Source organism: Pogona vitticeps, chromosome 6 (genome assembly GCF_051106095.1).
Source record: "Pogona vitticeps strain Pit_001003342236 chromosome 6, PviZW2.1, whole genome shotgun sequence".
In the NCBI taxonomy this organism is placed as follows: Eukaryota; Metazoa; Chordata; class Lepidosauria; order Squamata; family Agamidae; genus Pogona; species Pogona vitticeps.
Genome location: NC_135788.1, coordinates 90925073 through 91061371, shown reverse-complemented (window position 1 = coordinate 91061371; position 136299 = coordinate 90925073). Strand labels below are relative to the sequence as shown.

Sequence of the window (136299 nt, the reverse complement as noted above, 5' to 3'; positions counted from 1 at the left end):
CCCGGATCTCAGAGCCCTTCGAGCCAAGATAGGTATATTTATCCTTAAAGATGTAATGGAGGAGGAGAGGGCTTCAGATTCTTCAGTCAACAAGCAGACAACATAACCAGTATCACTCTTTACACCCCAGCTCGTTTTTCCTCAGGCGTCACTGTCATGGGCCTCTTGCTTTGTCAGTCTACCCATTCATGTTCCTTGATGGTCAGTCTGTTTCTCCATCTGTGGTCTTGCCTCAGAGTATATGAAAAATCTCCCCCACCCCACATCATTTTCTTTCATCTTCACTCTCCTCCCTCTTTCCCTCACGTTTTAAATGGCCCTTTCTGAATCATCTGCTCTCAGCTTCCACTCTCTCTGTAATACCCATTACATAGCACTGCTTACCACAACTCTCCCTTTTCCCAACAAGCTGTGTTATTCACCACTGTCATTTATGCCCCCCAATTATGCTATGGCACATTTCTTCCCAACTCCTTTATTTTATTCCTGAACCAACTTTCATGTGTTAGGTGAAGTTTGTTCCTCATTACTTCTTGACAGCCAAGTCATAATTATCATTGTTGTCTTAATCACATTGGGGATCTGCTGTATTAGGTGGTATTAATGCTGTCAGAAAATTCAAACAGAATACTCTCTGATTCCCTCTAGTGGTCAATTCTGATATTGCCTTTTACAAATATTCGGAAGGTAAAAGTCAAAGCTACAGATGTAGTTTTTCTTGTTTAATTCATTTGGGCTTCCTTCAGAGGGGGTGCCTCTTTTGTTTTTGTGTCTTCTGTGTACCAGTCCTTTTGTTAAACATGAAATGGATCAGTTCTTCTAACTCATTTTATTTTGTTTTCTTTATTTGGCACCATCATATATATACTACAGATATATTTTAAAAAGAGAAATGAAAACTTCAAGCCTCCATTCCTTTCCGTAAAAATCTCAAAACAAGTGTGTGACTCCCGTTGATTATTGGGACCTCCACGTAAACAAACCACACTTGTCAGGCATATGCTTAAGTCAGGATTCCGACAATATGTACCCAAATCACCACCTCAGTCTTATGCTGATGGTAGCTTGCTTGTAAGCAGTCCCTGTCTGGGGGTTCCCATCCACTTCTATTGTTATACAGTGGTGCCTCGCAAGACAAATGCCTCGCAGGACAAAAAACTCGCAAGACAAACGGGTTTGGCAATGGGGTTGATGACTCGCAAGACAAATGTTTTCCGTTTTTTGTTCCTGTCTCATGTTTGCTGATTTTTAAATGCTTTTCTATGATGTTTAAAAAGTTAAAGTTTTTTTACTGAATTTTTTAAAATCATCTGTACAATATGTATGGCTTTAAAGAGCACTTAATAAACCCTTTGTTCTGATTTTGACTTTGTTCTGATTTTTTTTTGCCCATAGGAACACATTTATTAGATTTCTATGCATTCCTATGGGAAAACGTATTTCACAAGATGAATTTTTCACAAGACAACATTAACCACTGAACAAATTAGTCTTGTGAGGCACCACTGTAATGATGAATGTAAATGGGTCCTGCGGGTGTAAAAGTTCCCATCTGGTCTCCTCTTCCTGAACACATCCTTGTCATCCATGTCTCTCCTCATAGGCTCCTTTGTCTGATTCCACTGCTCCCCAAGGCTTGTTAGTGACTTCCCATGCCATCAGCACCAGAACTGCTAGATCGCTCAGTGATTTAGAATCCTCACTGTACCTACTTTGTAGGAACTGGACTCGAGGATCCATAGGGTCCCTTCTAGCTCTGCAGTTCTATGATGCTGATGGTGTTTGAGCAGTCTGGCCACTAACCTTCTCGTTTTCCCACAACCTGCCTCAATTCCAATGCAATTCCCCACCAACTTTGCAATGCCCCATTTTCACTCTGGTACAGAGACCACCATATCCACAAGTGACTGAAGCAAAGAAAGAAAGAGCAGAGGAGCAGAGCACTCCCCTTACTGGCTCCAAACAATTCCGGCTCCTGTCCAGCTTCAACATCCCAACTCCACCATTCCTGAATGTCTGATTCGGTGGCTGACTGCAGTGCACAGAGCATTAGCCCAAAATAACTAGATAGAAGTAGCCATGTTATCTGCAGATAGTTTTTTCTGAGCCCTCATATTAAGGATTGGTCAGATTCAGGGAAAAGTAAGGCAAAGCGTGGCTACTAATCTTCAAGGTAGCGATATGTTACCTCCAGTATCAGAGATAATATGCTTACACAAGTACAGTAGAAGACTGCCATTATGTTCACGTCCCACTCATGGGCTTCCCATATGCATCTGGTTGGCCATTGTGTGCCAAGAATTTTGGACTAGATAGGGCCTTGGTCTGATAAAGTGCACACGTGCAAACATGCAAACACGGGATACAGAAGCAGCAAAAGGTTTTTTATTGCTAGAAAAGAAAGAGAAATCATTTAATGATGTCTCTTGTTCTCCCAGCAATTGTTGTGTTGCCTGTTTTCAACTATTGGAACTTTCTAGGAGCCATTTGCCAGAAGAAGTAACTCTCTCCAAAATCTCTGGTTAGCTACTTTGGATGTATTGTGCCTTTTATTTTCCTCTGTGCCAAGACTGGGGCATACAGTCATGCCCCACTTAACTATTGCCCCGCCTTATGACGAATCTGCTTTACGACGATGTTTTTGCGATCACAATTGTGATCGCAAAACGATGGTCTAAATGGGGGAATTTACTTAGTGATGATTGGTTCCCTGCTTCGGGAACCGATTTTCGCTTTACAATGATCAAAAACAGCTGATCGTCAGGTTTTCAAAATGGCCACCAAGTGCTTAAAATGGCTACCCGCTGTGCTTAGAGATGGATTCCTCACTATACAGGCACTGAAAATGGCCGCCATATGGAGGATCTTCTCTGGACGGTAACAGTGATTTTCCTGGAATGGATTATCATCATTAAGCGAGGCACCACTGTATATTTAATTCCAGGGGACTACTTTCTGTTTGGGAAAACCTTTTAGGTGCTGGATGTGAGTGGCCCCCTCTCAATCTCTCCCCTGCCCCCCCCACACTTATAATTGAAGTAATACACTATATCAACTATTTACAATTTCTGTTATTTAACTAAAAGAAGGCCACTAAGCACTGTAAGCATTTCCCATGTTATACTGAAGAAGCAAAAGGAATCTTTCAAATGCTTCCTTTCACAAACGGTTCTGCACATTTGCTGAACCTTACTTGTAAAAGGAAGAGCATAAGCCAAGAAGCTACCCACTTTGCAGCAGGCTGCTGGCACCTCCTCCTCCTCCTCCTCCTCCTCCTCCTCTTTGTCTTCCTTTCCAGCCACAGCAACAGGAAGAACACCTGCCGGATCCACAGTTCACATGCGTTCCCATCAAAGACCCTGAACGATGCAGCCACCCCTGACTCTGTGGTTTCTGAGAATTTGAATAAAACTTTCCTCTGCTCAGAAATGTAGGGAGTGCAGGAGATGAGACATCTGAGAACAGCTGAAGACAAGAGAAAAAAAGTGTGAATAAAGGGCAGCCCTGCAAAGCTGAAGCATATCGGCATCCCACCAATTTCGGTGGAAAAGGTTTAAGCCAGAGATGGTCACTTTGGGTGACTAGTGCCCTTTTTTTGTGTGTATGCCAGAGTCGGGGGATACTGTGTATATATATACAGTATATGGGCTGCTGGGCTGAATAGCTCAGTGAGTTAGGTATCTGGCTGCAGAGGAGCCCAATTCCCCCATTGTGCCTCCAGGGAGAAGAGCCAGCCTGTGTGGCCCTTGGCAAAGCGACACAGTCCCAGGATGCCTCCAGAAGAAGATAGTCTGGAGACTGTGAAAACATTTACCATGCTAGGGTGCTACCCAGTACACCTCACCTATGAGGCCGGTTTATAGGATTGTTTCATCCTGGCCTTTTAATCTGTACAGCACTCTGGTTGGCACAGGTGTGTCAGGAATTCTTTCTCTTTCCTCCAGGTAAAGGTAAAGGTAAAGGTTCCCCTTGACAATTTTTGTCCAGTCGTGTCCGACTCTAGGGGGCGGCGCTCACCCCGCTCTTCAAGCCATAGAGCCAGCGTTTTGTCTGAAGACAATCTTTCCGTGGTTACATGGCCAGTGTGATTTAGACACGGAACGCTGTTTACCTTCCCACCAAAGTGGTCCCTATTTATCTACTCGCATTTGCATGCTTTCGAACCGCTAGGTTGGCGGGAGCTGGGACAAGCGACGGGTGCTCATTCCGTTGCGTGGATTTGATCTTATGACTGCTTGGTCTTCTGACCCTGCAGCACAGGCTTCTGCGGTTTAGCCCACAGCGCCACCACGTCCCTGAGCCTGAGGTTATAGCTGTCCTCTGAAGAGGCCAGCCACAGAGACTGGCGAAACGTCAGGAAGAACAACCTTCAGAACACGGCCAAAGAACCCGAAAAACCCACAACAACCAACTATTCCAGTTGACCTCAACAAAGTTCCTTTTGGTGGGAGGATCATAGCCGCCAGAACCTCACACCAGCTTGGCTGTCCCCCCCACCCCACCCCCGGTAGTCTAAAAAGGAACTTTGTCTGTGAAGGACAGATAGACCAAAAAGAGAAAGAACAGAGTGAGCCGTCCCATCGACTAGAGACGTCAGAGCGCGAGAGAGAAATAGAAAGAAGGAAGATAATAGAGAGTGAGGAATTGACTGTAGAAGAAGGGGAAGGAAAGGAATCAAAAGGGAAAGAAGAAAAGATTGGAATCTGTTTGGTGGAAGAGGGAGAAGGAAAAGGAGAGGAGGAGTTAATTCTGCCAGTGTGGAAAGAGGATATAGGAGATCAAAGTGGGAGGAGAGAGTTGAGTATACCGAGGAGAGAGAGAGAGTGAAGGAGGAAGGATATATAGAGAGAGGGAAAGATGAAGACAGATATGAAAGAGTGTGCGGGTTATTAGAAGATTTCCCTAATTTGAAGGTAGGAGGACTACTGCCTGACCCCGACCTAAAAAGGAAAAGGGAGCATCGACAGAAGCACTAGAATGGACGGTTGTGGTCTTTCCACGGGGGCAAGGTCACTGGAGGAAGGTAATCCGACCAGATCAATCCTTCAGCCAACCACCACTGGAGGGAGATTGGGCCAGACACCCTTGTTGTGGAACGATATACGCAGTTCGGAGTGATCCATTGAGGAAACCTACCAACCGGGAACATTTGGACTGTCCCCTTGATGAACCTACCAAATTTGCAGATGGAGTTTTCCTCTTCACACTATGGACAGTTACCTCAGTTGTTTCGGACCCACAGAAGTTGTTGTAGAATATCCAAATGTTAAATCAAATACTGTAAATCTGTTAATATTTCAAAGGAGGCTCACTCGTCATTTCCCGCCAAAAGAGAGGAACTGCTTCAACTCTCTAACAAACCCAATCACATCGTCAAACTCAGCAGGTGACCACTTGCACATGGCCAGGTTTCTTCCTGCAGTCCCTTGAGTTCCCAGTGTCTGTAACTGGGGGTTGAGACTGACAGTGAGCGAGTACCTCATGACATGTGTTTCTTGAATTGAATGCTCTGGAAAGGTTGTGAAGTGGTTTTTAAGTCTTTGGGTCGCATTTTCTCTTGCCCTGACATGAATCCAGGAATTAGAGACCTCTCCAGATCTATCATTCTATGCTTGTTATCCCCTGACATGCAAAAGGGGATTGGGGTTATATTATTCACTCTTTCCCCTGGTGTCCTCAAATTTTGCATTGTGTGCTAGGGTTTGCTGCTGCCGGGGGTGTGCCTGTGGCTGTCCCTGTTGAGTGACTCATGCCCTCCATTTGGCTGCTTGGCAACAGAATAGTCTCCACCATCCTAGGTGAGTCTTGACTCCTTTGATCTCAAAGAAGGCACGTGTGATGTCTCTGTAGGCATCCTACACAGGAAGTTATGTGGGTTCTCTATTGTGTGAGTCCTTCCCTTTGTGTGTGTGTTAGGCTCATGAAATCGTATATGAAAAACAGAAGAGCATTCCAGCTAAATATTCCATATGTCCTCTTTTAGAGAGGACAATCTATCATTTGAATGACTTCCAAAAACATATATATATATAAACATATATATATATATATAAACAAAACGGTTACAACAGTGATATAACACGGTCTCAAATAAAAACAAATCCTGAATCACAGTCCCTTCCTAAGATTTTCTCAGTCATTGAGCTGAACTAAATAGTCAGTGACAGATTTTACTTTCTTGGGCTCCATGATCACTGCAGATGGTGACAGCAGCCAGAAAATTAAATGATACCTGCTTCTTGGGAGGAAAGCGATGAAAAACCTCCACAGCATCTTAAAAAGCAGAGACATCACCTTGCCGACAAAGGTCCCCATAGTCAAAGTTGTGGTTTTTCCAGTAGTGATGTATGGAAGTGAGAGCTGGACCATAAAGAAAGCAGACAGCCGAAGAATGGATGCCTTTGAATTGTGGTGCTGGAGGAGACTCTTGAGGGTCCCCTGGATTGCAAGGAGAACAAACCTATCCATTCTAAAGGAAATCAACCCTGAGTGCTCACTGGAAGGACAGATCCTGAAGCTGAGGCTCCAATACTTTGGCCATCTCATGAGAAGAGAAGACTCCTTGGAAAAGACCCCGATGTTAGGAAAGTGTGAAGGCAAGAGGAGAAGGGGAGGGCAGAGGATGAGATGGCTGGACAGTGTCACCAAAGCTACCAACATGAATTTGACCAAAACTCTGGGAGGCAGTAGAAGACGTGAGGGTCTGGCATGCTCTGGTCCATGGGGTCATGAAAAGTCGGACACGACTAAACAACAACAACAACAACAACAACAACAACAAATAGTCCATAGGGATTACATCAGCGGAAGCAAAAAGCTCAGTTTGTACAGAGCTCCAACGGCAGAAGCTGAATTAAGGTGCAAACAAGGTGCTAAATGGCAAATTCACTTCTCATATATTTTTAGTCCTCATAAGTGCCCTAGCAATGGTGTATTTCAGGACAGAATTAATATCTTTTTAAAAAAAGAAAAGAAACTATTTGAAAACTAAGGATGCTCAGGTGAGGGCATCTGACAACCTCACAAGCAGCCCTTTGCATCAGATCAGGTGATCCCACTGGACACAAAGTGGACAAAAGTTATGTCAAACTGATTGGAACAATTTAAACCACCCCTGCTGTCTGAACACACACACAAAAAAAGATTCTCTGCTCAAAAAGGATGATTCCATAACAGACCTGCATTGAGCTTTACACCACCCAGCCACTGTAGTCACCCCTGTCTTGTCTTTTCATAGCATATAAATGAGCATATGTGGTTTTCATGCAAACCAGTGTCCTATCTTGTCCTACATTTTTATTACAAGTAAGTGGTTTATATTGTGGCAGGGCTGGGTGTGAGAAATAGCTCCAGAGTATTTGCCCATGATCAGCTTATGTGGTTGATTATGGAGTGGGTTTTGCAGATCAATCAGTGGGAAAGCAAGGGGTTTGTGGTTTTGTAAGGCTTTTTGATGTATCCTCTGGATTGATCATTGGCAGATGAATAAGTGGAAGATCTTGTTCATGGACAAGAGAGAGGAATTGTGAGGAGGAGGGAGATAAGGAGATGGTGTACTCTCATTATGTTTATTCAGTCACATGTGCCTGAGATAAATGGTCCATGACCAGCCGTGGTTTCAGTTCCCAGTCCCAGACAGAAATACCTCTAGCCAGCGGTAGTTATTAGACCTTAACATTACATTTTTAGCTAGCCTGGGGGTAAAGCTGTAAAGAAATGACTGAAATGTGCCAAATTTCTATTTTATGACTGTATGGCGTGTGTGCGTGCTTTTTTTTAAAGGTTACATAGAGGGAGGAATCATGGCTTGTGGTCTACAAGAGGTGAGGTATCTTCCTTGTTCAGATGAGTAGAACTGTTTCCTCTTCATGAGATATCATCACGGTGACAAGAGGGATAATAAAAGTTAAAACATTATTTCTTTGAAATGGCATTTTGAGGGGAAGACATAGCTTTTCTGTCAGATTCTCATTAGGATGGCAAAACAGGCTTTTTGCCAAGAAGGAGATGTGGAAAGGGAAGGAGGGGAGTTTATCTTCTCCACAAAGAGGAGGGACTGGAAATATATTTTTCTGAAGAAAATTCCAATTTTCTTCCCTTTTCTCATATTTTCCCCATTACAAGAAACCAATGTTTCTCATTTTTCGTTGTTTTTTTGTGGCAACTGCCATTTTTAACTCTCAATGCCCTGGACCTAATTATTTTAGGTCCAGGGCATTGAGAAAGATACACAATAGTCACCAGGCTGCTAATGCAACTGGGGCTTAACCTGGTAATTAAAGTGCCCAAACCAAGCATTTTTAGAATAAAGAACAACCATTCCCTCCGACTGTGCTTTGAAACTCATTAGCCTCCAGTAAAAATAAAATAAAATTTAACAAATAATTTTTTTAAATTCACAGATTGCACATAGAACATCGGAACACGTATGTTTTGGATGACACCTTCCAGAATTCTTCTGCTAATATGACTGGCTGCTAAATTGGATGGGGGAATTCTGGGACCTGACATCACAAAAGTAACATTTCTAAACTCTGGATCCCAGGCTAGCCAGGATAAATTAAATAACTAATGGATCCTCCTGGAAGAGGCTCCCTATGTACCTCAGCATGATTGACTGCTTTATTCTCATCAGCTGAGAACATGAGCTAGTGATGAGGACAAGCAATTCTGCATGTTCTTACTGGATATACTTGCATTATTTCTTTGCTTCTTGTACAGAGAGGGATTAGAATCATAAAATAATTGAGTTGGAAGGGACTTATAAGGCCATTGACTCGAATCCCCTCTCAGTGCAGGAATCCAAATTAAAGCAGATCTGACCGATGGCTGTCCAGTTTTCTCTTGAATTCCTTCATCACTGGCACACTTGCCACCTCCCGGGATAATTGTTTCCATTGTCATACTGCTCTGTTAGGAAGAATCTCCTAATATTTAGCTGAGATCTGGCTTCCTGTAACTTAAGCCTAGTACGTATTAGGTGCCCTGCACTCTGTAAGATTGTAAGAACTGATCATGATTATGTTCAGCCTTTAGAAAAGAAGACTGAGGGGAGATAGGATAGCACTTTTCAAATATGTGAAAGATTGTCATACAAAGGAGGGGCATGATCTGTCCTGTCATTCCTTACAAGGCTTGGTTTCCAGTCCCTTATTATTGTTGTTCCCCTCCTCTGAACTTGTCCCAATTTTTCAGAACAAGTGTTCTAACCCTACATTTCATACCTTTGTTGTACTGAATGGTGGTCACGTGATATATATACCGAATGTTCCATTATGTTTTAATGTTACCGATTCATTTTCTCCTACTTCAGTTGTTACAGCTGGCTACACTGTGTTGCCAGTTCATTTTCTCTCTTGTTTTCTGGGGCACTGCAACCCTTTACTTTAATTTAAAAAAACAACAACTATACATCGCTATGTTGGGAAGGGGTTCCTGCTTGGTAAAACTTCCTCTGTTGCACTGATGCCTCTGGCAGAACTGCATTGCACTCAATGGACCTGGCACCCCCATCCAGAGCTGTGTTGCTTACCAGAGAGTAGGCAGAGTTATGCAGTGCCTACCAACGCCCTGGCATACCTGGCCGTTGACATACTTTTACCTATGTATCAACATACCAGCCACAATTTAAAAAAAAATTATACCAGAGCAGCTGTGCAGCAATAATGGCATCTTCCTTCCCCAATGACTTGGTTTCATGGTGTAGTGGTTAAACCGCTGTACTGCAGCCAAAACTGTGCTCACAACCCAGGGTTCAATCCCAGGTAGCCGGCTCAAGCTTGACTCAGTCTTCTATCCTTCGGAGATTGGTAAAATGAGTACCCAGCTGGGGGGGGTGGTGTCAGGGGGATGTGTCGCCTGCATAATTAACTTGTAAACCACCCAGAGAGTGCTTGAAGCACTATGGGGCGGTATATAAGCAGTACACTTTGCTTTAGAAAAGAATTTGATAGGGTCATGCACACGTGTCATGCTGCTAAGAAATATATTGATACACCATTGGAACACAATAGCAGATGCCTCCTGATGAGAGGGAAATAAACTGCAGTTACACTGCTGGCCAGGTAATATAGGCTGTGCGTCATGTGACTGGAAATTTCTACAATGATCGAACGGGAGTATAACTTGTGTGATCATGCTCTCAGTTACTACCAGTGGTGCAGTTGGGCAATTTTAGACCAGTGAGGGACAAAAGATGGTTCTCCAGTTATTGGACTGCATCTCCCAGCATTCCTCACCAAGGGCCATACTGATTGAGGCTGATGACAATTGCACTTCCACACCCAGGGGTCCCTAGATGTTGCACAGTCATTTTAGACCCTTGGATTCAGCAGAGGGGTCTTTTTGGGCGGTAACATGGATGGCTTTGCTTACTTCAAATTGTGCAGTAGGTCAGCCGTTTGCTACATAGAGGGGCATTCCTGCTCCTTCTGTGTGGTGTGTTGTTGGATCTCTTCCCCCGGCCCCCAAGACTTACCCGCATGGCTCCCAGGTCACGTAGGATCAACATTGTGACATGCTTTGATCAGGAGGATAATCAGCTCCCCCCCCACCTCCCGGTCCTCATGCCACTGCTTCAGAATTCATCACAACACTGTCGATAGTACAAACAGCTGTTAAGAGTTGGTGAAACACAACCCTTGCTGATGTGAGCAAGATGGAAAATTCCGGCACAGCCCAAAATGTGTTGCTGATTCAAAATTCTGAGAGTGATGATCCTGCAGACTTTTAAAAGGAAAAAGTGTGTAGGTAAATACCTTCCTCAACCCACTCCCTCACAGATCACGTGATCTCTAGTCATAGAATGTCTCAAAGCCTAAAAAGAAGAGGACATATGAAGCTGCCACATGCCAAATTATACTCTAACCTGCTCTGGCAAGCAGCAGTCTTTCTGAGTGGCAGCAAAAAGGGGCTTTTTCTATTGTCTGCTGTCTGTTTTTCTTTTTCAGTGGGAGAAGCTAGAGATAGAATTTGTGGCCTTGTCCATCCTCTACTGTTGAAACAGTACATTTCTCTGCATTCTCCTGATCTTAAAATGGGGGCTGGGAACTCATTCCTTTTCCGTGTGGGCCACCATTAGAGTCATTACTGGGTGAATTTACACAGCCAAGGACTGAACTGGCCCCAGAAATCTATTTTAAGGGCAATGCACGAGGCAAAAAGTCTGCCCCAAGGAAGAGAATTACTCACATGGACCACTAGGTGGCCCCCGGCACAAACACAAATAATAACATACTGAAATTTTAATTTTAACAGTCTATGGGAGGGCTTAATTTCTTCTGCAGAATCCTCACTATGGTGACAAACTGGAATACATCAACTGAAGATCTAGCTGACTTCAAGTTCATGCAAACACTTTTAGAGGTGGCAGGAATTTTTAAAAGCTTGATTCTACAGACATTTACACTCTGTCTGTCCACCTATGAACTGAAGCAGGCATACTTTGCTTCTCTTCCTTCCTTCACAGCAAACACCCTATGGAGTAGGTCAGGCAAGCCAGTGAATTTTGTGGCTTGGCAATGAAACTGGATCCCTCAGGTCCCAGCCCAACACTCTCATCACTACACCACGCTGGCTCTTCTATTCATTGCCGTGGCTTTTATTATTATTATTTATAACCCATATTTCCTTCAATGAGCTTAAAGTGGTATATATGGTACTCTTTCCTGTATTATCCTCACAAGAACCCTGCGAGGTAGGTCAGCTGAGACAGCAGTGGCCAAGTGGGTGTTTTTAAAAGCCAGTTTAAAACTTGGTTATTCAAGCAGGCCTTCCCTCTAGTCAATTAAGTCTTTCTCCTTTTTTCTTTTCTTTGCTACTCCATCTTGGTAATCCTCTCTTTAAATTAATTTTTTAAATTGAAATTCTAATTGTAATTTTATGATTTTATATTTTTATACTGTTCTGTTTTATTTTGTAAGCCGCCCCGAGTAGACATGGTCTAGAGGGGCGGGGTAAAAATCAAATCAAATCAAATCAAATCAAATCAAATCAAATCAAATCAAATCAAATCAAATCAAATCAAATAAATAAATAAATGCATACATACATACATACATACATACATACATACATACATACATACATACATACATACATACATACATACATACATACATACATACATACATACATAAAGTCCCCTGATTCCTGGCTCAACACTCTTGCCACTACACCACACTAATTAAATAAAATGAAAAAATGTATTAATAAATCCTTTCTGTAGAGCCCAGAGAGAATCCAGTTAACTCATGGCATCATCCTATATATTTAGAGGGTGGTTTGAGGCAGGAGATGAATATCAGAACAACATTTTCACTGTTTTTTATGTTGTGTCTATTAACTAACAAACACAGTAGTGCTGAGGCTCTTTTTGTATGGAATATGGACCTGAGTAAATGGGAAAGTTAAATAATCAAACTGGGATTTAAAAAAACTTTGATCATAGAACAAGGGGAGGAATTTAAAAAAACTAAATCATAAGGCTTGGAGGGTTTCTAATTTCTTCTTCAAATTTTGTTGGGTAATTTTTTTCCCTTCAGCATACAGGGCTTCAGGAAATATATATGATGACAGAGCTCACAATGACCTTGAGTGTCATTCTCATTTTGTGTCTTCCCCTCATGCCGTCATTCTCAGAATTAACAATCAGACTTCTCTCTTGCCTGTCCTCTGAGGAGTCCAGAACATCTAACCCTTAACTAGCTTGTTGTGAGGAGAGGATGGAGAGCATAAACCTATTGGAAGATCAGAGCTTAGATGTAACACATTATAAGTAATGTCTGACTTTTGGGGGCAACTGCATGCTCATGTTGTTATTTTTCAAAAGCAAATATCATGAATAGTAATATTACTATGCTTGGGTACAATGAGTAATGTTTGCTTATTACTCAGAGACATTACTGTTGTGGATTTTTCACCCACTATAGCCTACTGCCCAAAGTTGCATACTGTATTATGGAGCTATGTGTGGTTTCACACAATTACATGGGTGGAGTAATTTTTCTGTTTTTGAAGTCAAGTTAGAAGATAATTAAAATGCAACAAAAATGTAAAATTAGTAATGTATCACATATGCGTTACTCTTTAAAAAAATGAGTAATGTGTTATGCTGGAAAGAATAACAGCTGACAAATAATGTTTGACTTCTTGAAAACAGTGTTCCAGTATTCTGGAGGAGTAGAATAAGGTCACCGAGTGACTTTCGTAGCTGAGCAGGGATTTGAATCTGGTACTATTTCCACGTAGGTTCCTCTTAGTACAGCTGAAGGATTGCTATTCTGCAACAATACCCCGATAACTCCCACCCACACACAAAACAAATCAAGAAGCCCATCTCCTGTGCAAGCTTTATGCCATAAAGGATATTTTTATTTACAGACTTTACAGCATCAGTAGGAAGGGTTAACAGCCATTTTGTGCTTGCACGTGTGGAAATCTTGTCCAACCCCACAATCACAACTCTGGTTCTACACAGCATGTAATAAAACATTTGGTTCCCCATTCACAACCGCATAATGCTTCACCTCTCTGGAGGCCCATTTGTTTATTCTGAGACAAGCTACATTTGGTTGAATGAGAGTCCTCTGAAAATCATGTTTAGGACTGCTGCTTTAGCCAGCAAAATGCTTCCCGGCTTATTGCAGTTTAAAGCTGCTGCGAGCAGGGTAGCGTTTTAGCTCCCAACGTGATTCAGATTAGCCCTTTCATGGACTGGTTTCCTTCCACTCATCAGCCTTTGGTTCTTTAACTTGGCACCAACACTGGCATCTTATCGACACCGAGATATTTATTAGAACCCCTGGGAGTTGAGAATCTTGGCCTGTGCAGGTTTTAAATCGATGGTTTTAACGTTTTACTTTTATGTGTTTCAATTTTAAATTGCTTTAAAGATGTTATGCTTTCAAATTGTCTTACGTGGCTCTGTTACCCATCCTCAGATCTTGTGATATAGGGTAGGCTATAAATGTTTTAGATAAAATAAATAAATAAGCTTCTTGCGGTTCTCACTACCTCTGTGTTTTTATTTAATGGTCTGCACACTGGCCAAACTTGAAATCAAAACAATTTTTAAAAAACTAAAGGACAGTCCCTTATTCTATTGCCTATACAGCTATTCAGCCTTGTGTGTGAGTGTATTCTAACAGTTTCTTTGGGATCAGAAGTGGTGGGGGATGGACAGGTGGCATGGAAAGGACTGAGACTGCATACCTGGAAGCCCCTCAAAAAGTTGTTTCTGAATGTAACTGTAACAGCTGGGGGTAGAGGTAAGGTTCCCCTTGACAATTTTTGTCCAGTCGTGTTCGACTCTAGGGGGCGGTGCTCATCCCCGTTTCCAAGCCGTAGAGCCAGCGTTTTGTCTGAAGACAATCTTCCGTGGTCACATGGCCAGTGCAACTTAGACACGGAACACTGTTACCTTCCCACCATGGTGGTCCCTATTTATCTACTTGCATTTACAGTACATGCTTTCGAACCGCTAGGTTGGCGGGAGCTGGGACAAGCGACGGGGGCCGTCGTGTGGATTCGATCTTACGACTGCTGGTCTTCTGACCCCGCAGCACAGGCTTCTGTGGTTTAGCCCGCAGCGCCACCACGTTCCTGGTAGAGGTGCAGACTGCTAAAAGTGGTTTGCTGATATGAAGTAACACAACATCCTACTTAAAAAAAAATAAAACCTCCTTAAAAGTGTAGTTACGGGGACTGTCATGATGTAAGAATTTATCACTATGCTGTAAGTTGTATGTTCCTTATCCATGCACTTATTGTGGTGGTGGGGGAAAGGGGTCAACACAAACGTGCCAAATTACAGGCAGGCTCCCAGATGCCCTGCAAAACTGTGAGAACCAAAGAAAGCAATTCTTGGGGGGGGGGGGAAGCTAGTATGGAAACAATCCAAGAGTCTGTGGTTCCAGCTGAACACTAGAATCCTAAGCAAAACTACAATAGCTAAGAAGATTTGTGTAAGCAACTGTTCATCGTCACTCAGTGATGTGACTTTGAGATGCTGTTGTGCTGAGTGGAAGAGTAATAAGCAAAAGTCCCTGCTTTCAACTACCAGAAATGGGGGAAATGAGAGAACATGAATAAGGATAGCAACAAAAGGGTGAAAAACAGCATACACAAACTTAGAGGACCCGCATATGCACACACACACACACACAAATGTGTGTGTGCTCTCTCTCTCGCTCTCTCTCTCTCAAATCCCCTGTTTTTTTTTGTCCTCAGTCTTCTCTGTTTGGGTTTATGCTGTTTTTCACTCTTTTGTCACTACCCTTTTTCATGTTCTCTCTCTCTCTCTCTCTCTCTCTCACACACACACACACACACACACACACACACACACACACACACACACACACACACACACACACACAGTCACACAATTCTTGAATGAAAGCTAGAGAATTAAAAAGGTGTGGGAAATGAAAAAAAATAAAAAGGAAAAAAGATTGAAAATTTCACATTAAAAGCATAGTGTTCATGTATGCAAATAATAAAAGAAAAGAAAAAAGCTCATCAAAATAATACAAGGAAAAGAATTTAAAGTTTATAATGTGTAGGCAGAAAATTTGATAAAGTCAGAACTTGGAAAAAAAAAATTTGGTCTACAGCTCTGACTCCTCCATGCTAACTGGGAAGTCCAATCAACTTCTCCAAACTCTAGATAAAGTGAAACCAATTTGTTGAATGTTCTGAGTGGTTTGCTTTGTGTTTCCATTTGTTGTCTCTCTTCCTGCTTTGTAAAACTCAGCCTTCGCTTCCTGAGGGCTTATCTGAAGCCCAGCAATCTGGCTCCTTGCCTCATTTTATGGGCTTGCCAACGGAGCAGCCGGATGGCCTTCAAGCTGACGTGCAAAAGGGTGTCATATCGGAAGACCAGCTTGTAGAAAGAGTCGGTCATCAGGGCCCCGGTAGGGTCGGCATGCTTGAGAGCAGTCATGGGTGTGTAGATGGCATTGGTCTGGTGACGAAAGGGCGGCTTTTGCGTGGTGATGACCTTCAGGGTGTGCTGTTGAAGGAATTGGAAGACAATCTTATGACTGTCAGTAAACCATAAATCTGCCTTCTTTAATTTAAACTAGCCTTCCCCAAATACTGATTCTAGACATATTGGACTGGAACAATTATCATTCCTAATGGCTATGCTGATGGGGACAATGGGGCTTGCAGTCCAGACATATAGGTGCTCCTATTACTGGGGAGTAAATCCTCAGAACTAAGCCTTTCAACCTTTCTTGGCAGAAGTCAAAATTATGAGAAAGTATTGGATATTTATATCAAGGGGAAGGGGTGTGGCCATCTTTGGAAATCCCAAAGAGTCATATCTCAGGAACATCAGATTCAGCCTGAAGGCCAAAGGTTTGCACTCCATAAGGAAGGGAGGGAGGGAGGAAGGGAGGGAGTAAGAAAAAGAAAGAAAGAAAGAAAGAAAGAAAGAAAGAAAGAAAGAAAGAAAGAAAGAAAGAAAGAAAGAAAGAAAGAAAGAAAGAAAGAAAGAAAGAAAGAAAGAAAGAAAGAAAGAAAGAAAGAAAGAAATTGAATTGAATTGAATTGAATAACCCTCAGCCCATAAGTTGGAACCCTTCATCCCTATTTTATGGTCTCTATAGTCCCACACAAATGCTTAAAACATGCTCTAGGAAATATACTAATTCTTTAAACCAAGGTGCACAACACCCTACATATTTTATTTTATTTAAAAGTTTTGGAAAATAAATTTGTTTTAACTTCAAGCCACTTCGAGTTTCAGGGTTGGCCTCTCTGGATTGGTGGTGTGGAAAATTGGTAGGGAAAAATATTCCAAAAATTGCCCACCTAAAATAAATGAATTATATGTCAAAGGCTTTTGGTCTCACTCATAAAACCCTGGCTCAAATCTCCAATCCCACCTATGCCTTTCCCCCCAGAATTTTATTTTATAGGAGTCAGTAGTGTGTCTGCCTCTCTAAGGATTCATTACATTCCCAGGGCTAAGTAAGTCCTATCCCAAACTATATTACCCTTGTCTAGGGGAGTATTTTCTGTTCTCCCTTAACTTCTAAATTAGGCATAAATACATATCTAGATAAACACATCCAACAACACAAGAAGTGACTCCACACATGGACATCACCAGATGGGCAATACCGAAATCAGATTGATTATATTCTCTGCAGCCAAAGATGGAGAAGCTCTATACAGTCAGCAAAAACAAGACCTGGAGCTGATTGTGGCTCTGATCATCAGCTTCTCATAGCAAAACTCAAGCTTAAACTGAAGAAAGTAGGAAAACCCACTGGGCTAGTCAGATATAATCTAAACCAAATCCCTTATGAATACACAGTGGAAGTGAAGAACAGATTTAAGGAACTAGATTTGGTAGACAGAGTGCCTGAAGAACTATGGATGGAGGCTTTTAACAATGTACAGGAGGCAGCAACAAAATCCATCCCAAAGAAAAGGAAATGCAAGAAAGCAAAGTGGCTGTCCAACGAGGCCTTACAAATAGCAGAGAAGAGAAGGGAAACAAAATGCAAAGGAGATAGGGAAAGTTACAGAATATTGAATGCAGACTTCCAAAGAATAGCAAGAAGAGACAAGAGGGTCTTATTAAATGAACAGTGCAAAGATATAGAGGAAAATAATAGAAAAGGAAAAACCACAGATCTGTTCAAGAAAATTGGAGATCTTAAAGGAACATTTTGTGCAAAGATGGACATGATAAAAGAGAAAAAGGTTGGGACATAACAGAAGCAGAAGACATCAAGAAGAGGGGGCAAGAATACACAGAGGAATTATACCAGAAAGATCTGGGTGTCCCGGACAACCCAGATAGCGTGGTTGCTGACCTTGAAACAAACATCCTGGAGAGTGAAGTCAAGGGGGGGCTTAGAAAGCATGGCTAATAACAAGGCCATTGAAGGTGATGGCATTCCAGTGGAACTATTTAAAATCTTTAAAAGATGATGCTGTTAAGGTATTACACCCAATATGCCAGCAAGTTTGGAAAACTCAGCAGTGGCCAGAGGATTGGAAAAGATCAGTCTACATCCCAGTCCCAAAGAAGGGCAGTGCCAAAGAATGCTCCAACTACTGTACAATTGCATTCATTTCACACGCTAGCAAGGTTATGGTCAAAATCCTCCCAGGTAGGCTTCAGCAGTATGTGGGCCGAGAACTCACAGAAGTACAAGCTGGATTTTGAAGGGGCAGAGGAACTAGAGACCAAATTGCTAACATGCACTGGATTATGAAGAAAGCCAGAGAGTTCCAGAAAAACATCTACTTCTTCGTCATTGACTATGCAAAAGCCTTTGACTGTGTGGACCACAGCAAACTATGGCAAGTCCTTAAAGAAATGGGAGTACCTCACCACCTTATCTACCTCCTGAGAAACCTATATGTGGGACAGGAAGCAACAGTTAGAACTGGATATGGAAACACTGATTGGTTCAAAATTGGGAAAGGAGCACAACAAATATATTGTCCCCTGGCTTATTTAACTTATATGCAGAATACATTATGTGAAAGGCTGGACTGGAGGAATCCCAAACCGGAATTAAAATTGCCGGAAGAAATATCAACAACCTCGTAGATGCAGATGATACCACTCTGGTAGCAGAAACTGAGGAGGAATTAAAGAACCTCTTAGTGTGGGTGAAAGAGGAGAGCACCAAAATGGTGTGAAGCTCAACATAAAAAAAAACCCGAGATCATGGCCACTGATCCCCTCCCCTCCTGGCAAATAGAAGGGGAAGATATGGAGGCAGGGACAGATTTTACTTTCTTGGGCTCCATGATCAATGCAGATGGTGACAGAAGCCCCAAAATTAAAAGGCACCTGCTTCTTGGGAGGAAAGCAATGACAAACCTAGATAGCATCTTAAAAATCAGAGACATCATCTTGCCAACAAAGGTCTGCATAGTCAAAGGTATGGTTTTTCCACTAGTGATGTATGGAAGTGAGAGCTGGACCATAAAGAAGGCTGACCGCCGAAGAATTGATGCTTTTGAATTGTGGTGCTGGAAGAGGCTCTTGAGAGTCCCCTGGACTGCAAGGAGAACAAACCTATCCATTTTAAAGGAAATCAACCCTGAGTGCTCAGTGGAAGGACAGATCCTGAAACTCAGACTCCAATACTTTGGCCATCTAATGAGAAGAAAAGACTCCCTGGAAAAGACCCTGATGTTGGGAAAGTGTGATGGCAAGAGGAGAAGGGGACGACCGAGGATGAGATGGCTGGACAGTGTCTGCGAAGCAACCAACATGAACCTGACACAACTCCGGGAGGCAGTAGAAGACAGGAGGGCCTGGCGTGCTCTGGTCCATGGGGTCACGAAAAGTTGGGCACAACTTAACAACCAGAACAGGTAAACACATTTAACACTTAGAGCCCGAAAGACCCACAATAATCACATTTAGCACTTGTTAGCACTTTTTTCTGACAAGTATGGTGATCCTGTTCCATAGCAATTAGAAATGTATAAACTTTTTTTCCCACTTAAAGAACTATTTCTTCAATGAACTTGGAAACAATGACAGCAACAATAATCAAAATTCTGACAGGTCAGTTTAAGCTGTGTGCTGTCCCTTCGGTTGCCCTGCTCTCCGATACCTTCGCATCAGCCAGTATTTGTTCTGCCAACAAATCCAGCCTTAAAATAATTTTGAACAGAAATGCCCTCTGTAATAGACTTATGCCTTCACAGGCCTTTTCACTCCTACACGTGCCTCTGTTTCTAACTGTAAATTTATAAGGGCCTCCAATGTCCCCTTGTCTATGTATGCTGCATTAACACTCAGTCTGTGAGACAGGCTTTGTAGTAGTTTATGGTATGTTTACAGTATGGGCACCTAGTCTGGTGTCATGGACAGAGTAATAGACTAGGGCTTAGGAGACCTGGGTTCAGTTCCCCAACTCTTCTATGGAAACTCATCGGGGTGGAGGCAGAACTGGCAAAACCACTCTTCAAATATTTACTTTACCTTGAAAACTCTATTAGGGTTACTATAAATCAGTTCTAACCCGAAGGCACCTAGCAACAACACAACAGTATGTTTAAATTGTGCGCCAGATCACGCAGCAACAACTTGGCCTCCAACTGAGGTTTTATTGTGAAGAAGAAATGTATGAGCCAAGTGAGGTTGGGAGCTGCTCTGGTTTTCCCAAGAAAACATATCAGTTTTCATTTCATTTCTACTGATCATGATATGCAGCAGACCACCTAATGGCATCTGAGCTTGCAAATCCGCTCACGTCTCCTGGCTACATTTGCGAGGGACTGGGTGCAAGGACCTAAAGCTTAAACCACAGTGGCAAAATGATAGAGAATTTAAAAGACTTTGGAGCTGGCTTAGGCTGGATTACTTGTTCATGAAAGTGAATACCGTACTTTGCACAGAAGCAGAGTATTGTAAAACGGGGAGGAAACTGGAGTTTAAATGTAGATATATAATAATTCAAGACAGCTTTAGTAGGAGAAAGAAGCAGAATCAAGAAGATGCAAATTCAGCCATCTGGGGTTGTTTCCGTCCCCCCCACCCCACCCCGCCCACTATATCAGACTGCCCAGAGACATTGCAAAGCTTTGGGGAGGAAGTGAGGATGAAGGTGGTTGCCAGGTTCAAATGTCAGGCATCACACAAACCCTAAAGTATGCAGTGGGTTTCCCATATCTGGGGACACTGGACACTGCAGTTGCCAGCAACACACTCAGAGTTCAATGGCTGAGTTTCACCTTTTTCATGAAATATAAAATTGAACCAGTGTACCCTGTAATACTGTGCACATTGTGACTGTTATTAAACCATTTTAAAAGCCTGTAGCAAAGAATAATCTTAATAAACATCATTATGTGACATTTAGGTTGATGTCACATTCCCTGCTTGCCCTGTCCTTTTCTCCAACCCCCCTCCTTCTATTTCAACTCTTCCTTTCGCAGATCAATTACTGTACTAATCTTTCTATCACTCTTCTCCTGGGTTGCCTGCCTTTTTGTTTCTCTAGTTCCCACTGCAATACCTTTTTTAAATCCCAGCTAAATCAACAAATTCCTCTTCCTTGAAGGAAGCAATTGATGCTGGTGTTAAAAATCATTGGTTCTCAACCTCTGGTTTTACACATAACTTGGGCTTCAACTTCCAGAATCCTTGACTGCTGGCCATTGCTGGCTGGAGCTTCTGAGAGCTGAGGTTCACAACATCTGGTGGGCCACAGGTTGAGAAGCATGGATCTAAAGCAGTGGCTCCCAATCAGGGAATGTTTGGACTGAAGTTCCCAGAAGCCTTCACCACTAGCTGCGTTACCCAGGATTTCTGGGAGTTGTAGTCCAAGAACATCTGGGAACCCAAGGTTGGGAACCACTGATCTAAAGGATGAGAGATGTTTCTGCTCCTTTCACAAAGCTATTTACTGCATCTAATTTGCAATCTAAGCTCTCTTGGTAGTTGTATTAGAGAGGTTCTAAGGTAAACTGAGGTGCAAGCATCAGCTTCCATCAACAGCTGTTTGCTTCTCCCCTCCAGGCAGAAGGGCATCTTAAGGGAATGCAGTCCTCCTATTTTTGCATGGGTAGAAGCCTCCAGGATTGGTACTGCAACCGTGTGTGTGAAGTAGTTGCACACATAGTCCACTTTTTAAAAGTCATCTTTCCTCACATAGAACCAAAATAATAGAGATTTTTACCTCAGCTACATCCTCAGGTGTCTGACCCAAGCTAGAGAAGATGGCCTTGGAATTCTTCAGGTAGATGTTGGTGAAAATCTCAGCTGTCTCAGGGTCTGTCTTGGAGTAGTCAGCTTTTTCCGCATCTTCGTACACTTTCATCTCAAATTCAGTCACCACCGGGCCTGGCTCTATCAAACTGACACTAAACATCAAACAAGCACATATAAAGGGTTGTCAGGTAATGCTCTTCCAGGAACCCATCATACCAACTGCCCCTCCCCTTTTTTTTTGGTTGACTGCTTCTTTGGATCCCCTCCCTTACTCAGAGGAGGCTGCCAAACACATAGAAACTGAAGTTTACTTTTTTGGACTACCGCTCCCCAAATTCCCCAACCGTCTGCTTGAATTTCTATCCTGTCTCTCAGCTCTTAAGACCACAGGTGACTTCCTGCCAGAAGTGAAGGTCACGGCAACCCTTTTTTAAGACTTTGGCTCTAAAAGCATTTCTGTATTTGGCAATCAAGCAACTCACAAGATGTTGAACTTGAGTGCTTGGACGACGAGGCTCTCGCAGAAGCCCTCGATGGCAAACTTGGAAGCCGTGTAGATGTCGTTGAACACGATGCCTGGAAGAGAGGTGCCAAAGAGTAGAGAACGAGGGTCAATCACCATGTGACTGCAACCTGTGACATTTACAAGGCACAGAGTGTGTCTGGGAACACATTTTGTTGTTCAAGCACAGGTTTGTTTCCTTATAAGCTTCCTAGAGATCAAGTTAAATCCTGGGCAAATGGGTTTGGAGTGTAAAACAGATGATATAATGGAAATGTTTGCGGTTTCTTCTTCGTTGCGACTTTGGACTTTAATCCAATGGCATCCTTTTCTTCATCAACAAAGAAGAAACCCCCAATATGGTGTGGATTCCTCTCTCTCAGAGGCAAGTTCTGAAAAATTCTAATGAAAAGAAATATGGAAAATATTCCAAGCTCAAATCCTACATGGGATCTAAACTGTTTAGCTCTGCCTATGAAGCAAATGCAAAGTGTGTGAGCGGAGCTCAATCCTTGTGGGAAGGAGATCTTTAACCCTCTGTCCCCCATTATAGCATTAGAAGGATCAAACTAGATGTGGCATTTTTCACATCAACTGTCTTGCCCTGCCACATTTTCTTAAATAAATAGCTGATGTGAGGGTGCCTGGGCGGGACGAAGGGGGCTGTCTGAAATGGGATCATAAAATGAAGAGGCACAGATAGGAACTTTTATTCCATGGCAAATAACAAGAGCAAAGCAGAAGGGGGCAGTTCAACAGGGGCAAAGATGGGGCAAAAGGGGTTAAAGATCCCTCCACCCACACCACAGTCCTAATATAATTCAGCTTCACTTCCTCACCTACTTACTGCATAAAAAATGACAAGCTACACCAGTGGTTCTGAACCTTTGTTACTCGGATGCTTTTGAACTGCAACTCCCAGAAACCCCAGTCAGCACAGCTAGTGGTGAAGGCTTCTGGGAGTTGCAGTCCAAAACTCCTGAGTAACCCAAGGTTAAGAACCAGTGAGCTACACGATAAATGTCACACCTGTTTTACCCCTGAGACCGTATGTTCAGGGCTGATCCAGGATATACTGATGCTGAAGGCAATCAAAATAATAGTAACAATCACCATTAATTACTTGTATTATGGCTGTCTATGTACTGATCCTTTGCAAAAATACATACATTCAGAAAAAGACAAACCTCTGCCCTAAGGAACTTATAGTCATATTTTGACAACAATGAAGATAACTACAAGGGAAGCAAATGGAATAGTAGTGATGAGGTGATCATAAACAAATAGAGTTCAGCCACAGGAGGCTGCAAGGCAGCTGGATTTAGGCAGACACTGATCCAAATCCTCTTGCCTACTTACAGTGGTGTAACACAAATGGAATGACTTTTGGAGACAAATTGCCTTTAGTTAAGAAATCACTGTTGACACTGCTGGATAGCTCGGTGGTTTAGAGTTTGGGAGTTCAACTGCTCACTGTGCCTCCCTGAGAGGGGCTGGACTAGATGATCCATAGGGTCCCTCCCAGCTCTGCAGTTCTAAGATTGAATATTATCTGCTGTGTACCAAGTTGTGTGACTGACTCAGCATGCAACTGATAATGTCTATGGTGATTTCTTAACTTGGGCCAATTTATCTCCAACAGTTATGCCATTTTCTAGGTGCCCAAGAGGAATTTAACCTCTAGCTGTCTAAACTGTTACAAGATTGTCTATGTTCTTGAAATGCAACTGAATAACATAGCCACCTACTGGGCAATTGATCTTAAACTGCAAAAAGGTTAGAATATTGTAGTTTGTTTGTTATGGGACTTAAAGCATAGAAAGCATACAATGACTATATTTTTAACTCTCCTGATTTCCTGTAGGGTGCTGGGAACTGTCTGTCCAGTTACTAATGTATGCAGTGCAAGCCTATGAATATTTACTGAGAAGTAACTTTCATTGTGCCTAATGGGTCTTGCTAATAAATGAGTTCTTAAGACTCCTAATAGATTTGGATCTAGGAGTATGCAAGGAAGTGTATTATCTGGATGAAACTGAGTTGAAAAAGTGAAGACAACTTACCTTGTACTCCCATGACACTGCTGATGACAACAATATGGCCACTCCTTCTTTTCTTCATGTCAGGGAGAACCTCCTTGATCATCCGCACCACACCAAAGAAGTTGGTCTCCATGATGGCCTTCATTTCCTCAATAGTCTGGCACTCGATGGGACCAATGAGACCAACCCCAGCATTGTTGACTACAAGAGGGAGCCAAGAGTTCTGACTGTTATTTTTATGGATCTCCAGAGTAAGAGGAAGCATCAGTAGGAACAAACAATCAGAAGCCTTATCCAGCAATGCGGAAGCTCCCGGCTGTTCCTGGACTACATTCTCCATCATTTTCACCACTCACTATGATGACTGGGGTTGGAGGGAGTTGAAGTCTAACAACACTGGGGGGGGGGCAGCATCACAGGTTCCCTATTTCTGATGCCCATCAGTTCTTTAAACAACTTTTTTGGGTTGTGTCTGCCTTGGAGAGATGGATGTCCAAACCTTTGGCTAAATAATAAAGCTTTCCAAGGTCCAAAATTCTCCAGCTCAGAACACAGGAATGTTACTTTTTAAAACTACAGTTCCCGGAAATCTCCCATCCACATGGCCACTGAGATTCTGGCAGCTGTAGTACAAAAAAAGGGGGGATATTTCCAAACTCTGGCCTGGGAAAAATGAAGACAACTTATGCAAGATGACAGCTAGATAAGTGCAACATCAAGTGGCTCAAGCTGTTTTGCTGACTGAGTAACAGGTCGAGAGGGTAGCCTCCCATTCCATGTCCTGAGCTGGCCCAGAATAGCAAACAGATCTCACTTCAACACTGTGGACAGGACAGACTCCTAAAACCAACAGATGAGCCAGAGGGTGAGAGAGCGGGCGGCTCATGGGATTCACAAAGCTCAACCCCACAGAATCAGTTAACACAGTTGAACAGGTTCTTCTCCTCTCCCTTTTGTAATAACAGTCGATCAATGACCTAAGTGGCCTTTAGTTTGCTTGGGTTATTTAGGGCTTAATCCAATCCAGAAGATTTGAGATTGCCTCAGCAGAAGCAGAAGCGGAAATATATGCTCTAAAATAGGCCAAAGATGTACCTTCAAGATTTTCACACTGGAACCTATTGTTTTATAATTTGAAAGGAAACCTCCATCAGCCAGCAACACTATGCCATCCCTCGCTGGTACCCATGACTGACCTACATAAGAGTCTCAGATCTAACTATATGGGAAGCAAAATAGTTTCTCGTTTTTCTTTTCAATCTTGGCCCAAGAGATACAAGAATGAAAATGCTACTAGGAAACGATCTGGATTAATCCAGGAGCCCTCAGGGCATCCCAGTTCATGATCTCAAAAGCACTTTTGTTGTTGTTTTGCATTTCCCCATCACTTTTCATTTTTTTAAATCCTGAGCTCCTTAAATGACCTTAGGCAAGGTCACTATCCAGTCATCCTCCATTTTCCCTCTCCATCTGTAAAACGGGGACAATAAATCTAGCGAGACTACAGTGCATGATCCTGCGAGTGGCCCTATGCTGATCAGAGACACTACTCTAGTGTATCACTACTGCCGCCTCTTCAAAAGAAGGAAGGCCAGAGTTGCACATGAATCACCAAGAATTACCGTATTTTTCGCACCATAAGATGCACTTTTTTCCCACAAAACGGGGGGGGTGGAAAGTCTGTGTGTCTTATGGAGCGAAGAAAACATTATATTTTCCTGTTTTCTTCTCCTAAAACATTGGTGCATCTTATGGAAAGGTGCGTCTTATGGAGCGAAAAATACGGTATGCACAGCTTTGCCAAGAATGGTGTACATAACAGAGGGAACACAACAGACCCAGCTTTTGCGGTCACCCATTGATTTTAGGGAAAGGAGGTGGCTCACCGGCTTGTCAAGCAGCTGTGAAGGTGCAGAAGCTCTGCAGAGATCAACAGTAGTAGAAGTTATTTTTTAAACTACAACTGCCCAGATCCAGCAACCACTGAAAGCCAGTGGTCAAACTTGATGGGGAATTCTGAGCATGGAGGTCCAAAAAGGTAACTTTCCTAAGCTTTGGCCAGGAGAAAATATTTTAAAATCATGATCTTCGATGGAAGAAAAGGGAGAAGTTGAATTCAACTACAGCCAGCTTTATAGCCAAAACCTGGGGAGAACCAGACCAAATTCTGTTCCCTATCATCAGAATCCAACAGTTAATGTAGAAAAAAAACACCACTTGCAAAAATCACAGTCCCTGTTTGCAGCCCTCTCTCTGCCCTGCATATGCAATAACTTTGCGTGGGTGTGTGTGTGTCAAGTTACAGATCTGATAATTGCAGATGTGAAGATAGTATATAGTTTGGAACTGAGGGGGTTGTTTCTCTAGCATCCAGGCCACAGTTCACATGCACATAAAGACATAGATAGGCATGAAGAAGAAAGCACTGTGTAATTCATAACAATTGATAATCATCATCAACATATACCATCACATTAATTCTGATTAATGGCAACCCTTCTCAGGGTAGAGGGTACTCAGAATGTTTACCATTCCCATCTTCTAGGGTTGCCCTGGTGCTGTGCTACTTGCCCCTAGGCAGTAGGCACAGTGGGGAATTGAGCTCACAACCGCTGGCTCCTCAGCCAAATACCTAAGCTGTTGTAACTGCACTTTGCAAACACAGCTTTAGCCAAAAGGACCAAAAAGCATCTCCAGCCTAGATGTCACACAGACCCATCATTAGAAGGGTTTCGCTCCAGTGCCAAAAACTGTCTGGGAGATTCTCAGAGTTCCCCTAATTTGCAAATTAGCTTGTCTTAATTTGTGATTGGTCACTGGGAGATAAACACAGGCTTTCTCAGACACACACTGAACCCATATGGATATCAGATCCTGAGAAGATGCTTTCTAGAAGCTCTAATTTGCCCCCTCCCCAACAAAAAACAGACCAGGGATATTTGTGCAGTGGAACGCAACTTGCAGTGATGGCTTGGAAGAGTTCACTGCCTCGGGTAAATACAGATACAGTGGTGCCTCGCTAGACAGTTACCCCGCATGACAGTTTTTTCACTAGACATTGACTTTTTGCAATCGCTATAGTGATTCACAAAACAGTGATTCCTGTGGGGGAATTTTGCTGGACAATGTTCGGTCCCTGCTTCGCAAACTGATTTTCGCTAGACGACAATTTTGACAGCTCCCTCCACGCTCGCAAAACAGGTGTTTTCGGGACCTAAGCTTCGCAAGACAGCGATTTAAACAGCTGATTGGCAGTTTGCAAAGCGGCTTTCCTATGGCCGATCTTCACTAGACAACGACGATTCTTTCCCATTGGAATGCATTAAACAGGTTTCAATGTATTCCAATGGCAAAATGCTTTTCGCTAGACAATGATTTCGATAAACAGCGATTTCAGTGGAACGGATTATCATCGTCTAGCGAGGCACCACTGTACAATGGGAAGCCAGAACATCTCCCTTTAGGTATTTTGTGACTTTTCTCCCAACAATAAAAGGCATGATGTGCTTAAATTAATGTTGGAAGCTCAGAGGGAGAATTAGGTTATGTGAATCACAGTGGTGGTCAGCATCTGGGCAAATCTCAGGCAAACACCTTCCTCCCTACTTCTTGCCTGCTGCTGCCATCATACCCACCCAAGGGGTTTCAAGACTCCATGACCCTGCTCCACATGTCCAACCCCAGAAGAGGCCCAATGCAGCAAAGGTGTCAGATACTTACTTAAGATGTCAATGTGCCTTTGAGGGATGCTGTTGATGCAGTTACGGATGGATTTCTCGTCACAGACATCCAGCTGCTTGATCTCCAGCGTTTTGTTGAGAGCAGGCCCTGCTGCTGCTTCTAGCTTTTCCTTCTTGGCCAAATTCCTCATTGTGGCAATTACTGGAACACAGCAGCTTTGTCACTCAAGGCCAAAACCTCACGGAGTTGTGCTCCTGAAGCCGACACCCTGCTTTACGTAGTCCCTTGTTTGGTTTTGCATTACTAAGCACTCACCATAATTAAAGGTCATCTTGTCCAGCATCTGTTCCTGTCTGACCCCCAGATGGGAGTGATTAAAAGTGTATCTACACTACACTATTGAAACAGCTTTAGACCTTTTTATAAAAAACGGCCTTGGCTCCATCTTGTAGAATCCTCGGCTTTGTAGCTTGGGCAGGTATTTAGAATTTTCTGATGTCATTTAGGGACATGTCCTAGCAATCTCTAGCAGGAAACACCGAGACCTCCACCAAACTATAAAAAACAGGATTTGGTAGGATGAAGCCACGGAAGTTAAAGCAGCACCAAGATGCTGTGGCTGTATATTGTAGATCTGGGATGGTGGACTTTAGCAGGTCCAGGGGCCAATGTTCTTCCCCTGAGACCATACCGGGGCTACCGAGACTGCCCGAAATAATAATTAAAAAAGGAACTAGATGTGGTTAAAATTTTGCTCTCTTATTAAAAATACATGAGGAGGCTGTAGCCTGTTGGAAAGATGAACTACAATTCTGGAGCCTTCAAGGAACAACAATTTATCTTTTTTTTTTCCAGAAAAAGTAGAGGCAAGTGAAAGTAGGGGTTCCAAACATAGATGTGGAAGCTGCCTTTTTGCACTTTGCCAATGCCTGGTGTAGAACACGCCATGTTTCCCCCCTTGCTGTGAAAACTGCTGCTTATCAATGATGTGTTAAAAGGGACAAGACGCCTTAAGATCACGCACAAGGCCTTGGATTAGCAACCTAAACCTCAGGTCAGTGTTTCCCTAATGAAACATCAGAGTCCAGGCTTGCAAAAGGATCAGACTGCAAGATGCCAGTGCCCTGGACAAATGTGGTTGAAATTTGCATGTAAACAATACAGAAAGCCACAAAAGAAACCATATCCTCTGTATTGTTCACTATGATTTTGGGTCAGGATTGATTGATCGTTTTTTGTGTGTGTACCTGAAATCTAAATATACATTACAACTGGAACTCCAGTAGAAATCAGCAACCAACCAGTTTTGATCCATGACAACCAGAAATTGCCAGAAGCAAATGTAAAATCTTATTACCCTGCAAAATAAATTTAAAAGCTTGACACTAGAGTTCTGCTAACAGTTCCAACACGCTCTCAGCGTACTCTCCTTCCATAACATCTTCAAAACCCAAATGAACAGATTTGCTTTCTGATAACCTTATTGTATATATTACAGATAAAGACAATAAGGATTTCTTTAAATATTTAATATTTTTAAAACACCAAATGCGACTCTAAGAAAAATGATCCAGCTTTGTTGAGTAGTAGGCTTATGCAGTCTAAAATACCGCAAGAACATGGAAGATTTGAAGTCTTCTCTACAAATTGTCATCAGGCCAGGTGAGAGAGAGGGAAAAGAAAGCTGAAAATTAGGCCAAGGCAATTTTTGAAGACTCACCTTTAAACCTCCTCTGCTTGTCTTGTGCCAGTTTCACAGCTAAAGCCAGCCCAATCCCAGAGGAGCACCCAGTGATCAGGACAGTTTTGGAAACCATGGTGGCCTGTCTTGAGAAGGGAAATGTGACCTGCAGGGACTTCTAGAAATCTTCTGAGGAAGCCGTGGGGCTTCTGGCAGCTGTGAGCGTTGCCCTCACATCTTCCTCCAAGGGCCTGCCTTCAAGGATCTTAAAAAAGGCCAGCTTCAGAGCTAATTGGCCACCATCCAAAGCTTTAATCTCCTGACCCTTGCTAAGCCCCAAATGGATTTCCACGACAAATCCCACCTAATCCCTTCCAGACCCAGCCACTCGTGATGTGTAAACAAAAAACCACGAGACTTGGCAAGTGAGGTCTGTGGTGAAAGGAAAGTAAACATTTCCCAGGATACTTGGTTCAGAGCATCACCCAGCATGCTTTGCATCTATCATTGCCACACCAAATTTTCAAGAATAACTAACAAATGCCATGAAGCTGCCTGAAGAACTTAAGAAGAGATATTCCATTCTGGCATACACTGTTTTCATGTGGTATTACCAGGGTGATTCTGTTACAGTCTTTGCAACCTCGCATGCTGCCTCCAGTAGGTGTTGCTGGGAGGGACCTTTCTGGGCTGGCTGCATTGACTGTCAATCTATCCAGCACTAACCAATCGTTCTCTCCTGTCTCTGAATTCAAACAGAGCCCTCTCTGCTGTGTATCACTTTCCCTCTCTTTTGTCTCTTGAAGTCTGTTGTTGGATGCAGTCGTATTTATCAGTTTGCTGTTTGATCTGTTCATAACTGTAAGTAATAAAATGTTTTAATTCTTTCTTCTACAAGTGACTCAGTGATCTGAAATCTTAAGTGCCAGTTGATGATAAAAAGGGTTGGACTAACCTAGGGAACATGAAGCTATTCTGCTTCGTGAATCCCGGCACTTCTGCTTCACAGTTAGAGGAATTTAACAAAAACAAAAAAACAAAAAATCAAAACTCTGCAACAGATTCAGCAAAAGCTGTGCAGTGCCCTTGAGGGCATCTGGAAAGATCCAGAAAACAGCACTGAAAGGCTAGCAACAGTGAAGTACATCCACTGTGAGGAAGCCAGATGTTGATTTAACCTTATTCCAGGTACAAGTGTTAATAATTATATGACAAGTCAATGTATGAAGACTTTCCCAGGGCTCTCTAGAGATCAAGTACTCAGAAGTGGTTTACTAGTCCCTCTTAAAGAGAGGAATTTATACAATGAAAGTTACGAAACATAGACTTTTATTTAGGCATAAGTAGTGTTATGTCGTAGTTAAATATAAAGAGAAAACAATCTTTTGATTCTTTACAGGTGATACTTGCTATTAATTGAAACAGTCGCCGCTTGCTTTTGCTTTTCTGATAATTTATTTGTACTGTATACAAAACCAGAGCAAAGGTATGAAAAAAATAAGATTTATTTCCATCATTTATATATACACAAGTCATCACAGTATATACTGGCCTCATAGATTTATACAAAAACAGGGTTGTTTCCAACCCTGGGGTACTTTTAACCCCTTCATGCAAGGAGAGGAAACCAACTTCCCTAACCTTAATTCATTGCCTCCTTTGATGTTTGGATGCAATAGCACCACTGGGGCTAGAAACAAGGGCCTTGTCCGGATCTGTGCCATGCTGCTTTTCCTCCTGTAGACACACTCAGGGCTTCTGCATAGTGAAAAGTTCCCAGGGCTAAGATATCCACCACTATCCCTGTCGTTTGAGCATTATAGTCTCAAAAGGTTACCTTCCTAAGCTCTGCTGGAGACTCCTGCCTGATATTCCCCAGCGCTGCAACAGGGGGCCTGCCACTTTAATAAACTGTGTGCCAGGCAGCGGAGAGAAAAGGCTGAACAATCAAGGAGTTCCTTGTCTAGTTAAGATGACAGCACCTGTAGGAAACATGTGCTGGAGACAGGCAATCATGATGAAGAAAGGTGAAAGCAATTTGCAAGAGGAATCACTTCCAAGATTTGCTTTTGTCCTACACTTGCCTCTAATGGACCGGGACTCTGAAACAGCATCAAAAAAATAAAAAATAAAATTTAAAAATTTAAAAGGACAATGCTATAGCTCTATTCCCAGAATCTGGGGACCCTGGACTCTAATTTGAGCACAGCAGGTTAAGGCAACAGGAACAGCAAAATCTCATAAATCTGGTGACAAAGCAAGCTCTTGCTGGGGATGGAGAAAGCTACCAGCCAAGGAGCGTCTTCTGCTGTACAGAAATCTTATCACTGCAACCTCAAAGCCATCCGTGACTGTCCTAAGAATGACAAGACTCCCCGACAGGTGGCTTGAACAGGAGGGTTACAACCTTCCTCAGTCATTTAACCATCGTTGTGGCTGATCCAAGGAGCAGCGGAAAGTTCAGTGCCAATCCCAAGGTTCAAAACAGGCCTTTTCCCTATCTCTCCGTTGGGAAGACGGGCCATCACAAGGCAACGCAGGTGCAATAGTGCTTCAGCTTGCAAGGCAGGATGCCACGGTTGATTTGGTGAAACTCCACCAACTGGATCAGGTCAGCAAAGCGAGTCTGCCCGTCATCCATGGTGTAGTAGAGGCGGCCATCTTCCTCACTCTGAAAGCCACAAAACAGGGTGAGACATTGGCATAGGAAGAGTAAAGTACCAAAAAGAAAAGAGAGGGCTGAAGTTGTGCCAAGGATCAATCTTTAGAAACTAGGGCGGTGTGGTCCCCTTATAGACCAGAATCCCTTAACTAGTGTTTAGGATCAGTTACAGATAAATATGCCTCATCCAACTCCACCCATCAAAAGCGTCCAATGTCAGATATTCAACACTGGCAGTGCACCTCGCCAAGGCATTTCTGATTTGGTGGTTATTCAATTGTCCCTATGCTGTCTGTCTTGTACAAGTGGCTTATTATAAACATTCTTCTTCTGTAGTGTTTGTTTTTCGTTATTTGCTGTCAAGTCACATCCAATTTATAGTGACCCTGATCAGGTTTTCCAAGGGTGTGAGGTATTTAAGGCGTGGTCTTGCCATTGGCTCCACCCAGTGAGTTTTAATGGCCAAATGAGGATTCAAAGTCAGGCTTCCAGAGTCTTAGGCCCATCACATTATCCACTACACACCACACTGGCTCTAAAATCTACACCTGCTGAGCACCACGTGCTGATCTGAGATCTTTTCCCCTCAGACTCAGGTATTTTTACATTGGCTATGATAATGGAAATGTACTCTATAGACGAGTGTACATCCTATAGACATTTAACATATTCACAAGGATTAAAACATAGCATACAAAAGAGCTACGGCATGGGCACAGCAAAGAAAAGTTAATTTTTTCTAATTACAACTCCTTTAATCCCACAGCCAGCATGCTCATTGACAATGTTATCTAGGAGATTTTGGAAGTTGTAGTAGTGTTTCTAAGCCCTGGTCATGGATCAAATTAATCCAAGTTTGTAATTTCCATCACAGTTGATGTGCCCCCCCCCCCAAAAAAAAGCATGGGCGCTGGAACACTATGGGATGTCAGATTCCCTTCCCCTAACTCTCCAGGCCCTATCAGTGGGTTAAAGGCAATCTGAGAAAGAGTCAGTGGAGATGGACTGTCCTGCACTAGGAATACCCTGGAATTGATAAACCAGAAGGCAATATCATCAGTGCACCCATCTATGCTCACATTGATGGGGAATGTCTTATTCAGTGGTTTAAAAGCCATGTGTGTGTGTGTGTATTTTCATGTGGAAGCATCCAAATTTGATTCTTGGCCTCTCCAGCCAAAAGAAACTTAAGTAGCAAAGTTAGCTGAGTTCCCCCTTACTAGAAGACTTGGGAGGGCAGTGCCAGCTAGCACAGATGGACTGAAGCTTGAAGGATTCGGTTGAAAGATAGCCTCCCGTGTTCTTATGACTACTTACCGGAAGGATAAGATAGTGCTTCACTTTTTGAAGGTGGCAAAGTGACAAGACAAAGCCTTTGGGGTTCCGCTGGCTGTCCCGCACCAGGAACACCCTGGAATGGATAAAGCAGAGGTCAACGTCAGCAGTACAGTGGTGCTCCGCTTGATGACGATAATCTGTTCCGTTAAAATTGCTGTTAAGCAATGTCGTCAAGCGAAAGTAAAAAACCCATTGGAATGCATTAAAAACTGGTTAATGAGTTCCAATGGGCGAAATACCTCATCGTAAAGTGAAGATCCTCCATAGGGGAAGCCATTTTCGATTGCTGTCTTCCGGAAATAGGTCCGGAAAACAGCGGGAGGCCATTCTGAAAACCTGACGATCAGCTGTTTTTGATCATCGTGAAGCGAAAATGGTTCCCGAAGCGGGGACCAATTCAACGTAAAGCGAAAAAAACCCACTGAATCATTGTTTTGCGATCGCTATAGCGATCGCAGAAAACTAATCGTAAAGTGATTTTGTCGTCTAACGGGGTCGTCGTGAAGCAGGGCACCACTGTACACCCCTCTATGCCTATAGGATAGTGTGTACTCCAGAACTAGACAGTAGATGTGTAATCCACAAACCTACTCCATTAACACCTTTGTAGCCCAATGCGTGGGGCCAGAGCTGGTTTCTGATAAAGTGGACTCTGATCAACCAGATATCATTGCTTCTCAATTTGCACTAACTTCCTTCTGGTGCACAGAAGCCTAGGAGTGGACTACCTGCATGATGAACTGGAAAGTTATTGCCAACAACATACCCATCCACCAGTCCTTGCTGGATTATAAGGCGCTGGGTGTCTTCTCTAGAAATTCCTCCATGAAACCATGGCTGAGTTCTGTGGATAACTGGGAGGAGAGAAAAATGGGGGTTTTCTTTGAGAAACAAACCACAATCTGTGTTTTCAGAATGGACTGTTACAACTGCAATCATTAGCTTAGAGATGGGCATGAAGCACCAATTTGGCAGTATATGCCAGTTCATCCTTTGGACAAACGGTTTATGCCAGTTCATCCACCTCCTCCAGCGGGCATCCATTCAAAGGACATGCCTCGGTTTCCCTGTCCCACCTCCTCCAGACACTACCTCTGAGTGGGCACCCAGCAGAGGAGGCGGGGCTGGGAAGCGCTGAACTGTCCATCAAATCAGCACAAACCACCAGCCATTTCTGCCCACCTCTATTCTCTACTGTGAAATGTCAAAGCTCTGGAAGACATAGCTTCCTCGCCTTAGAAACACGGTGTTGAGCTGGATTATTCAACTCAGGCAGGCAGAGAAAAGCAGCCTCCATATCCTTGGAGGCCCCCTATTGCTCCCACAGTGATTTCACAACTGCAAGCACTGGCTCAGGATTCAGACACTACGGTTAAACTGTGGCTCAAATTAAACCCATCAATCTGTATATGGCAGAAGAGAGTCACTCTCATTCTGCTTTCCACATCCCATTGTGCTGGATAGCTCAGTGGTTTAGGTGTCTTGTTGCGGAGCCTGAAGATGGGAATAAGGTTCCCCATTATGCCTCCTTCACAAACGCCAGACTTGATGATCTAGAGGATCCCTTCCAGCTCTGCAGTTCTAAGGTTATGATGACAAGGTTATTAAGTGAATAGATTCATGATGAGCACTAGAGGCAAATGTTAGTCAAACACTGCCTTCAGAAATTTTCCAAAGAGCTTGGCCTGTGTGTGTGGGGAATAGAATGTCACAGATCAATTATGAGGTAATTTTGCCTTATCCATCTGATTACTCTCTGCTATCAACACCCACTGGATCTTATGCCAAGCTTTTGAATGAGGGAACATGTGGTTATACATTACATGAACTATCTCTGAGGGACACATACCAGTACTGAGTGGGGAGCTCTGGAACTGGGTGGGCAGGCTGTATCGATGAGTTGTCTTCTTCTGAGGCAAGAAAAGAAAAACATTTGATACTCTTCGAGACAATCCAAGCTTGCTACATTAATTATATAATCTCCTTACAGTACTGCTGTAACATTCAGTAATATTTATTACAAGCTTCTAAAGAGTCCCTTGATTAGCTTGGTACAACACAACCGATGTATTTATAGAAACCTAAAGAATGAATTTACAGAAACCTAAAGAATGAAGCTACACTGTGGTGAGTAAGACCTACGTGAAGGTCGTGGGACTTCCTTCAGGGAAAGCAAATATAGGATTGTGACTCCTTGTGTTTTTGTGATCCAGAGTTGATTTCTGATGATGTGGATTGATTTATAAGAGCCTGCCTGATATCCCAGTAATTATATTCGTCCTTAAAGTGCCACAGAACTACTCTGAATGCATTTGCCTAAATGTAAGTTATCATGGCAACAACTCCATTTGCCTTGTTACAAATCATACAACACTTAAATTTCAAGCCATGCTTCGTTGGTGAAAAAGACATTTAGTTGTGGTCACCAAAACACTTTTGTGTTTATAGAAATTTTACTATACTGTATGTTCACAGATGTTGCCTTTGTGCTTAGAGAAGCCAACGAGGTGTTCAAAACTAATCAAAACAAATTTGCAGCGTTACTGCTGGGAAAGCATACTAATCTCCACTACCATAAAATCCAGGAAAAAAAATATGAAAATTCTTGTCCTTCCCATAGTTTGTAAAGCCTAATTGATGACATAAAAAGTGCTGAAAGTGCTTGGATTAGACTTCCACCATGTATGATACAGACGTCATGTTTGCTCCACCCAGGCCTGACTGTTACCTGGAGTGTTAAATATCATTTTTGCTGCACCCTTTCAAACTGTGGGTGGAACTTGCAAAACTGAACATGCCTTCATTTAAAAAAAAAAAAAAAAAAACTTCCCAGATACAGTAAATAAGTAAGCCAATTGGAAATATTTTGGCTTAGCCTTCTCCATGATAGGATAATTTTCTAAGTCCACATTGCTGGAACTCGAGAAGAGTGCAATACTGCCTCCATAAGCAGCAATATGTCTACATGACCTACAGAGAAGTGACTAGTGAGGGCTTTCTGGTGTGCTTTGTATGGTTACCTTTTGTTGCTTCTGCATCAATAGACTGATACTATTTAGACTGCACTCAAATCAACTTCTATTCAACCCTCCTTCTCAGTGATGTTACTTTCTTAACAACACACCTGAATTTCTCAGGTTTCTAACTTCTTGAGGAGGAAGACCAAGCAAAATGGGGCTACTTTGATACAGGACACATTTTCTGTGACTCTGGAGAAATTCAATCGATGTAGGATTTATGTACATGTAATTTTTTCCTCACCATGTGTATTAAAGAAGATCTAGTAAATAGCCCAGATAACACTAGTGAAGTAGCCCACTTCTCATCAAAAATGGTCTAATCATTTTCACATTTTAAATTTGTTTGAACATACTGTATATTTCATATACATCCATAATTTTAACTTGTGCAACTGATGCGAAGGGAAGGAGGGAGGAAGGAACTTCCTAATAAACATTTTCCTTCTTCCTTAGGATGGCCTCTGATACTCAACTCCTTGCAGTGGCTCTGCTACAAACCAAGACTTATAAGCTCTCGCTGCCTCAGGAACAAGTGACTCTAGCAGACAAAACTAGGCTTCAACCTTCGCTAGGTGAAATTGGAAAAAAGATGAAGCTTGATCATCCTTGCTGGTAAAAGAAGTATTTTCTTTTTTAAAAAAAATGGAAGTAAATCTTAGACTAGCACAATTCACTGCCCTGTTCCCCCATCTTAGCTCTATCCATTCTCAATATCTTTCTGGTACTCCCACCATCATAGGAACCTTTGTCCCATAGCCAGCAGTTCATGAAGACTGGTCCCCCCATCCCAGGCATAGCTCCAAATGCTGAGGGCACAAGGAACTTCCCCATGCAATTCTGATGCAGCAAGTCCTGTCTCCCATGGACTCCCCTGCTTTTCACAATGACTAGCCAAGAGGAAAGCAGCCGACTCACCCTCCACGCTTGAGCTTCCTCCAAAGCCACTGTCAGAGCCTCATTGGGGTTCTCAATCACTCGGCCCGTACAACCCGAGAAGTCCATGGCCACCAGGGTGTTATCTGACACACTCCGCTATGGGATTTTAAAATAAGCATTCACCCCAATAATAAGTGATTTGGTTCCTAATTATGACACACAATTCCAAATTAAGTTTCTTAGAGGTCTATCTTTAATACAGTCTTGACTGCCCAGGAAAGAGTTAGGAAAGTCTCTATAACATCTCCAGCTCAAACTAAATTTGTAATACCTGAATTGCAGAGTTTAAACTCGCAACTGAAACGACTGTTTCCAATGGAATGGTCCCGCATGTTCAGATGTGAATGCTTCAATGCAAGAGTATTCAGAGACATGTTGTAATGCTCTGTCTGAAAGCTCTTGGTTGATCTTAAAGACCAACTAAGGTCGATAAGGCAGGCAGGAGCCCTCTTGAGTTCAATGTCTACTGGTTCTTAACATTGGGTTACTCAGGAGTTTTGGACTGCAACTCCCAGAAGCCTTCACCACCAGCTGTCCTGACTGGGGTTTCTGGGAGTTGCAGTTCAAAAGCATCCGAGTAACAAAGGTTAAGAACCACTGGTCTAGATTACCCTAAACTGGCCTTTTAAATGAGTTTCTGGCAGAAGACAGTCCCACAGTTTTGAGCAAGTTTGTTGTTGTTTCAATTTATATACTGCCTCAGAGTGCTAAAGCAGTGTCTGGACAGTTTATACCATAATTATGCAAACAACACTTTGCCCCGCCCCCAGAGAGCTGGGTACATATTTTACCAACCTCAAAGGGGTGGAAGACTGAGTCAACCTTGAGTCAACTACCTGAATCGATTGAGACTGAACTCAGGCCATGAGCAGAGGCTTGACTGCAGTACTGCAGTTTATTTATTTATTGCATTTATATGCCGCCCATCTAGACATAGTCTACTCTGGGCGGCTCACAACTTAGAAGATAAAAACAATTTAAAATATACAGTTTTACATTAAAAACAAAATGATATAAAATGTAATATAAATTTACGATTGTAACAGTTAATTTAAAGCAAAGCGTCCCAAGATGGCAAGAATAAAAGAAGAAAAATAAGAATGACTTAATTGACTGAAGGGAAGGCCTGCTTGAATAGCCAAGTTTTCAGCTGGCTTTTGAAAATGCCCAGCGAGGGTGCCAGCCGAATTTCAGTGGGGAGGGTGTTCCACAGCCGAGGGGCCACAGACGAGAAGGCCCAATTTCTTGTTTTTTCCTTCCGGGCCTTCCTCGGCGTCAGACCCCTCAGCCGTCCCTGCTGGCTGTGTCGGGTGATTCGGGTAGAAAAGTTTAACCACTGTACCATGGGGCTTCTTGTTGAAGAATCATGCATAACTTATAAGCCAGGGGTAGGCAAAAGGGTAGCCTCCAGATGCTGTTGAAGAGCAGCCTCCTGCAATCCCTTACAAATGGTTGTGCTGGCGAGGGCTGCAGAGAATGACAGTCCAGTAACTTCTGAAGGGCCACCCTTTGCCTGTCCCTGATTCAATCTTTGTGAGCAAAACACCCACCCCAGAAAGTTGGCATTGCAATCTGCACGATGGACCTCTACATTTATTTTATTAGATTTATACCCCCACCCATCTAGACCAAAGGTCTACATCAGAACATTGAATACTGAATGGTGAAATAAAAAAGAGATACTTAGGATAGCACCTCTTGTGTCACCACAACAGCATGATCCATGTATTTTCTCATGCAGCCTGAACTGTTCCAGGATGGGGTCCTTTCAACCAGCTCACCCAGGAGATAAAACAGCAAAGAACATGGTGGAGGCCCTTCCAAATTGCTCCCGCCACTCCACTATTCTACACGTGCTATGCCTGCTGCCACCCAACTGCACATTTCAGTCTCCAAATTCTTCTAAGCGGGAGCTTACCAGGGGTGCTGTGCCAATCCAGGCTGGTTCCCTTTGCCGTGCCTGACACTGCTGGTAGTTCCTGTAGAGCTGTATGCCATACTGTGGGAAAGAATCGTGGTTATTAGTGTCTGTGTGGCAGGAAGGCCTATCAGCAGTACTAGCCTGACATGACAAACATTCCAGACAGTGGCCCTAATGTTTGCCAAAGCAATCAATTTCAGGGCAGGGAGCAGCCGCAGACTTTGCGATGTTATTTTTGAAAGTGGTTTTTGAAAAGGTCAAACCACCTGTTTCTAGGTGGGGAGGGGAAGGGAAGGGGGAAAGGTGCACACCTACAGAAAGCATGTGAGGATTAGAACTAGAACTGAAATGTAGCACGAGGGCCGACGGAAGGATATTCTAACATGGCCAGTTCTGACAGTGAAAATAAAATGGAATTAATTTGTCTGACTTCTAATGTAAACCACCTCTCTCATGAGGCAACAGTCCTTCACCTCAGAAACCTTGTGAAGGGACTGAATTTTAAACTTTCTGCCTTATGGAACCCTTCCTAACCTCTCTTTGGAGTAACTTCAGGCACTGAACTGTGGAAATCCCTGGATGCTACAGAAGATTCTCAGACAAGGCAGGTCCAGGCAGACTTTGGGCCCACCAGAGCTGCTTTTCTTGTTTTTAACTCTTTTTTTTTTTCACTAGAGCCTTGGTGCCACAGTTAAAGAATTCTAGCCATACTAGAACTGAAGGCAGCTCATAGTCCTTCCTCACAAAAATCCATTTCTGGCTTTCCCATCCTAAGCACCCTCATTTCTATCGTTAAAAATAAAATAAAAAACCCTTGTTATTCTACTGTAAATTGCCAAGCAATCTACTAGGACATCTGAGTTTACCTTCTTCCATTCCAGCTTTATGGTATATACTAAGCCAGCTTGGAGCATGGGCCTTTCAAGCCTCATTGTTGTTCTGGGCATGCTGAATGGAAGACCTTGGAAAATCCTTTATGGATTATAATTCCCCAAATCCCAGGCTGTCTGAAGATATTCTGAGAGGTGCCATCAGAAAAAGTCACGTTTTGGATCTCCGATAAACCTACCTAACACACTTCAAGCAGCTGCACTTTGCAAATGAATGTTGGTGGACAAGCTGTTTTTCTGGAAAACTTGCCTTACTATTGGAAAAATCTCTTAGAACGCTGAGAAACCTCACACATCCATGTATGTTGCCAGAATACCATTTGCTGACGTGGTCAGACCCATTAGCTTAGTGTGAAGATTGGTATAGCTATCTCCATGAAAGCCAGAGAGGACAAGGACATTAAATGTATCTTTGTATTTAATGTGTAGGTAAAGGTAAAGGTTCCCCTTGACATTTAGTCCAGTCGTGTCCAAATCTAGGGGGCTGTGCTCATCCCCGTCACCAAGCTGTAGAGCCAGCGTTTGTCCGAAGACAGTTTCCGTGGTCACGTGGCCAGCGCAACTAGACACGGAAAGCCGCTACCTTCCCACTGAGGTGGTACCTATTTATCTACTTGCATTTTCACATGCTTTCGAACTGCTAGGTTGGCAGGAATTTAATGCATAGCATGCTTCAAAAAATGCAAACTGCTATGGGGTATGGTCACAACTATCAGGATCGAGGCACAAACAGAAGACAAATGTAACCGCCTGAAAATGACTCCTCTGAAGCTACCATTCGCATGGAGAGGGAATTCTTATCACTGGTGCTAAACAGAATGCCCCATACCTTGAAGAGGCGGAAGGCAGCCACCCAGCAAGTGCGACTCTGCTCATCCTCACTGCAGAAAAGCTTCAGACCTTTTGTCCCACTGCGTGCCTTTTGGGGCTGTGGAGCAAAGAAACAAGAAGGTTGCAAACATGTAAGGACTGTCCGAGCAGGACTCTCTTCTCTCTCTGAAAACTGCTGGTGCTCTGACTGATTAATGTGTGACTCTTTGGCTGATTTGGGTTGGAACCTACAGGATCAGTGAGGGGTAGAGTTCAAAGGGATTCAAAGAATGATCTAGCCCAGTAGCCCCCAACTTTGTGTCCCAATGTGTTCTTGGACTATAATTCCCAGAAATCCTGGCCTGCACAGTAATTAAAGGTGGCTTCTGGGAGTTTTAGTCCAAGAACATCTGGGGATCCAAGATCGGGGACCACTGATCTAGTCCAACCCTTTTCTGACAAAGGAAACCCAGAGAAAGACTATCCTTGACAGAAGCGCCATCTGACCTCTGTTTAAAGACCTCAAGCAAGAAGCACACCCAGAAACTGGCACTCTCATACAGCTCTTACCACTAGGATATTCTACCTGATGTTTTCCCATCGGCCCTAGTTAACTAGTCAATGATGAAGAATTACAGGAGTTGCAGTCTAACAAAATATGAAGAGTCTTATTCTTCCTATCCCTAAGATATGTACTTAGAGGCTTTTAAAAATAATAATAATGATCAGAATGTATGTTCCAAGATTGAGTCCTGACTTACAGAACCCATTTTCTAACCTGATAAAAATCTCTGCATGGTTTACTATTCAGATTTTCCTTCAAAGTGGCTTCTGTTTGAGGCAAATAACAGGGAGATCAGCAGAAGTGCTGCCTTTTTCTTTCCATCAGGTTTCACTGGAAAATCCAGCCATTCCCAGTTCAGATATGCATCTTCACAGGATGGTGCCCATTGTATCTCTGCAAATTAGAATGCTGGGTTTGTCTTTTTCCAGATGGGGAGCTTGCTGAGAAGTCTGGCATGCAAAACGTGGAAGAGGGATCCTGTGTGGATTGTTTTTTGCTCATTCCAGAAGAGACGTACGCCTCCAATTTTATCCCAGAAAAAGGTGCTTCAATTATCAGAAACTCAGAGAACATTTTTAAAGTTTAGCTATAAGATGCATACAGATTTGGTTGCCTTGATTTAAAATCAGAGTGCTTTCTGTTTTGTGGTTTTTTTTTAACCTCTTGGTCAAAATCCTGTTGTGTAACTTATGCCTGCGCAAGTTATGTCATGGTGTCACTGGCAGGTGAGATGTTCAATAATTACAGAGTTCCTCCTTCTTTCCCATAGCTTGCCCAACTTGCATTTAATCCATGCTATTGCATTCATCCACAGGAGCCCTGCGACAGGAGGAGGAACTCTTCAGTTACTGAAAATCACCCCCTGCCAATGATGTCATCATCCTTTTGGAGGCGTAACTTACACAACAACAAAAAACATGAGGTTTGGTCTGTGATTCTGGACTGTCTACTTTAATTATAGCTATTTTAAATGAAGCTACTCCTACCTTGATACAAAAGCCATACTCTGTGGGAGTGCTGTACTGTTTTTTGCCTTGAGTGATGTAGTAGACGTTGGATTCATTTATATCTACACAATACTGTAGATGTCGAGGGTCCTGAAAAAGAGAAGAATATGTGAAAGCTGCTCCACAGCATGAGGTGCCTTTCCATTGTCTGAGTTAGTGGGAAAGTTAGGTAACCAGGGCGCTCTGTATTAGAACTCAGAAAAAAAATAGTTTTTTGGACTACAACTCTGGGGATGTCTCAAATTTGTGGTCCATAAAAATTACTTTTTGAAGCTCCAAAAGATCACGTGAAACCAGTGGTCTCCAACTTTGGGTCCCCACACATTCCTGGAAGCCTTCACCAGTAGCTGTGCTGGGAAGGGCTACTGGGAGTTACAGTCCCGTTCCAATGCACTAAACTAAGGGCAGAATGTAGTGCCTCATGCAAAAGGTAGCATTCCAACAACCTCTCTTCTATTTTCATTTTTGTCCTCATCCACAGTGTTTCTTGCCTTTGGCAGCCATACTAACAAGCAGAATTTCAAGGGCCAGGAAGTGATGGTTAAGTGCTCTGCTTAGTTCTGATCCAAACCCTTATTAAGGCCAGGACTGGTTCTGCTTCCTTGTGGGCTCTGGAAGTTGTAATCCAAAAAGAGAGAGCAACATTTCAAACCCTTTCCCATCTGGCATTGAATAATGAATTAATTACGATGTTCTAGCTATCTGTAAGCTGTTATTTCCAAGTTCTTCACCCAAGGACCACCCCTTATCCCAGGCCTCATGTCCTCAAGAAGGAGGTCCTGCCGTTGTGGTTCTTTCTCACAGGGGACAGGACATGGCCTGGTCTGTGGCAAAGTGCTTCCACAACCGTGTTCAAAAGGAGCACAGACTTGTAAAACAAGCTCTCCACATCCACGTAGTATGTACAAACTTACTTTCGATGTGCCTTTTGTTGAATAATAGAGTCCCGAGCGCCGTAGAGAGAAATAAAACCTTTTCCATACTTTGCGCCCAACTTCCTTCAGGTGCAGGAACCCCTGGATTTCAGGGCAGCTTCCTGAATTTAGTACATTCTGAAGACAGAGAGACAACAAGAAAGAAAGAAAGAAAGAAAGAAAGAAAGAAAGAAAGAAAGAAAGAAAGAAAGAAAGAAAGAAAGAAAGAAAGAAAGAAAGAAAGAAAGAAAGAAAGAAAGAAAGAAAGAAAGAAAGAAAGACATGAGAATAGATGACAAATAGCACTAGAAGTTCCATTATCACTTAACATAGACAGGTTCTCATCTTCTTTGATTTTCCTTTTGGGTGTGAAAATGTTTTGTTTTTTTATTTAGAATTGCAGGACCGCAGCCTGGGATATACAAAAATCTCGTGCAACACCTTAAAGACTAACTAGGTGATTGTGGTCAGAGCTTCTGTGAACAAAAAGGCCTCCTACACTGGCTGCATGAAACAAGAGGAAAAGGTTTTGTATAACACATACCACATAGGTCCCTGTGAAATTTAAGTAAACAGCAGACCAAAAGACAGCAGAATCAGAAATCACACACCCAGAAGCAGTGGCACGCTGAGGCTATTGAATCAAGTCAGTGACTGCTGTGCAAGAATATATGTGTCAATGTGGTGTAGTAGAAAAAGAACTGGACCAGAGAAACATGGGATTGAATCTCCATTCAGTCATGAAGCATCACTCAGGCTATTCCACTTCGCAGGCTTGTTGTGAGGACAAACCTGAAGTCATGGTCATACAAAAGCCCTCAAAGAAAATGAAGGATATAAATGGGAAAGCGAAGTAAGAACTACTCTGGTGGATCAGGTCAGGTCTCTCTCTGGCAACCGAAATATGGAAGTGATGACACTATTATGGAAAACTTCATCCTCCACATCACACCTGATCATGGGAAAGGGTTCCCATTTCATTACTGTGACAGAAAGCCAAACTAGGTGGTAGTACAATAAATCAGTCAGTGTGTCTCCTCTTTTTTAAAAAACTTTTTAAATGACAGCCACTGGACTAGAAGGAAGGGTTTTGGAAACCTTTTCCCATAATGCCACTCTCATCATCAATATCATAACCAACATCTCTGCTGTTTGCACTCCAACACACGTCTCTTTGAGACAAAGAGCCTATTAGGAGGAGTTTTACATGCAAAAACAATGCTATGAAGTGAACCCCTGCTGATACTTTAAAATTGTGGGAAGTGGGACATGAGAGGCAATAGGGGGAGCTTAATGATCTGTTTAATTCGGCTGACACAGATATTGTTAAACCTGTCCCATGTAGAGCTTGGAAATTCTACTTTTCTGAATTGTAACTTGCAAAAAAAAAAAACTTAAAACAAAACAAAACTCCAGGCAGCAGCCCTGTTAGCTAGGTGGGTCAAGAGATTGCAACTTCCCAAAATACGTCATCCAAGTATTTCTGATATTACCCATCATGAATCCGCTGCGTGCTTTTTAAAGCCATTGAAACTAATGTACAATCACCCAAGTTTTGTGATAAGGACAACTATAAGCTAATTATGCACTGTGTTAAGCAATGCATTCTCAACAGGATGGCAATTAGTAATCAACTACTATACAAGAAGAAAGGAAAACAATACCTCCACACTGTTCAACATTTACTAAACTCATCCTATACTGCTACTTTTAGAGTTAAAAAAGCCCTGAGATTTTATTAGGGGAATCCATGAGAAAGGACTACAAACTTTTATCGACTGTTTGAGGAATCCCTGGGCATCTTATGGACAACAAACAGGCAAACAGAAATCCAAGGTCATATAATCAGATTGCTTGGTTACCCCTTACTTAGCACAGAGTCCCCCTCTGGCTTGTACTCCACAGCACGCAATAGCTATCCAAGCACTGCATTTTAATCTTCTGGATCAACCTTGGGTAACCCAGGTGTTCTTGGACTGCAACTCCCAGAAACCCTAGCCAGCACAGCTGGTGGTGAAGGCTTCTGGGAGTGGCAGTCCAAGAACACCTACTCAAGGTTGAATGAAGACGTGGGGATCAAAATAAGTTTGAAAGGGGAGAGGAAGGGAAGGGATTGTATACCTGTATGAGTTCTGAGTGGGACATCCCCTTGTTGGCAGCATCCTGACAGCTGGAGACCATGACTTCAGGGAAAAGTGATTGCTGTAATGGAGGAGAAAGGAGAAGGATGAACATTGCAGACCTAACTAAGACAAACGATTGTTCCTGAACAGTCGTATATTATTTTCTCCTATATGGCATTTTTCCTTACGACAATCTTAACACAATACAAACAAATGGCAAGTGCTACATGGACCCTTGATATTTGGTGTTGTTTTTTTTTTGAGGGATGTGGTGGCGCTGCGGGCTAAATCGCAGAAGCCTGTGCTGCAGGGTCAGAAGACCAGCAGTCGTAAGATCGAATCCACGTGACGGAGTGAGCTCCCGTCGCTTGTCCCAGCTCCCGCCAACCTAGCGGTTCGAAAGCATGCAAAGGCAAGTAGATCAATAGGGACCACCTCGGTGGGAAGGTAACAGCGTTCCGTGTCTAAGTTGCACTGGCCCTGTGACCACGGAAGATTGTCTTCGGACAAAACGCTGGCTCTATGGCTTGGAAACGGGGATAAGCACTGCCCCCTAGAGTCGAACACGACTGGACAAAAATTGTCAAGGGGAACCTTTACCTTTATTTGTTTTTTAGTCATTTCTAGTCTTCATACTAGCAGGAGGAAAGTCAGCCCAAATGCACAATGTTTTTAATTGAGATTCTTTTCTCTCTCTTTTTACCTTCTTTTAAATGTTATTCCTATCCTTCTGAAGTGTCAATAACTCTAAAACACTTCATAAGAAACAGATTAAAACTTAATAGTAAGACTGCATCCAAGTTACTAAAGGGGCAAAAAATCTTATAAAGAAACGAAACCAGATTCCCAAAGGAGAAAGAACCCCATAACTTGGTGGGGGCAAAAAGCAGATATGTTGGTAAAACATCCAATAAAACCCTTGTCATACATTTACAATCCTGTAATGATCTCCTGAGTGATAAGTTGAGCAACAGATATAAAACCAAGAGGTTTTGCTAGAACTGACTCTAGCTCTTAATGTAGCAAATTCGAACGCAGAACTTTTACTCAGAGGTGGGGACAAAGCACCGTCCTTCAGGTGTCATTGGACTGAACATTCCAACAGTCTCAGCCTGCACAGCCAATGACAAGGAATGAATGCAAAGAAATATTACAGATTGCTGTTTCGTCTCATATGAAACTAAGAAATGCTGAAAGAAATGCAATTTAGAGCTTGTTTTAAATGAGAGCATCAGGAAGCCACCATGTTAAACTTGGAGAGGGGATGCCTTCCTTCCTGGCTTAATTGTTTATTCTACTTACTGGTGAGCTCTTGAACAGCTCATACTTGGCATAGTTCTTCCGGAAGACAAATCTGCTGTCACCCCCAACAGGCCACGTGGCCTGAACCTCTACGACAGATTCGTGGTCTTCTAGGTACCGCTCTGGATGGAGTGGGGGAGAGAGAGAGAGAAAGGAAGAGAGCGATTGAGAAATGATTTACTGTATAAGGCAACTCATTTCTGTTGTACTTTGAATTCCCAGGTGAGGTCTAACAATGGATTTTACACATGCTCATTAATAACAAGTCCAAGAGGATATTCCTGGATTGTACGCATGCTTAAGTCCAGGTTGATAAATGGACCTACAGCTGCCAGATGTGTGAGGCAAGTACGTAATGGTGGAGAGGGACTTTGGCCACTGTACCTTGACTGCAAAAAGACCAAGAGATACATGGGCAGGCGGTTTTTGGTGGAATTCTCTCAGTAAGTGTGTCTGGCTGCATTTCAGATTGAAAGTAGGATTAGATACAAAAGAATGATCTTTATTTACAAAACTGACATATAAGGGAAGCCTAGCCTTCGCCCGGATTCATAAGTTTTCTAAAGTCTAAGAAATTATTTTATAGGAGGAGATTGAGTCGTGAATCCTCTTTTGGAAGAGGCACTGGCCAGCCATGGGGCTTAGAAACTCACTGAAAATTAGGGTCTTAGAAATGGAATATGGGACTAGAATGAGCTTGGCGGGCTGGACCAAGGTACATCATAGGCATCCTTCAGTCTCGAGAGACTACGTAACGTGCTCTGTATGGAGGACTTGGAACAGTGTCTTGTGTTTTGACGCTTTACGCGAGGCTGGAGTGTCCTCTCCAGGGCATGAAGCCTGGGTAAAATAATATAGCTGTTACCCAACCAGCAAATCCTCCCTCTCCACATCACTGAAATAGTCCAATGGAAAGGTATTGCTTGTTTAAATGTATGGGAGAGGTCCAGCCTAGCTGCATACCACATAAGCAAAATAAATACAGTGGGGTCTTGACTTGAGAACTTAATCCGTATTGGAAGGCGGTTCTCAAGTCAAAACGTTCTCAGGTCAAATCTGCATTTCCCATAGGAATGCATTGAAAACTATTTGATCCGTATCTGCTCTTTTCCGTCCATAGAAACTAATGGGAAGCTGCTATTCCGCCTTCAACCACTAGAGGGGGATATTTTGTTTCTTTTTTTCTTAGGTCAAGAAAGGTTCAGGGAAGGCAGGGAAAATACAGTCCAGGCAGTACAGTACCAGGCAGTCTGAAGACTCCCAATCCACTCTCTAAACGCTGGGAGGAGTGAGGAAGCAGACAGGCACCCTTTTCACTGGCCAACAGTTAACTGAAATTTCAATTTTTGCACTTTCCCTGCCTCCCACGTGGTTTTTTTCAGTTCTTAACTCAAATCTAAGTATGTAAGTCAAGTCAATATTTTCCTATGAGAGCGGTTCTTAAGTCAAAATGTTCTTAACTCAAGCCGTTCTTAAGTCAAGACCCCACTGTAATAGAGAAGGAGAAGCAAACTACCTGCCCTATTAGGGTTGGAGTGAGTAACAACACTTTTAAGCATTCTTCTTCCTGGGTTGTTTGGCCATCATTAAGGATAGAGTCTAAGATCAGGAGAGTCACATTATCTTGGTGAGTCTGTGATCAGGCATTCCAGCCATTACACGCACAAGCACACCCACACGCTGCCTTGCCTTCTGTATATGCACACCAGCCCCTACAAAGCTGGTTTCACCTTCCCTCACCTAAAGCCAAGTGCTGATAGACCTCCACCAAGGACCAGCAGTCATCGTGCAAGGCATGGGTCTTCTGCACCAACATTTCACAGACATGACGGGCTGTAGTCCCTGCCGTGACTTCCAATGAACGACAGGTACCATCTTCACTGTAGACCTTCACTACCTGTGGGAAAGAGAGAGGGGCAGCAGTGAGGAGCAGGAAGGTAACATTTGCAGAAATTTACGAGCTATGGGGGAAAGGCCATTTTCCCCCCAGAAGTGTTGGGGGAAACTGAAAAATATGCAGGGTCAACATTTTCCTTCTTGTCTAGCAGGATATACAATAAGCAAGTCCTGCCCTTATCCTCAGTGGATGGAGTCTTCCATGCCCTGAAACTATCTTCCTCAAACACAGTGACAAGCGACACCATCCCTACCCAGTGTCACTATTCCCCTTGCTGTCTGTGGATGATTATAGTCCAACACACTTGGAGGCTCTCCATCTATGCCTAGATCCCTTTGCCATGTGTGGGAGTCCTATGAACAGATGCTATGGGACAGAAGAGCAGGGTTACCTCATGGCGCTCCTCCTACTGGAGGCTGATCGACAAACAGCAACACCCACCCACACCAATTTGCTGATCAGTTAGAGAAGCTAAAAATGCTGAGAACAACAACTTGGATTCCCCTTGTTCAACCCTGCTTGGGCTTCTCAGGGTCCATACACATGTCTGCACAGGAAGACTGCACACATCCACTTACATCACAAGAAAGTGGATGTGTGCAGTTACAACTCATCTTGGAAATGTTACATTTTCAGACTACAGATCCCAGAATTCTGTAGTGGTTATGCTGCCTGGGGAGTTCTGGGAATTCTAGGCCAAAAGAGTAATTTTCCAAGTGTTGTATATGCAGTGGAATGATATAGGAGAGCCTGAGTAATACAGGCCTCCAACATGTGTTTGCAAAAACTAATGGATGGATCTCATATTGAGAGGAATTAATATTGGACACCCTTTGTGGGTTTCTCTGAATGACATGACTGGCTACTATTGGAAACAAGGAGTTTGAACCGTTGGATTTTGGCATTCTTGCAACTCAGTGTTCAAATATACTTGCTATATCTCATGTATTCCACAAGAGGGAGCAAATCAATTGTTCAAGTAACCAATGTAACAAATACAGTCCTGTCCCACTTTACGATTGCCCCGCATTGCGACAAAACCGCATTACGATGACGTTTTTGCGATCTCTTTTGCGATCGTAAAACAATGGTCTGAATAGGGTTTTTTCGCTTTGTGATGATCGGTTCCCTGCTTCATCAATAGATACTTAAATAAACAAATAGCCCCATCAAACCTAAAGAGTGTTATACTAACATTATGTGTCATGCTCTTTTTCATTAAATTTGGTTGTGTCACACTCTCTGGTGCAGTGCTGTGACAGTAGTTGCATCAATCTGTAAGGGCTGGGCTGCGGCATATCCAGCATTTCATTTAAATCAAGCTAAACTAAACCACACTTTCCTTATGGTGACACGTGTCACTTATAGATGAGAAATTTGAGGCAAGAGTAGTGCCCTGTTGGGACACTGGCTCAGTTAGTGAGGCAGGGAGTCACCAGGGCAGTTAGGGTAGATGTGTTTCACCCCTCCAAAAAAGAGGAGCTTCAGACTTGGTTGATCTGGCTTTAAAAGCTTGTGTCCCCAAGAGCGATGGATCGTCCATCTGCCCCATGGGAGATAGCTGCTGAGGTGGACTTTGAACAGTGAAGGATTAATCTACAGCTTTGTTGGTGGTCCAAACCAGGTAGTTGCAATGTCCCAGAAGAAAGAGAGGCTACTTACTTTTAACTTTGTTTCTTCGAGTGGTCATCTGTGAATTCACACTATAGGGTTTAATCTGCCCTTGCGCAGAGGTTTCCGGAATATTCTAGAGCTTTATGGGGCGTTTGCCAGGACCACCCCCCAGTACACACCCCACTGTATCAAAAGAAACAGACTTGACAGAGGGGAGGAAAGGTGGGATGTGTGAATTCACAGATGACCACTGGTAAGTAACCGCTCTTTCTTCTTCATGGTCTCTGTGAATGCACACTATAGGATAATTAACAAGCTTACCTATCCGGAGGTGGGACGTCACAGAAGAATAGATGACAGAACCGCTTGTCTGAAGGCCGCATCAGTCTTTGCTCTGTCATCCAGATGGTAATGATAGGCAAAGGTCAATGGTGTTGACCAGGTGGCTGCCCTGCAGATATCAGGAACAGGGACATCTCTCAGGAAAGATGTGGAGGCAGCTACAGCCTTGGTAGAATGTGGCTTAATGACAGCGGGCAGAGGCTTTCGGGTAAGTAAGACGTATAGTGGCAACAATCCATCGAGAAGAAGAAATATGAGTTCCCCTGTGTGGTAAATGAGGGGAAACAAAAAGCAAGCTCTGCGGGCCGAGGTGATAGCAACTAGGAAAAGGGTCTTAAAGAAAAGAAGACATTCCGATGCGGTGGCTAGGGGTTTGAAGGGAGGAAGTATGAGATGTCGGAGGACAGTATGTAGTGAGCATTGCAGTGGAAGAGAGGGTCTGGAAAGTTGCATGTTAGAGACCCCTCTGATGTTGGGTGACGGAAGAGCATGGCAGCATCAGAGTCCTTTGGCTGATGGGCTACAATGGCGGATATATAAACCTTGAGAGCAGACAAGGAGAGATGTCGACTAAAAAGGTAAGACAGGAATTGTAGAAGTACCTGAAGAGTTGTTGGAATTGTTGGGAGTTTGTGCTGAGCTGCAAACTTCTGAAAGGTGGCCCATTTGTAGGTATAAAGCTGCATGGTAGTGGGCTTTCTAGCATTAGCTAGAATGGTAGCTACAAAAGGTGAATTCTCCATGCTGTGAGGTGGAGAGCGGGAAGGTTGGGGTGAAAAGTCTAGCCTTGGTGCTGGGTGAGCAGGTGAGATATGGGGGGAAGGTGGATGAAGTCCCTGGAGACTGAGTGGAGCACGGTGAACCAGGGTTGTCTGGGCCACCACGGGTTGATATCGTTAGGAGTCTGTAGTATGGTTGTGTATTGTATGAGTGTGCTGTTTTTCTCATTTTTTGGAAGTTGTCCAAAATCTCATCAGTTTTATTATCAAAGAGGCCAATGCCATCAAAGGGTAGGTCTTCGATGCGTATGTGGGAATCATCGGAAATATGGGCTAAACGAAGCCAAGCATGTCTTCAGAGGGTGACAGCTGTAGTCATGTGTTTTGATGCAGCCTCAATAACATGCTATGTGGTGATATGCTCTTGGTGTGCTAGAGCCATAGCCTCTTGATGAAAAGCAAGGCCATGTGATTTGCATTCAACAGGTGCTGACTGAAGTGATGGAAGGGCTTTATTCCATAAGAACCAATGGTAAGCACCCATGGCTGCCAAATAATTTGCTGCACGGAGAGTGAAGGAAGTGAGGGAGTAAACCCTGCAGCCAATAATATCGAGCTTCCTGCCTTCCTTGTTGTTAGGTGTTGCATTGGACCGGTTTCACGCTCTGTTTTGAGTGGCATCTACTATCACCGAATTTGGAGGTTGGATGTTTGGCGAGGAATGCTGTATTATTATCTCTGTGTGTTTTGTACAAATTTCCCACTCTTCTGGAGATTTGTGGTATGGAAGATGGTTTGGACCATGATATCAATTTTAGAAGAGATGGGATGAATCACATACGAAGTGGAGGAGTTTGGTCTTCATTAATGTCTTCACAGACCTTGTCTGATTTGGATTGGACCAGTTGTTGTAGGTCAAGGTCAATAGCCTTAGCTATGTGGAGCACCAGCTGAGAGTAGGAGGAAAAGTCTTCTGATGGGGATGGAGGGTTGGTATCAGCCACATGAGAGTCAGGTGTTGGTAAGTTAGGAGGGGACATCTGTGGTGGTAGGGAGTCTGAAGTGTCAGAATCGGATCATGTCAGAGAGGGAGGTCGATATGGAGAGATCAAGACATCCGGTGGAGTATCATGTGGGTAGCCTTTCGTTTTATCGCTATCCTGTTTAGATGGTATAGAGTGAGTGGTACCATGATGAGGTTTAGAGTGTTTAAGTTAATTTGCATCTAGAGGCGCAGGTGGAAGACCAGTATAAGTTATAGTTACCTGAAGAGAAGAGGCATGAATATGCGAAAGTGTGGCAGGTGCAGCAGTTGGTACTGAAGTCGAAGCGGATGGTCGAGAGTGTTTTGTTACCATAGGTGGCAGTGCTGGAGGACATTCAGAAGTATGCTTCCTCGTACGGGATGACTTTTGTGGCTTTGGTACCAGAGGAGAATCCGCAGATGAGGACTGGTCATACTCCTGTGTTTGTGGATGGTACCAAAGAGGGGACTGTGAGTCTAAGGAATCAGAATGGTAGTAGTGTGAGTACCGAGGGCGCTTCGGTTCAATATAGAGACCAGTATCAGGGCACTAGTAACGGTATGAGCGATGTCGGTATCACTTGGGAGGGGGTTCATAGCATGTTGGTGGCTTGTACATTCATTTAGGATGGCGGTATTGAGTCAACAAATCATGTGATGCCAGCAACTCCATTGACATCGGAGATTGTGGGAAGTCAGCATCGGAAGGACCAGTCTCTGGTGTATGGTGCGTCTTTCAGGATCGTTTGCGAGAAGGCTGCGGATTAGCTAAAACAGACGCTGAATCTGACTGACACATGGAGACAGAGCAATTGGACAGGCTCGAGTGGTCCAATCTTGGTAATACTGTCACCTTAGCAGAGGCGTTAGCCCACGAAGGAGATTACAAAGGTGGTTGGCCTGATGGTGGAGGTAGTCATCGTCATCCACGGAAATAGAGCCAAGACAAATAGTCTGTTGATCATGAAGCGGGATCAATGGTGTGGATTTATCAGTTGCATGTGTAGAGGGTGCCTTTCTGGGAGGCTGGACCTTGGTAGCAGACTTCTTTGATTTTTTGGGGGCTTAGGGTGCTCCGATGTCGAGGGAAGCTTCAGTACCGGCGTTGACTTCTATGCAGTAGCCTTTTACTTCAAGACTGATTTAGATTTAGGTTTCGATTTTGGTGTTGGAGAAGTCGTAGGGACATCAGATGAAGCAGATCACACTTGGGAAGGCTGTGTAGTCTCCAAAGTTGGCACAGGGCTGAGGGAGCATTCCCAGAGAAAGGACCTAAGACGCTGTTGTCCGAGTTTAAGAGCCTGCTTTGTGAGATTTTTACAGAATTGGCACGAGGCAGGTTGATGAGATTCTCCCAAGCAGAAAAGGCAAGAATCATGTCCGCCCGAGAGAGGGACCTTGTTACGGCACAATATGCACCATTTAAACAGCCCTGTAGGGGCCATTAAATGGTGAAAAAAGGGGGACGAAGGGGAAGGGAAAGGAAGAGGGTGGTTGAGGAGGGATATAGATTCAAAGTCTCTCACTAATTTTCCTCTGTTTATTCTTTAAATGTAGAAGAGAAGATAAAGGCGAACGGAGAGCTCGTTGAGAGAAGAAACCTCAGCGGCGGGAAAAAGGAACTGAAGCAATCACCAGGACAGATGGACCACGTGCACTGGGGGGCGGTCCTGGCGAACACGTCATAAAGCTCTAGAATATTCCGGAAACCTCTGCGCAAGCGCAGATTAAACACTATAGTATGGATTCACAGAGATCACGAAGAAGAATCTCCACTGGATGAGAGTTTATGAAATAATGGTGCCAGAGTTTTAAATGATTAGCTAGTTTAGATACAGAATAAATCTAACATACACAGACTCGGCAAACACACACATATATAGGAAGGCACCCTGGTTCTGTATTGCCTGCTGTTTTCATTGTGTACTCTTGCTTACAAGGCCCTGGCCTTGTGGTCCGCTCCTCTCCAGTGACAGGAAACATGAACTACCGGATAACTCAGGGAGGTAGCCCGACCTTGGGAGTTAAATTCCCCACTGTGCCTCCTTGAGAGGGGCTGTCCTCAATTATCCATAGCTTTGGAGATCCAAGATTATTATGATGGCATGTGGGGACTGTTGTGTGGTCTATTGCTTTTTTGTTTGTTGGCCTACTACTGCCAGAATTTCATAGCTAACATGGTCCTTGATTATGCTACCTGTGGGATTTCGGTGTATTATCCAGAACAACCAAACGTTTCCCACTTTTGCTTCTCTCTGCATCCTCATATGTAAATAGTATCATTTTCTTTTGCTAAGAGCCAGCATGATGGCTAGCTTAGAGTTTGTCTTCATTCTCATTCAGCTCTAAAGCAAATTGCCTGACCTTGGCCTAATCTGCTTTACAGGGCTGCTGTGAGGACAACAGGGGAAAGAGATGGACAATGTGCACCCTTTTGAATTCCTCAGAAGTTGAGAGATATAATCAAATATATATATAGGTACACAATACCATACTGAATAAGCAGATAGAACATTCAACTACATTTTATTCTGGCAGTCTAATTATCATTTAAAACATCCCCCCCCTCAGTTCAACTGAATCTCAGTCCATTGATAACTAGGCCATGTGCTTGCTCTCCCTACTCAAAGGAGGCCTACACAGCCTAACCATCTTCAAGGGTGTCTGAGGTCCACCAGTCACTGTCCCAGATACCAAAGCAAAACTAGGAGGTCCGTTGAGTTGGGGTTGGCTGCCCTAGGCTTGCTGGAGCAGAACCTTTTGCACAAGACTTCATTTCAGGCCCTTCGGTAGTCCAGGAAGAAGGTTGCTTTAAGGAAACTGGGCTTTAAAACAAAACTTTAAAAAGCATTAAAGAGCAGCAGGTTTTCTGAAATACTATAGCCCTGCACAGCTCTGAAAGCACATTTTTGACAGAGAAGTCATTCAAGGGCTCTTTAAGAAACCCTCTTGTCTAAATCCCAAGGCAGCTCTTTACCTCTTTAAATACAATGCTCTCATGCTGTGAGAGAAAAATGGACACAGGGACAACTGTGGGAAAGTAATTGGTCTTTAAAACTTATGCTTTCCCCGCTCCCTCGACAGCACCAAACCACTCTGGCTCAAATCCCAGGGGAGGGATTAGGATGTCCTACACTGAGCAGGAACTCCCCCCCCCCCCATACACACTTTCAAATCTTGAGATGAAAATCAAAGGAGCCTTCCTGGCTACTCTGTACGTATAAACACTTTAATGGCAATCTCAGGCTGGGCTGCCAGAAAATGTAGAAACTGGCAAGGAATTCAGAGAGTCTCGAAATGCCAGGTGGACTCACAGAAAAGAGTTCCTCAGGCAACCAGCCCATAATCATCCTTTTATACCTACCTCCCTAGACTATAAGGTTGGGATGCATACCTCTTCCCTGCTAGTATTATTGTAACCTCATCTTTTGTTCTTTTACTATTCTTTATTACGAGCCACTCTAAAAGCTTGAGTTGGAACTGGATAGTAACTAAATTAATAAAATAAAAATTCATTAGTACGGTCAAGCCACCACACATTATGGAAATAGCTTCCTCATTAGTTTTGCTCTTTAGCTTCCTCTCAGCTCCTTTCCATGCCAAGCACAAAATGAAAATCCATGTTTCCCTCTGTCATACACCAGAGGGCAGATTTTTATAATAATAAAAATAAAAATAATAAAAATAATAAAAATAAAAATAAAAATAAAAATAAAAATAATAATAATAAAATAATAATAAAATAATAATAATAAAATAATAATAAAATAATAAAATAATAATAATAATAATAATAATAATAATAATAATAATAATAATAATAATAATAATAATAATAATAATAAATTTTATTTTTATTATTTTTATTTGAAATATATGCTTCGGGCTTTTATAGGAAATCATGAGAGGGATCAAGTGGATTCAGGCACTTCCACAGCCCCTGGTAATCTCCCATCTCATAATTGGAAGTTCCCAGCAGAGGCTTGCAGACTAGCCAAACAAAACCAGGAAGAGCTTTGGCAACAATCCCAATGGGAACCAGCCTTGCCCTCTCATGTCCAGGGAACTTGGCACCCGAAACCGTAATTCTCATTCACTAGCACTTTTTTCCATCATATTGGGAAGGATAGTGGCAATAGTTACTGGCAGAGAGTTAGGACACGCAGGTTTGAGTCTCAGCTCTACGGTCCAAAAAAGTAATGACTTTTGAGTCTTTTTCAGGAGAAGGGGGGATGTAGAAAGAAAGAAAAAAAGAAAGAAAGAAAGAAAGAAAGAAAGAAAGAAAGAAAGAAAGAAAGAAAGAAAGAAAGAAAGAAAGAAAGAAAGAAAGAAAGAAAGAAAGAAAGAAAGAAAGAAAGGAGACAGTTACCTGTAAATAAATAAGTTACAAGTAACAGAGTTACCTGTAAAGAGAAGAGATTTGCTGTAAACATTATAATATCTTATTAGTCAAGCTGGGCATTTATCCATGTATCTGAACAAGTATTTTTAAAAATGTAAATGACTGCATTAAGTTACCATTTGTAACTAAACACTGCTCCAGTAATATGTTAGGATTAGCATTAATTAACTCAGCATCAGGAACAATATAAGATGTTGCTGACTGAAAAGATGGTGGGGAAAGATGCAACAATCTCCACCCCTTCTGTACTGCTGTCAAGCAGATTTTTTTTTTTAATTGAAGAAACAAAATGGGGAGAAAGCAAGCCATGTACACTGCCTTGAGCTCAGTGGATGGGTAAGGGGTGAAGTGGAATATAAATGTAAATAATAAAATTATGTTGGGCACTGCAGTAGTAAATAGTACTGATCTGTTTCTCCAAATTCCAGTTTAGTAACCAAGGCATTGACACATATTTCAAACACTGTCATTGATTGACAGTTGATCGTTAAAGGCTAACACAGAAAGCTTGTGTGTTTACACGAGGGAGTTGGACCAGGACGTGGAAGATCCAGGTTCAAGTTCCCATAGAGCCATGGAACTTACTGGACGACCCGAAGTAATTCCTTGTTTCTTAGCTTGAATTTCCTTGCAGAAACAAAATAAATTTAAAAAACAAACACAAAAACAGATGCTTGGTCCATGAGCAAAATCTAAATAAAGCATCAGCTAACATTTATATTGTTTCACTGAAATATAGAAATGTCAGAAATGCTCTGGCTGAACTTGGCTGAGGGGAGGCAGAAAGAAACAGAACAATCCAGTTAAATGTTGAATCTCTGGGCAAAATTTACATTAAATTTAATCTCCAGCTTTTCTGATACAGGAATTGCCATATTTCTAGGTACTTCTGCCTTTCAGCTAACACAGGAGCAGTCCTGAATTAGTGATTGAGAGAAGAAATGAATTCTACATCTGGGGCAAAAATTGATATAACCACATCTCAAAACTTTTTCTTCAAGTTGCAATCTCTAAAGAAAATTTAGTTTTGCAAATCCCACCAGGAAGAATTTTTTTTAGGTCTCCATTTCTCACTCTGCATTGTCTGCCCTGGTGATGACAAGTGCTAATATAAGCTGAAAGAAAGGAGGAAGATGAGGCAATGAAATTAGGCGAGAGGGGAAAAGGAAAAGCAAGAAAAAGTCTTTTTTATTTCTTAAGTGAGTGGATAAGAAATATTGTTCTCAAAAATTCATGCAGATGTTTCTTCTTTTTCAAAGGGGGGGGGCTGAAGGACATATTCATGGTTGAGATTTTTCATATACATGCCGATAAAGCTTTTGGGGGGAGTAATATAACATAAATTTAAATGCCAATTTAAAACTGACATGTTTTTAAAAAGTTGGTGTTTCATATATATATTTTTTCCAGCTTATTCATGATTAACTTAAGTGTGATCATTTCCAACTGACTTTCCAGTCCTTCCTTTTAGCAGTAAACATACATTTCAGAAATAGCCTAATAAGAAAGAGAGAATGTGTGTAAAACGAGTAATATTTTGAGTGAAAGTTTTCAAGCCGTATGCCATTTCCTTATCAATCCTAAAGGGGATTAAGTAAAAAAAAAGTAGCTAATAATGAAATCTGCAAGTTAACAAATTCCTTTTACAAAGGTAGGAGTGACAATAATGAAATGCTGGGGCAGCATTGTAATGAATTATGTAACCAATTATGCTTAAAAAGCAATTTTCTAAGCTGTGCTAAGAAGAGATTAATACCTGGACCACAGCCAGTGTGGCAAGTTTGTTGCAATGGGATTTGCGAGATGCAAGTGCCATAAAACTTACTAAGTGGCCTTAAGCCTCATTCCCTCTGCCTGACCTACCTCACAGGGTGAAAATAAAGTAGGCAAGAAGAGTTAAGTTCAGAGCACATATGCTGCTCTGAATCTATTAGGCAACTGGTGGGAAAAAAACATCTCAAATAATTACAGAAACAATAAATTGCTACCATTAACTCTGCATGAACATTAATCTTGCTGTCCTTTCCATAGCGTCTTTGTATATGTAGAGCAGGAAAGAGAGACTGTATTCTCTCCTCTGTTACCATTTCCTCCTGTTTTCATAAATAAATGGAGCTAGCAAAAGGAGTACAATTGGAAAACTGGTTAAGAACTGTCATGTATTCTAGAACGGGGTCCCCAACCCCCAGTGCCAGTCTGTGGCCTTGGCAGGACTGGGCCACGGAGACAGATCCCCGCCTCCCCGCGCACACTCCCCCCACGCACGGTCACCCACACGCACAGCCCACCTACCTGAATGCACAGGTGCCCCACACACCCGAGAACTCACCCTGCCCACCTCTGAGCGTACCCTGCCCACCTGTGCATGCGCAAACGCCCTGCCTCCCCGCAAGCGCACCCCACCCATCCATGCATCTATGAGCGCGTGCCCCCTGCGAGCACGCCCTGCACACCTGCACATACCTGAGCGAGCGCCCTGCCCACCCATGAGTGCAGAGGGTGCCCTGCCCCCCCCACGCAGAGCCCCTCCCCAACTGGTCTGCATTTCAGAAAAGGTTGGGGACCACTGTTCTAGAACATGTCCCACTACATCCTGGTACTTTGCCAGCTGATTTCCGACACCCTGGGCAAGGATTTGCAATGGCTTCCATTTTGGATTATCTATGGGCTAAGGGTTTGGAGCCGCTGGAACTCCAAACCCTTTGACCCTTACGGTCAAGAGGAAACTCTTATTTTACTTTTCATACCTCAGCTAAGATCCTCCACTTGAAGTGTACATTGATCTTTCATCCTTTGGTAGGATGAACATGGTATATCTCTCTACATCCCCCACAGTCCCTGAATGCCAAACCTCTACAGTCTCATCTGTCTGCAGGTTGACTGTGGAGGGGGAAAGATCCTCTGCGTGTAGAATTATAGAACAGTAGAGGTGGAAGGGATCCCATGGACCATCAAGTCCACTTGCTGTCAGTACCTAAATCCACAGCTACAACCTCTCTCACCGATCTCTTTCGTCCAGCCTCTTTTTAAACATTTCCTATGAGAGTTCCAACCCATCCTGTAGCCCATTCCACTGGAAGTCCATTCCAGTACTGTACTGAACAGCTCTTGTTTTCAGCCATTCTCCCTGATGTTCAGCTAGAATCTTCTTTCTTGCGAATTCACTAGTTTGGATACTACTTTCTGGAGCCACACAGGACAAGCTTGCTCCACTTTCTAGCTGACAGTCATTCAAATATCCAAAGATGTCTATCACGTCACCTCTCATCCTTCCTTTCTCTAGCCTAAACATAACCAGTTCCTTCCACTATTCCTTATCAGCTTTACCACCTTATTTGTGCTCTTCTGTTCATATTCCAGCTTCCTAATATGCTTCTTAAACTGTAGTCTTCAGAATTGGACACTGTAGTGTCACTGACTTGACATATTCCCTCTTGACTCCAGCAAAGCGAAACTATTGTCTAGATCAGTACAGTGGTGCCTCGCAAGACGAGCGCCCCATTTAACGACGAAACCGCATTACGACGAAGTTTTTGCGATCGCAAAACAATGTTTCCTATGGGGGAATTTCACTTTGCGATGATCGGTTCCCTGCTTCGGGAACCAATTCTCGCAAAACGACGCTTTTCAGCCAGCTGATTGGCGGTTTCAAAATGGCCGCCGAGTAAAAAAAATGGCTCCCCACTCTTTTCTGGGACGGATTCCCCGCTGCATGAGCAGCGAAAATGGCCGCGCTATGGAAGATCTTCGCTGGACTGTGAGTTTCAAGCCCATAGGAATTCATTAATCGAGTTTTAATGTGTTTCTATGGGCTTTTTAATTTCGCTTGACAATGTTTTCGTTCTACAGCGATTTCACTGGAACGAATTAACATCGTAATGCGAGGCACCACTGTAGTTCCCAACTTTGATTCCCCAGCTATTTTTGGACTAAAACCCTCAGAAGCCTTCACTACTAGCTGTTCTAGTGGGAATTGTCGTCCAAGAACATCTGGGGACTTAAGGTTGGGAACCACTGGTCTAAAGAAAGGGTGGGAAACTTCTGGACCTCCAGATGTTTGGCCTTCAACTCTTACCAACCAAAGCAGTATGACCAGTGGTAAGGGATTGTGAGAATTATCATGCAAAACACCTGGGGGAAGGGGGCTAAGGTTCCATGTCAAACTGAACTATCACCTGATTTCTTCATATTAAAATGTGAACAGACAGACACACTTACGTGAGAGCCACTTTCTCGCTGTGAGCCTGGCCCCAGTGAGAGGCTACTGAGGATGGGCGAGTTGGAAGGGCTGCAGAGCTCTGGAAAAGGGTTTGGGATGGAGGGCAGGGATAAGGCACGTGGCTGCTGCTGCTGCTGCTCCTCTTTCAGTTTTCTAAAGAAAAAGCAAAAACACTAGATTATGATGAAGGCTTTATCCTTGGAAAGAATTAAATTTTGGGGCTGGTGAACAAAGCCAGTCCACTGAGCAAGAGAGCACATTTTTTAAAAAAAATTTGATCTAGAGATCCAAGATTGTGGGTCATTCACATTCCATACCCAGGCAATCCAAATCGGTGAGATTACACCTTCCAGAAAGCTCTAGGACTCCCGGGTAGAATGGAGGCAGCTTCTCTTTCAAAAAGGAAGATATGCTGGAATGAGGCCATGGAGCCTTTGAGTTAGGTCCTTCTCCAGGTGAACGAAATGTAGGTGAGTCTCAAGGTGTTTGTTTAGTGAGGATCTATGGATGGGAACTTCCAGAATTCTGACTGGGAATTTTGAGAGATGAAGTCCAATATATCCAAATGGTTCATCCCTTGTTTGCCCACACAGATTCAAGTTTACCACAAGGATCAGAAAACCTAGATGCCGATATTTTTCCAAAGCTGAATTCTGCTTTGTTACCTTCATTTTCTTCCACGCTTTCCAAGAGTCATAACATATTCACAGCCAAACTGATTGAAAATCACTTTTGTCAAGTTCTGTCCACAGCTCCCAGCTATCTTATTAGCAGCCCAGCATTTCTTTGCAAAAGGGGCCAAGATAAACTCCAGAGTCGGCAGACTCAACAATCCTGCTGCACCTCATCTCACCATGGCATTGGCCTCAAGGGCAGACGAGGAAGCTAATCATTAACCCCCCACCCACCCTTTTGCCTTTTCTTCCCAGTGATTTCATACAAAGCAATTGCCTGACACATAACTCTAGACTTTTTCTGTGTGCACAGCAGCAATGGAGCGTGAATGGCTACATGTCTACAGAGCTACAAGTATGAGAAATGTTTTGCAAATTCATCTTGCTACTTAGGAAACAGCTGCGTTATATATGTGGTCTCAAATGGGCCAGATCCAGTCCATTGTTTCATGATTTTAAAAAAATGCTGGGCACCCTCAGACGACGCAACCAGTCTAACCATCCACAGATTCTGCTAATATTGGTTAACTATGTTTTTGTTTGCTTCTCTCAAAAATTCTTATACACTTTGCAGAAAAGCCATACACTGACTCCAAACTGTAGCTTCGAACAGATTTGTCAGGGCCGGACTCATAATATTAAGCAGGTTTTCAGCTGGAAGTCTATCCTAGCACTCTCCCCACCATAGCCAAGCAAGAAGTTGACATATACATGTAGAAGCACTGGGTCTACTTCTGCTGGGACTGTACAAATGGCCAAAAATAATAAAAAAATTTTTTAAAAAATCATGAATGTCATTGCAAATGAAAACACTAATCTTAAACCCAGGTCATGCAACTGAGGTGGGGGAAGCTTTAGTATGATTACACTTGGAAAACTGCTCAAAATGAGAATTTTTTTTCCATGTACTTTCCCCATCTCTATGCTGCTGGATAGCTCAGTGGTTTAGGTATCTGGCTGTGGAGCCAGAGGTTGGGAGTTCAATTCCCCACTGTGCTTCTTGAGAGAAGAGCCAGCCTATGTGGCCTTGGGCAAGCTGCACAGTCCAGGATGCCCCCAGAAGAAGGGAATGGTAGGCTAATTCTGAGTACTCCCTACATAGAAAACCCAGAAAGGGCTGCCATAAATCAGAAGTGATCTGATGGCAAATGATTACTTTTATTATCCTATGGTAGTGTAGCCCTAGCACTGGAAACAGGTTCTAGGAATGATTCGCAATTCTAAAAATATTATCCCATGCTCGTTTCCAAGGCACGTAATCCCGGGAGATGACTGAAGAACTTTTCTCAATGCTTTGCTCCATTTCCACGTACCTATTGGCTTGAATGAGCAGCGGCTGAGAATGTTTGACGGCATCACCCCCACTCACAAGACTGGCCTGTTCACCATTACAGACAGGCTTTCCATTGGAAAGGGTCCCGGGGTGATCAGATTCCAGGTCATCCACGTAAACATTGTCCAAAGTGCTGTTGAGGTTGTTTTGGAGAGTTCCCAGGTCCATGTCATTATCTGTAGTTAAAGAGAGGGAGAGAGAGAGAGAGAGAAGATGAGTGACATGGCTGAATTCCTGTGTGCTTTGCTCCAACATCCCTTTAGATTAGTGTAAGTCTAGATATTGCAATATGAGTGCTTTCTTCTCTGAAAAAAACAACAACATTCGTATTAGCTATTATTCCCAAAGATGGCTAAGCCAAAACAGAGTATGTTTTTTCATGAACGTTTTCAAACACCATCCTCTTTTTTCTTCTTAAGAAGTCATTCTGGCATCCATTTAGAAAGTGTTCACATCCATTTGTGCTGCTTTTAAGTACTCTCACGCAACTGCCATCACTACCTGCCCTCGGTGACACTATGAGGTTCACTGCCACTTTCTAACATTATTCACCTTCCTTCACAGAGTAGGCCTGAGGCAAAGTTTTGTATCTTGAAATTCCTTGCTTCTTTGTATCTAACTGTATCTAACAAGATAAAGTTAAACTCTCGACTTTTGGATTCACTCCTGCTTTTCCTGGTGTTTTCGCAGGTCTTGAAAGTCTCTAAATTCAAAACAGTTTCTCAAAAAGTTTTAACCTGGATTTCTAGCACCTTCTCCCAGCCACCCAAGTGACTTCAGCAAACATGATTGTACATTTAATGTGTTTCCAAAAGACATGCATCCTTAAGTGGTAAAAGATGTCTGTCAGAACAGAGTATTGTCTCACCTAAGTCTTAGGGTGCTTTGTTTTAATAAGTGTCATTGGAAAGTAAACACAGGCTCCATTCATAAGTCTGATTGCTGAGGCATTCTAAGGAAATTCCACAGTGAAAGGGAAGTTAGTTATTCCAGGGAATATGCATCCCCTCTAAGATCCAGTCTGGCTCTTAAGAGTTTGCATAGAATGGAACATTGCCTTGTTAAAGAAGAGATAAATTTTCTGACTTGAAATGGACTGTTAGGGAAAGTGAAAAAAAGAAAGTGCCAAAACAAGATGGCAGCTGAAAGTTAAGGAGACAAAAATCATGGCTACAGAAGAACTACACAACTTAAAATTGACAATGAAGAAATTGAAACAGAGATGAAACAAACTAGAAACGATCAAGTACTGTATAAGGATGTGTAATTGGAGACAAAGATCAAGATCATCCACACTCTTGTCTTTATGATCTCAATGAATGGGTGCAAAAGTTCGACAGTTAAGAAAGCGGACAGGGGAAAAAATTGATTAGTGTGAAAGGCGGTGCTGGAAGAGAGCTTTGCGGATGCCCTAGACTGCCAGAAAGACAAATAAGTGGGTTCTGGAGCAAATCAAGGCTGAACTACCTCTGGAAGCAAAAATATTGAAACTGAGGCTTGTAGTACTTTGGGCACATAATGAGAAGGCAAGATTCTCCGGAAAAGACAATAATGCTAGGAAAGGTGGAAGGCAGTAGAAAAAGAGAAAGACAAAATATGAGATGGACTGCCTCCCTAGAAGAGACCATTGGCTTGAGTCTGCAAGAGCAAAGAAGGGTGGCTGAGGACAGGACATATTGGAGAGGGCTCGTTCATAGGTTTGCCATGAGTCGGAGGTGAAATGACAAGCACATAACAACAAATTTTCTGTGTGCCTCTCATAATGTCTCTGTCAAGGCATCCTGTTATGCTATGAGGCCTAGTCACAAATGTACGCCTTCCGTAAAATGCTCCTTGAAATTAAACATTTCCATGCTTCATCTTGAGTGCATCTATGCAAAAGGGCAAAGTTAGAACTCAGACAATGTTTCCCCAGTTTTAGAGAGTAGGGCTCAGGCTGCCCTTAGCATCATCTCCCTCTTTATTGTGAGAACATCTACTACAACTCTTCCCCGTTGCTGCTGAGGGAGAAGCTGGTGGGCCAAGCAAAGAACATAGAAAGTGCTTGGGAAGTAGGAGCAGAAAGAGTGTGAGCAAATGACCACCTTCAGAGCTTGAAAAAGTTACTTTTTTGGACCACAATTCCCCAAATCCTCTAGTCTTCATAGGAAGGATACTGTGAGTTGTGATCCAGAAAGGAACTTTTCCAAGCTCTGGAATCAATCATCTGCTGAAACAGCTGGTATGCTTCTGACAGTAGTCAAGACTCAGCTCAGCAAAAGATCCAGTCTCTAGCACTACCCAGTGGAAGCAGTCAAAGGCAGCAAGCTGCAACATCAACAGATGAGTGAGTGGCAGCAGTGAATGATTCTGGACACCTTTGCAGATCATCTAAACTAGTTAACAATGCCTTCAGTATATCTCAGGACAGCAAATGCACAGGTACAGGATCAGGCAACTTTCCTCCAGATTACTGTGGAAACTTTGCACCAGCACTTTGATAACCCAATAATTTCAATAAAGTTGCACTCAGTCACTGCAAAACTACTAGTCACTAAGTACGTAAATAGGTGAGTTCACCCTGCTGTAATTAAATATCTCATTTTGACTTCTTGGAGCAGGGTCAAGTTCAGCTGCACAGAATGGAGCAGGATCAGCTTTGTCAATTAGTCCTCCTAATGATCAAGCGACTGAGGCATGCAAAGAGCATCCCAGGGTTGATCACACAGATGACTTAAGATCAGCTGACTCACAGGCAGATCTTTGAAACATTCTGGGTTTGCATTAGAAAGAAAGAAAGAAAGAAAGAAAGAAAGAAAGAAAGAAAGAAAGAAAGAAAGAAAGAGAGAGAGAGAGAGAGAGAGAGAAAGAAAGAAAGAAAGAAAGAAAGAAAGAAAGAAAGAAAGAAAGAAAGAAAGAAAGAAAGAAAGAAAGAAAGAAAGAAAGAAAGAAAGTGTAGCACTTTCAAAACAGATTTATTTCAGTTTGAATTTGCACGGGTCAAAGTCCACGTCTCCAAATACAGACAGTACAAAACCATGTCCCCTATATTCCATCCAATACAGTTTCTATACTCATAGCTTGCCAAATGCTTCTGGTTTCAAACAGATTAGACAAAGCAAACAAAGATGCTGTGTGTGAGCGCCTTAAGGAGCAACACATAATAAAACTGAAGTGAAATCAGTGAAATTTCCCTATTCATTCCTGAATCAACCCTCAAAGACCAACCCTAGCAGACAGAAGCTGCAAAATGATCAAGGTCTGGATTGAAGGCAATTTGCAGAAGTCAGGAGTGACATAATTGGGAGGCAGCCAACAGAACGACACCTTTTCAGAGCCCTGACATGTGAATCTGTGTGGCACTGAGATGGTATCCTGAAGAGGACATTTTTAATAGATCTCAGACATAGTAATGAGACAGAAAGGAGGTACCCCCCTCCCCCCCCAAAAAATCTGCTGGACATAAACTGAAGACTGAGCTTTTCAAATTATAACCGACCCCTTCAATTGCCCCGTGCATGTTTCAGAGCAATGAAATATCAATGATTGCTTATTTGTTGGCTATTGTGGGTTTTTCGGGCTCTTTGGCCGTGTTCTGAAGGTTGTTCTTCCTAACGTTTCACCAGTCTCTGTGGCCGGCATCTTCAGAGGATTGCTTATTTGTTTTGACATCCAGGCGACTGAGGCAAAAGCTGTCCCAGATTGGGACTTTTTTTAGCAAGCAACTTCACCAGTGCCATTCCCAAACTGGCACTTGTTTTCTACCAGAAGGTAATTACTATTATCCTCCTTATTATTTTTCTTATAGGTGCCAGAGTTGCCCCATATTAATTTATGGTAGAGCCGGACCAGCCGGGCATGAGTCACTGACTTACATTGCCGGTTCGACCCAGCTTATCAGAAATCACACACCTGCATCTTCACCAGAGAAGCTGTGCCTTGTCAACAGTGAAGAATGTGCCACAGAAATAAACATGCATCTTGTTTCCTTTAGCAAAGATCTCCAGGCGTCAACTAGCCTGCCTTTTTGCTGTAGGATACAGAAGCCAGCCCTAACTTACTCTCTGGTGCACTTCACCCTCCATCAAAACAAAGCAGTGACTCAGAACGTGGGCTGGTGACTCACATGCAGTACCCCACCCTACATACTGGCTCAAGCACGTCTGAGCCTTCTAATACCTGGACTCTTTTACCTTCCCAAACTCCATGGGTAGTCTTCACCTTTTTATGGGCTAGAAGAAAAACAAAACACTGGCTAAAATCCAGTAGTAAGTCACAACCAGAGTAGGCCCACTGCATGAATGAAACTTATGGATAAGTTGACTCACCAGATCCCCAACTGATTCCATGAGCCTACTCTAGTTCCAACTCACTACTTGATTTCATTCACTGTCTCTGGGGCAGTTGGGATCTTATGTTCCTGGAACAAGAGGCGCATGTTTTGATTCACTCGTCTGATCTGGAAAGTATTGCTGCTTTTGTATCCCCTCCAGGCAAACCACCAAAGAAGCTGCTGAAAAGATCAATCACTCTCAACAGCTGCTTGAGCAGAAGAATGTCAGAAAGGTCCATCTCATCCTGCATCAGATGGTGCCGACTTGTTCTCTGTTGCTCCAGGGAGCAGGGCGAGAACCAACAGATGGAAAGAGATTTCAGCTAAACATCAGAAAAAGCAAAAAGAAACTTCCGGGACCTGTTTAGCAGGGGGACAGGCTGCCTTGTCCTTTTACAGAACAGTGGAGTTTTTACAAGAGCTATCCAAGTACAGAACGTATGATCATCCAGGTTCCTCATGTGCAAATTAAAAAGTAAAAATCCTATTTAGGTTACTTGCAACTACACAGTCAAATACTGTGGGATTTGTTCAGTTTCTAAATGCATGAATTCATATTATTTTTTAACTGATCACGTGACCCAATGGCCAATTTGAATCAGTCTGGCCCTTTTTGCTCCCAATGCAAAAAAGTTTTTCTCCACTGCTGGGGGCTTCTACTTTTTTTCAGTTCAAGTGGACTTTTCCCTATGTGATCAGTTGTTTTGTTCTGTAAAAGAATGGAGGATGTCTTTGTTGGTGGTGTTGTGGTGATGTAAGCAGTTGGAGCATGATGTTTAGGGACTGCAGGAACACCCTCCCCCATTATCTGTCTTGCAAGTGTCCCTGAATTTGTATATATACCCTGTTTCCCTGAAAATAACACCTAACCTGAAAATAAGCTCTAGTTTGATTTTTCAAGATGCTTGTAATAGAAGCCCTACCCCAAAAATAAGCTCCAGTTAAGTGAAACCTCACCCTCCACTATTGTGCAGCAACCAGAAGATGACATGACTGTATTTGAATAAAGGTAGATTTTTGTACATGAAAAAATATAAAACATCCCCTGAAAATAAGTCCTAATGTTTTTTTGAAGCAAAAATTAATATAAGACTGTGGCCGCCTCCTCAAACGTCACAGAGGGGACGCCACTTCACACTTTCTTTCTCTTAACACGCTGCCACCAACCACACACATATATCTGACTCTTCAGACAAAGGTATGGATTTTAAAAATAAAAATTATTGTTTATTGGTACAACTTAATATAAGGTAAATCAATATAAGAACAGAATATGTCAATCAACAAAATAAAGAATCCCTTCAGTCACTCTATCACTCAGACCTTATCTAACACAGTACTTCCTAACATACATGCCCTAACTCAAACACTATCTTCTCATCCTAGCTTAAAAAAAAACCCCCACATATCATTCACTCCCCCCTTATATACATAGCCCCACCTCCTGGAGTCCCACCTCCTGCCCTGCTATAGGCAGTTGAGCTCCAGCATAACATTGATAGGCAGGTGACGTCATCGCAGCCGTCACAAAGACCCTGTCTTATTTTCAGTGAAACACGGCATATATATTTATGTTAGTATATAAATATAAATTATATTAGTATATCAATGTATTACATTGTATTACATTGATATACTAGTTCAGCGCTAGATCACCTTGGTACAGCAAAACATGCTCCAAAAATAAAAACAACCCTGATGAACTACAGATGATACATATGTTTCTGCAGTTTGTGTGTTTCTGTGTACCTTTTGAAGAACTTAGGAAATATGCTGCCTAATGCTGTGCACCCCTTTACAAACCAAATGGCTTGATAGTGCCATCAAAGGATGTTTCTACCCTGATGAGGCCTTTTGGAGCCACAGGATGTTGTTTGGGGGTTGGGGAGACTCTTTGATAGGGGAAAAAAATCACTGCTGGATCATCTCCAGCAGCCACAATCACAGCAGCAGTGATCTAGTGGTATTTTTTTAAAAACTATTGAAAGCTCACCACCACTACTAAAGTCCCAAGGTTCACAGTGGTTTCCTTGAGGCAAAGGGAAGTCCTAGGGAGTCTTAGAACAGGAAGCCTGCAATTACTTTAAATTAAACGCTTCTAGTGCCTGATCCAAGTTACACTGGTGCAAAGTGGCACAACGGATTTTGCCCACTGTTGCCAGATATTCTGCACTGCTGTGTCTTGGCATTTCAACGGGTATTGACAAGAAAGAAAGAAAGAAAGAAAGACAGAAAGAAAGAAAGAAAGAAAGAAAGAAAGAAAGAAAGAAAGAAAGAAAGAAAGAAAGAAAACAAGAGAAAGAATAAAGAAAACTAAGCTTCTCGGGAAACTTGTCAGGCTAATAGCAACATACAGTATTTAAACAAATAATTATCCAAACAGTAAGTTACTACATCCAGTCTTGCAATTCGAGGATGCTGCCTTTTGCTCACTTTCTCTCCAGCAATCTGTCTATCTCCATCTGGCATGAAGTATCCGCCCAAAGAGAAATCTAGCCAATGGAGAGCATGGAAGGGAGAAAAACAAAAGATCAAGGAAGCTAAAAGGAAAAAAGGAGGCACAGAGAGAAGAAGAGGATGTTTCAAAAAGTAAGTTGCATGTTATGGTTTGAGATTAAAGGTGGGTCCAGTATCTGAAAAGGCTGAAGATGACAGCAACGTGAGATAGATATATATTTATATTTATATACAGAGAGAGAGAGAGAGCAGGTGAATGAACACACAACAAATGAACTCCTTCTTCCCCCTTCCTGCTGCTTGTTCACTACTACAAACACACACACACACACACCTCTCTCAAGGCCCACACTCCTTGTTTCCAGTCAAACCAGTTCTGCATCAAGCAATCTCCCAAACAGGATGCTTGAAAAGCCCCTCCCGGGTAAACACTTCATCATCAGCCTGGTATCTGGGACACTATGAGGAAGGATGGCACATTTCAGAAGCCAAAATGAAGGATCTGCAAGAAGTGGTGGGTGGCAGGAGGTAAGCAAGGTGGAGACAGCTGTTTGTCAAGCAGAGGAAGAAATTCACTGCTTCAGAGGTTTGGAGAGTGGTCTACAATGAATCAACACTGAGTGATTACAGGAATAGAACAATTGTAAACCATACGAGACAAAAATAATTCTTCACTCACTACCTTATAAGGCTTTTTATGCAACTTATACAATCCTGATTCAGCCTACCCCGTTTCCCTGAAAATAAGACCTAGTATGATTTTTCGGGATGCTCGTAAGGTATGCCCTACCCCAAAAATAAGCCCTGCCCTTCATTGTGCAGCAACCAGAAGATGACATGACTGTACTGTATTTGAATGAATGTAGATTGTTGTACATGAAAATAAATAATAAATCATCCCCTGAAAGTAAGCCCTAATGCATTTTTGGAGCAAAAATTACTTTAAGACCCTGTCTTATTTTCGGGGAAGCACGATATATTTCTTTCATATTGTGTTTATAGCTGTGACCAAAAAAACAAAACAAAAACAAAACCAAAAAAAACAAAAAAACCCAACAGCTGAGAATGTCTGGTTTCGATAAAAGCAACGAAACTTCAAAAGCCGCCCAACCCCTAAGAAGAAACAGAATTAAGAATGTTATTCACAGTATTGGACTTCCTATCTCCTGCATAAACCCAATGGCACAGATTTTTATTTTTGTGTGTGTTACTTTCTCAAGAAACAATCCAGTCTACCAAGCCATTTTAGGGAATAAATCCCAAGGAGTGAGCAAGAGTCAAAAGGGCCCTGCTTTTTATACTTGGCAGCCATGTCTATAAAGGCCACTTTAATATTCCAAGCAAACCTCCATCTGATAACCTGAGTTAAAAAGCTAGGCTGTATATTCCCTACCATTCTGTAGGGCATCCCCTATAAGCCTGTGCTGATTTTTTAGCAACCTTTGGGAGTGTGTGTATTAAATGTGAAGGCTTTTAATGTTCATACTTTGATACAAGGGGGGGAGCTTTATTTTTATTTATTTTATTCCTTTTTTTTCTCAAGTTTGAAAAATTGCCTTCTTACTATCACTGTCTACCTGTTATACAGTGCCTCAGGGGACTATGTTTTCCTTTTCAAGTAAAACAGAGAAGTTGTAGGGAGACAGTAGCGCTATCACTTCGTATTAAGCCAAACACTGGCTTCAGTCCTCTTACCTTGTTACGCTGGTAGAGTACGGTGTGCAACTTTTGTAGGCAAATTGCCTCAGCACAGACAGAACTGTCCTCTGAAGATGCCAGCCATACAGACTGGTGAAATTTTAGGAAGAAAAACCTTCAGAACATGGCCAAACAGCCCGAAAACCTCACAAAAGCTATTGGATCCCCACCGTGAAAGCCTTTGAGAACACAAATTGCCTCAAGTTATTTTTTTTTAAAAATCAGCGTAGACATTATCAGTTGCAGACTGAGTTGCACAAATCAGCATACAACTGATAATGTTTATGGTGATTTCTTAACATAGGGTCATTTGTCTACAAAAGTTACATACACTGTTTACATAACTACGCAAGAGGATTTTGGCAATTATTTCAATCTCTAGATTTTCCATTTGGCCAAACTTCCACCAAATATTTTCTTTGGGCGGAGGGAGTTGAATGCTTTAGCCAAGCACTAAAGGTGTAAGGGAGAATCTGGGAAAGGCTATTACAGAGCTTTTGGGACAGTACTCCCCATAGCACCTGCATAGCCAAGGATGCACTGTAGTGGGACAGACCCATGGTCTCAGTCTTAGTATAACACAGTCACTGAAATTCTGTTGTGTAATTATGAAGTGCTGCAAGTTAAAACATTTTCCTAAGGATTATCTGTTGCATGTCAAGTGGTGCAACTCAGTGTGCAACAGATGTCTATAGGTGCACTATTTGCATCACTGCACAACAGGATTTCAACCATTGTGATATGTGCTAGGCCATGCAGTGCATAAGAACTGGTTAGAAGTTCCATAGAGATGGATCCAGCCCAGCCTCCTTTGAGAGAGAGTTCTCAGCCAGTCAAGCATCTTCTGTGTCAAAGACGTTCAGTCTGATGGACCTAATGAGCCTACTTGAGGTACATGTGAAAGCAGCTACTTTTGACTCCCATACAGTTCCAAGAAGCCATCACCCAACCAGGATGACTCCAGGTGGATGAGTCATTGGAGCTTGGTAGCCTCACACAACAGTAGCAGAACAACAAAGTTATGTTAAATAATGTCTTCCTCCAAATTCGCTTCCATCCCTTCCAGCAAACAGCTCCCTTTATGCCCTTAGTTGGGGACTGCCACCTACTTTTGAACGTATCTTTTGCCACTCCTTTGCCTTTAGTGCTCTAGTAAACTATGCACACTAAACTATGTACGGAACCATTTGAACCTAACAATATAAAGAGCCTTAGACTCCAAAGCAGGAACAAGCTGGGTAAGCGATGCAAACAAATTTGTTTGGCTTTTGTCTTTGGCTCAGTGCCTTTCAGGAGGCTTTCTTCCACGGCTGAACAAGTTTTCAAATAGCCTCAAGGTCATCCCATACTGTAGCTGGGATGTGGGGGAAAGAAAGCTGGGGAGCAGCCCTTGCAGCTTTAATACCTCTCTCTCTCTTTTTCTCTTCACTGTCCTAATTTAGCCAGAACTGTTCTGACTTGGAACACTGCTAAACCATTGCTCCTATTGTTCAGATTTTAGACAACTGCCTTATAGCATTTTTTCAGGGCCTGCAAAAGTGAATATGTTTTTTTCTTGCAGCTCCTAGCCAGCATTGGGCACTGGATTGTGGATGTTGCAGTCAAAATAGTAACTTTTCCAAGTTCTGGTTTGTTAATCAAGTTGTGCATTACTTAGACCCATTCTTTAAAAATGGGCCAAATTGCACATTACATGTCATACAAAGCAAATATTCCCTGGACAAAACGTAAGAACTGTACTCTGAAAAGCCAGGTGTGTATCTCTCTCTCTCTCTCTCTCTCTCTCTCTCTCTCTCTCTCTCTCTCTCTCACACACACACACACACACACACACACACACACACACAGAGAGAGAGAGAGAGAGAGAGAGAGACAGAGACAGAGACAGAGACAGACAGAGACAGACAGAGACAGAGAGACAGAGAGATGGAAGAGAGTGAATATCCCATCCTAAACTTCACTTTTCTTTAGCCTATCTGGCTGAACCATCCAACTTTCCTTCAGTGTACAGGCAATTCAATTGCAGGCACTCTGAACCACATACAGTGTCCTTTAGCATATATTTGCTTGCTTCATCTGGCCGACACATGTAGGTGTAAGCAGGAAAGAAGCCAAGGCATAGAGTAGTTTTGACACTACAAGTGAGCAAATTCCCACCCCTGGCTCTTTGCCCTGATTTATGAGGCAGAGAAGTGCAACAGCTCTTGCTTTTGTGCAAACAAAACAAACCCTGCTGAGAGCAGGGTAGAGATAAGGCCAGGCCAGTCCAGTCGAGGACAAGGCACCTTCAATTTTGGGGATTGGCAAAGGTCCAAAGAAGAGAGGAACTTCCACCCATCTTTGATTTGGGACAAGTGGACTATCTCCCTCAGCCCTGTTAACAGCCAACAGGAACTTTATTAGCCAACAAGCTGTTTCCAATAGCCATATCCTGAACTGAGCAAAGGTCAACTGGCAGAATCCTGGCTTCATCTGCTAATTCACTGTTGCATCATGCAAGACATAATAAAGGGCTTCTCATGAGTGGAAACAACAGCCTTGCCTTTATCACCCAGCCCAGCTACTCACTACATTTAGCTCCCCCCTGCACCCTGCCTGAAAAGCAACAGACTGTGTACCTTGTGTGTACAGCTCCCATAGTGCCAGATCATAATAAAAGCAACCTGGACTCAATTCTCCACTTAGCTCGTTGACACTTTTTCGACCAGTCATTTTTTAGCCTATTCCAGTTTATAATGTTGTTGTGAGAATCAAACACTGGAGCTCCTTGGCAGAACTGCAGGGTAAAAATATAACAGAAATACAAACAAAACTGCACACGTCATATTCTGAATCCTATTTGACTAGAGTGCATGGAATAAGCAAAGACAACGTTGTTGCCTGTGCTAGGAAGAGTGGCTTATTCATCATTTTGCTGTGTTTACCCTTGTGTGAATGAAAATGGCTAAGGGAGCACCCTTAATCAAAGGAGCACCCTTGAGAACATGGAGATCTGGGAGCTGTATCCCAATAGGGAGAGATTTTTTTCCAGTTTCCAAGAAGAACATCCATTGAATCCCTGCTATCCCATGTTAAAAGGATTTTGAGTTGCACAGTTCCTAGGAAAGACCTTGAATCCAAAATCTTGGAGTTACTGCTGCTATTTAAAATAGGCAAATCTGGACTAAATGGACCAATGAGCTCACTGTGACTCAGCCTTATATGTCAGTATGTCAAAGAGGAGAAGGGATTGCTCAGAGTTTAAGCAAAAGGAACTTAATGGGCTTTTGGTCGCTTTCAACCCCAAGTATGCTGTTCAGTGTCATGTCTAGATTAGACACTGTTGAGCTGACCAGCTGAGGTTATCTTAGCCGTTGAAGCTAACTGGCTGCGGTTATCTTTCTTTACTTCCTCGTTCTGTTTCTACAACACACGTAGCCTGCTTCCCAAAACTGCTCATGGTGTAGAGAGCGAGGGAAAGCACACAAGTCTCTTGGCATGAACCCAAAGGCAAGTGAGTTAATATATCTTTTCCCATGCTAACAGTAGATGTTCAACATATGGTAGTGGGAGCTCCTGACAGAATGCTCCAAGTTTGCAACAGAAGATATTTTCACAGAAACCCAGTCTTCATTCCTTCATTTTAATCTCACAATTAGAATACAAAATATTATGTTTGTAGTGTGCAGAATGCTGTTTCCCTTGCTGAACCTGAAGGGTAGAAAAGGCTCCATCATCAAAAAAAAAAAAGCTTAGTATTGGCATCATACAAAACATGTCACATATATTCTCTCAATAACATTTACAACTGTTCTGCAACAATGGAACCAGGCATTTCAAAGCAAACACAGCATTCCGAATTCTGTGTGTGATTACAGGTTGAAAAGCAAAGTGTGCTGCTTATATACCAACCACCTCATAGTGCTTAAAACACTCTCTGGGCAGTTTACAAGATAATTATGCAGGCAACACATTGCCTTCCTTCCCAGTTCACAGTGAGCGAGGGGTGGGGGTGGGGTGTGTGTGTGTGTGGAGAATGTGTAGTCCGGATAATTAACTTGTGAATCACCCAGAGAGTGAAAGCTGAGTGAACCTTGTGCTGGCCACCTAGGATTGAGTACAGTTTTGGCTGCAGTATAGCAGTTTAACCACAATGCTGAAGCAACAGCCTCCATATTATGTTGGTTTCAAAATGTTACCGAGGAGGCATTTCAGAGACCTCTGCTTGGGAGAATCAATGGATGGAAGAGGGTACTTGACTCTTTCCTCAGTGTTCCTTCCCCAATGCAATTTGTCCCCCTAGCTTTCTTGCCCTCAACTAGACTCCCAAAAACCTGGCTATAGGCCTATGGCAAGTGGGTGGAAATGCACAGAATGAAGAACTAGTAATAGACAGGAAATGTCCCAGAAACATCTCTTAGCATTCCTATGGAAGCCACACCCAACTGGCTTACAGCTATTACTCTGGCCAGGACTGTTAATTGAGGTAATTAATAGCTTGACAGTTCCATTCTTGTGTTAATGAACCATCATCACTTTGTCTACTATCCGCATCCTCACCTAATCATGGGGATATGCATAAATAGATACTGTAGTCCATGTATCTTCCCTCCTCTATCTGAGAAGTGGATTTCCACCCACAAAAGTTCATACCAAAATAAAACTCTTAAGTCATAGTTGGTGCTTCAATATTTTATCTCCCCCCACCATCCACTTTTTCCCCTTTTTGTTTTGCTAACACGCTGAGACAAGCTAAAATTGTTACTTCTTTGGAAAGAGTTACTTGTAATTAATTCCTTTCTCAAAAATAATGTTCCAACTAAGTGACATTGTACCTGTGGTATAACTATTTTAGAGTTACTGTTTAGGCGAAAGACAGCCTCCTTAACTGGTAGGGAAATGGCCTTACATGGTTCAGTTATCGGCTTGTGCTCCTGCCAAGACAGACAGTAGGGGAACATACCTTGCAGGCCAGCAACATGCCACATTTATGTTTTTTATTTTTCTGTTAAGTACTAAATGTAACTTTTTAATTATATCTGAGAAACAAGAAAATATTTTCATTTTCAAATTTGCTATAAGAAAAACTGCTTACTATTTTTGGAAACCTTAGAAGAATACCTTTATTTAACTTTTTATTAAAAAATAATTTTCCAAGATCTGCTATTATAAATTCTGAATTTTACAGAATGCTGGCAAATTATACTGTGGTAGGCAAGAAGGTTAGAGAGCAGAAACCTAATTTTCAGAGTTCTTGACTGCAATGGCCAGAGAAAGGATCTTTCTTCCTTCTGTATCTTGGCAGTCAAGCACTTTGGTGCTTGCCAAGATGGCTGCTTGGGAGGCGGTGAAGTGGGGAGGATGGTGGAGCAAAAGAATAGCACCAATGGCTGTGGCAGGACAAGGGTCAGGTTCAAGCAGTGGCGCATAAGAACAAATAGTCTTTTCATGCCAACAGCAGGATCCAGACATTGGATCAGAGCCCAGTGAGCACACCTTTCACCCGGCCTCCCTCCATAGCCAAAAGGGGGAAATATCACCAAGGGTTCACAGTATAATCCACAAAGGGCAAAGTGATAGAGCGAGTGAAGTCAAAGTCCTGCAATTTAGAAGGAAGCTGCAAACACAGCACAAAACCACCATGCAATGCGCACTCTTCCCAGACATTATTTAAAGTGCTGGTTGTGACCTATAGACTGAGTAATGCCTTCTGTGAATTGGGTCCAGGCTAGCAAAAAGGCTGCATTCTCCCTTATGATTCTGCCCGGGTTTATAGATCTTGGGGTGGGGAAGGTCCATTTCCTCATCCCACAACCTTCAGAGGCACAACAAGGGAGATACCAGAGAAAGCTTTCTTGGTGACTGCTCTTAGGCTGTTGAAACTCCTTGCCAACCAAGAGAGGATAAGCTGAGCCCCTTTCTCTGTTGCCCTTTCACCAGCAAGGGGAAAAAAAACTTTTATTCAGAAAGGTTTTGGTTGGGGTGTTGCTTCTTTTTATTGGTGTGGTTCTAATTGTGCTCCTAATGTGTTTTTATGTACACCACTCTTTCCCACTCTTTCCCAACGTGGGGCCCTCCAGATGTGTTGAATTAAGATGCCCCTCAGTGACAACTTCCACAGTAAATGATCCTGCTGTTTCAAACGATGGGAGGATCGTTTAGAAGAGCATTCAGAAATTTATCTTTAAAGGTAATTATTTTACATCCTTTTGAAGCATGCAAAGACATACTTTTTTAAAAAAAAATGTAACTATGATGATCACTAGTTGAGGGGGCTTATTCATATTTTATTTTCCCAATTACAGGACTCAGAGAGGGTTACAAATTATGGTCTTTGAACTATAACTAGCTTTTAAAAAAAGAGAGCATCTTCCCAAGTTGTACACTGGCCACATCACATGCTGCTTTTGATGAAGGCTACTGATAGTGCACCTGTTGCCTCTTTTTCTGCTTTACATACACATGAAGAGCCTCTATAAAGGCCTATGTAGTCCAGTAATCTGGTTCCTCAGGGGCCATCAGAAACAGATCAAAAGCCTATGAGAAGGACATGAGGTCAACTTCACTTCCCTGCTTGTGTCCGCCATGAACTGAGAGGGATACTGTCTGATATCAGAGATCGCTACATCTTGCAGCTTCACCAGACTACTCTTTCCAATTATTTTTGGAAGAAGCTATAACAATTAAAAAGGGACGTGGTGGTGCTGCGGGTTAAACCACAGAAGCCTCTGTGCTGCAGGGTCGGAAGACCAGCGGTCATAAGATTGAATCCACGCGACGGAGTGAGCTCCCATCACTTGTCCCAGCTCCTGCCAACCTAGCAGTTCGAAAGCATGTAAATGCGACTAAATAAATAGGTACCACCACGGTGGGAAGGTAACGGTGTTCCATGTCTAGTCGAGCTGTCCACGTGACCACGGAAACTATCTACAGACAAACGCTGGCTCTATGGCTTGGAGACGGGGATGAGCACCGTCCCCTAGAGTTGTACACGACTGGACTAAATGTCAAGGGGAACCTTTACTTTTGCCTTATAACAATTAAACTGTTATAAAACCAACATGGATTTGCTTGGGAATGTTAAAAATTAATGTGTTGTGGGATGAGTTTTCATCCCAAAGCTGGTCTCAGGCTGCAATTCTAGTCATGCTTGCTTGGAAGAAAGTCTCCCTGAAGCTGGTAGGATTTCTGTTCAGGCAAATCGTCATGGAATTGGACTGTATGTGTCTCCATCTGGCCACATCACACAATCATCAGTTTCCCCCCCTATCCTACCAACAGTTGAACAAAATCATGTCAGTTCCAATCCTGGACAGGACAGCTCTGACCACAATAATCCCACAGTGGGAATACAATTGCTACATACATAGACATCTTGGTAGGGGTACTGTTTAATCTACTGTATTTTTAAAAAAAGATTTAATTGCATTTTTTTTTAGTTTACTTTACTACAGCTGGCTACCTTGAGTGTCATTTTTGGCAGAAATGCAGGATATGCATTTAATAAATAACTAGAACATAAACAAATGTAGTGTAGCGGTTATGTTGTTTGGGTTGGGACCTGGGTCATCCAAATACCATTTCCCACTGAGCTGTGAAACTCACTGCTGAAAATAGATTAGCCAGTCCCAAAAAGAGTAGACCCACTAAATCAATGGGGATTTGCTAAGACAGCACCTACATAATTTTCAGTGATTCAGTGGGCCTCTCTAATTGTGAATGACTACTGAATTTCAACCACTGGATAAGCTTAGATCAGTCACATTCTCTCAGCCTGACCTACCCCACAAGGATGTTGTTAAAATAAAGCATCTAGGGTGTCGCTCCCCTGCCCAGTCATATGTCCTGTTTTGAGCTTATTGAGGAAAGGCGAGGTATCAACAGCAACAATAATAACAATAGTCGTAAAGTGGTTTCCAAACTATACTTTTAGGTTTATGGAGACCAAGCAGGTTGAAACACTTTCCTAGGCCTCCCTCGTCCTCGGTCAATCAGGGATTTTAAAAAGCCATTATATGACAAGGGTCAGGAGAAACCTCCAAGCAACCAGGCAGGGAACTTTACAAAACTTGGTTCATCTGTTTTATTTAGGCCACCAAATTATCAATGCAGGTACCCCGTTTTCTTGAAAATAAGACCCAACCTGAAAATAAGCCCTAGTATGGTTTTTCAGGATGATCGTAATATAAAGCCTATCCCCAAAATAAGACCCAGTTAAGTGAAACCCCACTCTCCACCATTGTGCAGCAACCAGAAGATGATGATATGACTGTATTTGAATAAATATAGATTGTTGTACATGAAAAAAAATTAGACATCCCCTGAAAATAACCCCAAATGTGTTTTTTGGAGCAAAAATCAATACAGGACCCTGTTTTATTTTCAGGAAAACACGGTACATTTTGGATATGTAAGCTAGCACCCCTCCCCCCAAGTTGGCCACCTATTTTTGTGGGCCTGGGTGCAAGGTCAAAAGCTTTATATAGAAACCTCTCTCTGTATAAAAATGATTAATAAGGGGTGCACCCATAGAATTGCAAAAAGTGAGTTTAAAACGTGAGTTTGAAAAATAAAGTCAGCCAATTGAGTCAGAGGTTTAATCGTCCGTTTATTCTTTGTGATCTCTCTCCTGTGTCTGGGTGCGTGCGTGTGGTATGTTTTCCTTTCCAGTGCATGCTGCGTCTCAGGTCAGCTGCCTCCCTATGGGCTTGTCTCATGCCAGGTTTCTAGGGCTTTGCTAATTGCTCATAGGAGATAAAGAAAAGCCATTCGGAATGCTCATGTGTAGTGCCAGAGTCAAAGTCATCTTTTCAAAGAAGAGTGAAAAGTCAGGAGGGGGAGTAAAATGTAAACTGCACTCTTTGTGATCTTCAGACTGAAATGTTTCCAAGGTTCCCTCTGACTAGAGCTTTATCAGAGCCCAGGGTTAATTAGGACTTAGCCATACAACCTATAGTGAAGGCCAGAAAGCATTCAGGGTATGGTAGGTAGGAAGCATCCTAGCATAGCAAAGCATCTGCAGCATCCATGCAACAATATATAATATATAAATATATGTACATACAATGGACATTGAGTTACTGGACAATAGCATATTGCAATATACGAATAAGATTTTTTGAGTTCTATTGTGTCCTCTTAGGAATTTTGACAAATTAATAAACCACCTGTATTGTTGCTGAAACTAATTTCCTCATTAAGGTGCTCTGCAACCTTATACATATCTATATACTTAGGAGCAGGGATGGGAAAATCAATCAGCTTTACTTCTGCTTTTTTTTAACCCTCAAGTTCTTTAAGGAAATGTGCAAATGCCAATAATTTTTTCCAAAACATACCATTTGTGTTACCCACATTCAACAGATACAGTCCTCCTCAGCATGGTGAGGTCCATTTAGTATCTGCCATGCTATATGGATGAAAAAGATAAGGGATGCTTCAGAAAAAAAGGTGGCAACCTTAACTCAGCTCTAATTTGGCTGAATGCACTAGGACAGGGGTGTCCAACCTTTCACCTTCCGTGGGCCACATTAGAAGACAAAAATTTAGTTTGGGCCGCACATACATTTGGTTTGGGCCGCATGGGGGGGCAGCCTTAGCCATCCTCCGCAGCCCCGCTCCAAGTGCACTTACCGGCAGCTGCGATCTCAGACAGCAGAGGCTGCCAGCTTGACTCCAGCGGCTTTATGGGGCCAGGAGGGGGTCCACCTATTGATGGGGATGGCACAATGCAGTCACGCAGCCCCCCTGTCCCCTCCCCTCCCACTCCTTCCTTCCTTCCCTCTCTCCACCTCTACTGTTGTGATATGCCCTGGCCGCATTCCGGCTGCAAGTGCCGGCAGTGTAACTTGAAACTTTGGAATTTCTTTAAAAATAAAAAATTGCACTGGGCCGCATTACAAGCTGACCTGGGCCGCATGCGGCCCTCGGGCCGCAGGTTGGACAAGCCTGCACTAGGATTTAAACACAATCTTCCTAATCTGTCAATTTTAAGATCTTCTCTGTTCCTTCTTTTGTTACTCTGAACATGAAGAATGGTGTACATTTTGGTAAATTCCTGTTAAAATGAACTGAGACGAATTCCTCACCCATTCCTCCTCAGAAATACAGCTCTTGCCATTGTCGCCATTAAGGGGATTTACTCTTAGGCAAAGTCTAAGAGAGAGCGAGTATATACATAATTTTGTGCATGCATTATATATAATCATGCATGCACAAAATCATGCACTTTCTCTAACATAGTCCAGAGGATATACATGGTTTGCATCCACTGTATCCTCAAACATTACAGGGCTGAAAATACAAAGGTACAGTATCTCCACAGATCTGGGACTGAAGCCATTTGAATTAAATGGCCAAAATCCTGATCCTTAATGTAGTAAATTGCATTAGAGGAGGTCCACTGCATCAATGAGGATTTGACAAGTCAACTACCTAACTTCCATTGCTTCAAATAGGCCTACTCTAGTTGCAACTTTAGCACAATAAGTTGTAGTTAGAGCAGGCCCATTTCAATCCATGGAATTTACAGAGTAGTTGACTCCCCAAATCCCCATTGATTCTGTCCACCAAATCTCGTTCCTTAAATCTATTCTTCACTTCCACTGTATATTCATAAGGGATTTGATTTAGATTATACAGTACCTAACTAGCCCAGTGGGTTTTCCTACTTTCTTCAGTTTAAGCTTGGCTTTTGCTATAAGCTGATGATCAGAGCCACAATCAGCTCCAGGTCTTGTTTTTACTGACTGTATAGAGCTTCTCCATCTTTGGCTGCAGAGAACATAATCTGATTTCGGTATTGCCCATCTGGTGATGTCCATGTGTAGAGTCGCCTCTTGTATTGTTGAAAAACAGTGTTTGTGATGACCAGCTTGTTCTCTTGACAAAACTCTATTAGCCTTTGCCCTGCTTCGTTTTGAGCTCCAAGGCCAAACTTCCCTGTTGTTCCTTTTATCTCTTGACTCCCTACTTTAGCATTCCAGTCCCCTATGAGAAGAACATCTTTTTTTGGTGTAAAGTTCTATAAGGTGTTGTAAATCTTCATAGAAATGTTAATTTGACCAATGAATTTGACCATAGAATTGGTCAATTTGACATGACCTTATTCATAAGTAAAGCAAGGGCTTAATCTGGGTCATCACAGTCAAACTCCACTATACTGTATTATGCTGGTTTATTAGCAGCAAAGTATTCTAAACTCTCCTAATCCAAGAAAGAACAGAACAATGTCTTCCATTTAGATGCTTTTTCAATTCTGCCTGCAATTAACAAATTACCATTCAATCTCCCATTATTTTGCATGAATGACATTTTTAATACAACACAAAATGTCAATTAATAGATCCAAAGGAAGAGTAACAGTTAACCAAGGAGCATTTCATTAATATACAGCATTGCAATCTTCAAAGCATTAGGAAAAGCCTGAACAGATAATTTTCATTAAAATCATTTAATCAGCAGATGACTACGATACAGTATACTTCTTTCGGAATTGTGTACTTTAACCAATGTATCTGCTGATTTTCTCTCGCTGTTTCCCAATTATTGGATATTACTAGGTAAATAAAGATACTGACAGAGACCTTCTGTTTCTGGCATGGGGCATATACTGGCAGGGTTGAATACCAACCCAACATATTTTTTGAGAAAGCTGTTTAGAATCTCAAGGCCACAAAAGGCCTTTGTCAGCATGGGAGAAATGGGCAGCAATAACAGATGAGTTTGATCTGTGAGTTATGGTCTGTTGAGTTGGAACCAATGTACAGAGACCCTAAGAGGGCTTTCAAGGTGAGATGTTTAAAGAACAGTTTTACAGTACCAGTTCTATATACACAGGGCCTACTGAGTTTCCAAGGCTAAGTAGGGACTTGAGCCTAGATCTCCCGAGTCCCAGTCCATCACTCTATTCACATCACACTATGTATCTAGGTTTGATTTGTAACATCTTAATGGATCAGGATCTACATCCCTCAGCAATAAACAATCCAACCATGACAGCGTTTAGGGCGAACTTGCTCACTATCTTGGTTGGACCATCCAAGTACCAAGTTCAAACGACCGGGGCACTAATAGAGTTCTTCTTACAGCTACCCCACAACGATGCAGCGACCCGACTCCTTAGAGGTCCACGAAAGCCAGGCTTCAAATTTCTTCCAGAATTGCTGTAACAGTTTCCTATTTGGACCTGACATCAGGACAGGGGAGCAGTGTAATAATAATTAAAAAAACTAAATGCACCAGAATCTTGGGAATGAGGTAGCTAAAAGGAAACGCTGAAAAGGGTAAGATGGGGAGCAAACATTGACATTTCTAAAGTCCTTCCCACTTGGCCTTGGAGGTAGTTTTGAGACTGTAACCTCCAGGCAAGATTTTTTTTTCCTAAACTGTAATTTTGTACAGTCTCATATGACCTAAAAGTGCTTTCTAAATAAATCTAGTAATGAGAGGAAATGGAAACAAATAATGGAGAACTAGTGGAATTCCTTGTCCTCACTACCGGGTTATTCTCTCACCCACTTCCAACACTACATGGATTAAGAATTAGGTCTTCCTTCCAAGCCGAAGGTGCCACTTCCAGATAAACCTAACCACTGGTACTTCTTTTTTACAAATTAACCATTATTTTTGTACATGTTGTCCAACAGTTGTGATGTTTCGGAAGAAGAACTGGACTTGGACCTGGAAGAAACAAATTAAGGTTTTGGACCTTGCTACAAATTTGCCAGGCCCAAGGGCGGGGTGCACGGGCCGCCATCTCTCACATTTCTGTATACCACATTGTGCAGCCATCTTGAAATCACACCGCTGTGATAGCGCGCGCCTTAAGTTCCAATACACGTATCAGCTGAAGTCACAGTGCAGGCACATGCTCCTGCTGGAGAAAGGGGCACAGGTACTAGCAAAGATCCAGCTAGTTCATTGGTCATTGCTCCTCCAGGGAACTGGGTTGGGAGCCTTCATAGGCAGAGTCAAACTGGTGGCCTCTCATGCGACTGCACATAAGCAGTGACAAAGGGTGGGGAAATTTATTTATTTATTGGACTTATATACCGCCCCATAGCGCTACAAGCACTCTCTGGGCGGTTTACAATTTTTAATTATACAGGCTACACATTGCCCCCCCAGCAAGCTGGGTACTCATTTTACCGACCTCAGAAGGATGGAAGGCTGAGTCAACCTTGAGCCGGCTACCTGGGATTTGAACCCCAGGTCGTGAGCACAGTTTTAGCTGCAGTACAGCGTTTTAACCACTGCGCCACGAGGCTCCTTATGACCTGTTCAGCATCACAAGAGCCCCTCTAGCTCCAGTTTCCAAGCTGCATGCCTGGCTCCAACTTGACAGTACATAACACACACAAACGTACAACAGCTTTATGGTTAGCAAGAGCCTTGTGGTGCAGTAAACTGCAGTACATCAGTCAAGACTGTACTTAGAACCCGAGTTCAATCCCAGGCTTAGGTGGCCAGCTCGAGATGCTCAGCCTTCCATCCTTCCGAGGTGGGTAAATTGAGTACTCAGTTCATTTGGGGGAGAGGGGCAATGTGCATAATTAAATTGTAGACCATCCAAAGAGTACCTTAAACACTATGGGGTTGTATATAAGCAGCACACTTTGCTTTTATGGTGTTGATTAATGAGATTTTAAAATATTGGCTGCTGTGCATATGAGCTCTGTGTGCACTTCATGAATCTGCAATTCTGATGAGCCAAATCAATTCAGAATCCTGCATTCCATCACAGGATTCCTTGTTATGTCATAGAAAAAAAGAGCACAGACTTTAACATTCAAGTTCAACTAGTAAGGAGTCAACCCTACTCTCTAAATCACTACTTCAAACTAGACAAAATCACTGGTCCATGGAGGCTAGCATTTTTTTTCTCTCTGATGGCAAACGGATCCAGACTTTGGAGAAGTTCCTTTTTTAAAAAAAACTGCTCTTTGCAAAATCTCCTAGCAGGCATAGTCACTAATCAGGCTGTCTGGAATATTCTAGGAGTTATAGTAAAAAAATTAAAAATAAAAAAATATTTCCTTCAATTGAAGGTGCTGGAGATATAAACTGAGACCTTATGCAATAAAAGCCATAGGCCAGAACTGTGCTGAGGAGGAACAAGTGCATGGAATGTTAACCCTACAAGCACCTCCACCTTTGCCAGGGTGTTCATCATCCCATCATTCATGCACTATAAGCAAAATCAATAACAATTGGATTTTGCAGCCAAGATGCAACTGGTTTCTCAACATCTACACTCCCCAAAGTGGGTACAATTTGCATGATGAATGTTCTGAGCATGTTTCCCCCCTCAACAGGATTCTGGCCTTAATCTTTACGTTCATTTTTGTCAATTCCACAGCCATTTACAAATTCACAATTTTTAATGCAGTGGATAGGTAGATCCTATACCTTTTTTTTTTTACAGGCATGCATACTTTGATCTTTTCTACCTGGGGGAAAAATCCAGACAGTCCCCCAAGGTAATGTTCCACTTAATATGTTTAAAGTTTAACCTCATCTCCCTCCCCTACGGCTTAAGAAATGACAGGCCCTTTCAAGGCCCCACGGCAGAGCCACTGCTCTAGAAATCTTCAAAAAGAAGGGGTTTCTTTGTCAGGCAGCCTTCAACGGCTTCAGACCCAGTCTGCTCCATGTTCTAATTTAACTAATTAAACTTGACAGCAGGGGTTGGGTTCCACCTGGGTTTTTATTAAGTGAACACTCTGTCCCACTCCCAAATCATTCACTCATGTCCTTCTAAAATTGGCAGGTAGCCAACTGGCAATCCCATAGTCTGACAGCAACGTTAGGTCTAAATGTAGATGAGAGAATGACTCAGAGTCCAGTACATTACTTCATCTTTTTATTTCTCTCACTGCTGAAGGAAACTGATTATTGTGCCTTACACGTTTGGGATTGGGGCAGATCTAGGCTTTAAGAAGTGGCATGGCAATTTTTTTTGTTTGATCCCCCGATAATGCTACTGTGGGACAGGGAGGGATTTGCAGCTAAAAGGGAGAGCATCTCACCTTTCTCTCTTGTTAATGTGCCTCCCAGGTCCGACCAACCTCAGCTCTCTTTGACAATTCCCCCCCCCAACTTGTCTTAAGTCTGCAAACAAGCCACCCCTCTGCGTGGAATAGAAAATGTTGGGAAGGGCCATTCTGGGAAGGGAAAAATCAGACAACATTATTTCTCAAAGAGATTCTTCCTACAAATGCCCCTGCACTAGAAATGCTTCCTATCACTCATTGTTGGTCATAATTTTGGCAAACAAATTGGAAGAAAATACAGTGGTGCCTCGCTTAACGATGATAATCCATTCCAGAAAAATCACCATTAAGCGAAAACATCATAAAGCAAAATAAAAAAACCCCACTGAAACACATTGAAACCCGTTCAATGCATTCCAATGGGGTAAAAACTCACCGTCCAGTGAAGATCCTCCATACAGCGGCCATTTTTGCTGCCTGTATAGCGAGGAATCCATCCCTAAGCACAGCGGGGAGCCATTTTAAGCACCCAGCGGCCATTTTTAAAACCTGACAATCAGCTGTTTTTGATCGTCGTAAAGCGAAAATCGGTTCCTGAAGCAGGGAACCAATCACCGCTAAGCAAAATTCCTCCATTTAGACCATCGTTTTGCGATCGCAATTGTGATCGTAAAAAGATAGTCATAAAGCGGATTCGTTGTAATGTGGGGCAATCGTTAAGCGAGGCACCACTGTATGGCCCTTGAAGGACCAGGTTTGTACCTTGGGAGTGCTTCTAAATTCAGCACTGTCTGGAGAGGCACAGGTAACCCTCGATGGCTGGCACTGCCTTCTACCCTCAAAGGTGGAACCCTAGCCACAGCCTGATCTATCCAGGTGGGCTTAACCTTGTTCTAGTGTCCCAGTTATGTACTTCTATGAAAGATGACTGCAAGGACTTTTGTGGGAAGAGGAAACTTCAGTTGAGATAAAATGAGACCATCTAGTAACAGAGTGTCAGAACCTTGAATGCCAATTATTCAGGAACTGTCATGGCTCTGAAAAGCACTTGAAAAAATTGAAACACAACACACACTTACCTACCGAACATACTTGCAATATCTATGACAAGCTACCCGAAGTCATTTTAAAGAGAGGTGGGGTACAGACATAAGCTAGTATGGATGGAAAGATGCGGAACAAAGAAGTGGTAGATGGGTGTAGCGAATTTACTGTTAGAGCAGTATGATAATGGAATGAATTACTGGGGGTGGTGGGCCTTCCAATGCTATAGGCATTCAAGAGAAAATTGTACAACCATCTGTCAGATCTGCTTTGATTTGGATTCCTGCATTAGTCAGGGACTCAATGGCCTTATAGGTCCCTTTTATCTTAATTATTTTATGAATCTATTATTGTTCTATTATTCCTCTCTTTCCCCTTGCTGCTTCCCTCATGCAACCCATGCTGCCCCTACTATTTTCCCCACAGAGTTTTTAGAAGCATTTTTGTCAAGGAAAAACTTATTTAAAGCTGTCAAGTCTCCCAGAGCTAAACTTCAAGGATGATGTCTCATAGAAATAAAGGATTTGGCATTCTTGTTTGATCAAAACGATCTCTAGAGGCTTCTTATTTTATTTTTCCATTTCAGGATTACTGTCTCCATTCTCACATACCTTAAAATAATATTTGCCTTTTCACTTACCTTCCTCTATAAACAGAGAAAGGCATAAAAGCAGAAGACTATTTTGGAAAGGGGATGGCGGCTTAAACTTTAGAAAGTGCAGAGGGTTGGAAATTAGCTTTGTGGAAGACACCTTACTCCTTCCCTTATTTTTATTTTCAGCTCTTTATTCTGTACAGTGGACCCTCGACTTACAGACAGTTCGACTTACAGAATTTTTGAGTTACAGACTTCTCTGGCTGCAAAATTTAGGTTTGACTTGCAGCCGGAGAATCAACCTACAGACCAGGGGGAAAAAATAGAACAAAAACGGCCGTTTACGGATTAATTGGTTTTCAATGCATTGTAGGTCAATGGGAGACTCGACTTACAGACTTTTCGACCTGCAGCCACCGTTCCAATACAGGTTAATTCCGTAAGTAGAGGGTCCACTGTAATGTAATTCTGCCCTCTGGATGAGGCAAACAAAATACCACCATCACCCTAGACTTTGGCCAGATCCTGAAACCCACTACAGTGGGGTCTTGACTTAAGAACGGCTTGAGTTAAGAACATTTTGACTTAAGAACCACTCTCATAGGAAAATATTGACTTGACTTAAGTACTTAGATTTGAGTTAAGAACTGAAAAAAAAACCACGTGGGAGGCAGGGAAAGTGCAAAATTGGAACTTTCAGTTAACTGTTGGCCAGTGAAAAGGGTGCCTGTCTGCTTCCTCACTCCTCCCAGCGTTTAGAGAGTGGATTGGGAGTCTTCAGACTGCCTGGTACTGCCTGGACTGTCTTTTCCCTGCCTTCCCTGAACCTTTCTTGACCTAAGAAAAAAAGAAACAAAATATACCCCTCTAGTGGTCGAAGGCAGAATAGCAGCTTCCCATTAGTTTCTATGGACGGAAAAGAGCAGATACGAATCAAATGGTTTTCAATGCATTCCTATGGGAAATGCAGATTTGACCTGAGAACTTTTTGACTTGAGAACCGCCTTCCAATACGGATTAAGTTCTCAAGTCAGGACCCCACTGTACATGCATTTGGAGCCACATTAGGGAGGGGAAGGTGACTTACTGATTTAACTGCTTTGGTGAAGGGATCTGATATTAAGAAGTGATCCCTGCTCCATATTCAAGTCCCTCCACTAACGGCTTTTTGCTAAAAAGAAACAAAAAGCAATTGGGATTTTGTTACACGAGTTTTACATAATACGTATTAATAATAACTGTGCGCCATCCAGTCAATTCTGACTAACAGTGACCCTTTCTAGATAAAGAATACACAGACATGATTTACCATCCCCTTCTTCTGGAAGCACTTTGGGACTGTGCCGCTTGCGCGTGACTGCATAAGCGGCTGGATCATTTCACAGGAGGCGCAGTGGGGAATCGAACTCCCAACCAGATATCTAAACCACCGAGCTATCCAGCCAGCTGGATAATGCACATGGATGTCCAAAGAATTCAGATTCCTGGATTACAGAGCACAACCTGCAGGCAAACTCAAGACACAGCATCTTTGCTACGCCAACAGAGAAACCTGGAACAGAATTGAAATTGTATCATACGCTATATATAAATCCCTGAGAGCTTCTCACATGCCTTGCTGCCTAGGATGGAAAACAATAGAGGCCAAGCTCCGGCTGTCCTCCCCCCCCCCTTTTCCAGATGCCACTTAATTGCACCCTCCCTCTCCCTCGTATTTAGACAATAACACATCTTCTATGCAAGATCACACATCCTGGTTTCAGATCAATTAATGCAAATCCTAGTTACTGCCTATAGGCTCTGGGTTTCCAGTCACAGATGCGGCTGAAAATCCTTTCTTTGCTTTAGAAACACTGTGTATTAATTAGATAACTCATTGCTACCTTTTACACAGTAAGTCTTCCATGAAATAGAGCCAGCCAGTTTACAGAAGCACTGCAAGCATTTCTAGCTCCCAAAACAGTTTAACAGCATAAGGGCTTCTCTCAGGGAATCTCAGGTGTAGATCTGTGATTGACTATGATCCCATTTTACAACTGATGGGGCACTGAAGGCAACTGACTTGCCCTCCCCTATGATTCTGTATCTGGCTCTTGGTGGTAGACCTCAGGATCATCATTAAAAACATAAAACAGATCCCACAAAACTTAATTTTGCCTGTGTCTGTCACAGCATTAAAGAGTGGCTAATTCATTTTAAGTGATTTTGAGTATGCATCCAGATAGGATAAATTATTTATTCCCACGTATGCTGTTTTACCCAAGGGATGCATGCACAAACAGGGTGGAGCGTGAGAGGGAAATGTTTTAAGTCATAGTACGTATATTTGTACACAGCTGAAATGTGGTGCTGGAGGAGAACTTTGTGGATGCCTTGGATTGCCAGAGAGACAATCAGGTGGGTCCTCAACCCAATCGAGCCTGAACTATCTCTGGAGACAAAAAAATAAAAAAGAAACTGAGGTTCTCTCTGAGCCCGAAAAACCCACAACAACCACGAGACTCTCTTAGTTTGGGCACATCATGAGAAGACAAGGTTCTCTAGAAAAGACAATGATGCTAGAAAAAGTGATGACCAAATATGAGATGGACTGGCTCCCTAAAGGAAACCACAGGTTTGAGCTTTCAAGAGCTGACCATGGCAGTTGAAAACAGGACATTTTGGAGATTTCTCATTCATAAGATTGCCATGAGTCGGAGGTGACTTGATGGCACATAATATAATTTTGTCACCAAGTCAGACCTCACTATACCTTTATTTAACATCCAGTGTGGTGTACTGATTAGAGTGCTGCATTCGAACTCAGAGGAGACAAGGCTCAAATTCCCAAATGGCCCTGAAACCCACTGAGTGACCTTGAGCCAGGCATATTCTCTCAGCTGACTTGCCCAATAGGGCTGTTGTAAGGAGAAAATGGAGCAAGCGGCCAGCAGCATACGGCACCTTATATTCTTGAGGCAGAATGCACACATAAAAAAATCCAGGCGTTTGTGTGTCTATTTTTTAAAACTGTGTTTTCACAAACCAAATGACGATGCAATAAGAGCATGAGATGGGATCTGGCCCTGCCAGCCAACTTTACTGCAGGAGAAAATATCAAACTATGTGCTCATACAATCCAGCATCCTGTTGCTGTGGCCAGCCATGTGCCTCAAGAAAATTCAAGAAAAGGGTAGAAAAACTCTCTTCTGCCCCAGCTGGAATTTATCACTGTTATCTGGCAGATTCTGTATTTGGTTCTCACAGGTAATAGCCGCGGAGAGACCTCTTCTCTTGTATTAACTGGTCTGCTGAATGGCTCTCTAGGAAAACAAAAGTAGTTTACCTGGGAATTATGCCCACTACATAAACTTGCAGTCTTGCTCAACATTTTCCCCACCCCCTGTGCTAATAGGTGGACCTTTGAAAAAAAAAGGAAAAGCAGCACCGAAACTACCTTGAACCACAATTGCCCCGTGATTTTCTTTTGTCCAGGTCCTTCGCTTTTCCCCTTTCTGCTTTCAAGATACAAAAGGGGGACGAAGGAAGGAAAATGGAATTCCTATGGATCTTGAAATAAGATTAGTAACAGCCATAAAATACTTTTTTTTGTTTTAGCACCAGAACAGCAAACAACGTAGAAAGGAAAAACAACAAAACAGTAAATATATACCTGTAAATTATCACAAAAGTAGCAGAAGCAGATTACTGGGGGGGGGGGGGAGAGAGAAAGGGGTGGGGTGGGGATCAGTTCCGAAACTGGAAGAATTATGGAAGAAAAAAGTGCGCCGGTGGGCGGAAAAAGCCTGACCTAAAACAAAACAGTCCAGAACAAAAAAGAGAACATGAAGTTTGGTAGATATCAGATATTCAAATTTTTCATTTGGGTTGTATTTTTATCCGCACATCCCGGAGAGCTGAATATGCTAGATCTCCCTCATAGATGAACATACCTCTGGGACCAAAATGTAGAAAATGGCCAGAGTCGGTCTCTCTCTTTCCTCCCCGCCCCAACACCCCCCCGTTTGTATCTTCAATGGGAACCTTCCTGACTCCCGATCTAGGAAGGGAAAAAAGAAAGAGAGGGTGGGCAAAACCGGCCTGTGGGAAGAGAAAGAGGCGGCTTACCTGGCCCTGGTGATCGGTGCTTCCGCTGCCGATTTGACTCTGAGAACTGGGGGATCCTGTTTAGTTTGAATCCTTTATCTACCTGCCTCGGAGGTGGCCACACCTCCTCCTCTTGACATCACAGCCGGTCAAAACGCACACGCAGAACAACCCGACTCCGATCAGCCCCAGGTGTTCTTCAGCAGGTGCACCCCGGGCGCCGCCGGATGCCCTCCTCGTCTTTTATCCCGCCATTCGGACTTCAGTGTTCAACTTTCCTTAACTTTGCCTTTTCCTTCCTTCTTTCCTTCCTTCCACTACTTTGGCTTTCCCTTCTTTCTTTCCTGTGCCCCCACCCCCCACCTTTCAACATGAAGTGGTGACAATATTCTTCACTCCACCTCAGCCTCTGCCAGCTAGCAAAGAAAAGGCATCTGGTGTTACTCCTAAGCTTGATAAAACAAGACCTGACAGCTTCAGAGAATAGAGATGGGGGTGGAGGGGGGAGCAGGCGGGAGAGGCTGGAAAAAGGGGAGATCACATTTCTTACTGGACTGCTGATTGACATCTCCATGCATAACCTTGCACAGGGACAAAGTCCACAAAACTATCCACCTTAGGCCTATCACTGGAGATTTCATGGGGGATGCAAAACTGGGAAATGGGGTCATTCCTTGCAGGGGAACAGAGAGATAGCAGAGAAATCTCAGAGCAATGACCATTAGTATTGCTAATTTAGTGACAGCATTAAGAAAAAGGCCTATCCTGCCAAAGTTTTAAATCTTGCTGATTTTATTAGGCATTTTGGCCATTATCCTGTGCCTCCTTTCCGTGTTGAATTCATAGAACACATAAGTGATTCACTAGCTGGGTTGTGTCAATTTGTTTTGTTTTGTGCTATTGTCATCAACATCATTATATTTTTTCCTTCCAAAAAGAAAAAGAAGAAGAAGGCAAGGTAGGATACAATCATTAAAATAATTACAAAATTAGAACAAGTCAGCAGCAGCAGCTCCATGCATTGCATAGGTTATACTATCAAAAGCCTATTTTGAATGACCTTTGCAAGCACCTTTATAAACATCTGACCAGAATCACTCAACCAGTGTCTCTAATAATTCTGTAGAACAACCAGCTCCAATGTATGTAAACCAGTGGTTTCCAATCCTGAGTCCCCAGATGTTCTTGGACTACAACTTCCAGCTAGTGGTGAAGGCTTTTGGGAGTTTTAGTCCAAGAACATCAGGGGACCCAAGGTTGGGAACCACGGATGTCAACAAACCTGCACCAAACCTGACATAGTTACAATCAGAAAATGATCCAGGAAGGCACCTGTTTCTGCAAGGAAAACATGAAGGAAGGAAAAAAAATTAAGTGAGTTATGTGTATTAATCCTCTGGATAGCTGTGAAGTGAAAATTAATTAAATCTTTATCTTTTCCCAAGACCCCGGGGGGCTTTGTTTTACACCTTCTTCGAGCTCAAATTCCATTGATCACAAGTCAGAGGAAAAACTGTCATAATCAAGAGGCCAATGCTTGAAAAATGTACAGTATATGCAAGAAGCAGCATGGCCAAATTTTCTCTCCATTGGGAGAGATTTCAGTGGATGGTATGTGCCCAGCAGCGTAAGAATTACTACTACAGTAAAGGCAGTAGTAGAAAACAGAAAGGACTGGCCTAGAAAAGAACTTCCCTACCTCATTCATACCAGATCGAGACCCCCCTGACCCTGTGTGCCCAAACTCAACAGGCAGAGGGAGCATATAGTAGAGTTTTCCACTGCAGATTCCACTGTACTTACACAGCCAGGATTTTTAATTTTTTTTTAAAAAAAATTGTAACTAAAATGTGAATGTCACGGAGACTCTTTCCCCCCTGATGTGCTACACTTTACATGCATGGAATTCCCTTCATGAGCAAACATATAGTTCCACACTGGAAAGTAGAAAGTGTGAGGCCTACTCATCAGGCTGAATTCATACTCAGGACACTTCTATAATCAATGAATTGCACAAGTGATCTTCTTACAGGTTATTTAAATGTCTTTTTCACTGTTGCTCTTTTCTCATCCTCTACATAGACTGAACACATGCCAAGAGAGGAAGATTCTGCCACTACTCTTCTTTCCAAGCCCCCCCCCCCGCTACTCTTAAGTCCTGAGGGAACACAATAAGATTCCTGAACTAACAAGCCTACACATAGAAAAAATTCACACAAGCAGAGTCTCCACAGGTTGGAATCCATGTGATATCACTCCCCCTTCATATGTTCTGCCTGCTCATTTGGAAGATGGTATGTCTATTATTCCTTGGAAATACCTATATTCAAATATTATCACTCCGGGCAGGGACAATCAGAAATAATAACAGGCATGGGGACTTGTGAGTCATGACTTGCTGCCGAGTCGGACTTAAGCTGCACCAGCAACTTGACTTGGTGGATTCAGAGGGGCTCATGATTCAACTTGCAACTCAAACTCACTTGTCTGGGTTATGTTGTCAAGTCCCTGTGGGCCTCCCTACCTGCTGCAACATGAGTTCACCAAAAGGCCAGCAGTGAGGACTAGGGCAAAAGCTGGTTGGTTCCTACGTTTGACTCTGTCATGCCCCTTCCTAAGCAAGGCAAAGAGTAGAGCATCAGCATCTTGACTCATGAGACTTCTTGTTAAACAAGCCCTGATGACTGCACAGGGCCTAGTGGAGGAAATTCCTCACGGACTGGGAGTGAGCCTTTTCAGCAACACAGCAGCATTGCGGGGCTGTAGGTGATGATACACAAAGCACTGCTCCTAGTGCAAATGATAGCAACTGCTGGTGTGGCTGGGGCCTGAAAATGGCAGGGTTTTCCCTGGCTCTTGGTCACCATAATACACAATTAGTCAGGTTTTATCAAAATCCTGGCTTCATTTGACAAGATACCTATCATGGCGGTGTCCACAATCAGCTGTTTGCAGTTCTGCACCCATTTCTGCTTCTGTAACAAGGACTCTGCCCTCACCCCCCAAGTCTCAGGTTTCAGTCTTCACATTTCAGGGAAGGGAGTACTGATGATGACCCAGGGACCTTTACTAGGCCCCAGACACAGATAAAGTGGGAACAATTACAGACACTCTAGACATGACAAGAACCACTTTGCTTTGTTTTCATCGCTGTTGTCTCCTGTTGGTACAGCAAGCTGACAACAACTATTGTACCTCAACAAAAGGCCCATTTGGCAAGTAGCTCTCAGTGCAAACCTATCATACTCTGATCTTGAATGGACTTCTCCCTGACTTTTCTCTGCAATGGGACAGTAAAGTCTTTTCTTTGGAGATCTGATTGCTCTAATGTGTGCCCTGCACTCACTTGCAGAAATCCATGTCTAATTTCAGTCTCTCTTTCCCTTGCAGGTTGAGCTCCAAGAGTGACAGAGAGGATAACAGCAATGACTCAACAATAGGCCCATTGATTGACTAGCAAGATCAACCTCTGTTTGGGCTGCACTCTTTCAGGCTGCAGGATTGAATGGTCCTCTATACCACTGGTTCTTAACCTTGGGTTACTCAGGACTTTTGGACTGCAACTCCCAGAAGCCTTCACCACCAGCTGTGCTGACTGGGGTTTCTGGGAGTTGTAGTTCAAAAGCATCCGAGTAACAAAGGTTAAGAACCACTGCTCTATACAACCTTCCCCATTAAAAAAAACTCCCTCTATGGCGGCAAGGTGAGAACCTCTATAGAACAGTAAATAACCCAGCCCAGACATGAACTAATTCCTTCCATAAGAACTAAGACACAAGTGTACCTGACAAATGCAGTCCTCCTTCCATTGGATCCTTGTTAGGTCTAGTCAAAAAATATCCCATCCACCTTTTGACTCAACAAGGCAGGTTTAAGCTAGTTGCCTTCCCTCAAGCTAAGAAGGAGCCTCTTCCTGCCCCCTGACCCGCTTAACCCATAGGCCGGGACACCAGGGATGTATAGAAGTTATAGTCCTTCCACACGTATGCTTTTTTCACTTCAGCAATATCCAGAGTTGCCCAGGGCATATTGAACCCATGAATTTCAGTTCTGCCTATTAATTTCAATTGTGCCAAATTTGTTTCATAGTAGTAATTAGAGATGGGCACGAAGCACTTCCTGCTGGGCTGTCATAGGGTGATGCATGTTCTCTACCCCCCATCCCCACCCCTGCCAGCAACCCTACTCACCAGCTAGTGCCTGCTTACTTGTTCCGTCCTTGTATGATTTTTCAGCCCCAGCAGGAGCGCACAATTCCCTTCTCTGCCTCCTCCGTGCTCCTGCTGGGCCAGGAAGATTGCACGAGGGGGAGGGAACAAGCAGCATGTGCTGGCTGGTGAGTGGGGTTGCTGGCTGGGGTGTGTGGTAGGGAACACGTAGCACCTGTGGTACCACACCAGTGACTTCAGACTACCTGGTACAAAGTGCTTCTTGCCCATCTCTAATAATCATCATGTGCCCTCAAATCAATTCTAAGTCATGGTGACTCTTTTTCCATGTGATGACTACTCGGAATGCTTTACCATTCCCTACTTCTGAGGGTGCTCAAGGAACACACAGGCTGGCTCCACTCACAGGAAGCATAGGGGGGAATCGAACTCCCAACCTCTACCTAAACCACTGAACTATCCAGCCAATGTATTTAAAGGTAAAGGTATTTTTGTCCAGTTGTGTTCGACTCTAGGGGGCGGTGCTCATCCCCGTTTCCAAGCCATAGAGCCAGCATTTTGTCCGAAGACAATCTTCCGTGGTCACATGGCCAGTGCGACTTAGACACGGAACGCTGTTACCTTCCCACCAAGGTGGTCCCTATTTATCTACTTGCATTTGCATGCTTTCGAACCGCTAGGTTGGCGGGAGCTGGGACAAGCGACGGGCGCTCACGCCGTCGCGTGGATTCGATCTTACGACTGCTTGGTCTTCTGACCCTGCAGCACAGGCTTTTGCGGTTTAGCCCGCAGCGCCACCACGTCCCTTCTAGCCAATGTATTTACTCAACCAATATTTAGAATCCCCCAGCTGGAGAATTGTAGAATCTGTAGTCTCTCCTTCTCCAGAGGGGGGAAAAAAAACTTCCTCAAATTTTAATAGACATAGTTTTAATTATTTATTTAAATACATACCACAAGGTTGCCGTATTTGAAGCAATGTGTCAACTGGCTCCCTCTAGTGGCAGCTGTTTGCATTACTTCTCTACAAGCAAGTTCACACAGACGTTTCCTCTGTTCTCCCCATTATTTATTTATTTATTTATTTATTTATTTATTTATTTATTTATTTATTTATTTATTTATTTATTTATTTATTTATTTATTTAATTGTATTTATACCCCGCCTATCTAGTCATTTCGACCACTCTAGGCGGCTATACTGTATACGTATAGCACCAATACAATTTAGGGGCCACGGGTTAGGAACTGAACTATACAGTGTGCTAGTATTTACTCTTATATATAAACCTGGATTTAAAATAACCACATATTGTGCAATGTTGCCCTGATACATTACCGCGCTTGGGACTAAAAAGACACTACAAAGGCAAAAATCAGTCTATTTCTTCTGATTTTTTTCTTCTTCTTCTTTGTGGGGTGAGCTATACATGGCAAGTGACTAAAACATCACTTTAGTTCCTTGCTTTACTTTTAAACTCTGGTTTCTTCCACAAAATATGTTGCTGGGGGGGGGACTAACCTGTCTGCTCTTGGTGCCTGACATTTTTGTGTGTTTTCTTAAAAGAACATTTCACATTTCTAAGGAACAGGAACTCCAGAAACAACTTGTTAGAGGTTAGTTTTCTTTTTCAAGAAATCAATAGTGGAGGCCTGTGATATTTTGTAATATATGTTTACTTACAAACATAGAAACTGAACATCTGTTTGGGCTGCATACACTTCTGGGTTTGAATGTATTAGATATATTACTGTATAGCCTTAGATATATTATAGCTTTCTAGATATTTTAGGCCAGTGCTTCCCAACCTCAGATAACCCAGATGGTTCTTGGACTGTGATTCCCAAAAGCCTTCACCACCAGCTGTGTTGGCCAGGGTTTCTGGGAACTGCAGTCCAAGAACATCTAGGGACCCAAGGCTGAGAAACACTGTTTTAGAGCAGTGGTTCTTAACCTTGGGTTTCCCAGGTGTTTTTGAACTGCAACTCCCAGAAACCCCAGCCAGCACAGCTGGTGGTGAAGGCTTCTGGGAGTTGCAGTCCAAAAACGTCTGAGTAACCCAAGGTTAAGAACCACTGTTTTAGAGTATAACTCCCATGATCCTTTACAATTGGTCATGCTGTATGGAGCTGAGAGGAGCTGAAGACCAAATATTCCGGGTTGGGGGCATACATTATCCAGGCTTCATATGAACACAACATGTCCTCCTCTATGATGACAAATAGAAGCCCACCTTAGCCTGTGTTCACAATCTCTGGCATATCAACTATGTATCTACCAGGTATAAGATTTAGCTGCTGGCCTGACAGACCTCTTGAGGGTGGTTTATAGGCAGAAAGGTGAACCCTATGAGCAGTGGGTCATTCACACCCTGAATTTCCTAAAGACCAATACATGGGAAGCATTCTGTACAGTGCCCTTAAATGAAAGTGACAGAGAAACTCAGTTCTGGGTTGAACATGGCCTCCCATCATCATCCATGGATAATAAAAGGGGAAAGAACTGGAACTATGTCTGAGATATATATATATTGAACTCATTATGTATATAAGAAACAGTGCAAAACTTCTTCCCCTTGGTCATACTGAAGTCAGAGCTTGAGGAAAAAAATACTTTTGTAGTCTGTAACTCAAAAATTTCCTGGACTATTTAATTAATTAATTAATATGCCAACTTTTTCCCCATAAGGGACCCAAGGCGACTCACAACAGATAAAACAACAGGTTTAAAAACACTATATAAATATATTTTAAAAACAATTACATGCATATTATGATATTAAAATCCAGTTAAAAAACATTTTAAAATGTGTAAGTTAGAACCTTCTGCTTAAAAGCCTGGCTCAAGAGGAAGGTCTTTGGCAGGGAGTTAACCTCACTTTTCGGGGCAGTGCATCACAAAGCCTGGGAGCAGCCACTCAGAAGGCCTCCAGTGACTATCGCTAGCTGGTAGATTCCAAGAACTCTAGTTGAAAGAAGTCTCGCTCTCTCGCTCTCTCGCTCTCTCGTACTCACAATACTTGAGAATTGGGCAGTGTGTGTCCCAGAATGTGGAGATTCCACTAACTTGATAGGTAATAAGCCAACAAAGTGCCACCAGGCAACAAAGATCTGATGAATGTGTGAAATTGGAGACAGAAGAAGGGAATGCTTTTGAATGTTTCATTTTAGGCCACCTGAACACATGTAGCTTCCCACTGGAAACTTCTTCTATGAATCCGGCACTGATTGTTCCAAGCATCTAGGATGACGTGGCTTGAAACAACATCACTTCTCTTGCTGCAGCCATCTCATTTTTCCCAGCTCTAATCCAGGAGAAGGTAGTTATGCGCTCTGTACATGTGAGAAGGTGGACAGTAAGCCGCAAGAGCTCCTGCTAAAATTAATCTGCCAGTCTTCAGGGTGCCACAAGTCTCTCTTGCTGAGTTCCTATAGAGAGCTCTTGAGGCAGGGAAACAAGAGGACGCCCAGCAGAGGGACAAGGTGCCATTCTACTGTTGAGCACTCTTCTCTCTGCCAGAAGCCCATACTTTTATAGCTATTAATTCACATCTCTGGCTTGGCTGTTGTCCTGTGTTGTAGGGGGTTGAGGTTACAAGAGATTTCCAGGAAGAAGGAGCCTCTTCTAGGAATGCCCTCCCAACAGCAGAAACAAAGGCTATGGGACATGTGGTGCTCCCAAAACGTTAGAGGGGGGGGGAAGCTGGGAGGGAGGAGAAACTCACTGCTGGGAAGAGTGACTGGCCTTTTGTGATTCTGCAAAACACACACACACACACACATGCTGCATCAGGGCAAAGGGTGACTTCCAAAGGCGTACGTGTTTGAGAAGCCGTTCCTGAAGAGAGGGGACCCAGAGGGAGGTGTGTGGTGGTATCACAGCTGACACACAACACTAGCGAGCGGTATGAAGACAGGGCAGCTGCGAAGGCCTCAGCAACGTGTTGAACTGCCGGGTCATCTTGTGGCTGGAGTTTTCAGTCAGCACTAATCCAAGTCCTTGGCAACAAACCCCAAGGAACAACCTTCCTTTCCCTCTGAAGCCAGTCTTCCTGCCAGAGAGTTGAACACATTTTCTGTATTGGACAGCCTAATACAGCAACATTATCATTTGAATATATATATATTTCTATCTTGCCATTTAGTGAAGCTCTTGTAAAGCCAGTTACAATACCAGTATTCAAAATAGCAATGAAAAAAATAAATAAAATAAAAGTGACATTTGATGAAAAATGATTTTCATTGCAACCCTACTTTGAGCAGCAAGAATTTCCAGGTGTTTTGTAATGTTTTCCCTTATCTACAAACACACAGGTTGAGCAGAGGTAATCTCAGGTGGAGGGCATCGTTTAAGCCACAGCCTTAATAGCTTTTTAACAGCTTGAACAGTCAATTGCTTTCCTATCAGTTTTCTAGGTACCCATCCTAAGATGCTTAAATTGCCTGACCTTTGCTCTCTTTATGTATTTTCTGACATGGTTGCACCGGCAGCCAAATAGAGTGATTCAGCTTTGCACTGGCTTGATTCACAGTCTCTTTTATGACTGCTTTTGGTTTAGGTGACCACATGAAGACCTCAGGTTGATTTGGCCCCTCAATCCAATGATGTTTGATCCATGTCCACACATGCACTTCCTTTGATACCACCCTCCTGCCAATCTCCAGCTCTCCTTTTATGGTTCATTGTAAAGCCAATGGGCTACATATACTTGCTTGTTTCTGCTGGTTTTTCCTGTTCCAGGGACTGAGACAATGGTACCTAAAACTTCTATATTTCCACAGCCATACACTGCTGGTAGTTCGTTTAACAAAAGACGTTCCAGACGGTATTGGATGGGAAATCTCCTGTATAAAATCAGTATCGGTATATACTGTATTATGTCCTGAAGGTTATGTCAGCAGCTTAATGGGAGCCATGAGCAAAGAAAGAAACTACATATAACACACTAAATTTACAAACTGATTACTCTAACAGTAGCTTATCTTACCAAGGTGATAACAGGCTGACCTAGTGAGAGGCGGAGTTTGTGCCACTCAGCACATAGGAGCTCTCCTCCTCTAGAAGAGGGTGGGGAGTGATTGTTTTCTTCCTCTCCCTGCCAGTTTCAACAGAGGAAAGCTAGGCTATTGCTTACCTGGGTCAAAGGATAGCCCCTCTGTCATGGGATGGAGAGGTGCACCATCCCTGTGCCCTGCCTTGAAGGATAACTGCCAACTGGACCCAAGGGGAATCCTCAGCATTTGGGGATGTCTCTGTGTTGTATAGTATTATACATACTATATGTCAACATTGGCTATCAGTCTTCAACAGCACTCCAAGAATATACACTTGCAAGGTTCCATCTGGCCCACAAAGCACGAAGGTCAAACATGACCAGCATGTTTGACTAAACAATCCTTCTGCCTATCAATCTATCAGTACCCAGATCAATCTATGGGGCACCGTGACTTTAACAGATGAAGGGCACCCCCTGCATTGCCACTAAACCTGAATCTCAGAAACCTAATATGTTATGTCAGATAATTTTTTTTCCATCATTTGTAGGCTGACTTTCTTCCAATGAGGGGACCTGAGATGTTAATTAAAATTTAAAGCACAATAATTTATACATTAAAAAGCAATTAAACTATAATAATAATAATAATTACAAATACTGTACATTAAATGTTTTAAAATATTTAAAACTTTAGAAGCGAAGTTACTGAGCTAAAAACCAGCATCCAGAGAACTCAATGATGGTTATCCAAAGCCTGTCTAAAGAGGTGGCTCTTCAACTTTTGGCAGAAAGATAAAAGGGAGAGGGCTCACCTAAGGGACAGAATTCCATCACCTGAGAGCAGCCACAATGAAGGCCCTCTCTTGTGCCTCCATCTAATCATATCATACAGATTTTTAAGGAAGAAACATGGGAATAGGGTAGCATAGACAGCACAGACAGCTGCTTTTCAGACATTTTAAGGTGTTTCGAAAGGGGTGTGTTGCTGTTTGTGATTGTGCCACCTGCCTCACTTTAACTTCAGCATGTTCTAGGCTGTTATGGAAACCTGTTTCACCAGAAGCAAGAAGGGGACAAGAAAACGTGTAATACCCCACAGGAAGCAAACCTCTTCTCAAACCACTTTCAGCAGTCCTGCAATCTACTACAGTATTTGCAGGGGAAAATATACTTTCATCAATGCAAACACATGAATGAATATACAAGCTTAGCCTGTGACTATACTGCAATTCGGTTTTCAGCCTGTATTACAGTTGAATTTGCAAGTAGTAATCACACAGAGGCTGTGGATTGATTTGAGAGTTGAGTGTCCACACTCAATGTGATCCAATTCACATTTCAGCCCAGGGGGCCCCTTCTTCCTTCCCTCCTCTGGTCCCACCTCTGCCAATCCTTTTATTGCTCGTTGTCAAGCGGCTTGGTTTTGAAATGGTTGTACAGTGTTCTAGAAGAGGCAACAGCATTCTAGCAGGTAGAGAAATACTACATACCACAGGAATATATTTTATTTCATCTGGCTTGTTTCTTTTTTTGTTTGTAATTTTTTAAAATGTTTTTTCCAGAAGTGGTCTAGCACTAAGATAGTATATTAATACTAATGATAAGATGATAGAGTGAACAGGCAGTGCTAATCTAATATAGTAAAAAAAACTATTAAAATTCAGAGGACAATCAGGGCAGGGAGGAGAACATAGGGGCAGGTCTTTCTGTGATCCTGTGATCCCCAACTGCTTGTATCACTGAAACACTCACTACCCACAGATACACCCTCCATCTTTACAAGAATGAATCAACTGGTCATATAGGGAAAAGTCCATTTGATTCATTTTGGCTTGAAAAAAAATTAGAAGATTCCAGCAGCAGAGCAAATAAGCCTCGTTGGAAGCAAAAAGGGTTGAACTGATTCAAATCAGCCTTTGCGTCATGTGATCAGGAAAACAACTTCAAATCAACATTGATGCCTTTGAATTGTGGTGCTGGAGGAGGCTCTTGAGAATCCCCTGGACTGCAAGGAGAACAAACCTATCAATTCTAAAGGAAATCAACCCTGAGTGCTCACTGGAAGGACAGATCCTGAAGCTGAGGCTCCAGCACTTTGGCCATCTCATGAGAAGAAAAGAGTCCTTGGAAAAGACCCTGATGTTAGGAAAGTGTGAAGGCAAGAGGAGAAGGGGACAACAGAAGATGAGATGGTTGGACAGTGTCATTGAAGCGACCAACATGACTTTGGCCCAGCTCCGGGAGGCAGTGGAAGACAAGAGGGCCTGGCGTGCTCTAGTCCATGGAGTCACGAAGAGTCGGACACGACTAAAGGACTAAACACACACATAACTGCAGCAAATCCTATGGTATTTGATTGTGTAGTCACAATCTTAGTCAACATTGTTTGAGGGCCAATAACGGCAAGCATATTTTCACTGGCATATATGTGTCCAATTGTTATCACATCACCTCCCCAAACAACAATGCAAAAACAGATGTTTGCTTGCGCACTTTGACACACACATCCAGTGTAGGTAGCGCACACACACATGTATGAAGCTGTCTTAGTCTATATCAAAGACTATCAGGGCATGTACCACTCTAAGGACTCAAGCAAAGTTTTTTCCCCCAGTAGTGGTACACAAGATCCTTTTAATGGGGGATGCCGGTGACTAAATCCTGAATTTCCAGCATACAAGACTTATATTCCATGCCTGTGTTATGATCAGCCCTTCCAATCTGAATGGACATTTGAATGTGTGACTGCTACTGTTTTCTGAAGTATATCAGCAGTCCTCAAAGTCCGAGTGCCTGCCAATGTTAGTGCTCTCGTATCAACAAACGATCAACAACAGTGATTCTTCCAAAGAAGCCACTACTCTCACATTCATTAGCCCTTCAGGAAATCTTTCTCCTATTTTGAGTCTTGAATGCTAAAACTAGGAGCTAGTGTGAGGACAGTGCCACTGACCAAATGCAGAGTGCCTTCTCCTATCTCTTAATAACCACAGACATGAGTTGACAGAACCTTCTTCAGTCCAAAATTGATTACAAATTAACTATGGGAAGATGAGAAGTTGCTGTCCTTGGAAAGAAACAAATAAACTTGCTTTACCCCTAAGAAACCATAAACAGCCCCTTCCCATATGCAACAGATTGGGAAGGTTGCCATCTTGATGAGGGGCCACGGCTTCCATGTCTTGTTCTTCACCCAGCAAGACATCAACGTAGGGTCCCCTCCCCCCATTAGAGATTACCTTATAGCAGGATGTGACAGTACAGCTTCTCTTTTTTGTTCAGGCCGAGGAAATACTTTGCTGGGGTGGGTGATGATTGCGGATATATGCCTCTTCACAAACATGTAGCAGAAGACCACCCCACGGTTCTCTTCCAGGGCCAGTCCCGCCTCTTTTGTGTGTTGCGGATGAGATCACCTTCTTTACCTGAGTGCCCCCACCATCTGGAGCAATGGGTTCAGGACTGCTTCACATCTTACTCCAAAACAACTCAGCCTTGTAACTGCGCAGCAGGCTCTTTCCACGCCTTCCACTCCCTCCTCCCTTCCCCTGTCTGCTGAAATCCCATATACTTCACACTTAGCTAAGATGACAGGACTGGATGTTTGAAATAGTGATGACTACGGAGGATCCCTCCAACACGGCTCACTCTGTACCAATCCCATCTTCTTATAGTCCTCCCCTCCCTTGTTCTGAGGCGGGATGACATAAAATTCATCTGAAGGTCTGTCAAAAAGAAGACAGTGGTGACTCTTGCTGTACCATGCGCAGGTCAAATCTGTCTGGGTCACTCTCCTTATGGAGCAGAAGTGACCTAGAGTCACTGAGTGATTCAAAAAGCAAATGGTGCCAAGCTATTTTTGTCCCTCTTGAAGAGCTAAGCACAGTCAGGGCCAAATCAGGCCAGCTACAAACTAAGAGGAACTGACAGACAGAGGACCCTCTTACAACCAGGCCTTGAAGTTCGTCAAGGAAAATCACATGAAGACACGTCTATTGCTCCAACAGTCCATGTGAAGTCCTAGACTGCAAGGGATCTCTCCCCCCGCGCCCAACCATCAACAAACTACATTCCCATCAAGGGAAGGATTAGTAAGTCCTGCCCACCTCATCAAGCCCAATCAGATAAACTTTGAACAAGGCAATCTTGCCAGCTTTATCTGTGCAGTTTAAAAATCCGTTCTTACAGAAGGACCAGCTGCATCTCACTGCCAGTTTGTGAATGGGAGAAGCTGACAAAAGCTAATTGTGTGAGGTGACACACATTGACCTTGGAGTACCTGGGCACAATGTGGCAGCTGGAATGGACAATTTTATCTTGATGAAGTTGACTTTTCTAGATAGGGCATTTGGCATCACCGACATTCCATTTTGTCCTGCAAAGTGTTGGATTTATCAGGAACCGCATCCACAGGGAATCCCCACCCCCACGTTTGGAATCTGGCAAGCAGGGTCATGCTAGAATGTTTACAAACAGCAACAACAAAATCCTTAGGGTTTAATGCAGAGGTTATACAAATGGAATTTTTAAACAAGAAACTCCAATTTCAGGAGCATAAAACACCTGTGGAGGTTTGAAGGAAGTGGGTGAAGGTGATGATGAGCGAGGAAAAGGTGAGCAGTTTGGCAAGCCAGCTTCTCTTGCTAGGCTTTTGGCACATTAAAATATACACAGCCTAGTAGAGAAGGTGGGTGCTCCTGCCTCAAGGCTGGGCTTGAAAAGTTGCAGGAAAAGACCTGAGAATTTCTCTGCTGTCACTGCTTTATACACACTGCGTTTGCTGATGTCTCAAAGGGTGCCCTTGAAATAATCAGTGAATCACAACAGGAAGAAGCGATTTTAAATGAACAACAAAACAAAGGGAAGGGTTTCCTTGGGGTTTAGCAAAGGCAGAGGGAGACTGAACACCAATTACAGTGGTGCCTCGCTAGACAGTTACCCCGTATGACAGTTTTTTCGCTAGACATTGACTTTTTGCGATTGCTGTAGCGCTTTGCAAAACAGTGATTCCTATGGGGGAATTTCGCTGGACAATGTTTGGTCCCTGCTTCGCAAACCGATTTTCGCTAGACGATGATTTGCTTTTCGCTAGACAATTATTTCTCTAGACAGTGATTTCAGTGGAACGGATTATCATCGTCTAGCAATGCACCACTGTATCTTAAAAGGGAAGCACAAAACAACAATAACAACATCAGCACTGCCCTTTTCTCCCTACTTCCATCTCCCTGATCTCCCTTCAGCAGGATCCATTTCCCTGCTTGGAATTCTCTGCTGGAACTGTTTTTCTTTTGGGAGTTTTGGAGGAATTTTGAGTAGTCATTGGAAGCTTCTGACTGGGAAGCTCTTGTGGCAGACAGGAATGGTCAAGCTACATAGCTGCAGGAATCTGAAGCTACATAGTGCTTAACTGCACACTCTGAGAACAAACCAAACTGTATATAAACCCTGTGTTCTGAGGGGATGAAGAAAGCCAAAGAAAGCCTGGGAACAGCTGCTTGGATGAACGGAGACAGGCTTTATATCATCCAAATACAAAGTGGGGAAAAGAGAAGGCAGGGAGAGCTGGTTTATTAGTTATTCCCATTCTTGTCCTCTCCTGGATCAAAACCATCTTCTCTACTCTGTGTGAGAAAAAAACAATGAAACCCTTTCTCTTTCTTGGAGCTTGGCACAGTTGCATTTTTGGATTACAACTCTTCGACTTTTCCGGTTAACATAGCCCAAAAAAGGTATCCATTCTGAGTTCTGGGAAAGATAATCATAACTCTTTATTTTTGAAAAGGTGTTTTGGAGATGGGGAAGGACTTTAAGTATCCCCCAGACAGTATGGTCAAGAAAACTAAGGTTTGTGCCCACTCTATCTAGACTGGGGAAGTTTGTGCTTAAAAGGCTCTTATCTATTTTATTTTGCACCTGAGTGATCCTTTCATGTACACAGGAGACGTTTCTATGAGAAGGGTCCATTTTCGCCCTCTTTAATGACAGATGTCCCCTTCCCCACCTTTAGTCTCCCTCCAGCTACAGTGATTCCTCCTCCCTTTAATTTTTTTTCTCTCTCAACAAGTCATTGTTGCGTCAGATACTGTACCAGTACAGAAGGGCACCTCCAATATATTTCGAATCTCACTGTTCCATTATTAATTTAAAAAGAAAGAGAGAGAATATGAAAATACGTGGAGGAAAGAGTTTCTTTGTTGTCCCTTTTAGTGCCACAACCCACTGCATACATCACAGGCTTGTCAACACAGAGAATGTCATCCAAAACTCCATTTGGGAGCAGATTAACCAACCACAAGGACTGCAGAACAGGATGATCAAGAACACTCTCAGTCACACCAAATAAACAGTGCTGTTCCAGAATAGAGCGTGACAGTTTCCAAAACAGTGTCATGGGTCAACATTACTGAAAACACAAGTGGCCCCTGGAAAATAGGGTGAATGAAACCACACCCAAAGTAATCCAAATAGCAAGCTCTATGACCGACTCATCACTCTATAACTTTTGCAAGCTCCAAGCTAAAGGAAGGAGCATTTTGGAGATGACAATTTATGGGTTTTTTTCCTAGAAAGGAATGAAAAGGGAAAGAGTTAAATAATTGCTATATCTGTTTTTATATGAGGAGCTTGTCTGCCCCAGTTAGTTTTAGGGTTTATAAGAAAAAAACAGAGGGAGTACATTATGGAACTGAGGTTGCAGTTTTAGATTAGATAGGCATCCTTCAGTCTCGAGAGACTATGGTAATGTGCTCTGTATGGAGAACTTGGAACAGCGTCTAGTGTGGCTGAGGAGGCCAATTTGAGAGTGACAGTCCCTTCCACACTGAAGACAAATCCAATCTGTCCCCTGTCTGGCTCCCTGCTTTTGCTGCTTTTGTGACTTCCTCTTTGCCTCGGCCTGTTGGGCAAGGGTCTCTTCGAATTGGGAGAGGCCGTGATCAGGTTAAAGTCACATGGTTGTCACTAGACATGGGGATGAATATAAAAAACAAATCAGGATACAGTATTTAATGACTATCTCTGATTCATCAGATATTTGTTGCTTCGTATACTTAGGGTCCAGAGATCCAGACAAATACGAAGCAGTGAGTATAATCCTTTTATATTCGTCCCTTCGTTCCCCATCTGCTTATGCCTCTGTGGATCTGCTGTTCCTCCGAGGCATACGCAGAGAGAGATTTTCCCTTCGGTGGCTTACTAAAGCCTGCCAGAAGGGAAACCTACCCTTGGGGCTGGGGGATGGCTGAGGATAGAAAGAGGGGCCTTCCCCCTCCTTCTATCCTCAGTGGCCTAGGAAGAGGGGGAAAGGGATCAAACTGATCCGGAGCCTGGGAATTGTTTTGATCCTTTTCTCCCTCTACTATGCCACTGGGGATCGAAAGGGGGGAGGGGGAAAGCCCGATCCAAACCATCACCCAGCCAAACTGCCTTTGCAAACAGAGTGCAGCCGGATTACTTTGATCCTTTCCCCCCTCTTCCTATGCTGTGTGGCAGAGGAAGGCTGTGGGGGGGGGGGCAGGGCTTGCTTTTTTTTAGATAGCCCCAGGGGCTGTATTTTTTTTTTAATTACCCGATGAACCAACAAATTGATTCATGGTTCTTTGGGACACTGGGAGGCAATTTGTGTTTCATGAATTGTCAAGTTTGATGACCCACGAACTAAGAAGTGCCATGTTGGTACTCCGTCCCCATCTCTAGTTGTCACATATTTTGGGGGTCGGGGGTCGGCGTGTGCCTCCTCTTAGTTTTAATCAAAATGTAAGATATGTGTTTAGGGGGCTACATGATCTTTCAGAATCATTTACAAATTGGCACCACAGAGCTCCAGCTTTCTGTTTCGCCCTCAAGAATGTGTGCCAGTGCCAAATGAAAAGGGCAGTCTTGAAGATGCTACGAGACTCTTCACTACTATAGTACCTTTATTAATTTCCAATTATTGTCCCCACCCCTTGAGCCTTTTCTATCAAAAGCTAGAAAGAGATAGGGGGTATGTATAATACTCTTTCACTGTATAGCTGCACCCCTGATCCTGTTCAGGCTGACTGCGGATACTGGGAGTTGTAATCTAAAGAAAGAAGGACTGCAAGCTCTGAGTAAAATCCGGCACGCTGTGGGGGGGGGAGATGCTTTGAAAGAGACCGGGAGAGATTGCCTCTCTGAAAAACTGGACGGCTGGCCTCAAAGTGATCCTGTGATGGTTGCACTTCCCCCTTACAACCACCAGGGGGAATCAGAGCACAACGGCGTCCTGGGAGGGAGGGGGTAAAGGGGCGTAACAGTCTGCGAGAGCAAAAAGAATAGCAGACGCCCACCCTCTTCACGTGACCCTGGTCAAAGGGGCCGGAAACGGAACAACCCCCCTTCCGGAAGGGGAGGCAGAAAATAAACCAGCTCCCTCTGCACGTGACGCGGCCGACACCGGAAGTCCACCTGGATTGTCGACCCAGTGGAAAGGTTGAGTGGAGGCGGGAGAGTCAGAAGTCGACAGGGTCGCCATGAGCGACGGGTCCGGAGAGCCGTCCGCTGAGGGGGCGCCCGTTACTGGGAAGGGGGTCCGAATAGTGGTGGAATACTGGTGAGCGAAATTTCTGTGCAGGCCTCGCTCACTTAACCCCAGGCTGTAAGGGAAGGCTCTTACCGTAGTTCCTCTTTAGAGGGTTGGTCCCATCCCTTTTAGCCGCTTATCTGTTCTTCTGGTTTGGGTCCCAGTGAGTTTCCCTTTTATCCCTTGTAGCCCCGCCATATTCGAGTGAGACTTCGCGTATTTAAGGCGACTAGCAGCCCCCTGGGCGGTATGATCACTACAGTATCTCCTTTGAAGTTTCTCCTATGGACAATGCTTATATTGTCATCATCTTAGACCTGCAGAGCTGGAAGGAACCCTATGGGTCATCGATTCCAGCCTCTGTCAAGAAGGCACCGTGGGTAATCAAACTCCCAACCTCTGGCTCTGCCGCCAGAGACCTAAAGCACTGAACTACCTTCAACTGCAACGCTATCGGCGCATATAGTATTTTGCATAGTGTCAGAAGCGTGAAGCCCCTGCCCCGTGCAGCCTGCAAAACACCTCTTAGTACTGGAGAAGCAGCCCCCTGTGTTGTGGTGGTGTAAAGACGAACAGTTTTACTTGTAAGGGAAATTTCTAAAAGGTGACTGTGTTTGCCTGTTTTAGCAAGTAGAACAAAAGAATTGTGGCGTCTTAAGGGATAACGTTTATTTCAGGGTAATGGACTGCAGGCCATTTCCTTCCATAGTTTACTTTGGCACCTTGAGTTCTAACAACTTTCATTTCGTTTAAGTTTTAAGAATTGCAGTGATGAAGTGGACTGCTCCTCACAAAAGCTTAAGTCAAATAAGGCTTCTTGGTTTCTAGGGCTCCACAAGATGTGGTATTTGTTGCAAGAAACTTAATTTTAAATCTCTCCCCCACCTCCACCCCAGTTAGTATAGGCTTGGATAATAAAGGGACTTTGCACCCAAATATTGCATCCAATTTTTATTCTAGTGTTTAGATCTCTTGAGGCTCAGCAGACTTGGAAGGTAAAAGGTGTAGGTGTAACTGGTGTGTAGACTGTAGCCCCTGACCCATGTCTGTTGTAAGTTGGGAAAGACAGAGAATGATATCAGTCTCGTTGGAAGAAGAACATGGGGAAGCTGAGGGCAGGGCTGTGTTAACCCATGACTGGGCCCCGAGGCTTTCAGGTGTATCAGACTCTTCTTTTAACAGCAGAGGCCTAGAGTGCCTCAGCAAAAGAATTGAGGGGCCCCCAAGCTTCAGCCTAGTCAGCTTTATGAATAATGTGACCTTGGCTGAGGAAGGAAATGATAATTCTCTCCAGTGAAACACAAACTTTTGATCAGTTGTCCTTATCATGGCCTTAAGATTTTACTTTTTCCCTGATGAAGGTGAAAAGGCAAATATGCTGAAATGTCATTTTCAGTGCTGTCCTGTTAGGAAGCATTGATTACTTTTGCATGCAACCACTGATGGCACTAATGTGTGTATGTGTGTTAAACAGTACTTGAATAGTTTGTGCCTTTGAATATTGATCTCATATGAAAAATGAGCCATTTTAGTGCTACCTTTAAGCAACCGCAACAAAATGATATGGTGGCCACATAGAAACATTAAATTATCCCTAGTAGCACTCGCCCTACTTACATTCACATCTTTTCCCTTCTTCAGCTTCCTTTTGATGCCCTAATTAAATTTATTTTCCAGCAAACCTTGTGGCTTTGAATCCGCTTACCTAGAGCTGGCAAATGCAGTAAAAGAAGAATATCCTGACGTGGAAATTGAATCACGCCTTGGTGGGACAGGTATGAGTCTCAGAAATTTCTGTGCCAACAGTCAGTGTACAGTTGTGTTCAAAATTATTCAACCCCCAATGCTGTAAAGGGGTTTAGGGACTATAGTGTACATTTGGAATTGTATTTAGAATGAAATCCTACAAGGACGTTTTAAAGAACCAAATGCAGCTAAAATAACATCAATTGTTTATGTAATACAGTAGTAAATGTTTCTTTTGTGGTTTCTTCATTGCCACAATTATTCAACCCCTTAAAGACTACCACTCTGAAGAAGAGAGGTTCATTCAGGTGTTTTCGATCAGGTATTGAAAACACCTGTGGATGTCAACGAGCACCAATCAAGCATAATAAGCACCAATTAGGCAGCTTTAAAAGGACTGTGATACTCAGCTCCTTCTAGACATTTACTGGTGTGGTTACAAAGATGGTGAAGTCAAGAGAATGGTCCAGGAAGACAAGAGAAGAGGTGATTTGTCTTCACAGGAAGGGCAATGGCTATAAGAAGATTGCAAAGAAGTTAAACATACCAAGAGACACCATAGGAAGCATCATTCGCAAATTCAAGGCAAAGGGCACTGTTGAAATGCTACCTGGTCGTGGAAGAAAGAAGATGCTGACTTCGACTGCTGTGCGCTACCTAAAGCGTAGAGTGGTGAAAAGTCCCCGTGTGACTGCTGAGGAACTGAAAAAAGATTTGTCAGATGTGGGTATAGAAGTTTCAGCGCAGACAATAAGGCGCACACTGCGTAATGAAGGTCTCCATGCCAGAACCCCCTTGCTGTCTCCCAAGAATAAGAAGAGTCGACTGCAGTATGCCAAAAGTCATGTGGGCAAACCACAAAAGTTGTGGGATAGTGTTCTGTGGACTGATGAAACAAAATTAGAACTGTTTGGGCCCATGGATCAACGCTATGTTTGGAGGAGGAAGAACAAGGCATATGACGAAAAGAACACCTTGCCTACTGTGAAGCATGGCGGAGGGTCAATAATGCTTTGGGGCTGTTTTGCTTCTGCAGGTACAGGGAAGCTTCAGCGTGTACAAGGTACCATGAATTCTCTTCAGTACCAGGAGATATTGGATGAAAATGTGATGCAGTCCGTCACACACCTGAGGCTTGGGAGACGTTGGACCTTTCAACAGGACAATGATCCCAAGCATACCTCCAAGTCCACTAGAGCATGGTTGCAGAGGAAAGGCTGGAACATTTTGGAGTGGCCATCGCAGTCACCAGACTTAAATCCGATTGAGAACCTCTGGTGGGACTTAAAGAAAGCAGCTGCAGTGCGCAAGCCTAAGAATTTGACTGAACTGGAGGCTTTTGCCCATGAAGAATGGGCGAAGATACCCGTAGATCGCTGCAAGACACTTGTGTCAAGCTATGCTTCACGTTTAAAAGCTGTTATAACTGTAAAAGGATGTTGTACTAAGTACTAAGATTGAATGTCACTTGGGGGTTGAATAAAAACTAATAATGATGTGAGCACAGAAAAGACATTTGTGGTTATTTCATTATAAACTTAAGGTTATATTTCTCTGACCTACAAGTGCCTCTTTCATGTAAATGTAAGCAAGATGACTGAATGATCAAAATCAATGTCAAAATGGCCAAAACATTCAATTTCAGTGGAGGTTGAATAATTTTGAACACAACTGTAGATGCTAAACTTTCTCAGTAATACAGTGAATGAATCCCTCACACAGTATTGCTGTGAAGGTAACACGATAGTGAAATATGTCAGGCCAATCAGCTGACTGGATGTAATGCACAGACCTTTTGGATCTAGTCCTGCCATTTCCCGTTAACATTTAGGCTTAAAGAAAGAAAGAAAAAAGAAAAGATCCCATTTATGCTTAACTGTCATGTGAGATGGTGTTTAATCCTATTTTTCTCCACATGCTACAGTATTCTCTAATGCTTCCCTCCAAACATAGCAGTTAAGCTTTCCATAAGGGTAGGGTAGGCAAGACACAGACCTTCAGCTATCATTAGATACCGGTCACTGGCCAGCAGAGTGACTAAAAATGATTTTTAAACAAATGATTTAAATCACAATTTAAATGATCAAAAAATCATTTTTTTTCAAAATATAAATGGTGATTTAAATTTATTTCGTTTAAATCAAATCCACCCTGCTGGCCAGCAATAGTCAACAGAGAGGAATGTGGAGAGTTACAACTCAGTAGTGCCAAGGCAGGGGACACATTTTGCCCATCCCTGGCTTGTGAGAAAGCAGGATCAGAAAGAAAACTGCCAGCTCTTCTTTCTCTATCCTGACACTGGATATGTAATCCCTAAGTGATTTCTCCAAAGAAGGGTCGCCCTTCCATGATTTTTTTAAAAAAGGCTTACTGCTTCTGTTTTGTATGGAAAAGCCTTATAAGCATGCTGACATGAAATATTTGGTTTGGTTACCATCTGTTGAGTTTCTGCTACTAAAGGCAGCAGGCTGGAGCAGACTAGATGTTCCTTATGGCACTGTTTTTTCAAAACTTCTGCTATAAGGAAGCTTCTTCCAACAAACCCATCTACTAGGGAATCTCTGTATACCTTGTATGAGTTTCTCATGCCAGGTGGATGGTTGAGGTGAAGTATTCTTAGGTGCATGGTAAGTTAACATGAAGTTTCAGTGAGACCTAACCAATCGGATTGCAAAATCTAAACGTGCATCCTACAGTGTACCTTCTCTTCTCTGGGTCTGCTCAACTCAGCAGTGTGGATTCTGGGAGTTACAGTCCAAAAACTAAATTTCCTAAGCTCTGCCTTGGTTTGGTACTTAACATGTTGATGGGTGAGTGATTCTTTTCTGCCTGGATGTTACAACAGCTGGCATGAACTTGATGCTAGGCTTGATGGGGATCAAGCTTCTTCAGGTGCTTTGTTTTTCAGCATTTCACGCATCCTTTTCCTTACAGGTGCTTTTGAAATAGAAATAAATGGGCAGCTGGTTTTCTCCAAACTTGAAAATGGAGGATTTCCTTACGAGAAGGATGTGAGTTCTTTCCCTGTGTGTCCCCCTACCCACCCATAACTTCAGTCTATTGTTTTGGGAAGACAGCTTGAGAGCCCACGGTGACAGTCATCTGGTGGTAATCCCCAAAGTGCGAAATACCAGTAATTACCCTTTCTTACATGTGTTTAATTATTTAAGAAGTATTTTTGCTGCAAAATGGAGGCAAGGCGAATTGGCTAAACCCACTTAATGAAGGCTGCAGATTTTTCCTTCTTCCAGCTTTCAAAGTACAGATGAAAGGAAATGTTTCCTTCAACAAAAGTTATGGCTTTATAAAAGTAATATGTTTCTCATGTGTTACAAAGTAAGCTCCTTTTTAACACTGAATTTTACAATTAACATCATGAAACCAAATTATTTTTAAAAAGATCTAAAAAGCATGTCCTTTCAGCTTCACCAATGAAATTGTAATTAATTGTAGTTGATCTATCTGCTGCTGGACCATTTTGTTATAATTACATTTTGCTTTAATTCTAGAGTAATAGGGAAGGAAGGTGTGGGTGTGAAACCACAGCAGTTTTCCCAGAGCATTTCTAAGATACTGGATTTCCCATTCAGTACGACAGTATCAGCCAGTTTCAGAAGAATTAATGGTTCTGATTTTATCTTTCTGTTTCTCCAGCTGATTGAAGCTATTCGGAGGGCCAGCAACGGGGAGCCACTTGAGAAGATCACCAAGAGCCGACCACCTTGTACCATCCTTTAGTCTTTCTCTCTCTGGTTCTGTCTTTCAGATTGCTATTTGCTGACACTGCCCCCCCCCCCCTGCTAGTTGTTGTTGCCTCTGCCTATAGGTATAATTACTTGTTAGGTGAGAGGGAGTACAGAAAAGATGTCAATGTGATTTTGGTTGCTTGCACACTACAAGCTATATAAGCAAGAACCTGAGCCAGTTTTGGAGGGGGTGGAGATAGGAGAACAGAGATCAGGTACTTGCCAAATAGATTGGACCAGTTAAGCCTTCTTCCTGAAAGGGAATCCAGCATTTCAATCCTTTTGCATTTCTAAGTGCCAGACTATAGTTTGTCTTCATTTGAATGTTAACATTTCTTAGCCCCTCTTTGTAGTCAAAAAACCCAAAGCTTTGTTTCTTTTTGCTCTTGTTTGAATGATTATCGGGTCTCTTTTTCTGCTTAACTTGGTCATTGGTTCTGAGACATCACCTGTCTCCATCCTTTGGGACTCCTGATGTCTCTTAACCACGAATCAGAATGAGCCACTATCTCCTGTTTTTCTCAAGGTGGGGGCAAGCTCTGAGATGTCTGACTATGGCTTGCTAAGAAGTTAAAAATTATCCCTATATTAAAACAGGAATGGTGTTCTGAAAGACTCCATACCTCACCCCACCTAACTTAATACTTGGACAATACTAAATTAGTATTCCAGAGTGGAATAGCCTCTTATTGTGCACATGACACATTTGAAGTTTTCCACAGCAATGCTACATCTATATTTTCCCGCCTATGCCCGATCACTGTCCAAATGAAGCTAAACCCTTGATAAATCCTTTCTAGGTAAGTCATTGAAATAGAATGGGGCAGATGGAGTTTAATGACATCCAGTCAAAAAACTCTTCACTGGATAAACAGAGTATTATCAAAGGAAGCTACCAACAGAGCACCAACAGCAGTCAGGATTTTCCCAGGACAACCCCATAAGGATCTTTTCAGAGAGACCAGATTTTTGAGTGAAGGAGAGGCTGCAGCTGATCAGATACTTCTGAGTGGCCTGAGAAAAGCTTGCCAAAAGCACCTAAGGCATGGACTGGGACTTGCCTGCTGCTATACTTGCCACCCTTACAACATATTTGGACATTGTATATCAGAGTAGGCAAGTGTAAAGTACAAAGCGTTGCATTTCTTACTATAATTCTTTCAACTGAAAGCAAGAGTGGGCAGTCTTTTTATTAGACCAATAAGGTAATAAAATGTAAACGTTCAAGTCCAGTAGGATCCTTCTTCAGATTGAGTGTTGCATGGCTTGAGGACTTTGCAGTGTCTAGCCTAAAGAAGCTTCATACTGGAACAAAAAAAACTAACCTATAACATCTCTCTTAATCTCTGGCACATCCCAGCCAATCATTAAGCAATTTTAAGGCTCACTGTTTCCAAATCTCCCATTGCAATCAGTGGACCTTGAAATATTTAACATGTACTGGATTTTATACTCACACTGCTTTAAAAACTCAGCACAAAATAGCCTGCTATCTTGCAGTTACCATTCTTAGAACAATACAATGACATCACTGTCACTTTACCAATTAACACGAATCTTGACTTCACCGTGCTGTTACCTCTGTGCTATTCCCTGTGCTCATGGCAACCACTGAAACAGAACAAAGATGGGGAAGTTCTCAGCACAGCGGCTGCATGTCAGCCATTTTGCTTCACACAAGGGGAAATGGTTGCAGTGTAATGATAACCTTACATTACACTTAAAAACCTGACTGAAATGCCCAATTTTGCTTCTTAGACTCCATCTTGTTTTAAGGCTCCTTAATTTTATCTCCCTGTTTCCTCCTCTTTTATCTGTCATTTGGTTACTATTGGGTTATCTGCCAAAGTTGGAAACATTGAAAAGCAACCCTGAAATGCTGCTAACTGTTATGGGGCAAGCACCCCTTGCTGGGACTTGGAGATGACGAGAGAAGAAAACCCAGTAATATTGCTACACCCACTGTCTTAATTTATTTGTTGAGAATGTTGATGAACCCATTTGTTTATGCTTATTTGTATAAAGGAGAAAAAATTAAAATACTTGTAAATACAGTATACATGTATGGCTGGATGGGTAGAAGACAGAGGGCAGGCCAGGAATAAAGGCCAGTTCTTGGAGATATTGAAGTGCAAAATGGTGTATTTTAAAAACATTTGGTTGCTTTAGTTTTATGTATAATACCACATAGCAACATCACCAACGCAGGATAGTAACCTGCACTTAGTTGCCCCCCTCCAGCTTGTTGTGTGAAGGGATATTTACCATTAACTTTTGTCCAGTTCACAGTTAAGTTGAACTCTTTCGTTGCCAAAATTGCACAATGCATAGAACTGAGTGAACCAGGTGGCCAAGCAGGCCAGGGTGAAACCTTAACGTGAGGTAGAAAATCAACAACTCTGCTCCTCTGTATTACCTGTTGGTTTCAAATGGGGATTGTCCAGAATGTGCCTTTGCATCAGAGTTTTGCCACCAGAAACTGGCACCTCACCGTGACTTTTACAAATGTTCTGTCTCCACAGGAAACAACAGTCAAATCTAGCCCCAGATGAGATCCTTGTGGAAGATGTGGGTTCCAACCAAAAAAACTCACTCTCCCCTCCCCCAATAATTACTCAAGACAAATACAGTAGTGTAGAAAATGAAAACCATTGTACAGTACAATTCTCAGATATACAAATACTTAGGATACAACTGATTGTGTTAGTCATCCATAACAGATAACCTTCAATGTACCAAAATAGCACCAACTATTCCAAACATAGACTTTTAGAGGAAAAAAGATTGCAGGTGGAGGCAGACTTTAGATGTAGTAGACAACTAAATCCCGGCCCAACATATGCAACATTTGTTGGGTACAGTTCTGCCTTGGATTACTTAAGGACTTTTTATAGAGACAGAGGCAAACAATAGTAGTTTGAGTTTCCACACATTTATACATTTGAAAAAAGCCACATCAGTTACAAGATACACATAGGGCTGGCTCCAGACAGTCTCTGGACAGGCTATAATAAGACCCATGAAGAAGGTAAGATCCTCGAAGAAAGGCAAAGTCTTTGTTCCCTTATTCTTAACCATGATTATTTCCCATAGGTTTAAGAAATAAAGATGTCTAACAAAGATCCATAAACTTCCTGAACAATGGTGGCTTTGACAAGAGTGTAGCTCGCTTGTGCAAGTTATCTGGGCAAGAGTGGGTAGTGTCCCCTTCATTTGTGCATCCCAACCTTGTAGCTTGCTGTTAAGTTCCCAAGATAGTCCAGAGGAAGAAGGAAATAGTGTGAATATTGTCTCTTTGGTCTTTCCATAAGTCCTTAGTCTGGGTCCTTGGTATATGTTCTTTAAAAGTCTTCTGCTTTCTTTCTTCCTAATATTCAATGAAAATCAAAAGGTGCTGTTCTTAAGCTGTATCTGGACAGTAAACATTTGGGTAATGTAATATTATGGAGTGACTACAGTACTTTCAGTATTTAGAGGAAAACAGGCCAAAATCCTGTTGAGAGAACGAATGGAAAAGGGAGCACTGGCATAGATAAATGGCTGGTGGCTTTCAGGTTTGCTAGATCTACTTTCTCTTTTTCAGACAATTCCAAGATATAGCTGCAGTAGACGACTTTTGAGCAGAGGGGTTCAGCCTCAATTCACTGTCCTCCCATAAATATTTGTGTAAATGGGAAGGGAGAGCTTTGATGCTATGCTTCTGAGAGTCAGAACATGCTGGACAGAGATCTGTAAGTAGAGCCAAATCTATCTTACAGCATGTATGCCCAAGGCTTAGACATACCACTTTATATCACATATAGATCGTTCCATGTGGAAAGAGACAAAAGCTTTCTTCTGTCACTGGACTTGAACTGGTTCACAGAAATTATGATAGCTATGGTGGAAAATCCAAAATGGCTTCTCCATTCCCTGCATCACAATCAACTAATTTAACAATGGGGCACAACCTCCTATTAAATCCTTCCTATACAAAGACCAGTGAATTCAATGACAGTCTTGTTCTTCCATAAGGCTGGTATGGAACAGTTTTCCAGCAGTATGTGCCCCATGATTCAGATCCATCTGGTTCCAACATGACTAACCTTAGCAGCACCCGAAATCTGCTACAGAGGCAGCCATTTCCCCATGCCAACTGAAAACAGCTGCTCTGTACTAGGAGAGAAGGCATGAATGGCAAACCAATGTGCACAATAAATAATTAGTGGTCTGAAATTCAAGGCAAAATGATAATCTTTCCAATAACTAGTCCCATGAAACCTTTTTCGTCACATACATAGAATGGGCTTCTGTGCTATACTGCAGTCATTCTTCTGGCTACCTGTAGTTGTGAAAAGATTATCCTTTCATATTGTTTACTCAACTCGTACAGAAAGCAGAAACAAATGTTCCATATGGATGGATTCTATTAACAGAACAGAACATTCCAGTGAAAAAGGAGCAAGCACAGTTTGAAAGATAGCAAAAAACTACCTTCAGGAAGACCACTAGCAGCAGACATGTACACCCTTCAAGTTGAATTATTTGAAAGAAGTACTGTACTTGAGTAACATGCTCTGCTTTAGAGTTGTATAGTCAACGTACCAGGAAAAACTCCATGTTGTGGTCTTTATAAATTGCACAAATTGAGCAACTTTATATCCTGGCTTTAATTTTGCATTATTTATTATGTTCTGATAGTTTGGCTAATCATGGGGGATGGGGCAATAGATATGCAGAAACTTGAGCAGCAATCTCTGGAATTCTTATCCCATTATTATTATTATTATTATTATTATTATTATTATTATTATTATTATTATTATTATTATTATTATTATTATTATTATTATTATTATTATTATTACACACTTTCAAGCACAGGTTTGACATCACAAAGGCTACACAGCTTTTCTTTAAATGAACATGGCTCTCTCAAAGCTAAACAGGGGCTCTGCTATCACCCTCCTTCGTTCTTTTTCTGTCCTAACAGTAGAGCTCTTACATCCATCTGCCACTTCAGCATAATAAATATTCCAGGAATCCAGAGAAAGATGGTGCTTTGTTTCTGTTGTGCAGTTTATGCAATCTATCTTTCTACCCCACCCTCCAAAAAAGAAAAAAGGGGGAACATTAGCTCCTTTTTACTCCAAACACCAACAATTGGGACATAAAATGTGGCACTAAAAAGTATTATTCTTTTAAAGCAAAACTCTCTGAATTAACATGTCCCAACAACACAGATTATGAAGCTGCCCATGCTATGAAAAAGGTGACTCATCCAGAGCTGTCTATAGTCCATCATCTTCTAGAAGCTTCATGAGATGGTTCACAGAGAAAAAAAAACAGTACAGAGACTTCTGACACTGAACAAAATATTTTCTTTTTTCTAGATTCTATCAACATATTTTCCTTAAACATCACCACAGATCATTTCATTATAAGAACATAGTCTTTTCTGATCCCAAAGCAGAGGAAGAGCATTCCTTTTTTAAAAAACTAATATCATTAAACATAAACAATAAAAAATACCACAGTTTCCAAGCGTTAGCTGCACGTTGCCCTCTTTTAAAAACACACAATGTCATTCTTCACACCTTCTGTCAGTCAAAACTCAAATATGAAGAGCCTCATATTTATCTATTTTGAAGTATCATAATTCTGCTTCTTAGCTCATTAAACCAATCTGTGGTCTAATCCTCCTGCCTTGTAATTCAAGAAAAAGAGAGATACCGGTTAACAAGAGGTAAAGGAGCCCTCTGTTTTTTAAAGTTGGGTTGCCACCAAGTCCCTAAACCCAGGAGTGGGCAGACTTCAGATCTGAAGGACTAACTTTTGTTTTTCACTTTAACCCTGACATCTGCCAACTCCAACCTGATGCAAAAGAAATTAAAATCAAGGATTCTGAGCCCAGGAATCTGTTTTAAGTACTAGTGCAACTGAATGAAGATCAGTTTCCATGCAAAGGTCCGCTCCTATCTCAAGTGTTCTTAATTTCAGCTGTATAAATTACAGTGTGTAGAGTGGGTGGGAGGGGCAGGATATAGCTGTTCCAGTGAAACAACTGGGAGTGGGAGGAAAAAGTCATTCCAAAGAGCTGCAAATCAGCCTGCAGATCCAGATTGGGTTTTTGCTCTCTCTCACATTACCCCAGCTGCTAAGAGGAAGAGAAAGGGGCCTGCTTGGCCTCTAGAGGACTCTTATGTCTCCGCACATTCTGTTCATCTTACAGGCATTTAATGGTTCACTAGTTCGTGTTCTGAGCTGCCTTCATAGTAAAAATGTGTCTCATTGGTCATGAGGATTGGCCTTCATGCAAACTCCTTGGAACATGTGACTGATTCTGCCAAACCAAGGTACTCCGGGTTCTCTGCAGCTGGGGTTGTGGTGAAGCCATTAGGGGTGGCGGCAGAAGTCACGGAAGTGGCAAAGAACTCAGCTGGGTTCCTCTTGGGAGTCTCCTGGTTCCAGTAATAGAGATTGTCAAAGGCTTGGGGCAAAGGGGCAGCTACAGGGAGGTTGCACGGCGTGAGATACTCGGGGTTTTCCACCACGTTGGTGAAGCTGCCGTGGAAGACGTTCTTTGGTTCCTTGATGAGCCCATTCTTGCCCAAGTGGCCCTTTGGCTTTTCCAGTGTGGATCCTGGTGACCGAAGGTTTTTGCTGGGGGAAAGGTTCTTTTCTGGCTGATTCACGTACTCTGCAGAAGCAAGGAAAAGCCAAAACTGATGGGATGGCAAAGACCAGGTGGCAGCAGTAACTAACATCACCTCCCCTTCTTCCCCTACTAAAAAACGTCTTAACTTTAAGAATTCTATAATCATGAGCCCCTTTCAAAACCCACACTCAAACTTGCTCTAGAAACCAAAACATCAGGATGTTGAAATCAAGACCAACATTTTGTCTTGCCAGGATCTAGTTAATAATTTACCTGGAACCACACCAGAGGGTAAAGGTGAATTGTAGCTCCTGACATCAAAATTCTCGTGTTCGTTACTTGAGGGACCGGTGGGATCTTCGATGTATCGCTGAAGTGTTCCCTGCTCCTCCTCTGGGTCCTGCACAACCTTGTTTGCTACATAGTCTCCATCCAGGAAGTTAGGGACAGCATTTCCTGCTTGTTCTGAGAGAGAAGAACCCAAATAGGGGTATTGAGCTGATTCTTCTGGCTCCTCTCCCTCGGTCTGTATCTCAGTAGCACTCTGAAAAGAAAGAAAAAAGGGTGTCTTTAGTAAGTAAGTTTTAGACTGCAGGGCAGCTCAGTGTTTTATGCATCTGGCTGTGGAGCCAAAGTTGGGAGTTCGATTCCCCGCTGTGCCTCCTTGACAGAGGCTAGACTCGATGAACCATAGGGTCCCTTCCAGCTCCACGATTCTGAGATGATGGTGGTGGTTGTTAATTATATTTATCCTGTGACCCATAAGAACTAGAGTCAATATTCTGATCATAATGCTAGCTTAAGAGTCTGTGTTTGCAATTATTAGGAACCATGCTGCAGTCCAGCAACAGGTTTAGCCACTAAGAGGAAGAGGTTAGGAATTTTGTAGATATTTTAAAAAGAAAGATGAATCACAAGAGAGCTGTAATTAGCATAAGAACTCGCACTCTTCAGCTGTTTTTGCACAGAATACCTATGAGGGGGAGACAATCAAATAATATGTATGAACTCCCTTCAGACATGCATCTCCCTCCTTCCCTTGCAAATTCCTTGTCAATTTTCAAACTAGAGTTTTTTTCATATGTATACCATAAAGAAAAGTTTGGCATGCCACAATAGAAGTTTAGCATGATCAAAATACACACTGGAGTTCTTTATCGTATTGTCATTTTGCACCACATTCTTACCCTTGTTGAAGGAATCCTAGATCGATAGTCGGCCGATACCTCACCACTGAAAAATCCCTGATGAGGGACAAGGTACTCTTCTGCATCCACCAAATCTTGCATCTCTTCCTCCTCTAGCAAAGTGCGGTAGAAGGTGCTGTCTATAGGGCTGACCAAACCCATGTTGTCATCATTCTGTCAAAAAGACAATAATAATAGGAAAGTACTTAAAGTACTTCACATACAGGAGGACAGGTTGGCCCCATCTTTGCTGTTCTTCTGCAAGTAGGCAAAGACCTTTCCCTTCAGGCAAGCTTTCCCAGATGAATGGCTGCCTGAGTTGAATTTTACTTCAATGTATTTTGGTGTTACATTTGTTTACCATTATTTAGTGCAGTATTTGTTTGATCCTTTTTAGTATTTTTATGCTGGCTCTTTTTATCTTCAAATATTGCCTTTTAATGATATAAACTTCCTTGCATCATTTTTAAAGAGGAAGATGGGTTAATTTTTGAAAATACATAAATAGTAAATATAGCCTCGCAAAAATTCTTACAACAGCGTTGTAAGGTACGATAGTATTTGTATCGTCCTAATGGAGATGAATTGGCTAAAACTAAGGATAGTGGCTTATCTCAGGCCACCTAATACTTTCCCTGCAAAAGGTGAGATTTGGTTTGGGGACTCGTTGATTCGTAGTTTTAGGAACTTGGTGAATTTGAATACATTTGCTTTAATATGTCACTTTTTATATTCAAAGTAAGCAAACAGAATCACAGTTTTGGCGAGGAGGTGTGGGGGTCTTGTACAAAAGTGAACTGAACTGCTTGCTGACTCTTTCTTGTGCATGTGGGACAGCCTCCCCCACTACACCTGAAGGGAGCACTGATAGTTTCAGGGTGCAGAGCAGGGGTGTGTGGTGCCCAATTCTCTCCCCTCAGACACCTTGGTGGTGTCTATCCATTACCTCTTGCCTGAGGTGACTGCTTTGCTTTGACAGGGCTCGTGGCAGGGCAGGTTCTGCACATAAGAAAAACACTGAGCAGTCTCTTCAAGAGCTATCACATGTCACACAGTTCCTATGGGGAAGGCATTTCTGCATAGCTCGATGCTTACAGGATAGACCAGCATATGCAACACCTTAGCTGAGGGCTTTCAGAGCACAGAGAAGGCAATCAACTGAAATGTCCCACCATAGATAATACATACAAACAGAACAAGCCTGTAAGTACATCATACAGTTTTTCTTTCTCATTTCTGCATAGCGGCACCTTCTGTGTAGGAACTTTTGCACACAAAAGTTGACATGAACACTCAGCTTCTATCAAAGATAGCTATGAATCACTTCCTTAGTAATTTAAGAATCATGCCAAATGATAGTTCTTACTGAAATGACCAGGGATATCACAAAAACTGCAACACTTCTCAGACGTTACTGCCTAGTTGCTGTTTGTACCACGGCAACAAGGACAGGCACTGTACGAAGGGACCTGGAAAGCAGGTGGCTCCAGAAGAGTCAAGTACAAATGAGCCAAGATACACAACACCACTATACACACAATTACAAAGCTATTAGCCAGTCTGTACTGGGAGTAAAATTTCTTCCCTCCTCTAGAGTAATTCAGTTCTCAGCATGGGGTAAAAATCAGTCCACTGAGATCCAGCTTTTAAAAAAAAGTCAAGCAACCTGCAGACATTCAAAATTCTTTACGTAACTGTAGCAGCCTACGTGGGTCATCATCACCACAGTTATTGATTTCTGAGTGTCATTTCTTCAGGTCTTGCAACTCAAGCCTATGCAGCTATTGTTGGACAGCAACTCACATCATCCCTAGCCAGAGAACTGAACAGCAAGGGGTGTGTGGGATTTGCAGTCTAAACAACATTTGGAGCACTGCACACTCCCCACCTGTTCTAGCAATGGATGTAATAGCAGTTGCCAGAAATGACAACAGCAGCAGCAATGAAGGGCTCCTGTTGCTGTGTTCTGATTGTAGCCTTTGAACTGCCCACTGTTTGAGCCTGACTACTGCCCTAAATGGACTTAGTCTGCTCTAGCAAGATGATTTATAGTCCTGGCTATCTCCCTAGCTTTGCTGCTTTTGTTTGAGCAGTGCAGCTATTGGATGAAACCCTCTGTAGCATTTTGTCACAAGCTTCTGCATGAGAAGAGGGGCAGTTATCTCACCTGGATGACCACAAAACGCTGTGGATCCCTGGCCATACGTGTGAACTCTGCGACAAGTTCTCGGAACTTGGGCCGGCATTCTGAGTCGATCATCCAACCTGTGTGGCAAACACAAGACAAGCATGCCCTCCAGAGCCTCAGATCAAATAAGTTCTCCCTACGAGAAAGAGAACTAGTTTTCTTGCAAAGCGATACAGCACAGGAAGCAAAAACGAGCCACTTCCAGAAGGTCAGCTAGCTGGAAATTAAAAATATTTCATTCCATGACACATAACACACATCATGGCATGCTTCCAGAACACTTTTTATTAAAAGTGAGCTTTGGATTGCTAGCAGGGAGTGGTTGTAAAGCAGGCAGTTCGAAACCAAGATGTAAGTTGGAGCCCTCTTGTGAATTTTGAAGAATATATTTGCTACCCTAAGAACCAACTAATTGGTTTTTTTTTAAAATGGAAGCACAGATTCTTGGAGAGCTATACCCTGTGCAAAACCTCAAATTCTACTCTCTCTTTTTTTACACTTTTATGGACCTGCAGTATGCATACAGCTCCAAACGTATACTAGTAAAATTACGAATTTATTTAGGATATTTATGGGCTGCTTTTCATCATAGGTTTACAACTTTTAAACAACAGCAAGTGCTCTAAAATCAAGCAGTAGGCAAAAGTTGTCAGCTTTATTTCCAGAGACAGAAAGCTACCTCACCAGCAAATAAACAAACGAACAAGTTACAACTTCTGGAAATGAGAAGATTTGGATGAAGTCTTTGTTATGTCACGGTACCCCTGGACCAAGACATAGATCAGCCTATGGTTCTTCTCCTCTTGCTCAGTTCCACAGAGTTGCTGAGAGGCTGAAGCCAGCAACTCTACAGCAACCATGTTACTTCCCAAAGTGGGTCCATATTTTGTTGCAACCCTTCCCCCTTTCATGGAAGACTCATCAACCAGCAATGGTCCCTTACATTTCACCATGATCATGTAGACATCAATGGTACAAATGGGAGGCTGGGGCAACCTTTCTCCTTTCTCCAGAAGGTCAGGGATCTCTCGGGCTGGGATACCATCGTACGGCTTGGCACCAAAAGTCATCAGCTCCCAGACGGTGACACCTGGGGAAAGAGGGTGTGTAGAGAAAGAAGTGGGGAGAAAGCCCTGTTAAGCATAGGCAGGTTTTCATAATGCAAACCAATGAGCAAAAGAATAGCAAGACAGATTACATACCATAGCTCCACACATCACTTTGGTGGGTGAATCGCCTGCGCAAAATCGACTCCAGGGCCATCCACTTGATAGGTACCTACGTAAGGCAACAAGAGTAAAATCACAACCCAGGGTGGTAGCAAGCTATCTTTCTGTCAACTGGTACCAAGCAGTAGCTTATTTCAGCATCTGTGTTTCAATACCTTTATGTTTGTGGTTTAAACCTTGTTCTCACTGAGGTAATAAGCCTAACATGTGCTGGATCAAAATGTGAGCGATAGACTGAGGTAAATATAACAGAATGATCCTCAATGCAACACTGTCTCCATATTTAAAAAAGCAGGAAGCCCTTCTCTGTGTACTCTAACTAAAGCCTCCTCCAAACAATACTGATAAACAGTTGACCACTTAAATTATAAGCATCCTAATACTGCACTATCACAATCGAAGAAACAAACCTGGCTTCTACATGAACAGCCCTGTGGATTTGGGACATTAATAACAGCATGTAAGTTGGAACTACCCACAAGAACGTGATGCACAGCCTTAAAGATTATGTTTTATCTTCATCACTATTTGTTTTTGGTTTCTGGTTGGTTTTATATTCTTAATGGTCGATGAAGGGTATCACCCTATATTTGTAATTTTAAAAAGAGACTCATTGGGGGTTTATCTGTTCCATCATTCTTTGGTCCTACCTTCCCTCCATCAGCGTGGTATTCCGTCTCATCAATGTCCAACAACCGGGCTAAGCCAAAATCTGTGATCTTCACATGATTTGGACTCTTCACCAGAACATTGCGGGCAGCCAAGTCTCGGTGGACTAGACGGACATCTTCAAGGTAGCTCATCCCCTGAAAAAGAGAAGAGATGAACATAGATTGGTTTCCTTCACACTAAGTTGATGGATATTTCTTGAGTTCTTTAATAGGTCAGCAGTGAAATAACAAGGATGTAACTTGAGCTGCAGAAAACGGGTGATGCGTGTTATGTGCCGCCAAGTCATATCCAATTAATGGTGACTAGACACGGGCTATTTGTATCCCTGAGCATATGAATAGTGGCACCACAGGTGCCACAGAGGCCCATTCCCTCCCTCCAGAACCAGCCGGTCCACTCACCGATTGTCACACAGTGCTGGAGTCCTTTGTAATCATGCCAATCCAGGAAGGAGCCCGGTCTGCACTTCCCCATCTCCATGCACAGCCGACCACACATCAGCTGAGCAGGGAGACTCCTCCCCTTTCCCAGCTCCTTGCTGGAGTGGTCAGCTGTGTGGGAAGGCAGGGAAACACCGGCTGGGCTTCTTCCTGGATTGGGGCAATGATGACAAAGAACCTCAGCACTGTGTGGCGATCGGTGAGTGGATGGGCTAGTTCTGGGATTGGGGAATAGGCCTCTTCGGTACCTGTGCTGCCGTTATTCATATTTGTATTCCCAAAGATACGAATAGCCCATATATATGGTGACCCTATGAATGAGCAATCTCCAAAATGTCCTGTCCTCAACAGCTCTGTTCAGATCTTGCACACTCAAGCCTTCAGGGAGTCTGTTTGTCTAAATAATAAGGGCTATAATTGAAATTGTTTTTTCACAATTTTTTGTGACAATCTTGCTAAACATACCTTGAAATTCAGAAGAGACACTGAAGACATTTGTCTCAATATTTTTGTTTGGTTCTTTCAGAGTAAGAGGGTTGTTGGTACTCAATACCAGGCCTTACCTTGACCATCTAACAGGACCCTGTATGTTTTGTGGGTACCTTGGTATTCCCACCTTGCGATAAGTCAAAGTGCCTTAACCGTGTGGATTTCTGGCAATTCCCTGGAAACACTGATTAGTCAGAGTGGACTAAGGTGTTGGGAGGGTAAAAGGTAAAGGTAAAGGTTCCCCTTGACAATTTTAGTCCAGTCGTGTTCGACTCTAGGGGGCGGTGCTCATCCCCGTTTCCAAGCCATAGAGCCAGCGTTTTGTCTGAAGACAATCTTCCATGGTCACATGGCCAGTGCGACTTAGACACGGAACGCTGTTACCTTCCCACTGAGGTGGTCCCTATTTATCTACTTGCATTTGCATGCTTTCAAACCGCTAGGTTGGCGAGGAGCTGGGACAAGCGACGGGCGCTCACTCCGTCGTGTGGATTCGATCTTACGACTGCTGGTCTTCTGAACCTGCAGCACAGGCTTCTGCGGTTTAGCCCACAGCGCCCCCACGTCCCTGTTGGGAGGGTACCAGGCAGAAATATTTTCCCCTGTCATCACCACATGTGGCCTTTCTGGGCTTCACCCACACTGGGACAGTCAGGGCAGTGTCACTCAGGGATTAGTGTGGGCCTCTCTCAACCACGGAACCTTAACATCTTGAAGTACCAAGAAGTCACACCAGAGGCACTATGAGGCACCCAGAACTGTTTGGGCTTGCTTTTGTTGTTTGATTTTGCAAGGAGAAAGATGGAAACAGACACAGCAGGTGAAACTGAAGAGGAGAAGAGACCAGGTACATACAGTATACCAAGTGTATACAGCAAAGGTAGCTCTTAAGCTAGAAAATAGCTGCAATGCAAGATACATACTGAGTAAAGTATTGGCATGCTGTCCCACCCCTGCCTTGCAGCTCCACCTACCTTTGCGATCTGCACACACCAGTTGAGGAGGTCCTGGGATCCGATGCGGTCCTTGTTCTCCCGCACGTAGTCCAATAGGCAGCCATATGGCATGAGCTGAGTCACCAGCTGCACTGTGGAGGTCAAACAGATTCCCAGGAGCCGTGAGACGTAAGGGCTGCCTACACCCGCCATGACATATGCCTCCTGAAGGAAGGGGTTGGAAGGAAGATATTAGGGGGGGGCTCCTTGAAAGAGAAATCAGGGGGTGGGGCTGAAAGTCTTCTCTCTGCTGAAGGAAACACACTCAAGAGAGATGATCACGTTTTCCCCACTCACATCCAGTATCTCCTTGTTGGCCTTGGGTGACGTGTTTTCCCGCAGGACTTTGATGGCCACTGGAATCTTCACATTCTCACCATCGGGAATCCAAACCCCCTGCAAGGACAGTTAGGAGGAACATGGTGAGGAGAAGAAATCCTGCAGCCCTTTCTCTGACAAAAGCAGGGGGTGGGTGCAGGGAGATGGCATAAATACTATGAAAACACTAAACTAGAGCAGCACTAAACTAGAGCCATCTACAATGGCTCAGGAAGTCCCTTCTTTGCAGGCCAAGTGCAGAACATTTTACTGCAAGGGAGTAAGAATTACAGATTGTAAGCATGGCTGCAACACACTTCATGTGGGGCGTGTTGGTGGAAGAGACGTTCACACAACAGCATCTCTGAGCAGCAGTGACTCTTCAATCAGGCAAAAAATAAATAAATCACACATTAGCTGGGAAGATATGATAAGCTCCCGGAACTATACTGTTTGCCCGAGATAATATATTTGAACCCTGAGTGATGAAGAACATACCGTAATTGTTGCTCAGACAAAGTCTATGGAAGGCTTTAAAAATGTTCAATGGGTGATCCTCAAATACAGTGGTGCCCCGCATAGCGAGGTTAATCCGTTTCGGATTAACCTTTGCTATGGGGAAACATCGTTAAACGGCAGCCATTTTGGGTGTTCCGGCGGCCATTTTGGAACTGCCAAACAGCTGTTCCCCCATCGCAATGCGATAAAACATCAGTATGCGATCGCATTAGCAATCGCAAAATCCGCATCACTATGCAGATTCATCGTTAAACGGTGCACTCGTTATGCGAGGCACCACTGTAGTTCTTAGTCAAGGCCTCCCCCAGCTATCTGCAAAGTAACTAGCTCCCCTTCTCCTCACCTTGTACACGGTCCCAAAAGCCCCTGATCCTAAAACCTTGACTTTTTTCAATTCTGTCTCCTTCAGAATGCGCATTTGAGCCTGGTTCGGCAGGGCTCCGCTGGGCGTTAGCGGCTCCACCAACTGGCAGGGTCACAGAAGGCAAGGAAGAGGTACCGAGAACAAGAAAGAAACCGAGAGATCATGGTTTGTCACTGGTTAGTTGTGCATGCAGTTGAGATACTAAAACAATTTAGGTGACGTAAAGACAAATAAAGTGGAAATCATCCTGGATGCTTTTGCAGGGATCGTTTAGGACAGTGGTCCCCAACCACGGACCGGTTGGGGGGCAGGGTCTGTGCATGGGGCGGGGCGCCATGGGAGGAGTGTGTGCACGGATGGGCGGGGCACACATGCAAGCATGTGGGCGGGCATGGGAGGAGTGTGTGCAGGGGGGTGGGAGATCTGTCTTCATGGTCTGGTCCTGCCAAGATCACGGACTGGCAGCAGCCGCAGACCAGGGGTTGGGGATCCCTGGTTTAGGACACAGATCCTTTTGGGCTATTTAAACAGTTTCTAATTCAGCATTTTATTTCCAATGGTGCCCAGCCAGATGCTACAGGGAATGTCCAAAGTGGAGGATAAATTAAATGTAAATCTTCCCCTGCTCTTTTTTTCACACAGGATTCATACTCCAAGGTATTGGGGCTTCAGGTAGCTGAATGGAATATCCCTTTACAAGGGAAACCACACCTTAATATTTCTTATATGTTATTAACACTTAAAACATATGCTCATCCTCAATTCAATAATATTTGGGGATAAAAATTTAGAAAATTTTATTTCTAGACCACAGCACTCAGTATCTTCTGGTCAGGATGGCCAGTGGCCAAATGAGTGAGAACATTCTGGGAAATGTGGTCTAAAAATTAACTTCCCTAAGCTTTGTTCATTCTCTACTTCCCCAAACCAGAGGCAGTAGCTCTTTCGTAGATTTTGGCTGCCAAGCATACCTCAGTCTCTTGCAGAAGACGGCGCATTGTATGTTTTCTCTCTTGCTGCTTCCGTCGATTGATACAAATAATGATGATGAGCAGCAGGACCAGGGCGAGCGCAGCACCCACAACGCCAGCAATAATCGACGTTGCCTGGCTGCAAGAGGAGAGAGTGAGAGAGAGAGAGAAAAAGAAAAGGTAAGCAGTAGCTTCAAGCAGGGGCTTCCTCTGACTGCGGTGGAGGGCAACTCACAGGGCTTTACCTCTTCAGAGGTTGAAGCCAATCAGCAGTCACAGAGACGTAGCAGGAAAATGTTCCCCAGATCTGTCACTTGTGATATTTGGGAAACTCCATCAAATGACAGTCTCAACTACAATAGACTCACTCAAATCAATGACTCACTGAAACCATTTTATGTATGCTACTTGTGTCCTATTTACTTTTACTGATCTACTCTAGTAGGGACTAACATGATATTTCAATCCCTGGCACCTTTTTAGGAATGATGCTGTCACCTAATTTACAGACAAAAATGATAACTTATTGCTTCCCTTTTTGTCTCACAGCATGAAGGGAGTGCAAAAGCAAACGAGTCACCATCCTATCCCCTTTAGCAATCCAGCTTCTTTGCTGCTCCAGTCTGCTCTGTGCCTCTACCTGTAGATGGGTTCTTTTGCATGCTGAGGGCACTGTACGAAAATAATCATGTATGCCACAGAGGTTCCATAAATCCCCACTCTAGAGATGGGCACAAACTGCTGGTTCAGTGAATCATCCTGCTTCATTTACTGCCACAACAGGTGTCTGGCGGTTTGGCACCCCGACCCCTCCAGCAGGCACCCATTTGGTAGCAACATCTTGGCTTCCTTGTCCTGCCTCTTCCAGATGCTGCTTTTGAGTGGGTGCCCACCAGAGGGGCGGGGCACCAAACCACTGAACACCTGTTGCAGTGGTAAATGAACTGGGACCATCTCCACTCCAGACATATATCTCAGGACAAATGCATTTTTCCTTCTCAGCCTTTTCTTGAAACTTGCCCCATGTGTGTCAATTTTGGACATGTGGAATGGTACAGTATATGCATAATTTCTAGGCTTTGTCTGAGGAGCTGGGGAGTGATAGCCAATCAACAGCTTCTTTGGCTGTAACTCTAAAGCCACACCTCCAATAAAGCCTGCATCTTTCCAAACTCACATCTAAGAAAAACACCGGACAAAATCCATCTGCCATGAACTTTCGGGACTCTAAATTCTCTACACTAGCAACAAGATACTGGTCCATGCCTGATAAAGTGGGCACTGATTCATGGAAGCTAGCAGATTGTATGGTTTCTTTAGCGGTCTATAAAAGTATTGCCTACTCCTGCGTTTGAATTTTGGACACATTTATCGATAGATGTGTTTTGTTCTGTTACTGCATTAGTCTGCAATTTTTAAAAATCTACACAAAAATTATGTTTTTAAAAAACATTATTGAACTTACAGATATACAGCAACAACACAAAGCAAAAATAGTGGCCAGTCAATTTAAAGGAACAGCATGAAGGAGTGCTGGGTGCATGGAAAAAGCATCAACCAGAACATTTGCTCAATGGGGAGTTAACAACTATGGAGCTCCTTGTTCACTTCTCTTGGTGTGCTCCAATTTTTCTCCGACTCTGCAGGTAGGCTCTGCTGAGAAGAAATAAGCACCAGGATCCTATTGGTGATTTGCACTTGCGCCAGGGAAGTCTTGGCAGCACATGACTGATCATTAACTAGATGCTGCTTGCATTCCTGGGCACAAACAGTTGAGGAATTGGGTGTGCCCTCGGGAACATAACTGGCACCTTAATAATGAGCAGCAATTTGCTGCCAAGATTTATGTAATTTCCATTAACACAAAGATAAACTGGCAATATTGCCATTATTTGCAAGTACAATAAAGTTACAGCAAATGCTAACAAAAATACCCTCCTTTTCTATACCTCTTTATGATCTTAGATTTTGTGTCAGTATCTTGGCCAGTGCAATTTCCCACATTCTATGAATTTCTGATATGTGTTGTCTCATGAAAAACACATTTATATGAACTTATTTTATCTCAAAAATACATATTCCAAAATGAATGTAATTCTAAAAATTACATCCATTTTCAGTGTGCCTTTTAAGCAACAACACTGTAACATAATTCACAAAAGGGCAGAATCCAAAGGATATTTATGTTCTGGTTATTAGTCCAGGGACGTGGTGGCGCTGTGGGCTAAACCGCAGAAGCTTGTGCTGCAGGGTCAGAAGACCAGCAGTCGTAAGATCGAATCCACGCAACGGAGTGAGTGCCTGTCGCTTGTCCTAGCTCCCTCCAACCTAGCGGTTCGAAAGCATGCAAATGCAAGTAGATCAATAGGGACCACCTCGGTGGGAAGGTAACAGCGTTCTGTGTCTAAGTCGCACTGGCCATGTGACCACGGAAGATTGTCTTCGGACAAAACGCTGGCTCTGTGGCTTGGAAACGGGGATGAGCACTGCCCCCTAGAGTCGAACACGACTGGACAAAAATTGTCAAGGGGAACCTTTACCTTTACCTTTACTTCCCATCAGAACCCACAAAAATCCAATTTCTTCATTCCTTTATATCTTCTCTCCACTAATGCTTTCTGTACCATCACGGCTTGTTCAAATTTCATCTTCAGCAATGTTAAGTGTGCACAAGTGTATGGATCTGTACAGCCTTTTAAATGCCTGAAAACTACAACTAGCCCCCTCTGCAGCAATTAACCCCATTTTGCTCAGCCTTTTCTGAAAAAAGCTTGCCTTCCGGACTCTGTGGTATAGGATAGTGATAAAAGGCACAGGCTATGAACTGAAACCCTGGGGCCTAAATCAAATGGCAAGTCCCAACTAATAAGAAACATGAAGTACAGATTGTGCCACCTGATTATTCAAGGTAAAATAAATGGGAAAAGAAGTGCAGGAAAGGAGAACACACCAACTAAAAAAGCTGGAAGACTGGTCTGGATATAAAATAACATCATTATTTAGAGCTACTACATCCAAGGTCAAAGTAGCCATGACAATGGTGTCCAGCCTCTGTTAGAGGGGAACCAATGCCCCAGCCAGAATAGATTTGCTGAAGCAATGAGACTTACGTACGTGTTGATTTATTTATCAGTTGATTCAGTGTGCGGAATCCTGTTTGCACTGATCTGCCCATGTTAAGGCTGATGATGGTCATCAGCCATGAATTTTAATCTTTAGTTAAGTTTCCTACCTCTACCTCCCATGTTCCAAGGCTCCTTTGGGATCCTCTTTGAGCTTAAGAAGCCTTTGGGGTCCTTGGGATCACGGGTGTGGGAGCCTTCAATGTTTGAAAATCACCACCACCCGTCCCAGCCCCAGCTTCCCTAAACCCCCCTTAGGGGGACGGGACTTTTAATTAAAGATTAATGTCAGTGGCGGATGACATAATCAGCCTTACATGTGCAGATCTACACAAACAGGATTCCAGCCACTGAGTCTCGTTACGATAAAGCAATTGAATTCTTAGATCCACAGCTCACATCTCAGAGTAACCTTGATTTTACCAATCTCTGGCAAGCCTCTCTATGTAGTAAAGCTGTTCTGCTTTACAGGGTCATTGTAAAGATTACTGAAACAATGGAAATAAAAGGATTATGAGAACTTGAGTAAAGTACTACTGTAACTACTAAATATTATTTCACCAACTGTACCTTTCCTGTGACTCATTTAATTTGCAGTTATCTATTATTTCTCCACCACCTTTAACACATCAAAATGTTTAAGCATCAGCTCTGAAAAATCCTTGATACAGCCACGGAGTGAAGAAATATATTTAATTTTTTAATAAATATATAAAACTATGATTTTTCCAAGTCATACAGTTATGGCAGTTAGTATCTGATCATGTAGTCAAGGTTATTGGGATAAGAAAGAAAAAATGTCCAATGGTTTTTAGAAGTCCACAATTTCTAGATTATCCACCATCACTGTTCCTCACCACAGACACCATATGCCTTACGTACACCATCATGATTGTAATTTTATGGAATCTGAATTCCATGGGGAGATATAAACATAAAATAGTTGGACTCTGTACCCAGGTTTCTGATCCACAGGGCAGCCAAGTTCATCCCGTAGGGCACACCTGGAAAGAGAAACGTCAGCTGTATTACACAATCAGCACATTTAGTCTTAGATGTTGAAGGTTGGAGCATAATCCATTATTGAAACTTCACTTTTCTGTTCCAAAAGTGACAGATAATGAGTATGAATACAGTATCATTTTAAAAATAATCATAGTAATTGTGGTTGAGTAGCACGACAGAGGGAGAGAGAAATGCCAATCAGTTAGAAAGGGGAGGCTCACTTTTAGCTTCTAATGGGGAAAGGAGAGGCTCTTCTCTGTAGTTTTTCACTCGCAATTCCCATCACCACTATGCCAAACCAACCGCAGCCTCATCAGGACTGATTCCTCCCACAGCCCACAGCCTCAACTCTGTTGCGAACTCACGAGTGGGTACAGTTGATGGGGCAGAACTGACAGATCCCTTCTTCGTCGGGATACTTCCAGATGGGGACAAAAGAGCCATCAACCTTTACGCCACTGGGACACCGCTCCACACA

At 42.9% G+C, this 136299-nt stretch overlaps 4 protein-coding genes across 7 annotated transcripts in view; 1 reads left to right on the top strand and 3 right to left on the bottom strand.

Moving 5' to 3' along the window:
• Positions 1-15530: 15530 nt before the first annotated feature.
• LOC110082071 (retinol dehydrogenase 8) lies at positions 15531-29842 on the bottom strand. The gene is made up of 6 exons (XM_020799325.3): positions 29646-29842; positions 27965-28126; positions 24266-24445; positions 22183-22276; positions 21669-21852; positions 15531-16012 (listed from the first exon to the last, which is right to left on the bottom strand). The coding sequence occupies exons 1-6, from the start codon at positions 29740-29742 to the stop codon at positions 15773-15775; spliced, it is 957 nt and encodes a 318-aa protein (XP_020654984.1). The 5' UTR covers positions 29743-29842; the 3' UTR covers positions 15531-15772.
• Positions 29843-31093: 1251 nt separating this feature from the next.
• GRB7 (growth factor receptor bound protein 7) lies at positions 31094-105431 on the bottom strand. 3 transcript variants are annotated; one of them, XM_078377847.1, is made up of 16 exons: positions 104888-105159; positions 100472-100703; positions 63299-63494; positions 61311-61464; positions 48835-48991; positions 47095-47216; positions 45791-45871; positions 43670-43807; positions 42735-42845; positions 41203-41301; positions 39481-39561; positions 37542-37658; positions 35456-35516; positions 34373-34460; positions 33586-33679; positions 31094-32277 (listed from the first exon to the last, which is right to left on the bottom strand). In XM_078377847.1, exons 3-16 carry the CDS (start codon positions 63484-63486, stop codon positions 32131-32133), a joined length of 1638 nt encoding a protein of 545 aa, XP_078233973.1. In that variant the 5' UTR covers positions 63487-63494; positions 100472-100703; positions 104888-105159; the 3' UTR covers positions 31094-32130. The 3 variants fall into 3 exon arrangements, with proteins under 3 accessions (XP_078233973.1, XP_020654981.3, XP_020654980.3); XM_020799322.3 differs by lacking the exon at positions 100472-100703 and having other exon boundaries at positions 104888-105431; XM_020799321.3 differs by lacking the exons at positions 100472-100703; positions 104888-105159 and adding an exon at positions 92504-92638.
• Positions 105432-110045: 4614 nt separating this feature from the next.
• On the top strand, positions 110046-117737 carry MIEN1 (migration and invasion enhancer 1). The gene is made up of 4 exons (XM_020799293.3): positions 110046-110223; positions 111871-111968; positions 114874-114950; positions 115594-117737. Exons 1-4 carry the CDS (start codon positions 110144-110146, stop codon positions 115675-115677), a joined length of 339 nt encoding a protein of 112 aa, XP_020654952.1. The 5' UTR covers positions 110046-110143; the 3' UTR covers positions 115678-117737.
• A 3285-nt stretch (positions 117738-121022) lies between these two features.
• Positions 121023-136299, bottom strand: part of ERBB2 (erb-b2 receptor tyrosine kinase 2) — a 60646-nt gene continuing 45369 nt past the window's right edge. For both annotated transcript variants that reach the window (XM_020799304.3, XM_020799306.3), the window contains exons 15-27: positions 136187-136299; positions 135773-135820; positions 131695-131833; positions 130703-130825; positions 129820-129918; positions 129502-129687; positions 127577-127732; positions 126900-126975; positions 126641-126787; positions 125677-125774; positions 123510-123683; positions 122596-122866; positions 121023-122364 (exon numbers count right to left, since the gene is read on the bottom strand). The exon at positions 136187-136299 is cut by the window's right edge and continues 48 nt beyond it. In XM_020799304.3, coding sequence (XP_020654963.3) covers positions 121976-122364; positions 122596-122866; positions 123510-123683; positions 125677-125774; positions 126641-126787; positions 126900-126975; positions 127577-127732; positions 129502-129687; positions 129820-129918; positions 130703-130825; positions 131695-131833; positions 135773-135820; positions 136187-136299 — 2019 coding nt within the window. In that variant the 3' untranslated portion in view covers positions 121023-121975. The remainder of the gene's footprint in view (positions 122365-122595; positions 122867-123509; positions 123684-125676; positions 125775-126640; positions 126788-126899; positions 126976-127576; positions 127733-129501; positions 129688-129819; positions 129919-130702; positions 130826-131694; positions 131834-135772; positions 135821-136186) is intronic.

Coding starts and splice junctions, on each gene's coding strand:
- LOC110082071 (XM_020799325.3), bottom strand. CDS start 29,742: ATGGTTTCCAAAACTGTCCTGATCACTGGGTGCTCCTCTGGGATTGGG. Junction 22,277..24,265: donor CAGTGTCATGGGAGTACAAG/GTAAGTTGTCTT, acceptor CCTCTCTTCCAG/GCATCGTGTTCAACGACATC. Junction 16,013..21,668: donor CACCTGAGGATGTAGCTGAG/GTAAAAATCTCT, acceptor TTCCTTCAACAG/CACACCCTGAAGGTCATCAC.
- MIEN1 (XM_020799293.3), top strand. CDS start 110,144: ATGAGCGACGGGTCCGGAGAGCCGTCCGCTGAGGGGGCGCCCGTTACT. Junction 111,969..114,873: donor ATCACGCCTTGGTGGGACAG/GTATGAGTCTCA, acceptor TTTTCCTTACAG/GTGCTTTTGAAATAGAAATA. Junction 114,951..115,593: donor GATTTCCTTACGAGAAGGAT/GTGAGTTCTTTC, acceptor CTGTTTCTCCAG/CTGATTGAAGCTATTCGGAG.
- GRB7 (XM_020799322.3), bottom strand. CDS start 63,486: ATGGACCTGGGAACTCTCCAAAACAACCTCAACAGCACTTTGGACAAT. Junction 37,659..39,480: donor GGATTGGCACAGCACCCCTG/GTAAGCTCCCGC, acceptor AAAATCCCATAG/CGGAGTGTGTCAGATAACAC. Junction 34,461..35,455: donor GAGCTCCCCACTCAGTACTG/GTATGTGTCCCT, acceptor CTCTCCTCCCAG/TTATCCACAGAACTCAGCCA.